Genomic DNA, 142771 nt, shown 5'->3' with positions numbered 1-142771 from the left:
TAATCATTTATTTATTTTATAATTGATGCCCTGCCTGCTTCTGGAAAAAGAATGGAAGTGGCTCGCAATTAGAACGTGTCTACCCAGGGTGGTTCAAATGAAGACAAACACGAGCTCAGAAGGTGTGTGGAGGGAGTGAATTTTTCTTCATCAGCTTTCTGCTGCGCGCTACTATTCCTACCTGCCGTCCTGGGCGGAGCCACAGGAAGTAGCAGATGTCGAGCAGTGGCTGAAGGGGTCCTGGGGACGGGAGGATGGCACGGAGACACGATATGACCTGTATTCTCAGCATCTCAGCACTGGGCCTGCAGCCACATTTACATTGCATTTGTCATCGCTCCAAACAAATCTGTGTGTCTGCAGCAAGGTGGCAGGGAAAATTAATGCCCCGGTGTCAGGCAGAGCTTGTCAGGGTGACAGTACAGAAAGGGGCTAACAAAGGGTGACGTGCGTGCTCCTGTCCACTTAACAACCACTCTCGTGTTCCCCAATAGCCTTCTCCCGGGCTAATGGGGCTTCAGCAGCCAGATTCTCCCTGTGGGCTGAGGGCAGAGAGCCTGTCTGTGCAGCAGCTTGGGCGTGTGACTGGAGTATGCTGTCCCTTCTCCGATTAGGCTGGGTGACCCATTGACTGGTCTTTGCTGAGCCATCCTGGGCTTAGAGAAAGAGAAGGAAGGCAGTCCCCCTAAGGGCTCTCAGCAGACTCGGGCAGAGGTGTTCTAGAGAAGTTCCAGTGTGGGATTACCTGGGGCACAGGTGGGCGAGGGGAGGGGAATGGAGGACAGGAGAGCTCGAGCGTCTGATGCTCCAGAACCTCCCTGAGAGGTAGCGTGGAGGTTTCTTGCAGATTTCGATACTCATTAGACGTTTGCTCAGTCTGAATCTCACATTGTTGTTTCCCTGACCTGTGGTATAGAGGTGGGAACAGCCATCCGCTTCCTGCAGCGCAGGTAGTCATGTATTCTGCAGCCAGACTGCCTGGGGCCAGTCCTAGCAGTACTACTTCCTCGCTTGGCGGCCTTTGTGCCTCGGATTCAGAAAAATGTCTGGTGCTTGGTGGGAACTGGAGTAGCGGTTGGATTTCCCTGGTCTTCACCCAAAGTGAGTGGATGAGGAAGGAAGTTTCATGGAACTAAGTCAGTGACCCGGCCTTGAGCCATGTTGAAAAGGCCGCACAGCTTGAGCTTTGGGGCGGGAGTAGGAGCTGGCAGACTTGCTGAATGGCCTTGGGAAAATTTCCATCCTCTTCTGTCTGGTTGACCAAGGACGAGCCTAAATGTGATTTGGGCTTCACGAGATGGACCACCCCACCCGAGCCAGCACCAAGCAAAGTACTGCCTTATATAAGTGGTATTTCTGAGTGTTGAGGCTTTGGGTCGCGTCCCTCCCCCGGAGAGCTTTTAAAAAATGACTGAAGTCTCGAACGCTCCCCGAGAGAGTCTGATCCGATTGGTCTGGGTGAGGCCTGGAGAACTGCATTTTCCTGGCTCCGACGTGTTCATTCTGGAATATGTCTCCCTGTCAAACAAGGGAGGTGGTGACGAATGAGTCGAGAATCCGCCGATGTGTAGGACAGATCAGGCCAGCACCCAGAGGTGGGGCTGCGATGAGATCTCGCGGGGGACGTGCATGATTGCAGCACAAGTTGTGACGATGGCCCTACACTGACTGGGGTCTGGGAAGATCAGGGATAGATCACTCACTGTGGGTTGGGGCTGGGAGGGCCATCCGTTTCCTGCTCGAGCTATTGTGTTTCCCCGAAAATAAAACCTAACCAGAAAATAAGCCCTAGCATGATTTTTTCAGGATGACATCCCCTGAACACAAGCCCTAATGCGTCTTTTGGAGCAAAAATTAATATAAGACCCGGTCTTGTTTTCGGGGAATCACGGTAGCTCACGACATAGGAACGTCGTGTGTCAACGCTCAGGCAAGTGTTCACAGGTGTTGACACATGAATTAATTTCTCTGGGTTAACGATCGCTTGACCTCTGTAGTGGAAACTGGCAATTGTGCTCCGTTATCCACTCTGTGCCCTGCCGAGGCTGATGGCCTAGCCTCGCTCCAGGCAGGTAAGGTCATATCTGTAAATTCTGGCCACTGTCTTTACTGTAAGAAGTGATATGTGTAACTTCTGGGTCACATCTTCTCAAAGGAAGTAGGCTGCCCTCCACTTCCTGTCTTTGCCCCTTCTTGCTGGCTAGGAAATGGTAACACCTGGACGGGAAGGCACGCGTTGGGGAGGGCGGGGCGATCCAGCAGCTCTGGACTGTGAGGTGACAGAACATACAGTGCTATTATTATACTTTATCACAATCGCACTGTTAGGTCTTGGTTTCAACAGCATGGCCTGTACCCTAACTCACATGTGATTCATTGGCCCCTAATTTCGACACACTCCAGAATTCTGGGAAGAGGAGGGAGAAGACGGGAAGAAGGAGGGAGGAGGAGGCGTTTCCCCTGCCTTTGGCTCCCAGTTGGTCTGTATCTGCTGTGACTCAGTGACCAGGTCCGACCCCCTCCGTTCCTCCCCCCACAATGCCTCCTCCGTTCCACACCCCCTGCTTTACAGCATTTATCACAACTGCTGTTACATTTCACACCCTCCTTTGGGTCCTGTTCTGCCTTTGACTTGCTCAGGTTCTAGGTTTGTTGTCCAAAGCCTGCCAGGTCAGGGGACATTATTTTTTGGCCCTCTTGTCCCACTACCATTAGGAAACAGTGATCTGTGGCCTTAGCCCGTTCCTGGGGTCAAAATGGGGCCCTGCAGGTCCAGCTGAAATCTGCGTTTTCAGTGGAGATTCCACTCGGCTGCCCAGTGGTTTGCTGAAGAGTTGCTCATTTATTGAACAAATATTTATTGCGTGCCTACTGTGTGTCGGCTACCGTGTACTATACACATTGAGCAAAATGGACACGCTCTTTGATTTTATGTAGTTTACAGTGTGGGGGGTAGATATTTGCTGAATAACCTCATGGACCCACGTTATCCCCAGAGACACATTTGCATTTGTCTACTTTGCTCAGTCAGGTCTATCAGAAAAATAAAAGAGCAAGTTTAGCCACCAGTAGCTTTTCTGTTGGAAATAGGGAGGAATTCTAGTGTCATACTGATTCCTGTGACTTAGATTTTCCCTCTGATGAGACAGCGAAGGAATAAATAGGCTGGAGAAAAGGATGTGTACAGACCCGATGACAGTTTAAAGCCGTGTGCCTGCCCCATCCCAATTCCAATATCCCACTGAAATGTCCTCGGTTGAACCAGACGCAGAGCTCTAAGCCACTACTAGGAGTAAAAGCGGGGTCCCTCCATACCTGAAACCTCAGCAGGCATCGGGGGAGAGCTAGTTGTCGGGGGAGGGAGTGGCCCACTGAAACCCCTGGCCTTGAGAAGTTACTGCCAAACCCCGTAGCATCTGTGGAGTCGGTGAGAGGACTGACACGAGGACCAGCGGGTGCAGATCAGAGGGCCGAGTCCCGAGCGTCCAGCGTGGACTCCACCGTGTGGCCTGGCGCCTGCATTCACAGCTGTAGGGGTAGAGAGTGGGGTTCTGCTGCGATCAGTACCTGCGAGGTAGCCAGCTGGAGAGGGGGTATGCATTAAGCGGGGAGGGAAATAACTGCTTAAATGAAGTAGGAGAAGGGTTCCCACAGACGGAGGCGGTGATACGCCGAAAACCGAGCGGTACGTTTACCTTAACTTTCTGCAGCTGAGGCAGTGATATCAACAGCGTTAGCCTTTCCTTCTCCTTTGCTCTCACAATCCATCAACGTGAGCAATTGCTAGTGAAGCTCTCTCTGAGCCACTGGCTTTGGACTCTGTACCTTATGTCTGAGAAAAGTCTCCAGACACGTGAAGAAGCCCATCGGAGTGGAAGGGGGTCTCCACGCTGAGGATTGAGATGACGCGACGCGAAGCCAAATTACTGCAGTGAGATTTAGGAGGAAAAGGCAGTGGCACAAGCAAATTCAGGACACTAGGCAAAGGCATCAGAGAAGCAAAAGAAAGTTTTGGAGATACAAAGCATGACTGAAAAACAATTGGGTCACGTAATCAAATGAGGGAATTAAAAGGCTTTATCAAGAAGCTCCTCTAGAACTTGGTTAAGAAAGACAAAGAAACATCACGTAAGACGAAAGGTATGAAACTGGAACAAAATGCTTCAATATGTATGTGAAAGGAGCTCCAGAAATACATAACGAAGCAGAGGGAGTAGAAGAAATAATCAAAAAGAAGGAAGTTTATTGGACCTGACTACTTAAATCTTTGTGTCAGAAAGACTCAGGATTCATTGATAAAAGATCTGCATTTGGACATATTTTGTAGATTTTTGTAAATTCCAAGTGCAAAAAGAAAATATTGAAATCAGGTAAAACTGTGATCGTTAAAAAGGAAAAAAAAAAAATAGATGCGTTGGACTGCTCCCCGTGCAACACGAAATAGTAGAAGACAAGGGCAAAACGTTTACAGGGGTCTGTGGAAAAATGATTGTGACCCCAGAATTTTAAACCACCCCAAACTACTGTTGTTGCATAAGGATAAACGACAGATAGCTTTAGATGTTCAAGAACTCAGAAAAGATACCATCCACATACAGTTACAAGAAATTTACTTGAAGCACCTCTCCAGCAAAATGAAAAAAATTCACGATAAGAATGGAGCAGGGGAGGTACAACAAGCAACACACACAGGTGAACGAAAGTGAGTGTCACTTACTAAGAGTTCCGGAGAAAAATAAGACAGCTGGACGACAGAGAGTGAGGTCGTTACAGTTTGGAACTGGGTGGTGGGAGCCCCCACGGAGAGGTGATATTTGAGGGAGGGGGGAAACCATGCACATTATCTGGAGAGACATTGCAGGTCGAGGGGCCGGCAAGTGAAAAGCCCTGAAGCGGAAGCACGGGCAGAGTATTCAGAGACGGCAAGGAGGTGAGACAGCCGGAGCCACGTGGGCAGAGGGGAGGGTCCAAGGACACGAGGTCAAAGGGCACAGTACAGGGACAGCCGGCCGCTGTCAGGACCCTGCTTTCTTCTGAGGGAGCTGGGAGCCACTGGAGGGTTGTGAGATGGGGGAGACGTGAAAAGCCTCTGGCCACCATGCCTGGGACGGGCGGTAGTGAGAGGGGACAGACGCCGGAGGCCCGTGGAGGGGCAGCTCTAGTAACCTGGGAGAGAGGTGACGGTGGCTGGGACCTGGAGGATGGATGGCACGCAGGTGATGAGAAATGGCTGGATTCTGATGACCCTGAAGATAGACACCCTGAGGTGGGGTGTGAGAGGGAGAGAGGACTCGGCCATGGCTCCAGCACCAGCTGTTCACGCCCAGGACCCAGGCCTTCTACAGGGAGCCCCACAAGGTAACATGCTCTCTCATAACTCATCTGAGAACCACCCGCTTCCTCCCGGAGGACTCGGCATGAGATCACCTCCGAAAGCTGTTCCCGAGAACTCCGTGATTCTACCTCCAGAGGGCTCTGTCTCCCACCGCCGGGTGAAAACCAGACTGGATGAGAGCTTGAAGGGCACCTGGACTCATCTGAATTCTGCCTCAGTCCCCTGCTCTCTTCAGTGACAGGAAGACAAAAAAAAACCACATCACGGTGCAAGCTGCTCAATGAAAAACAATTATTGAATTAGGGCTGAGAGTTGTACAAGCAAACAATTAAATGTTCTGTTACGATCAGTCTTGAGCTATTTAAGCTTCAGTTCAATAAGGAATCATTACAAAGGTTGAAAAGGAATAAATATAAACAGTGTAGTTTTGTGTTGCATTTCAGCCATTTCCTCAGCCTTGCAGGTCTAACATTGGTTTGACGGTGGTGGCGGCGGCAGGTGACAGCACTCAGCCAGCCGCAGGGGATTTAGCACAGACTAGAGGAGGGTGAGAGGCAGGCAAGTCCACCAGCCGGCTGGCCGGCCGAGCTGGCCTGGACCCTCACGACAGGTCTTTTTCATCTTCTGTTCAATGTCTGAGAAGCAACCTGAGAGTGCTGCGTGGAGGAGAAGCAGTTTAAAAGACACTCTCGGATGTCTTATGAGATGCTGGATTATAGACTAAATATGTCTAATAAAATCCTCAGGTCACTCTGAGGATTTGAAGTTTGGAAAGAACTTCAGGCTGTTTCGGAGAGTTCCTTCACTGTAACGGGGAAAATGCCTGCTCAGGGACCCGTCACAGCAGAAGCCTTGGGGATAAGGACACGTCCATCGCTGAGGTCTCTCTCTGCAGCTCTGAGGTGTGGAGGCACAAACCCAACTCACCTCTTCCTTGTACCCTGTCAGCTCTCCCTCCCTGTCTCCAGGATTCCCTCTCTTGTCTGGAATGCCTGGTAAGCCATGAGGATATGGTCTGGGTTTCGTCCTAGTATAAGTCAGGTCTTTGGGGTTGCAAGTGACAGAAAATCCCACTCAAATTGGTTTAAGTAAAGTGGTTTAACCTATTGGCTCATGGAAAGTCCAGGCCTCAGGTCTGACTGGCCCAGGTGCTGCACTTCTGTCCACAGGAATCTGACCTCTCATCCTTGACTCTGCTTTCCTAGGTGTTGCCATCTCCCTGCGTGGTGGCTGGACGGTCCCTGGGAGCGCCAGCTTTAACCATCAGCCTTCCAGCAATGGTAAGAGAGAGACGGCTTCTCCGACCAGCTCTAGGCAAAGCCCAGCTGGGGTTATGGGCCCGTCCCCAGTCCAGTGAGAATGGGACAGAGGAGTGGGACATTCAGATTGCTCAGAGTGAGGTCACGGGCCCATCCCCGGATCCAGAGGTGGGCTTAGCCCCTGCAGAAGCCGCACAGTTATGGGTGGGGTGGGGTGGGGTTCCCCAAAGGAAAACCAGAGCACATCCATCACTGAGGTCTGGCTCTTTGCTGGGGAACAGTCACAAATTACCCCATAGCCTTACCTCCTGATTTTCACCTTCATGGTCAAAAGCTTGTCAGGCCCTGTCCGCTCAGACACACGCTGGGCAGGATAGGATGAGCAGTGGGAGGAGCCAGGCTGGACACGCTGAGATGACGCCCACCTGCCCTTGACCTTCCAGTACCTGTCAGGCTCTGAGCTCTGGACTTGTGGTTCCCTTATCGACTGCAGGGTGTTGTTCGAGACCAGTTATGAGCCAGAGGGGAACACACATCAAATGAGGCGCAGAGTAGGTGTCTCAGCCTCACAGGTCCAGGCCTTGGGGCGCAACCCTCTTTTTTCATTGCAGTAGTCTTTTGTTGCCATCAGAACTGTAATATCTAGAGCAGAGGTTGGAAACTTTTTCCTGTAAAGGGCCAGATATTACATATTTTAGGCTGTGCAGGTCTCCCTGCCATTGCCGTGCAGAGGCAGCCGTAGAAATAAGAAAACAACAGGGGTGGCTGTGTGCCAATAAAACTTTATTGGCACAAACAGGCTAGGATTGGACCATGGGCCACAAAATGCTGACCACCCCCCCTAGAGGGGGGAGGAGGCAGGATGGGGCCAGGGGAGTCATGAGACCACATTGCAGCCCTTGCAGGGCCCCTGGAAGCCCAGGGGACAGCTGAGGAACGCAGGCTGCCCACAAAGGAAACCTGCATTGATCAGGCCCGCATGCCATCGCCTGGCTCTGTCATTGGCCAGGGGCCAGCCCAGGAGGAGTGGGACCTCGGTGGGAAAGCTGAGGACCCTGAAGGAGCTGCCCGGTGGAGGCTGTGGTTATTCACAGCCTTTGCCGCTGGGCAGTGGGCTTCCCTTGAAGTGGGACTTAAGGACCACGTCCCCGACTCTCCCACAATCCCCGAGAGCAAGCCGGAAACATGGGGGAGGGGGCCAGGGAGGCAGACGCGCGGGGCCTGGAGTAGGACAGAAGGTTTAGATGTGGGACAAGAGGCTTGAGGCACAATGCGTGATTTTGCCTGGAGCGTCCCTTCTCTCGGGAAGCTGGCCTGGCACCCCAAGGCTGCATGGGAAGTCAGAGGCCCTGGTCCCGGCTGAACTCGCCGTGCCCACCACATTCGAGGTTACTCAAGCTCATTCTGTTCCGTTTTGTTTTCACCTGGTAGATTTTTGGCTGTCGTTTGTCTCCCCGTGTGGATTTCTCTGTAGCAAAGAATGTGCTGGCCACCGGGCTTGAGGGGAGACCTGTATTCCTCGTTGTAAATGACTGCTTTGACATGTGGCTACGTCCCAGCCTCAGTTTCAGGTGAGTCCCCGTCAGAGAAATGGGTCCACTGTCAGAGTCTGGACAACATTTCGGCCCAATAAACTGACAACTGGACCTGAGCCCTGAACCTAAACCACAACAAATGCCTTTCGGGGCTCAGAAGGCTGCCTTCCTCGGAGCTCCCCGACCGTGTCAGGCTCTGCTAGGACCTTCTGTGTTATGCATGTTTGAGCTGTTTGGGTGGGTGACAACACCAAGTCCTGTAGGATGTGAAAGGACCCCTCGTTCACCATGTGTGACACCATGAGGGACATGCAGCGGCTAAGAACCAGAAGCAGATTGGAGCCCCCTGCACTGGGTCTGAAAGGCACCTGGCTCCCAGCTGGACTGCCTCCCCTGACCCCCCGCGGGAGCCCAGGTGGACGGGGTCCTTCCCCCCTCAGGGGGAGCTGATCCCTGCTGGCAGCACTGTGACCTGAGCCTGTGGCCACACAAGGCCACCGGGGTGTGGCACCTTCCTGAAGAGTGGAGTGGACACCACCAGTTTGTGGACACACCCCGGGTGGCCGGCTGCTGGTCCCTCTGCAGCTCTGGCCGGGGGATGGGCGGATATATGGAGTGTCTGTGTGTGGTGCCCTTTCCCTGGGTGGTCTCCGGGCGAGTGGTGTGCATGTGACAGGGACGGGCTTTGCATCTGATGGCCTCAGAGGGGTACACGCCCTATGTCTGTAGGAATGAGAGAGGAGGGACCTGAGCCTGGGACGGAGGACGCGGAACGTGTGTGTGTGTGTGGGGGGGGGCATCTGAATGAAAGGGCTTTATTTTTATCACCCCACAGTTCTTTCATCAGCATACTATTTGTTTAGTTGATACCAGCTATCCCTTCAGGACAATTCATTCAGGTTTATCATTGAAAACAGCTGTGGACCACCCATCTGGTTTCACAAGGTGTTTGGGGCTTGTGATTGCCTGGTCCTGGGTTGCTGGTCTGGTTAGGTGGGTAACTAGCCAGTTGAGTGGGTCAGACTCAAAGTTAGCCTCTCTTTTCTGAGCCCCATTTTTGGCTTGTTCTGTGGAGTCATCCAACTCCTGTCCTCTGCGGTTCACGGCTGCCGAGTTGTTTATTTATGTATTTAAGTGAGTTTAAATCATCTCAGAATACATCCGGTTACCCTCTCCCTTGGGTTGGATATTTGCAGGGACGGAAGTACACTGAACGTTTAGCCGTCGTTTTCCTTCTCTGAATTGGTCAGGGTCTGGCTGCTGGGAGGATTGGTATTCAGCCCAAAGCCGGCCCTGCAGGTCCACAGCCGGGCTCCTGTCGGGTCCATAAACACTCTGGGTGAGGGCGGGGCGGAGGTGCTTCCGGCTTCCGCATGGAGAGGAGCGAGGGCCTCGATGGTGCGCCAGGCCCGTTGGAGGCGCCCGTGTGTGAGGCCCAGCTGAATCCAGCATGGCTGAGACCTCCCTTAATTGGCAGCCATCTGCCTCAGACGGTAATTGACGGGGACCTCGTGCCAGCGTTCAGGCAGCTTCCTAATTTGCAAATGATTTGTGATTCATCATGGACAGAAGATTGCTCTTCAGATGACCCGTCCGGATAAGCCTAACTCGGGGCTGGGGGAATAGAGAGCCACCCGTGCTCCCTCTTCTGGGGGTGGGAGACGTGGGGGGCCATGGTGGTGCAAGGTGGTGCAGACCCGGGCTTGCTGCTAATCTGGACAGCACCTGGGTGTGGATTTGCAAAATGTGCCCCCTCTGGGCAGACACAGGCCCACGGCCACACAGTTAGGCAAGGGGAAGTCTCCTTCGAGGAAGAAAACGGGCCTCTTTTTGCCGGCACATCCAGCCCTGTGCCAGGGGGCGTGCCTTGGCAAGGAGTGTGTGGACGGGACGTCAGGTGCCGCCTGACCCCTCGGCCAGGCAGTGTAGTACAGACCCCAGAAGCAGGTGCTGCTCACTGTTCGTGGAAGCCAGGCTAGTCTCTGCGTGCTGGTCCTTCCACCTGGACAGTGTTAATAACAGGCCCAAAATGAAGTCACTTATGCTAAGCCCCTGTCACAAACCGAGACTTCATTACAGTCCCACCTCTCCCAGAAAGGGAATCGTACACCGGCCAATGAGGAATCGCCTGGTCAGTATTAGTGAGTCATCTGCCTGGTTGACCCCTGCCATTCCCTAGAGGAAAGTGACGTTACAATAGCCAACCTGCTTTTCTGCCTCCTGTAACTTCCTTATTTCTGCTCCCCTCTGCCTATGAAATCTCGTCTTCCTAGCTCTTTGGAGCTACTTCCTACCTGCTAGATGGATGCTGCCCGATTCGTGAATTGTTGAACAAACCCACTAAGGTCTTTCACACGTACTCAGTTGAATTTTGTTTGTTAATGAGAGAAAGAATAATCTGCCCTTTCTGCCTTCTCTTCCTTCCTCCTGCTCTCTTCATGTCTTACCCATTCTGCTACGACGTAGGTATTACTGGTCCCATTTTAGAAAAGAGAAAACGGAGGGTGAGAGCAGTTTCCACGACCAGGCAGTTTGGAAGAGGTTGGCCTGCGATGATTAGAATTCAAGTCTGTCCACTCCAAAGCCCGTGCTTTCCCCACTCCGTTTTCGTGTAAAAATCACAGATGGATAGCAGTTTTGTGTGATTAGGGTACTGCAGTGTTCGGTGTGTCCCCGACCTCAGCTCTGTGACAGGCTTCAGTCTAACTCCAGCTATGACTCCTTGCCAGGCTCCTGACAAACGCTTGCTGTTAAGAGATGCCTGAGAGAGAGAGGGAGAGAGAGAGAAGGAGGGAGGGAGAGAAAGAGAGAGAGAGAGAGAGAGAGAGAGAGAGAGAGAGAGAGAGAGAGAGAGAGCGCGAGCGAGAGCCCCAAGTCCCCTGGGTCCACTTGTGCCTGTCCACGAAAGGCACCTGGGGAAGAAGGAGACCTGCGGGTCAGGGGCCTGGGAGCCTCCTCCCCGCCTGGCTGGTGCTGTGCTGTGTTATGCCCAGAGCAACTCGCTCAGCTGGGGGACCAACTCAGTCCCCTGTCCTGGGAAACCCCCACCCCTCCCAGCAAACCACCACAGCCGGTCACCCTGCACTCAACCCTAAACCTTTTACGGTCCATTCCTGAGCTGGCAAAGCCCTCTGCAGAAGACAGGGGGTGGGCGGCATTTTTCTTTCTTTTCTTTTTTCATGATACAACTCCTGCCTGTTGATGGCTGAACACGGAGCGAGCCCCCAAAGTTGCTATGCTAAAATGGCTAATAAACATAAGAAAAGATGCTCGGTTTCACTCTCAAAGAAATGCAAATCTAAACAAGGTACCGTTTCCAGCTCTCCTAGCAGAAAAGAAAATGAAAACATTGAGAACCCTTGGTTGAAGCTGGAAAGGCTGTGGAGGACACGCCCACCCTTTCATTTTCTGTGGTGGAAATGAAATTGGTGCAGCCTTTTATGCAGCCCGCTGGCATAGCTATCCCTGTTTGACTGTCCTGCAAATCCCACAGAAAGCCTTGTGTGGGTCCATGAAGGTGTATATGAAAGCATGTCCAATGCAGACTTTTTGTTGTTCTAAGAAAAAATTGGAGCTAATCCGGGGGTCTACCAGCCGAGGTGAACAACAGAACAATTTCACACACTGGAATTTTAGGCACCCTCTTCCTTTGGGTCCTGCAGACAGGGGTTCTCAAATGGTAGCGTGTTTGAGGCGAGCTCGTTCAGGGCCCTTGGGAGAGCTTGTTCAGAATGCTGGGCCTCATCCCCAGAGCGTTTTGTTTTAGGGGTTTGGGGTGCAGCCGGAGAATTTGCATTTCTAATAAGCTTGGTCGCAGGCCACACTTTGAGAAGCACTGAGGTGGAGAGAAAACCCTCTAAAGGGTGACCTGGTCCAGCTTTGGGAGACAGGGCCAGGTGAAGTGTGGCAGGGCTCCTCGGCAAGCAGCACTGCCAGAGATTGCTGCCAAGTGGACCTCAGGTGTGGGCAGAGGGAGGGAGCAGCTTGTGGGTTGGCCTTGCAGCAAAGGGACAGGGCCGGCAGGAGGAGGGAGGGCCAGCTGGGTGACTTCTGCCAGCTGTTTGTTGGTGTCTGCTCCTCCCTGGGAAACTGGCATTATGGTTTCAAGGACAACACGAGGTGTGCAGGGAATAGAGGAACAGGTGTTCTCGCGAAGCAAACCTGGCAAATGGATTAACAGGTGTCGATGGCTGCAAGGCAGGGATGTGTTCTGTGTGGATATTGTTTTCTGCCTTCCTCTCCCTTCAGTTCCAGGCTGACACCCCCCCACCCCCAGTGTGTTCTGCGCGTCACCGAGAAAGGGCTTGCTGGTGCCCACTCACTACTCATGGTCGTATTCTTGAACCGCTGCGGTCCGTTTATTGCGCCCGTGCTTCATTCTGCACTTGACTCTTCTCACTGTTTGCTGTGCTTTTTCCCATTGTTTCTTTTCCTCGTCCTTCAGATTCATACCAGCTTGGCTCTTCTCAAAAATCCTTTTAGTTTTCCACCCAGGCTTCACGGTCCTAGGTCTTACGTCCCAGGGATTACCGTGGGTGGTACCCCTCCTAGTTCCCCCGCCGTCTCACCCTTCCTGTCCAGGACCACCACGCCTGCAGGAAAAAGGCTGGGGGTTTCTTGTAGAGAAGAGGAGAAATATGAACTTGGAAGCAAAATGTCCCCCACTGATGAAGGCCAGAGCCCTAAGACCCCAGCCTAGCACCGAGTCAGCTGTCCAGGTCACAGGAAGTCTGTGAGCCACGAGCTGACAGGACGAGGGGCCACAGTGCTAGCCCGGGAACAGAACCCAGTGACAACCTGGCAGGCAGCGTCCCTGCTGTCCATGGTGCTGAACCCCCACCAGCCATTTGTCTCTAGAGGAACAGGACCAAGAAATCCACACGAAGAAAATGTAAACTGACTGCCCTGGAACCTCAGGCCCCCGCGGGAAGGTGCATACCCCTAAGTCAGGGTCCAGTCAGAATGTACTTGTTTGAGGTCTTCTGGTGGGGCTTCAGGTGCGCTGAGCAAGGAGGAAGGAAATACCTGGCCAGGCATGGTGCTTCACACCTTGGCTCCGTTATGTAGCTTTACCTTCAGAATAGCCAGTGGACGGTGTTATTCGCTTCATCTGACTAATGAGGAAATGGAGGCCCAGAGGAGTTGCTCATACTTTGGCCGAGTTCATAGAGTTGTTAAGTGGTGGAGCCACAGACGTGCCGTTCCCAAAGCCGGAACTGGTGTCATTAACCGGTGTCATTAGACCCACATGCCCCTAAGGCGAGTGCCGGTGGCTCTTTGTTAGGCAGCCACCCAAGAGCTCCTGGCATTTGGGCAGGTCACCAGATTGCATCTTTTCCCCCTGGGACACATCAGATTTTAAATGTCTCCGAAACCATGTCAAAAGCCTTCATTGTCTTTAAAAAACACCCACCACACCCACACAAATGAACAAGCTTCATTTACTTTCTCATTTATGGGAAAGGGATGTGCATATAAGCAAGACATTCCAATTAAAACAGCCTGTTTTCTTTTGATTGACCTTTGATTCCCAACTCGCTGTCTCCCTCTTGGCCTGCTCTGGCCTCCTTCCCTCCCTTGCTGTGCTCTGTGATTCATCGGGGCCTGAGGCTCAGCAGCTGTAATTGGTTTGTAACTTCCTGGAATGTCAAAGCCAAGATGGAAATTTTACGTGTCACTCCACCAATTCCGTCCTGGCTTTAATAATAGGTTGGCAGAAGAGAAGGCAGATTTACAGCGGGAGAGAAATGTAATCAGATTTGGAGGTGAAATGCAATAAGCACAAATGCTAGTTTTCACTTCGGAGCTTCTTACTAGATAAATGGGATCGCACCCAGCTCCCCAGCCAAGTCTGTTGTTTCCTCTCCCCAATGGAGGGCGCTGGGGTGTAATAACCCTCAAAGGGAGAGTGTGTATCCGGAACTTTCTCCTTCCAGCCCCAGTAGAGAGACCCCGGGGGACGGGGAGACAATGGTGGGAGAGGCCAGACCAGCCAGTTGGGGAGGCAAGGCTTAATCGGGGCCTGTGAGAAACTGAACAATGGAGGCAAAAGCAGAGTTAAGTACTTACGAGGCACTGCAGGAAGTGCCTTGCCTGTCTTACCTGAGTTTCATGGCAGCCGGGAAGGTAAATAATGTACTTCTGCCCACTGTATGGAGGGATAAAACAGGGGGCCGGGAGGGGATCCTCGGCTCTAGTGGGCTGTGGTTCTGTTTGACTCTGAAGCTCAACCTGTTAACCCCCCTCTTACAGGAAGAGTAGCAGCGAACGTTTCTGGGACACCTACGTGCCAGTCAGTCTTCAGGTCTCCACGAGAACTTTCTCAGCATCTGTGTGGGGTAAGTACCGTTGTCGCTCGTATCGGCTTCATTTATCAAGTGAGAAAACCTCGTCAAGACTGGTCTTGTAGGAGTCAGTGAGAGTCACGTGAAAAGATGTTCACGTCTTAGGGAAACGCAAATTAAAACCACGATGAGGTACCACGATACATCTGTTAGGATGGTTACAATTTTTTAAGAACAGTGATAACACCCAACGCTGGTGAGGTTGCGGGGAGCCCGATGGCTCATTCGTTGCTGTAGGTGACGCGATGCAGCCGCCACGCTCAAAAAGAGTGTGGCCGTCCTTACAGGATTAAACCCGTGCTTACCATCCAGCCCAGCCATTGTCCCAAAGACAGGAAAACTTACGTTCACGCAGAAGGCAGTACGCGAATGCTCATCGCAGCTTTTTGCATAATCGCCCATAACTGGAAACAACCTAGGTGTCCTTCACTTACACAAACTGTGGGCCCCCCATCCTGTAGCAAGAAAAGGGAGCAAGCTATTCATACCTGTGACAACTTGGATGGGTCTCAAGGGAATGCGGCTGAATGCGGGGGCGGGGGGAAGCCAATCCCAAATGATTATGGGCTTTGTGATTCCATTTATATGACATTCTTGCCATGACAAAATAATAGAAGTGGAAAACAGATTAGTGGTTGCCATGAATTAGAGAGCTGGCTGTAAGAGGACAGCACAGGGATTTGTGGCGATGAATCTTGGCCGTGGTGCTGGTCACACAACCTGCACATGTGATGGAATTGCATAGAATCACATACACACACACATACACACACACACACACACACACAAAGTGATGTTAAACTGGTGAAATCTGAATGAGCTGGTGGATTGTATCAATGCCAATTTCTTTTTTTTTAAAGATTTTATTGGGGAAGGGGAACAGGACTTTATTGGGGAAGAGTGTGTACTTCCAGGACTTTTTTGTTGTCCTTTCAATCTTAGTTGTGGAGGGCGCAGCTCAGCTCCAGGTCCAGTTGCTGTTGCTAGTTGCAGGGGGCACAGCCCACCATCCCTTGTGGGAGTCGAACCGGCAACCTTGTGGTTGAGAGGATGTGCTCCAACCAACTGAGCCATCCGGGAGGCAGCTCAGCTCAAGGTGCCACATTCAATCTTAGTTGCAGGGGGCGCTGCCCACCATCGAGGAATTGAACCGGCAGCCTTGTGGTTGAGAGCCCACTGGCCCATGTGGGAATCGAACCAGCAGCCTTCAGAGTTAGAAGCATGGAGCTCCAACCACCTGAGCCACCGGGCCGGCCCCCAATTTCTTGGCCGTGATATTGTACGATATTTATGCAAGATGTTACCATGGGGGAACATTGGGAGAAGGATTTATGATCTCTCTCGGTTGTTTCTTAAGACTGCATCTTAATTTTCAATTTCTTAAAATAAGAGTTTTTTTTTTTATAAAAAAATATTAATGTCAATGAGAGAAATGGATTGAGCGGGCACAGGGGGAGAGGCGAGGGCACTGGCCAAGTTCGCTGGGCCATCGGACTCCAGAGCCGCTGGCGTCTTCTGCTCTGTGTCCCCTCCCAGTTGATAGAAAGCTGAACGCCCTTTGCCTCTGGAAACGTCCCCTTCCTCTCTCTTCCTCCAGGGATGCGATGAATAAAGAGGCCCCCGAGCCACAGTGACAAGGCCCTGCTCCTCCCCACACTCAAGGTTGGGCCTGTGAGTCCCCCCACAACACAGGGTGGGGGGCAGCAGAAGCGGGGAGCATGGCGAGTCGAGTCCTTTCAGAGGGACTGCCGTGCCCCTTCTGTGCAGATGCTCCCGTCTGCCCCTGAGCCCCCATCTTGCTCCGTCCAGCTTGTAGACCAAGGCCTCTAGCCTGCTTGCCACCCACATAGCGCTGTTGTCAGGCCCCCATTTCCTCCACAAAGGGAATTGCCAACTGGCGGTCCACAGGCGTGTTTTCTTTGGCTCGGCAAGTTTTGGAATCTGGACTTGCAGATTGTCTTGACAAACCTGGATGGAGGACAGTGTGAGTAGCGGCCACCCCCACCCCCTCTGGTCTCTGGTGTGGCCTGCCCGGTCTCCGAGGGCACTGGTGTGGGGCCCCCGCCCTGGCGCCTGGTCTGCCTCCAGCGGCCAGCCCTCCCCCTTGGAGCTGGGGCTGTCCGGGCAGGCTGCCCAGGCTCCTGTGAGCTGAGCTCACAGGTGCCATGAAGAGCTTCCTCCCTGCGCAGGGTGGGTGACCTTGGGCAAGCCACCAAAGCTTTGGGACGCAGGTGCCCGCAGGGAAGTGGCAGTGAGAGAAGAGATGCGAACGTCTTAGCAGCAAAAGTGCTTAAATGCCTGGCTGGTGACTTGGCTCAGGCCCCCTTGTATGTATCCTGGGCTCGTTTGGATTCTGGGGAAGCCGCAGAGATGTCAGAGACCCGTCTGGCAGTAAATTGAGGGACTTTAGTATTCCCAGGTATCGAGTCACGCGCTCCAAGCTTATCTCTGCGGGGATGATTTTGCCCGAGACGTGTCGGCCATGGGAAACACCTTGTCCCAGGGCAAACAAACCGTCTTTTCCAGCATTGAGCCTCCTCCTGTGCGGCCTGATAACCGGCCACACCGTGTCACTGTCAGCAGGCAGGTTGGGGACACTGTGCTCTCGGGAGACAAGGGACCAAGCCACTTGCTGCTCTGTCTTGGGCAGCTCTCCATCTTCTCCTGAACTCCCATTGCTATAGCATTTGCAGTGTCTACTTAGAATACGTGGAGGAGACGGGCTTTTGTTAACCACTGTGGTGCTTGGGTCCCCTCCTGTGACCGACTGCGTGTCCCGCTGAGCAGTGAGGCGGGCGTTTTTCATCACAGGTCCGCAGGTCCGTGGCGAGGCCTGGCCCCAGACCCCCCCCGCACCCCCCCCACTCTGCCTCACAGTCTACGTTTTACCCAACCCTCCCCTTGCCAGATGAAAGACTGAGAGTGAACTAATGTAAGCTCTAAATTTTATAGAAAAGCTTAAAAAGTTTACAGGCAACGGAAGTTGGGTTTTTCACTAAGTGGCCCTGTTTTATAAATAAGATTTGACAGGACGGAGAGCTGCAGTGTTTCAGGCTGGGTTTAAAGGCGTTAAGCATTGAGAAGATTAGGGGTTCCACAGATCTGTCACTATTAATTCAAGGAAAAACAACACTAAGACATCAAACGTACATGTTGAAACAGGCTCCTTCTAGATGTGCTAATTCGCAGAGGTTGAGTACATTTATTGAAATGGCAGCAGTGTTATTTTGGGGCTGCCACCGCTTAGCCAGTGTCCCACGACTGCCTAGGAGTCACCTGGCTCTGGGAACATTCATTCATTCGCTCAGTCACTCACTTGCTCCGTCACTCGCGAGTACTTATTGAGCTTGGCACAGCCGTGAACATAAAGGCAAACCTGTTTGTCTCCACAGAGCTTACCGTCTAGTGCTGGGAAGACAGGCAAGAAACAAAGCCAATATGTAAACGATACGGCCTGTTGAGAGGAATAAACGCTTCATAAGACAGGCGAGGGGGATAGGAGCTCCATAGGTTGGGGGACACGTGACCGGGGAAGGCTTCTCAGAAGATGAGGTTGAAGAAAAGTCCCGGGCGGCCAGATGACTCAATTGGGTTAGAGCGCGAGCTCTCAACAACGGGGTTCCCGGTTCGATTCCCACATGGGCCAGGGAGCTGCGCCCTCCACAACTAGAATGAAGGACAACTACTCGGAGCTGATGGGCCCTGAAGAAACACACTGTTCTCCAATATTCCCCAATAAAATTTAAAAAAAAAAGCCCTGAAAGAGCTGAGCAAGCCAGGTGTCCCCAGGCAGAGGGGACAGAAATTGGCCTAATCCTGGATCAGCCAAGACTCAGGACCCTGAGCCTCAGGAATAAGCCCAGAATAGCCCCCAGTACAGAGGGAAGCCATGCCAGGCCATTGGTCCCATCTCCCTTGAGCTGTTCCTCGCTGCCAGGTGGCCTGACGGGCTGTCACACAAACCCCGCGTGCTGGAACAACCCACGCCACGTGCCGGCCTTCCTCCTATCTCCACCTCTGCTCCATCCGTGTAGTCCATTCTCAGAGGCTCTCGCTGGCCCTGGGGAACTGTTGTCATCCATCCTGCAAGACTCAGGACTGGAGGTCCAGAAGGGCTTGCTTTGACCTCTGGCACTGCCACTTTCAAACCTCGTTCCCTGAGCAAGTTAGCCTCTCTGAGCCTCAGTTTCCCTACTGAGCAGAAGATGCTTTCAGGAAACGTTCGCTGGTGTTATTCTGCACAAACAGTGGTTACTGGACTCCTCTGTCTGGAAGGGTGGCTTGTACCACCTTCTTTCTGAGGTGAGAGCCCAGGCCTAGGCTGGAGTCCCCTGAAACCCCTGCAGAGAGACCGACCAAACTCAGTGATCGTGCCCTGGGGACCGGGAGCTAATGATCCGGGCACGGATAATGAGCTTCCCTCTCTGCTCTCCCATCGCAGGTGGCATGGCAGCCTTCCAGGCCCAGCGGCTGCTCCCCGCACCTGCCCCGTCCCCCCGCCCCCCACATCCAATTTCTTTGCAGTGTCCTACAAAGCTAACCAAGCTGAAATTGCGTGTATGAGGGAGGCTCTAAAACTCCCGCACAGTTATGCAGTGTTCTCCGGGGCCACGACCTCTTGTCCCCGCCTCTCTGTCCTCTGTGTGTTGGGAGCGGTCGAAAGACTCGCTGATAATAACTGCTGAGAGGGTCTCTGCAGTGTCCTGCTTGGGGCGGGAGGACAGAATGAGGCTGCCCTGTAGGGCTTGCTTTGGCTGTGACTTCCTGCAGTGTCCCTTCTCATCCCTGAGTGTTCTCCCTGGTCGGCTCCTGAGGGAGCCCCATTGTTCCAGGTCACAGTTACACTCTGACATAAGAAATGCCGCCAGTGTTTACCCCTAGAGAGGTGGCAGGCCAGCAATCAGCTTGCCTGGATTGCATCCTGGCTCTGCCATTTAATAACTGTGCCATCTCAGCCCCAAGTCACGTTAGCTTTTATATTGTATACGGCCTGCTTCGTGTGGGCCAGGCACTGTTCATAAATCCTCAGGCTGCTGATAATTGATAATAATGATGGTAATAATGAAAATAATAGAGAGCTAGGCGATGCTTTGATGAATTCACTTAATCTCCAGAGGATGGACATGTTGGTGGATAACTTTTGTGCGTGACCAGGGCTGCATCTCAGCTGAGTCTAGACCCCCAGGCGTCATTTGCATGGGTGGGTTGCACGAAGGAAGGCAAGGGAACTGTGAAGACGACATTTTAAGACTCAGAAAACACAGGACAGCATGTCCCCAGCCCAGCCCGTGCCACATCCCTTGGCCCTTGTCAGATTTCAGCAGCCATGGGGCCGTTCTCATGCCTTCTCTCTGCTCTTCTGCCTCCGGGAGAGCTGGCTCAGCCCTTGGCAGGCAGGGGAGATAAAGACCCTAGGGACAGTCCTCAAGCGATGGGATCTGGGAGGTGGCAGGTAAATGCCCTAGCCTGCTGTCCTGCAGAGGGACAGTTCCTCCGAGTGTCCAGAGTGGGACTGAATCCTAGTTGCCCATCTCAGTAGTCAGGTCACCAGCACACAGTTTACTGGCTTTCCTTCTTTCCCTGATTACTCTCCCTTCTCCTTCACTCTTACTTCTTGGGATCACCTGTCAAATCAACGACTGTAACCCATATCCTTACTTCTGGCTCTGTTTTGAGGGATCCCAAATTAAGACAGTCACACAGTGCTGGGAGCCCAAGGGCACCACCTCCGGGTCAGAGCAGTGTTTGTTTTTACTGATTCCCAGAGAGCTGACAGAGCAGACATGGCTGGTGCCCAGGGGACCATGGTACTCAGGTGGTGTTCCAGCACATCTGAGGCTCCCGGCCAAACTTGGGGTGGTATTGTTGCATGCCTCCATAGTGCTTCCCGGAATACACTCTTCCCTTCTTTTAGTAATAGGACTCCACAGCTACCCAGTGGAGACTACATTTCCCAGCCTCCCTTGCAGCTAGGCGTGGCCACGTTCTTGCTAATAGACTGCGAGAGGCAGTGATGTGTCACTTCCTTTAGAGGAAATTGCTTGGCCCCTACTTCCGTTCTCTCCTCTCTTTGGGGTCTGGAATCCACATTCCAAGTGGTGAGGCACGAGCTCTGACTTGAATGAGAACAGCATCTCAGCAATCAACAAGGTAGAAAGAACCTGGGACCCTGAGTGACACTCTGGAGCAGAGTTCCCTCCCTGCTCAGGACCACCAGCCATCTCGGGGATGTCACATGAGAGAGAAATAAGATAAACTGTTCTGATTCTACTACTGTGTATTTGAGCCTCTCTGTTTCAGCAACTCACTCTGTGCCCTAACTAATAGAGTCAATGGAGGGGGTCTGAGCAAGCAAATTAGGAGTAGAAATGCTGATGTGCCCTCATTTGTGCCCCCAGGCTGGTGAGGCCTGGGGACATTCAGGTTACATAATCCTCCTGTGTGGTGTGCTAAGCGCTACCAGCAGAGCACCTGGGAGTCAGGTGGCACCCAGGCTCCTCTCTGACTTGTCACAGACCTCAGGAGTTCTGTTCTTAGCTCGTGCCCCTTTTCCTGTAATGCTGTCTGCGTCCACGTTCTTTCTCCCAATTCCTGTCCTCCCCGGTTTGGCTGCGCATTGGGGCTTGGGGTGTCTTGTGTGGAGAGGGCTGCGAAGGGTGTTCTCAGTCTGCTTTGGGGAGCAGGCAACGACTCTGGAGCAAACACACCCTGGCCTGTGTCGTCTCATCTCTGCTCTCCGAGTGTGGGCAACAGTTCATCTCTCAGTCATGCTGTATCTCCTTATCCATTAAGCAGAGGCAGGGGGTGATACCCTGTGGTCTTAGTTTTCTATTGCTGTGTAACTGATGACCACAAACTTGGTGGCTTAACACAGCACCTGTTTATTACCTCGCACTTCCGTGGGTAGGGAGTCAGGGCAGGCGCTGCTGGGTTCTCTGTTTCAGGTCTCCCAAGGCTGAAAGCAAAGTGTCAGCTGGGCTGGGCTGTCATGCAGAGGCCCTGGGGAAGAAACTGCTCCCGGGGCCATTCAGCGTTGGCAGAGTCCAGTCTCGGGGGTGGCTGGGCCGAATCCCAGTTCCCTTGCGGGCTGTTGGCCACTCCCTCGTCTTACCCAAAGTCCCCACATAGTCAGAGGCAGCAACGGCACATTGAATCTTCCTCATCCCTGGAATGTCTTTGGTTTACCCTTCTGCTACCAGCTTGGGAAAACTCTCAGCTTTGAAAGGGATCACAGGATTGTATTAGGCTCAACCGATAACCACATTTTGTAAAATTAAGTCAAAGTCAACTTATAAGTAACCTTAATTATCTCTGCGAAATCCCTTTTGCCATGTGAGATCATGTGACCACGGGCATGATTTTGCACCATATTTGCCATCCTGGGGATTAGAGTTGGAAATCGTGGGGGTCCTCTTAGAATCCTGCCTGCTGCATCTACAGCCCCTTGAATCTTACAATGTTTAACTGTCACCTTTCCTCAGGGAAGACGCCCCTGCCCACGATGGCAAGGTGACCTTGGAGGGGGTGGGATTAAGAGCTGGAAGGATGACTAATTTGGGTTGAAGGACTGACGTTCTGTTGGCTCATCCGTCCATAGTTATTGAGAACTTCCAGCACGAGGCTAGATGGGCAGTGAACAGGACAGAGACAGTCTATGCCCCTGTGAGACGAGGGTCGCTGAGGTAGGAGTACAGGGCTCAGCGGGAGGGAAACTGAGGCGAGAATGCCAGCTAGGGGGGAAGAAGGAGGGGATGGACGTGGGGTTGAGGTCACGTTTGACGGCTTCTGTGAGGAATAGGAAGGACACCACCTCGAGGGGAGACGAGAGCTCGAGCACGTGCAGGCTGAGCCCTGTAAGAATCCTCGGTTCTCCTCGAGTCCCGTGGATCACTGGGCACCTCCAGGTCTCAGCTTATTAGCTCCATCTGGGGGCCACTACCTTGCGTGGCAGCGCCTACCGGGGCAGGGACTTCGCATAAATAAAGGAAGCAACCTGAGTGTGAACAAAAGCACGGGGCACGTGTGATGGTGAGTGGCCCGTGGCCCCGGTGTCGGGGTAGCAGGGAGTGGTGGGTCTTCGTGAAATGCATCATGGGCACCTGTCCATAGGAGCTGCCAGTATGTGTTCCAGCTGATCATTGCCAGCAGGGCAAGTCATCAAGCCTTCTGATTCTTAACAAAATTGAAAAGATTTAAAAATTTTAAGCAATTTCCCAAACTGTAAGGACCTTGAGCAAGGTGACACATGAGCAGGGCCAGCCTGCAGGCTTCCGTTTGTGACCGTCCTTGGAGTTACCTTCATGGAGCTGTGCTGGGATCCTCCACCATCAGCTTTAACTGAGAGGAATTCTGAGATGGCAGGTGGCCTCTGGGTCTCAGGGTTCCCGTCTCGAAGTTGTGCTTCAGAAATGCCTTACGCGATGTCCGTGAGGACTCCCTGTGTCTGTCTCCTCCTTGAGGTTTCCCCTGCTTTCTCCTCTTCCACGGTGACCATAGAGCAATCAGGTTGTCCCCTCTGCCATGCGTGTTAGCAGCCCAGTTCAACTAATCGCTGCTCCGCATCCAGCATTTTCTCTTCCTCTTTCCTCTCATGGTCTTATTACCTCAGGCTACTGTACAGGCTGCTGTTGCAATTCCGAGTTCCTCCTGTCTGACTCTAGACATGAGAGGTAAGCATTTCGAAGGCGTTTCTGAGGCAGAACTTCGAGATGGGAACCCTGTGGGGTGTTCAGTTTTGAAACTGGGATTTCCTAAGACACGAGACCCAAAGGGAAACAAGATTCTCTTAAAGCTCAAAAAAATGGAAAAAAGCTGTTTCTCCTGCTAGACAGGGTGTTTCCTTTGGTCTGCGGACGGGAGGTTTGAAAGCTCTCACGTTCCTCTCTTTGCCTTGACCTCGAAGAAGCTCCAAGCTAAGTTCTCTGGATAAAGTCTGTAGCACCTGTCAGTCTGGGTTTCTGAAACAATTTCTTTCTTCCTCTGCCTTGCTTTTGATTGTCCTTTTTTTTCTCTCTAAAGCTTTTAACATATGGTGCAAACTGCACTCAGCAGTACGTTAAATGCTTTCCCCAGCAAACACGAGACGATGCCCCTGTCTGGTCTTCTTGCTTCTCTTCAGTCGGCTACTGTTTCATTCTTTGTGTGTATTATTTCAGGAGCCGGCAAACAATGGCCCGTGTGCCAAATCTGGGGACCGCTGCCTCGTTTTATAAATAAACTTTTGTTGGAACATAGCCATGCTAACTTATGTGTTGTCTGTGGCTGTTTTCATGTTACAAAGGCAGAGTTGTATAGTTGTGACAGAGACTTTGTGACCCACAAAACTCAAAATATTTGCTGTTTGTAAAGACTGCCAATCCTGCCTGATTGCACAAACCTCAAATCCTTTTGTAAGGCTTTATATTACAATATCAAACTTTACATGTATGTGTATGTTTTTCCCCCCAAAATGTATGGTTTCAAAATTCATATATACATATATATTTTTTTCTGTTTGCAAAACTGACATGTGCTCATTATAAAAATGTTAGCATCACAGAAATCTGCAAAGATGATAGTAACCGTCCCAGTTTAACCTCGATTCCTATTGGCGGCCCAACTAACCAGTCAGTGCAGATTTTTCCTGATGTCTCTCGGTGCTTAAACAAATCTACATATATCATTAGACTAATACTAAAAAAGAAATAAATCTCTGTGTGAGCAAATTTTCCTGGGTAAGCATTCTTGAATTTCCCATCAGCGTTTTTCCCCCACGTCTGCACTGACACATGCACAGACATTTTCGCTCATTATTTCCAATATCTTTCCTCATTGATCTAGTTTAATCAAAAGCCCTTCCTAACTCGTCTTCTCAATAGCAATATCGTTGCGAGTTCTAATTATGCCTGGTCCCTCTCATTAGACTAATTATTCTTTTTTTTAATCATTACTGATTACTGTTGCTTTAAAACCTCTCTCAGAACCAACGAGGATGTCAGATGCCTGAAGAATGTGACTTTGCTTCCCAACCGCCACGCTGAGTATTCAGGACGGTGGTGTCAGCTGACCTTCCATTTGCTCCTGGGAGATTATGGTGGATTATGGAGGCCCTGCGCCCTCTGGAATTCCCGCTGTGTAACCAACGGACATTCCTGTATTCTCAGCCTCTTCTTCTCCAAATATCTTCTCTCACTTCTTACCTTCGCTTAAACCCAGGGGTTCCCCCACCTTCCTGGTCGGTCTTCCCATGTGTGGGTTGCTTTTCTCTCGTACCTCATGTCCCTCGGGGCTCCCCTTTGCCACTTCTAAAACACTTTCCCTTTCAGAAAGAAAGCCCCGAATCTTTCCAGTGACGTCCTGAAATTGCAGTGTTAGCTGCTGGCCAGTTACTGTCCTCTGCACCATTAAAGACTCAATGCCTAGCGAGGAGTCGTTGTCTTTATTTCCACTCTAATCTCATCATTCGTGCTTCTTTCAGCATTGACGCAGGTAGCGCCTCCAGCCCACTGCCGTCTTCATTTCTGGGCCGTCCTGTCCCCCTTCCATCCTCACTCTTTCCTGCAGCCTCGCCGTCGATGGTCACTGTAGAGCCTTAAATCTGAATTTAAGGTCCCCTACTCTATGACCAGTATTTCCTCTCCCACTCTCAGCTCCACTGCCAACATTTCCCCAATGCACGGAGACCTTTAGCTCAGCCCCGTCCGACTGAAACATAATGCCAGCCACATATGTCATTGACATTTTTCTGGTAGTCACATTAAGAAATCTAAACAGTTAAAATTAACCTTAATATATTTTTTTAATTTATATTGGGGAACAGTGTGTTTCTCCAGGACCCCTTAGCTCCAAGCCGTTGTCCTTCAATCTAGTTGTGGAGGGCGCAGCTCAGCTCCAAGTCCAGTCGCCGTTTTCAATCTTTAGTTGCAGGGGACGCAGCCCACCACCCCATGTGGGAATCAAACCGGCAACCTTGCTGTTGAGAGCTCGTGCTCTAACCAACTGAGCCATCTGGCCGCCCCCTTAATATTTTTATTTAACCAAAAAGATCCAAAATATTATCATGTTACCCTTGTAACCAATATAAAAATTGTTAATGAGATATTTCACATTTTTTTCACACTGTCTTTGGAATTCACATGTCCTTTACATTTTTACAGTGTGTCTCAATCCCGACCAGTGGCCACCATACCAGCCAGCGCAGCTCTAGTCCACTGAGCTAATCACGTTGCCATCCAGCCCCTTGAATATCCTCCCATTCTGTCTCATTCCACGTAGAGCCCGTTACGGTCATCACCTGTTTCAAATATCCTTCACTCGCCCTCCGTCTCTTCATCTAGAAAAAACCGGTTGTTGGTTGGACCAAACCACCGGTCTGTAGTCAGGCAATTGAATAGTACAGGTGAGAATCCCCCACGTGGGTGGCCTGGCTTCTCCTTAGCTCCGTGACCACCCAGAGGCCTTGCCACGCATCCCTCATTAAATCTGCTTGCTTGCTCTGTGAGACTATTTCAGGTATTTCCGTCTCTCCTCCAACCCCCTCCGTCCCCCGACCTCTCCCTCTCGGCAGCATTATTCACCAGCAGACGTCACCACTGTCATATGCCCAAATGGAAGTCACACTGCCCACCCTGTTCAGTTCAGGGGAGGGTACGATCACCTAACCCCAAACCCAGGAGTTGGCTTTACTTCTCTCCTCACTTCTAATTCGCCGGCACGTCCTACCGTCCACAAGGAATCCAGGATCTTGTCCCTCCTCTTGGTGTCTGTAGCCACCACCTCAGATTGAGCCACCACTGTCTCTTGACCAGACTTCAGTGACAGCTAACTGGTCTTGTTTTCCTTCTGTCACCCTGCAAGCCGTTTTCTACTCAGCAGCCAGAGCCGTCTTTCGAGCACATAATCGGAGCACGTCAGTCCCTTTCTTATAAGCCCTCGTTTCCATGGCTACGCGGGTCCTACACCACGGCCCTTTGCTCACTTCCTCAGTGTCACCTTTCCGTGCCTTTCTCCCCGTGCCCCACACACCACAGTCGCACTGGCTTGCCTTTCATTTCTGGGGCTCACCAAGCTCTTTGTTGTCTTCTTCCTGGAAAGATCTTCCCCCAGTGTTTCTCATCATTGGTTCCTTTCCTCCTTTTGGTTTTCAGAGACGTCTCCCCTGAAAGCCCCATGCAAAGCCCTCCTGTGCCCACCCCCATCAGTTACTCTCTTATCAGGCCTCTCTGTATTTTTACTCATGGCACTTAGTGTCTGAAATTACCTTTGTCATCAGTCTGTCCACTCGAAGTAAGCCCCGCGGTGGTAAGGACTTTTCATCACGTGTTCTCTGAGCCTGGCACGGTACCCAACACGTAAACCAAGGAACATTCGCTGAATTCATGAACGAATGGGCTGAGGAACTAGGCGTTTCAGTATTCAGGGCTCCCTTCGTTACTGGGACATGCACAGGCTTCCCGGAGTGAACTTGGTGCCCTGCAATGCCATCAGCCTCGGATCTGGGTCACTGAGGTGGACACAAGTGTCCCTCTCTCTCACCTCAATAGAGAGCATGTCTGTAAATACTCCTGGGCCTTTAAAGCTCTTTAAATGTGGCCGAGCAGCGAGTCCAGAGACACTGCTTTCCCCACGGGGCTGAGTCACCAGAATATATTATCCCAGAGAGGCAGATGGGGTCCAAGTGTCAGGGCTCCGTCCGTTCTGCAGCCAAAGAATGTCCATCGCACAGGCTCTACACGTAGGCTGTGACCAGGTGGTCATTCTGGAAACCTCGCAGATATTCACCTAAAGAACCAGGCTGACCTCTGCGTGGAGGGTGGATGGGAAGGAGGCAGGAAGGGGGATGGGCATCGTTCGTCATCTGTCATCTGCAGGTGACAGAAATTCGACTCAGACCGGTCCCAGCAATAAAAGAACATATCGACTCATGTAACTGAGAAAACTGGGCTATTTGGCTTCAGGGGCAGGGGGACCAGGGGTTCACAACTACCATTCGCCAGGATGGGGCGCTGAGTTACCTCTTCTCGCTTGAGCATAGACGTAATGACTTGCTTCCAAAGAGCAGAGTATGGAAGGGGTGGGGCGTAAACAAGGTAACTCACCCTGGGGTAAACTGTGCTCTTCCGCGTGGGTGCCTCTGGTGTCACAAAGGCACCACCCTGTGGGTACGATGATGGGGTGACTGCACGTTACTGTGCGCAGGCGGGGGTTTCAGGGAGCTCCATGGACTCGCCACTCCATTTTGCTGTGCACCTAAAGCTGCTCTAAAAAATACCTTTTTTTTTTTTTTTTAATTATTAAAAAAACAAGACTGTCAGCAGGACCCAGTTTCTCTCTTTTTCTGAGTTCGGCTTTCCTTGCTGCCAGCTCTTTTCATGGGTAGAATGACCAATCCCTCTGGTTGGACTGTGACAATCCCAGCGTTGGCCGGTTGGCCGGCATAATTATTAACAGCTTCTCCTTTTACTCTCCAAAGTGTCCGATTGGGGTGATGAAGTATGTGGCCACCCAAGTCTCTGCGTGGTCCTCGGGGCCACCGCTCTGGGCCCACCAGCTTCCCATGTTAAGGCCCGGACATGGGAGGTGCCTGTTCTCAGAAGTTCTGACAAAAGTCCCGGCACTGAGTCTGGCTCTGATCGCCAGGTGACCAGTCGGGGAGCAGTCGTCGCTAGGAGCCTTCGTGCTCTTACTGGCCGAGTCTGGGCCACAGGCCACCGCTGGCACCAGGGCTGCTGGTCTGTGCCCAAACCACATTAGAAGGCGGGAGCTGGAGACGGAATGGGCACCAGGCAGGCAGAGCACAGGTGTCCCCCACACGGGGAGAGATGAGGCTTTCAAATGATTTCCTTGTCATCTCCCCAAATTAGAGTGGGTTTCAGGCCGCGCTCATGACACACTGCCCTCCCCCGTGCGTCGTGGTTAGTGTGTTAAGAATGATATGCGTCGGCCGATGGTCTCGCTGCGGCTGTAATTCACCGTGATTGGCGGTGGCTGTAACGTTGTCTTAACGGTGAGAGTGGGGGAATGACCGGGCCGCTTGTGAGTTGTGAGTTATAGTTGCTTCAAGTTTCTTTTATGTTTTACTCATGCGCATAGTAGGAATTTTGCTACTATGGAAGTAGATTGTGAATTCCACCTGGTACGTGTGTCAGTGCTGGGGAACGGCCAAGACCCGTTACTGCCGTGGACAGATGGCCGTTCGGTCCCATTGGTGCACGCCCACCTTTCTTCTCAATTTATCAGCCCTTAGAGGGCAGGAACTAGGGTTTTCCTGCTTTTGTGTCCCCCTTAATGTGTTCAGTAAATGGTGTTTGAGTTTAACTTAGCAGGAAAAAACTGTAGCTAAGAACTGCCGTATGTTTGGGAAGTTCTCACTGTAGATCCTACAAAAAGGTTAACAGAAACTCTCTTTGGATTGTAGAGGGGAGACCATCGCCGGGTTCTCAGAAATGTAGGCACGGGGACTGAGCAAACAGCCCCACTTAATGAAAAAGTTTCAGACTCAGCCACTGGGCTCCTCCCTCTACTTGGAAAGAACACAGTGGGCACAGAGCCCCACAGATCCTGACCCCTGCCTGGCACATAATACCCTGGAAATGTGTTGGGAAATTCAGTGCACTTTGCCGCCTTTCTTCCAGACACAATACCTGGAATACACAGGCTGAAGGGAGGAACCAGAAGGAAGAGGAATAATTGAGAAAAATAATGGGTTTCAAACTAGAGTCCACCCCTATTTAGTAACAAATGTGATGTCTTTCTAACGGATGAATAATTGAACAGAATAAGACGGGGGCTGCCAAACATAAGGTGGTTGGCAAAAATGATCAATGTAGGATTGAACCATTTCAGATGCGTCCTGGAGCCAGACCCCACCCCGCTGGGATGGCGTCTGTCTCTCTTGCTCCTTGTCCCTTCGACTCGCAGCTGTTGGGGTTTTACCAGCCCTGTCGCAGCTGGATGTGGACAGTGAGCGCGGCCAGGGCAGTGGCAGAAGGGGTCCCATTGATTTAGGAATGGGAGGAGTTGCTAGAATGGAGCAGGACTGTGACAAAATGCCGTGACTGCATCCCCTTTGGACTCCAGGGTTAAACACAGGTCCGCAGCTTTGGTCCCCACCTTGGAGTGTAACGCAGTTTGAGTCTGGGAGGGGTGTCGGGTCCCAGAAACCTTTCTGACTGCAGGGTGGAGACGAGATGCGAACAGGAATATGAGCTCCGAGGTGGAAGTGGGAAGGAGACCAGCGGAATGGTCCCACCCGTGGCCACAGAGGCTCCGAGAGCTTTCTCTAAATTGGGCACTTTAGAAATTGGCCAGTACAGGGTGACGTCCCTGCTGGGACGTGGGCCACATTCCCGGGGCGTACCTGGGTCTGCAGGCCATGCTGGGGTATCTCATTTTGTCGCCACCGTTCCTGTCATATGCCTTTTGGGTGTGTCATCAGCCCCATTCACGCCACACAAGACTGAGGGCTGAGAACGGGGGATGGTTTTATCCAAAGGGGTTGCCAGGAAAGCATGACGGCTCTGTGATAATGTGACAATGTCGCAGTGACACGGATAGGTCTGTACTTGCTGGAGCCAGTCGGGGATGATTCAATGATCTTTGGTAACTTGCATCTAGCACCATAGATTCCTGTCACCCAGTAAAATTCCTCAAGCCCAGTTACTCTTAATTTCCTTTCCCACTCCCAGCTCCAGACAGCCACACATCTACTTCCTGTCTTGAGAGATTTGCCTTTTCTGGGCATTTACCTTTTCAACTAGAGCCTTTGCTTGGAATTTTTGAATTCTGTTTCCTACTTTACAAAGTACCATTTCTTCCTCAAGGACACTTTTTGTTCTGTTAATCACCGATCCAGGTTTGGAGACATATCTTTTCATTTCTGCTCAGAAATTTAAACGATGCATTTTGGGAATTATTATGTCACAGTGATGGTGTGTGACCCCTGCTTTACATGGAGATTAATGATATGCTAATCAGGCAGTAATGATCAAGGCTCAGAGAACTTCCTGCAGGTTAATGAGTGGCTTAGAGAGGAGATGGACAAGTCCACATCTAGAGGTCACGGACCCCGTAAGTAAATTTCTCAATAAATGTCCTCAGGACCACGGCGATTGACAAGGTCTGAGCGCCCTTTGGTATTTCTTGCAGTCCCAGGGCTCAATTTTTTTTATTACTCCTTGACACAGAACTTTAACCCCAGGTCCTAGGGGGACATCCATATAATGATAAGGCGGAGGTTTAGTTCCTATTTTGTGGTGGACCATGGCTTCTCACTTCATTAGGAAATATTTACTGGAGGCTCTTACATCCTCCCAAGATCCAGAAAATTGATGTCAGACCTGATCACCTAGTGACTGACTAGTCTGTATCGATTGAACAACTTCATCTGTAAATCCAGAGCCATGGGGGCCAGTCATGCATTCATTCAATAAACACATGTGAACAAGGGCTTACTATATGTCAGATGCTGTTGGAGTTGGAGATGCAAAGATAAAGGAAAAAACCCGTTCTTTTCCTTAGGAGGTTCACAGTCTAGTGATGGAGAAAGACATGTAAAAATAATGGCAGAAACTGAAATATTATGTGCAAGTTATAGAGGGTGTCAGGAAGCATTTCACAGAACTCGTGCTTGATTTGGGTCCTGAGGGATGAGTAGGAGTTTGCATATGGCAAAAAGGGGCAAGTACATGTTCAGAGTGGAACAGATATAAAGCAGGAGGTGCAAAATGAGGTTTGAGAGCCTAGTTATTTCCTTCCTTTTTTTTCTTTTGAGTATGACTTTTATCTTTTCAAAAATCTAGTATGTAAGGCGTTTTGATTTTGTTTTCCTTTTTAGATACTAGTACGGTTTTAAAGCTATAAATGTACCTTTATATACTACCTGAATACATCCCATACTTTTTACATGAAGTGTCTTCTTGCTGCTTACCAGATCCACATGCTTTGGGTAGAAATCTAGTTATAAGATAATAGTTCCAAATTTCCCAGCAGTCTTTCAGTCTTACAGTGCAGTCTTTCTGAGCTGACACCTGCTATTTCTTCAATTTTACATCCTGATGTTCTCCAACACTCAGACCACAGCATGATTTATAGTTCTTGAACATACTATGTTGTTTCTTGCCCTCATGAATTTGTATACACTGGTAGTTTTGCCTGGACGAGGAAAACCTCAGCCATGCTTTCAAAGGACATTTGATCTTGACCATACAGTCTCCCTCGTCTGTCGACAGCAAAATATACACAGACACCCAGCAATGTTAACTTGGTATTTAATATTGATCAAAGGCATTTGAGGAATGTCTACCAAAGGCAGTAATTTTCAGTTTTACAAGACTGATATCGAGCTCCCTTTTTTATGATTGCAGTTAAGTACCAGAGTTACTTTTCTCATGAGGTCTGTGGAAATAAATCTTGGTTCAGGATAATAAAACCACGTTCTCAGCACATGTGCCTGTGTTCTTCTTCCTGTTTGCTGTGGAAGAATGGCATGGACTCAATTCATGGGGAAGCAATTAGCCCAGTTACCAAGGTCTAAATTAGAGGGCTTGGCTAGAATGGAACCTTGTTTTAAAAAATGGAGATTTCATCTGACCCCAAACTTGTCTGATTTTCTCTTGGTTCTTATAGTGAAATAAAGATACAGAACAGTTAGATACCTAATGCCTGAAGATTTATCCAAAGTTCCCAGATCTTGGGAAAATCCCATCCATGGAATCAAAGACTAATGAGACAAAAATAAAAATAAAATCTTCCAACAGGCTTATTTTTCTCTTGGCAAGGGAAACTTTGTGGTTAACATAAAATAAAATGCCTTGAGTACATTTACTACTTATTATATGAGGGATCAGGCTGATTTTCCAGCATTTCCATCAGTTGAGTAGAAAGCTGGCATTAATGATCAGAAAAGGCTTTTTAAAGTTGTGGTGGCAAAAGATTTTCTGGACCAGCATGTTTCAGAGCGGGAGTTTCTGCACATTTTAGCATCTTCAAAAGAACCACCTGCCATGCTGCTTTAGGACACCATTGAAATGCCTCATGCTGTTATGCTTCTCACCAGATGTACACAGAACCACCGAATCCACAGATCTGATTGTGCGCACACGTCCTTGTGCATTTTAGGCCATTTTCTTTCTTCCTGAAGTGCGTCCTTCACTAATTCCTTAGCAAATACATCATCTTATTTTATTAGTTTTAAATGGCGTTATGTAGTTCTTGTTAGAGAATGATAGTTTAGCTAGGTGTACAGTTCTAAGTTGACAGGTATTTTCTTTCAGCCCATTGAGATCTCATTCTATTGTCTACAGGTTTCCGTTGCCGCTACTGATGAGTCTTCTACTCACATTTGTATTCCTTTGGCTGCTTTTAAGATCTTTCCTCTTGGTGGGGGAGTGGGGAAGAGTAGTTTAAGTTTTCTTCAGTTTCACTGTGATGGATTTTTTAAAAATTTGGACATGTGTGCTTGCTGAGTCTCAGGATTCATTTATTTATCAATTTTAGAAGATTCTCAGTCGTTATTTCTTCAAGGATTTCTTTTCTTCATGCTTTCTATTCCTTTCTTTTGTTGGGGGGAGAGAGAGGGAGAGGAGGAGATGTTAGGATATGTGCCTTCTTTCCATCCTGCAAAGTCCAAGGGTTGCGAGCCTCCATTTATTTTCCCCAGGGCAGTGCCCTGACGCGTTCCAGGTTGTGTGCCTTTTCCCAACCCCCCAGAGTTGAGCCAGCTGTTAATATCCGTGTGCTGTCTGTGGGGGTTTGTGTGGGCTCTCTGGGGAGCCCTCACACAGTCTGTGGAGGCTCACGAGCATGGTCATGGAGTCCTGGGGGCCATATTGGCCAGCTGGTGGGGGTGGCTGCAGGTGAGGAGTTCTGTGGGGTTCTTGGACAGGCCTCTTGGTGGGTCTGAGAGCCAGTTAGCAGGGTCTGTGGCCAGGTTTTGAGATGCGCAGGGTGGTTGCTGTGAGCCCCTGTGCGTTTTCCCTGCTTGAGCTTGCACAGACTGTTCAGTCTTGCTAATTCCCTGAGTGACCTGGGTGGGACCAGGCAGAAGTGGGCCTCTTGGGGAGGAAGAGGCTGAAAAAGCCAGACATTCTCTCCACTGTTACTTCCCCCAGGGGAAAATAGTGGGCTAGGGGGCCTCTCTTGGCACTGCCAAGCTGTGCCACCCTGGGGGAGGGGTGCTGCAGTAAAGTGAAGCTCTTCTTACCCTCTTCAGTGCATCTGTTCTTGATTTTTTTGCTTGAATGGGATGCTGGACTCTCTCCACTGGATTCCCGGGTGCCAGAAGAGGTATTCCCGCGGAGGCTGGGGCTGAGGCTGGGTACCTCTAGAGACATTGGCATTTTCTTCTTCTGGGCTACCAACCCGGCATCACGCTACTAACTTTTCATCTTGGGGTTTTCCAGACCATGTAGGGAATGCAATTTAAGTCCCAGATGCATGTGAGAATAGTTCTGTGGTTATGAATTCTCAGGGAAATGTCATTTCCCTTTCAGATCCCAGACGAAGTCCCGCAGGCTTCCTCAGTCTGATCTCTTCCCAGTGGGTGAATTATTCTCTAGTCAAACTTTTCACCAAGTCCTCTGAGAGGCCTGACCTTATCTTCCCATAGGTTTAGAACTTTGGTTATTTGTCTCCATGCAATTGTGAAAATCTCTAAAACTGGAGAAACCTCTTAGTAACTGAGATTGGCAAATGTCCCCAAGCCTGCTGTAGCTGCGGTGTCAATTTGCCACTTGATTTTTAACCCTCACTTCATATTTTGGCATCTGGGGACTTCTGTTATTTGCATGCTAACTCATCTGTCATTTAAAAAAATTTCTGTATGTTTTGCGTCAGGTTTTTTTCAGGATATCTAATCTATTGGATTATGAGAAATGGGAGTCCTATGTCGTTGTATTCCATTTTTAAGCAATATATAATGAACATATTTGGTGCTGACAAATACTCATTTGACAAATACATAATTTTTATAAATGAAAATATTTACCTATTTGCATATTTCTTTGTACATTTCTGTAAGAGGTTTTTATTTCATTAAAATTTTTCTTTGTGTAGACAAATGTAAACATATGAGTTGGTTTCTGTTTTGAAAGTATGATATATATATATATATATATATATATATATATATATATTTTTTTTTTTTTTTTTGGTATGGCAAACAGGCAATTATATCCTCACTGTTGCTGCATCTTAATGATAACTTCAGATACTCCCTGAAGTTTTGACACAGATGTGTGTCTTTCATTTCTTCCTCGTGCAGACGTTTTTTCCCCCCTTGGCTAACTGTCTCAGACATTCTCATTGTACACACTTGCCAATGCTATTTATAAGGCAAAAAAATTTTTCAGAATGTGTGTGTGTGTGTGTGTGTGTGTGTGTGTGTGTGAGTATGTGTGCGAGAGAGAGGACACTCCTAGACGAGCATTTACCTGCTGTGCAGGTGTCTTTATGAGCGTAGAGGAAACGTGCACTCACCTGGCTGCAGTCCCTCCTAGCGATCTCCTGAAACACCACGGTGGCATCACTGCAGCTGTGGGGGCACTGTTTTTCCAGTTCTTGGGCCAGCGTGGGCTGTTTATTGATTTCAGGGTTGCTAATGACCATGTGGAATAGAAGAAGCGTTTGTGGCCAGACTGACTCCAGACCGGGAATGGCATGACTAACCATTCTCGAGACATCATCTGCTGAGGTAGTCAAAGTGGGTTTCATTTGTGGCTATCGGGGGGCGAGCAGTCTGGACGGGGCGGGGTACCCCTGAGAACAACAGAAAGGTTTCTTCCTGGGGCAGTGTGTGTGTGTGTGTGTGTGTGTGTGTGTGTGTGTGTGTGTGTATGTGTGTGTGTAGGGTCCTTGGATAAGTATTTGGGCACAGTGCCCATATGAGGCAAACCTTCCCTCGGTGTCACCCAGACGATGGTCCCTTCAGGATTACCCCCTTGGGAATATGTACTGTCTCAGGCAGGCCTGGTCTCTAGAGTCCTGTTTGTACAGGGTTATGTGAAAAGTGCTTACGGAAAGAAGCACACATCAAGCCCTCAGTCGCAGATAACCCACACACACTGCAAATTCTCTACGGCATTCAAACCTAGTTTTCAGAACGTTGCTCGTGTGAGTGGGGTGACTACAAAGGAAGGAAGGCTCGGCCCTGGCTTCCCCCAGGCGTCTAAGGAGGAGCCTCAGTCCTCAGGCTTCAGCTGTCTCTGCATCTTTTTTTTTTTTTTTTGATGGGGGCATTTCTGGAATATCCTTAGCTCAATGGTCAGCTCTGAGAATTATTCTAAAATGGACAAATCACAACTCCATAGTTTGGAAAAGGGGAAGTTGGGGAAATGGAATTTTCCACCCCTGCCACCAGCCCACCCACCCATCCATCCACCCATCCATCCATCCATCCATCCATCCATCCATCCATCCATCCATCCATCCATCCATCTGAGGGCCCACTCAGTGTCAGCACTGTGCTAAGTGCTAGGACACAGAATAAAAAATGACAGGCATGGTTCCCCGACAGCAGGGCGCCCACCTTCTGTCAGAGGAGGAGGATAGAACACAACGGTTGTGGGATTAACTGCACCTCTAGTAGGTGCTGCACGTGAGATGTGTTGACTCGCCTGAGACTTGTCACCAGAGTCATTTCCAGATTCCCACCACCTCTAACCTCCATGGCAACCCGCCTGGTCCTTGCAGGGCTTCTCTTAGACCAGCGGTTCTCCCACTTTGGTTAGTTCACGTCACCTGGGAACTTGGGCCCTTTTACCAAGCCCAGGACTCTCCCCCTTCACCAGCCTGGACCGCTGGGTGCCCGGTGAACTCTCCAGACGCTTCTGACCACACCAAAGTTTGGTCTGCGGCTCTTAGCACTGGCCACATGTAAGGATCCCGCCAGGAGCTTTTAAGACCAGTGATGCCCAAGCTCCACCCACGGCCAGTTAAATCGGGTGCTGTGACGGTGTAGGACGGGCTCTAGTATTTTAAACAGCCCCCAGAGGATTGTAATAGGCACCCAGGGCTGGGACCCATTGACCTGGGATCAATGCCTGGTCAGTGCTTTTCACACTTTAATATGCCAGAGGGTCATCTCGGGACCGTGTTAAAAATGCAGGTTCTGAGTCAGTCTGTCTGGGGCGCGGACCGAGATTGTGCATTTCAGCTCCCAGGTGATGCTTCTGCCGCTGCTCTTCTGAGGCCCACTCTGGAGCAGCACGGGTCTGGGCTGGTGTTTGCCAAACTTCCCCAATGATGAGAATCACTTGTTTTTACTAAGTATATAACTATGGAAACCTATGAAGAGCGCCGCAGTGAGAACCAGCAAAGGCTGTTTACTCAGAGCTCGCCCTAGCAAGGGAGGCGGCCATTGTCACTTGTGGTGGAGACTCAGAGGCAGGCAGGAGAGTGGGAAAGCTGACGGCAAGAAAGGGAGGGATTGGGTGTGCCCAGGGGGAAGCTGGACACGGGTCCCCTAGAAACAGGACCCTGTGAGGTTAGGGGATAGTGTCCCCATTTGGCCAAGTGCTTCCTGATGGGCAGGACTGTCTGTTGTCACAGCTGTATCTGTTGCCCAGCACACAGTGGGAACCGAATAAATGTTTATTGAGTGAAGGAGGCCCTGGACTGAGCAACTTACAGTCACCGGGGCCCCGAGAGACGAGGGGACGGCCCCATCGCCCACGGCTGCTGCCACACACCTGGGCTGAAACTCTGGTTCACAGTCCCCTTCCTTTTCCTTCCCTGGGCGCTTAGTCAGATTCTGTCTGCACACTGTGGTGGGGTGCCAGCTGGCTGGGGCACTGGGAGAAGGGGACGCACTGGCTTGGGCTCCCGTGAGGAGAGTCTGGTCCCTTTCGGCCGGCAGATGCCTCCTGGCTGTTCTTGCTCCGGGCTCCATAGAGAGCCAGACATGGGTTAAGACGTTTCGTGAGCGGTGCAGAGCTAAGGCTACTGTGGAGATGGTAAAAATAGCCCTGGATTAGCCCCCTCCTTGGGGAGCCCCCTCCCACTTGACTCTGGGCGGGCTTGTAATTTGCTTTGGCCGATGGGATATTGGTCAATGTGATACAAGCAGACGCTTAAACAGTGGCTCTTTCCCTTCCCTTTCATTCATCTCATTCACCATTTTATTGTTTAGCCCGGGAAATTTCCTTAACTTCCCCGTGCCTCAGTTTCCCCGCCTGTAAAATGAGGATAAAAATAGATCACGTGGTTTAAAATGTTAAAGCATTAAATGAGTTACTGTTTAAAAAAAATTCTCAGAACAGGGCCTGATACATGGTAAGTGCTCCACACAAGCATAGTTAGTAAAAAAGGGCTACAGTTTCCACCACTCATCCCATGTGTAATTAAAACAAAACTGGGGGAAAAAAAATTGATACCTAGACGGAGGCCCACAAAGTGTTTTGGCGCCATCAGCATTCCCCACGCCCTCCGATGCTTTTGCCCTAAGTGTGTCCTCATCTGGGGGAACCCCAGCTGAGAACCCCTGGGTGGAAGGCTTCTCCCTTGTCTCCCAGGAGACATGAAAAGGCTCGAGCTGGCCCCTCCCTGCAGCGGCTGCCACGTTTCAGCCGGCTCATCTGTATTCTAGCCGGGAGCCACAGCACAGAGCAAGAAATTTAAAACCTCATTTGAAACCCCGTGAGGCCTGTGCTCTGGACTGTGATCTGTGGGGAGGGCTCAGTTAATGGGGTGCTTGTGGGGCCGCCAGGACCCCGCACATCCTCTGCCTGCATAGCCTGGTAGGGTCCAGCGGCTTACGGAGACCCAGGCCTTTGCCCACTCTTCCAGCTGCACGAGCTGATGTGCGTCTGTCTCTTTAACAAAGTGCCACCGAATGGTATTAATAGAAAGAGATGGAGCGGACTCCCCACCCTCGTTTTATGTGGTATTGACAGATCATCCCACAGCGGCCTTCCCCCTCCCCGAGCTCGCTGAGAGCAGGCAGTCCTCCCTCCTTGGGGCCTTCGGTTCATGGCCAGCTCATTACTGCTTACCAGGCCCCCAACGTCCCGAAATGCTTAACGAAAGAGATATTAGAGTGTAAGATAAAAAGACGCAGAGCCGCAACAAATGCTATAGGCTGCTCTAGCCTTTCTCAACTCTTTATCTTTGTCTTCCTCCCGGGCACACTGCTGGGGCTTAGATAAGGGGTTCAGACAATGCCTCCGAGGAGAGGCTCCGATGGAAGACGGGTCTGTGTTCGGGTGCCGACCGAAAGCCTTCCGAGCTGCGTGAGCTTGAGCGTGCTGCTTGGTCAGCCGGCCCTCGGCCCTGCCCACTGTGAAGCGAGGACATTCGTTCCTGTTGGATGGAGCTGTTTGAGGATCAAAAGATAAGGCAGTTGCCAAATTTGACGTGTTTCGTGGCTCTTGGATTCTGGAACACCGTCCCCCCACGTGGTGGAATTGTCTCATTCTGTGCAGGTGGAGTCAGGGCGGTCTGAGACGGAAACAGGTTGCTATAGGCATCAGAAATGGGTGACAGAGCCATTCTTGGGGTGCAGGCGCCCCGACCTCCAAGCCCTTGCCTTGTCGCTCTGGCCACCCTCCCGTGAGGTGCTGGCCTTCCACGTATCGATGGGCCCAGGGCGCCCCACCCGGCCTGAGGGGTGGCTGGTCTGTTCTTGCTGCCAGGAATTTGGTCCGGGGTATTCAAGTTCAGCCGCAGGGGTCAGTCTGCATTTCGAGAGGTTATCACGTGGAGTAGGGGCCATGTGAGGGAGGGGTGCGTGTCAAGAGCCACAGGATTTAGAATGTAGAGGAAAGGTAATGTACAGGTAATACGGACAAGGTGGGAAGCAACAAGAGATGCCGCCAACCGGAGTCATCAGACCTCAGACTGCAGCTGAGGGAGCGGGTCCTCAGCAGAATCAGAAGGGGCGAAAAGAAACATTTGGAGCTTCCCGAGGCTCTGCTCACCGCCCCCCCCCCATCCCCACCCCTGACCCCACCCCTGGCCCCCGCCTCCCAGCCTGACCACGCCGGCCTGTTCTTGACTTGCACGCTCAGTGCCACTCGGGTGTTGTGAACACACCGCCTCTGTCTGCCTTTTCCATCGGCAGCTCTGCTGCAACAGGAGATGCACTGCTGCAAAGTCAGGGCCAGGTGCTGGGGGGGAAGGCTGAGAGGAGGGCCTGGCCCCAGGGCGGGTGGGAGGTCACAGGAGTGCCAGCCGCCTCTTTCAGGTTGGACACCGTTCTGGTTATTCATTTCCGCTGTACGGAACCACCCCAAAGCTTAATGGGTTGAAACAACACTTGACTTTTATCTCTCATGGTTCTGTGGGTTGATCGGACTCGCCTGGTGGTTCTGACGTCAGGTGTGGAGTCCAGGAGCGGGGGCGCTTTTTGCTGGACAGCTCATCCTCCTGGGTACTGGAGTCACCCAGCCTGCGGGGGGGGGGGGGGGGTCCAGGAGGTCGTGGGGCCAGCGAGGAGCCTAGAGGGAGAAGAGGTGAAGGGCACGGGCTTCTCTTTTGCTTGAGGTTGGAGGTGTTGGTGGGGACGGAGCTTGGGACCATGTGGGGATGGCAAAGGCCTAGGGCACAGATGACCCAAGCCATTTGCATCTCGTATGGTGGCCAGGAGGGACAGAGTCGTGTGGTGGCGTGTCCGGCCTTCAAGTTCCCGGCTCGGCTAACACGACTGCAGGAGTCCAAGAGGCGTTGGCTGCTTCTGACTTCTCCTCACAGAGTCTGTGAGTCTTGACAGTTTGATTGAGAGGCCAACGAGGAGGGGGTTTGGGAAGCGGCCCCACCTGTTACCTGGATGTCACGGAGTCACACGTGCTCCCACAGCCTCAGGGGAGAGAAATGCATTGCTGCTTTCCCTCTGTGGAACCATTAACCCCTCCCCCCCCCGCCTCCTTTTATGTTTCTATGGACTTTTGGAGTGAAGAACGCCGCTCATGGCCTCTGAATCCACAGGCTCCCTCCCCGGGAATCGCCACTTCTTTGTGGAGCCACGCTATCCCATTCCTTCCAGTTGTGTTTGTGTTACAGCTGCTTCCCAAATGGCAAGGGGCTTCCTCCTGGACCCTTGACCTCCTCTGACCACCCGCCAGCTTTCCCTTGGAAGCACTCGTGGGGGAATCATTATTTCAGGTGTGAACCAAGGATTCTCTGTCCGTCCTTGTCTGTTAGGTCAGTGGCGTTCGCGCCTCCGAGGAGGAATGAGCTGCTGAAAAGCCGGGGAGAGTGTGTGCTCTTCGGGGGGAAGGGTTTGGAAATAGCTGAGTGACTGACCAGTGAGGCTCGGCCGGGGGAATGAGCCGACCTCTGCATGGACCATGGACGGTGGCCAAGACGGGAAAGGAGCAGGGTGGCGTGGAAGATGCCAGCATGGGTGGTGGGCAGTGAGCAAGGACCAGGGGTACCCTCTGGCCCTTGGCCCTTCTGCCCCCAGAATGTAGGTGCCCCACCAGCCAGGGAACAAGTGTGGGTGGGGGCTTTTCTGAATTGCTGAGACTGTTTCCACCACGGGAGACGGGGCTTGAGAGACCAATAAAGATGAGCTGTAGAACCACCAGGAAAGCTCAATGTCTTGCACCCCTAATTTGTGGACTGAAATTCTTACTTCTGGGGGGGCAGCCCGTCAGGAAGTCTAGTCAATCATGTCTTAGATGCAATTGCACGAGTGCCTGTCGTGCTGATGGCAAACGTTAGCGAGAAAGCCGAAGCCGTGGGTGAGCAGAGGTGAGGTGGCGTCAGGAGTCACTGCTGATTTGCAAACCCAGGCTCCCTGCGATGGGAATGAAGGAGGGGGAGGGCCTCTGAGCAGGTGCAGAAGGAAGAGAGCAGAGAGGGGGCTTGCGGCAGGAGATTTCCCGTAAAGGTGGAATTTCTGCGTGAGCCAGACCTTTTCCTGAAAAGGGCAGGGCCAGGCCACCAGGCAGAGATGATTCTGACATCAAACTAGACCTGCTTGCTCTCAGTTCTCCCGAGTGGGCACCGGTGGGTAGTTCAGAACGGAGCAGGTGTCTGGAGGCTCTTCAGGCTTGAGGTTGTCATGGTGGGGGCTGGGGTCAGGCTCCCTGGCCTCATTAGCGGTGTCCGGTGCCCCACGCATGGACTGGAATATCTTAGACAGGAATGCACGTTCCTGATTGACTTGCCTCCACCGACTCCATAGCTATTAGGGGTCTGTTAGTAATTAGCCGGCTCCACTGCAGCCCCTGGGGGCCTGTGTTCCGCAGCAGTAATGAGTCCGAGCAGCCTCTGTGGCATTATAAACAGCACGGGAAGGAACGGGCGCGGGGGCACGGGCTGCCTCTCTCAATGGGCGAACTCGGGCTTCAAGGACGATGGGGAGATGAGATCCCAGACGAGCTTGAATTGCTTTTGTAAAAATGCAGAGGAATAGCAGGCGTGGGGGTGACAGATTTCATTGTTTTGCTCGTTTGGAACGGAGAGGGATTAGCTCTCATTTAGTGAGTATTTATCATGTGCCAGGCCTCATGCTAAGTGCTTTCTATGCATTATTTTATTTTAAACTCACCACTCCCTTAAGAACTAAGGACTGCCCTTGTTCCCATTTTACAGATGGAGAAAGTGGGGCTCCAAAGAAGTGATGTGATTTGCCAGGTTGGTGAAGATGGGTCTGGTTGTCAATTTGGGGAGGAGGCAGGGGTCCTGGGCAGGGGAGCCTGGGGAACCTCCTCATTTCCTTTGTTCTCAAGCTTCATGAGGGGATGGCTATTTAAAGGAGATGGAGGCAGAGCAATATTTTCATATATGGTATCCTTGTCACGGTTCGTCTTTCTGTCATAAGGAAGGAGAGAAGACCCCAATAAAATCTCCTAACATCTGCCTGTCAGTGTCCAGGTTCACATAAATTAGGACCCCAAAAGTTCACAGCTCCCCAAGAGTAGCAAGAGGTCGTAATAACCACATATATAATATCTAGGGGAAAAGTAGCTTTTAAAAAAGATAAAATAGATAATACGATTTTTTAAAAGGAAAGGCAAGAAGCAACCATGTGCACCAATGAGTGGAACGATGTATATAACCATCTGAGTGGTAGGTTTCTGGATGGTTTTTGTTTTATATAATAAACTATTTTTAACTTAAAATAATCTCTGAAACAGTTATTGTTATCTTTTTTTTTTTTTTTAAAGCAGCCATAAAAACTCTCCTAAAAACTCACTGTGGATATAAACCATTTCAAAGAAAGTGGAAATGAAATTGCAACATCTTTGATTTTTATGGGATAAGCTAAAACTGGATTCAGGAAAAATAATTGCCTTAAATGCTCTAGTCATGAAACAAGTAAAAAGTGAAAATAAATAAGCATTGACCTCAAGATTTAGGAAGAGAAGGTCAACAAAATAAACACAGGGAAAGCAGGAGAGAGCACTTAAAAAAAATCATAAACTGAGCTAGAAAATCTATGACCAATAAAAATTGATAGCTACATCCAAGATCTGGTACTTTGAAAAGACCAATGAAATAAACAAACCTCTGCGAAATTTAAGAAAAAGAGCAAAATTTGGAATGGAAAAGGGAACCAGAAGTATGGAATTAGAGGATATTTTTAGAAGAATTATGAAAGGGTATACTATAATACAATACAAATGAATTTGGAAATCTGGATGAAATGGATTCTTTCCAAGGAGAATACAAATGAATAAAATTGACTAAAGCAAGGGGTTGGTATAGATGGACCATTAGCCCTGAAAGAAATTGTAAAAGTCATAAACAAACAAGCAAATAAACAAAAGACTACCTCTTCAAAAGATTCCGTGCTCAGATAATTTTATGCATAAGTTCTTTTAAACAAAAATAAGTCATTTCCAGATTACTTGAATAGGTAGAGCAAATAAAAAGGAGTTCCTCAAATTGTTTTACGATGCTAGCATAATTGATAGCAAAATCTGATAAAAACATCACAAAAAAAGAATATTACCAACCTAACTTTCTTCTGAATACTGATGTAAAAATCCTAAATAACCTCATTCTAATCAAATTGATTCTAACACTATACTAAAAGTACAATAAAGCATGACCCAATCAAGCTGAGTCTTGTCATACAAGGATGGTTTAATATTAGGAGTGTTCTTAACACATCTGATTATATCAATAAGTACAAAAAGGGAAGCCAAATAACCAACTCTGTAGGTTTTATTTTTTAAAAAAGATGACCATTAATATTCATTTTTAACAACTCCAGGTAAAATTAGAATACAGTGTAGTTTCTTAATATGATGAAGAGTTTCTATCTTAAAACAACATCTGCGTTCACTTAAAAGGAAAATACCAGATACAATCCCAGAAGGTCGAGGGCAAAAAAAGATGTGTGTTATGATGCCCGTATCATTCCTATTTAGCGCTGCCAGTTTTTAAGCCAAGATTTTGAAAGATAGCAGGCTGTAGTCCGAGATGGTCTGAGAGGTGGACTCTTCTGGGCATTGCTGCAATTTGGTGCCTCTTCAAATTTAATTTAGAAAATTAAACATTTGAATTATAAAGTTGTATGTGGTTGTTGAAATAATTAAATGATGCAATTCGAGCATCTACATTAATAATCTTTTCTTCTCCTCTACAAAGTGACGTTCTTACCAGGCACTGTTAAAATGTCTGTCATCTTCCGTAGTTTTCTTTGCTTATATAAACATGTGGAAACATATGGGTGTTTGCATAGGTCCTCTTTAATAAGTGGGGAATAGAAAAGATATTGTTCTTCAGCTTGCTTTTATCGGTTACCAGTTGACCCTGGAGATCCTTCCCGTTAATGCAAAATACTCTATGTGATTAAAACTGATGTTCGTTAAACGTTTGTTCCATAGTTCCCAAGCAGAGTGGCTGAATCTTATGTGGGGAAGGGTGGAAGAGGGGCACCGTCTACAGCGGTCTTCGGCCTGTCTGTCTGTGCCCCAGCAATTCAGCTCTGGCCCTGAACCTGCAACGTCCCTGTAGTTATTTGGTCCCAGACAGTAGTTTCATAACCATCTGTTTATTCCTGAGGGGCCTCCCCCTACAAGTGGCTCATTAGCATATTCCTTCCAACTGCATAAGACCCTCTCTGGGGGAGGAATTTTGGTGACGACAGTGGTTAGGAACATTTGAGTCCCCCAGGGATGCTCTCATGGACGCTTCGGAGGAATATTCAGGTGTCTCACTCCATAAGCTAGCTCTGAACCTACTGTGGATGAGGGGGCAGGAAATGAACACTCACACACAGTACATGGAAATTTGGTGCAATATTTATGTAGGGCAACTTGTGCATTAAAATTAGCACATCATTCGACAAGGTAGTTTAACATAAAATAATATGAATATAAATACATTTATAATATAAGTAAAATAACCAGAGCTGTGGGCACACTTTTCTGGACCAGGAGGTTCACCTCCAATGTATTCACAGTATCAAAAACTTGGAAACAGTCTCAATGCTCGTCAACAGGAAATGTAATGAAGGTACATTCATGCAATGGAATTCTATGTGGTTGTTAAAAATAGCATTACAGAAAAACATTTATTATCCCAGGAAATAGTTATGTCTAACTCTATAGTATTATAATATAGGCATGATTTTGAAATATTAAGTATTATATACATGCACACAGATAAAAATACTGAAAGAGTATTTACAGAGTTCCTCACTTTTGTATCTAATGTATTGCTAGAAGTATCTTTGGAAGTCGGCTCTCTGCAAGTAGGCTCACCTTTTACAAAGGATTTCTAATCGTAGAGAGCTGAAAATGAGGAAAATCCTGACTTACAGTTGCTACAAATTTCAAATGGACAGGGGCACCTTCGGAGGTGCTCTGCCCAGGCCACACATTCACCCAGTGGTGTTCACTGAGTACCTGCTATGTGGGCACCAGAGACGCACCAGGCAGTGAAAGTGGACTCATTTCCTGTCCCCATGTAGCTCGTAGTCCTGTGGGAGAGACACATCTTAATGAAATAATCACATGGATGAATGTGCCCTCAAAGAAAAGACACCAACTGTCCCCCTTAGCAGGGACAGTTGGGAAAATGGCTTTGTGCTTCTCCCCTGACTCAGGACCTACTGGCCCTTTCCCCCCTCTCCCTGGGAGCCACGGCTGGTGGTTGGCCAGCCCCCAACCCTATATCGTTCACATAAACACTCGTCTGAGCATTGCTGGGGGACTCAGATGTTACTGAACATTGTATCCAGAATCCCTCTTGAAGAGAGGTTCTTGTGTGGTTGGAAGGAATGTGCTGACGAGCCATTTGTAGGGTGAAACGTCAGCACAGGGGCCGAGGACAGACTCTCTGAATTCTCTTAGCGGCAGGGGATGAGCGGGGCCCTGCTAAGTGCCCCCACCTGCCACTGCCCAAGCGTGGGACAACCAGAGTGAGGTTCCTTGCCCAGGAAGGGAACCTTGCGGCCACTCCATGGAGAGAGCAGGTACGTGGGTGTAGGAGTCGGAAGGGGGAGGAGAAACCCCGCTAGGAGAGGGGAAGGCCCTGGGGTGTCCGGAATCGTTTTCAGTCACCAGACACCCCACAGTCCAGATAAAGCCAGTTTGTTTCGCACAGTGGGATTTTTTCTTTTTAATTGATAGAGCTGCCGGCATTTACAAATTGGGAATCTTATTTAAAAATCCAGGCTTCTAGCCCCTTTTGGAAAATCACAAGATGCTGGCACCACATCCCTACATGTAACAGTTTTCAGGAGCTGCCCTGGCCCTTTCGTTTTTCAACAGCTTGGTTCATGTCACTTTCCTGGGGCCTGTACGTGGCTGCCAAGTACAGCTGCTCAGGTTGTGCACTGCACAACTTCAGAGAGCGTCATTTCCATTGACTAATATGAATGGTGCTCCCTGGACTTGTGCAGTGTGGTGGCCCTGCCCTGTGTTTCCCTGTATTTTGGATCACTGAATTAGGGATTTTTGACATATAATGCACAATTTGCACAAAAGCCGTATTTTCAAAAGTCAAGATTCTCTTGTATCTCCATATATTAGCCCTGCCTTTTACTGACTGGTGGCATTATGGTTGAATTGTATTCTCTTTGTGATTTTTCACAAAGAAAAATATTCCGATTTTTCTGCAATGAACACGTATTCCTTCTTTAATCAGAGAACCGGAGCGGGGGACAATAAATGTTACATTAAGAAAAAAGTAAACGAGGTGTCTTGGGATTCTGGCAGGCAAGGAGAGCAGAGACCGGTGTTCCTTGCAGGAAAGAGACTGGAAATGGGTGATGCGAGGATTTCAAATGAGGCCAGGAATCCAGGAATGTGCCAGAAGGGGGTCGTGGTTACATCTGAATCTAAGAGCCTCCGTTAGAAAACACGAAGCGTGCAGGGGCACGGGACCAGCACAAAAGCAGGGTACACTGCCCCAGAAGTGAGGACTGAGGTTGCTCTCTTTTCTCCCTCTCGTTGGGAGGAAGTGAACGGAGGCTCCGAGCCTGGGAGAGGCTTGATGAATGGCCAAGCTGGGCTCTGAATGTGAGTCCCATTCGAGTTGTACTTGCTACTGAGATCCACGAATGGGAGCAGGCAACCAGCAGACGCCCCCGTTTTCTGAAAGCACAGACCAGACCCAGCGCTGGAAAGGGCGGGGCTGGGGTGCTGAGGAGAGCGGGCGGGGGCTGCCCTGGCCTCGAAGGGCTGTGGGGGCCCGAGTGGTTCTACTGCAGTCTGAGCAGCAACAGAACTTGTGTGCAAAGGCGTAAGCTGGAAGCCCTTTTATACTCACTGTCCTCATCTGTAAAGCGAGGATAATAATGCCATTTTCACGGCGTTGTCGGAGGAACGAAATGGTGTGACTTGTAGGAAGTTAGTTTCCCTTTTCTCAAGCTGCCTGTATGTCAAGCCTGTACTGAGTGCCTGCAGAGGGCAGGCCACTGGGCTCGGCTCTGCAGGAGGAGCAGACAGAGGGATGCCACACAGCACCGTGTTGTCACATCCTCTACCGTGGATGTGACAAGAGGAATATTTTTATAATAACTTTTCACTTTGAAATCACTTCAGACTCCCAAGAAAGTCGCCCATGTGACTAAATTGTGACCGTTGAAAGGTAAAAGGAAGCATGCAGGGTTTCCAGGGGGTCTCCGTGAGAGGTAACAGGCACGTCCTTCCTTCCTCTTTTCCTTCTTCTGGCTGCGTGGAATATGGACACAATGGCTGAGCACAGGCAGCCATCGTGGACCATGAGGTGATGGACTAAGGATACTGAGGCATCAGGATCAAAGGGGCCTGGATCCCTGACAACTGTGGAGTTACCAGAACAGTCCTGGGCTCCCTATCTCAAGGCTTTTTATTACTGCAAGAGAAAAATAAATTCCTGTATTGCTCGTCACTGTTATTTTGAGGGGTTTTGGTTGCCTGCATTCTGAGCAAGGAATTAGGAAAGGCCATTTGGTGTCAGGAGGATCCAGATAGCACGTTCCAGCTGAGATCAAATCAAAATGCTCCTGGTCTCCACGAGACATCAAGGTCACCTGTAGTGACCCTGCAGATCCCACCCCAGACCTCCTAAATCAGCCTCTCTGGAGGTAGATCCCCAAAGCTGCACTGTAACTTGTTCCCCAGTGGTTTCATGCATGTTAAGGTTTGTGAGCTCAAGGAAAAAAGGGAGGTGTAGGGAGGGGAGGAAGGAAGTGGAGTGTTGACCGTTCACCTGAATCTCAGTTGGCCGGAAGGGGTGGGGAGTTACGTGATGCCCTCCCTTGTCGGAGAGTGACATACCCCTGCCCCAGGAGCTCAGGCAACGCAATGAGATTTGCTTCGGTCAATCACGTGTGAGCAGATGTGACACGTGTCACTTCTAAGCAGAATCTCTTAATGCTAGCACGTGGTTTCCCCACGTCTGGGTATGACATGGAGAGAGCCTCACTCAACCTGTGCTGGAAATGTGGAGTGAGCAAGAAATACCATCCGCGTGTCGAGCCACTGAGACGTGAAGGTTGTTACTGCAGCAGAACCTACCCCGTCCTGGCGGATAGCAGCTGACTTATCTAATGCTGACTCACCTGGTTGCCTGTGCACATAAATATAAGACTTGTTTTCTTCAATTTGCCTAAGGGAATTTTTGACTTAATTTCTTTGGAACATTATTTTATTCTTGCGGATGTCTTTTTTTCTCTGCTGTCTGCTGACTAACTGTTCTTTAATGTGTGTGTTTCTCACAGTACATATTTTCAGGCCTGCAGCATTTTGTACATTATTTACCAAAGTTACCCTTTTGATTATTTTTGTGTCCTTGATTTTTGTTTTGTTTTGTACTGTGCATGCCTGAGTGGACTTCATGAGCTCAACCAAATTAATATGTAGCCAGCATTCGCTCCTGTTTAAGAGCCATTGGCATTTTGACAACAAAGATAAAGACACGGGAAAGATGGGGTCAGAACTGCATCGAACTCCTCTCTTTTCTATTTTTCAAGATCCTTAATTCACAAAGGCGTTCTGGGATTACGAGACACAGTGACACATATAACGTTACTACCAAATGTATTTATTACTAAATTACAAAAATTTGCCGAAAAGGTCTCTAGAGAAACTGGCAAAAAGTCATTGAAGTGTTTGAGCATTCATTCATTCAACAAGTATTTGTGGAGTCCCTCAAATCTGCCGGGGGACGGCAGGGGATGACAGGTGGCTGCCCTCGTGGAGGGTCCATTAAGACTAGATGGTGAGAGGCAGGATTTCGGGCCGCTGCTGTGAACCAGCTATTGACTTCATCCTCTCTCCCCAGAGCCTCGGTTTCCCCATCTGTAAAATGCAGGTGGTCATAGTTCACACAGCTGTATGAGAAGTGGATGAGCTCGGATAGATAAAGTGACACAGAGCTGGCAGACAGCAAACGCTTACGGAGTGGTGGCCTTGCCGACTTTAGACAAGTGGTCCCAGAGTGAGGACGCAGGGTTTGTGAACAGAGGTCGCCTTTTTGGAGGACAGTGTAACAGTGGAGAAAGGAACACGGCGGCAGGGCTGCGGGAAAGGGTCGTTTGCCCCACTCAGGGCACGTAAGTGTGCTTCGTGGCAGAGGGAGAGGGGAAAAATATGGACGACTCCAGAGAGCTGGGACAACGGGTGGGAACAAGCCTTGGGAAACCCAGGCTGGTGTGCAGTCTGGGGCAGAGAAGAGAAGTTAGACTCCACCGAGGGAGGCGGGGTGGCTGCCCAGTGAGGGAGCCTGAGGGAGACAGCGGGGCTTCCGGCCCTCGGCTGCAGGGGCCCTTGCTCTCCGTAAGGAGGACGACAGTGGCGTGGCAGCTTCAAGGGGCTGGGAAAGTTGGCAAAGCAAGGCCGGCTCCCGTCCTTCTGGTCCTGCCCCAGGGGGTAAGTGGTGCTGAGAGCCCCATGGGACGACATTGAGCAGAAACATCCCCTCCTTCCTGGGCTTTTAGATATTGCCTCCCCCATCCTTCTAACGTTTTTGTAAAAGGACTCACCAGATTGCTAATCTGAGAAGCATACATTTTTTTGCCCCAGGCTTCCCAGGAACCTGAGAGCATCCAGGCTGTCACTCTGTCCCCAGGGGCGGCGTGGGAAGGAGAACCTGGTCAGGCCCCCATCGCTGAGTCTTCCAGTGGCTTGCCATTTGCCGTCTGCGTGAGACGGGCCAAACGAGTCACCTGGGCTTCCAAGGCCCTTCAGGACCAGCCCCACGTCCCTCGCCCACCACCTCGCCACCCTCCTCTCCTCGGAGGCACCACGGAGTTTCCTGTGTAGAAGGCAGGGCTCTTGTCACGAAGCTCTACAAGCTTTCCTAGCGACATAAAAGCTCTTGACACTTTGTCTACGACGGTGCCAACCTTCAACGTCCATCTCAATGAGTGAAGGTGGTGGGTGGGACGACAGAAAAGACAGAAGCCACTCGTTGTGCCGGTGACGGAGATCCCTGCTGTTCTGTACGTGCCCTGCGCCGTCGTCCACGCCGTTCCCGCTGCCTACCACGCATTCCTTGATCACTTCTACTCATCCTTCAGATCCTGACTTAAATGCCCCTCCTCCGCAGCCCTCCTTCGCTCCCCTCCCTTTTCACTATCCGTCTGTCCTGTTTAAAGGTCTGTGTCCCCTGCTAGACGGCAGGTGCCTAGTGTCCCGAGGCCCCCAGCCCAGTTCCGTGCTCCTGGCACAGACAGAGCAGAATCAATAAATGTCTGTGCAAGGAGGCCCCCAGTGAATGAATAAATGAATGAATTCAGCGGGGCCCAAAAGAAGCAGTGACCAATTCTACCTGCAGGTGGCGGTAGTTGACCAGGCAGACGAGCGAGCGTGGGAAGGGCGTTTAGGAGCCCAGGGCCGTGGGAGAGACGGCGGAAGGTGTGGGCGAGGGCTGTGAATGGTCCCTTACTTAGGGCGGAAGGCCCTTTCACGTTTGTTGTTGGTAAACCGCGTTACAGGGTTGCCGCTGGCTTTTGAGTCTGAAGCGATGGCCTCACCTTTGGCAGAATGTGGGTGCTACAGTTATCCCTTCATTAAGGCTTTGGGGTTGGAGTGTCCGAATTTAAATTCAGGCTTTGCTACTTCCCAGCTGTTGAATTTGAGCAAGTCGCTTAACTTGCCCTGAGCCTCCGGCTTTCCCTCTGAGAAATGGGCGTGATGATGGCCATAGCAGCTGCCCACTCCTAGAGCTGCCAAGAAGGGGAGAGGGGACGGGAGGTGCTCGGGGGTGTTTGGCACAGGCAGGGCACGGGGCGGCTCAGCCACCATCAGATGAGAGTTGGGGGTGGGCTTTGTGATCTGACTTACATGGAATGGGGGCATCTTGATCCCCTGCAAGCTCCTGCAGCTTCTCCCCAAGCCAGGGAAGGAAGCAGAGGTTGGGGCTGGGAAGGAGGCTCCAGGACTCGTGGGCCTGTGGCTCTCCCTGCTTCCCTCCTTGTCTGGTGGAAGCAGGGTTGCAGCTCATGAAACGGCCTCGTAAATGCTTTTCACAGCAGCATAAGAGCGCTGCTGGTGCGGGTGGCCGGCAGCCGGCCCCTCCCGTGACCTGGTGGTAAATTGCAGCTCTTGGCAGAGGTGGCTGCAGAAAGCACCAGGATCAATAGCTGAGCCCTCCCTTTCTGGGCGGGGCAGCTGCAGCCTGATTGCTGGCCCTGCAGGGGGGTGAGGGGGCCCGTGAGTGTGTCAAGGCCAGAGGGCCCTGGGCAGCTGGGCTGGGCAGGCAGGGCCAAGCCAGGCCACCAGGAGGTGCCTGCATCCTAGGAATCCTGCGATCAGCAGACGGGACACTGGATCCAGGGTCTGAAGTGAGGCTGCAGCCCAAGCCAGCAGCAGCCTCCACGGACCCCTTCGTGCCTGGTATCCAATTAGGTAGCTATCATCACAAGGTAGTGACCGTCAGCGAGGACACACCTGGACTCAGCGAGCTCAGGTGTGTGGTTCAAGCTTTGCCTCTTACTGTGACTCTGGGGAAATTACTTGTTTGGGCCCGTCTCCTCATCTGCAAGACGGCATTGTTCAAGTAGCTCTTACAGGCTTGGCACATACGGTTCTGCCCTAGTCTGCTGTGGTCTGATGCTTGTTTACCGTCCCCCCAAATCCACATGTTGACACCTAATGCCCAATAGGATGGTGTTAGGCGGTGGGGCCTTTGGGCCGTGATTCGGTCATGAGGGTGGGGCCCTAAGGAGTGGGATTCGTGCCCCTTAGAAAAGAAAGGGACCCCCGAGAGCCCTCTTGTCTGGTTGCCCTGTGAGGGCACAGCAGTGAGAGAGCTGTCAGTGAACTGGGGGGCGAGCCCTCACTAGACACCTGATCTGCTGGAGGCTGGATCTTGGACTTCCCGGCTCCCAGGACTCTGAGAAATGCATTTCTGTTGTTTATAAGCCACCTGGCTTATGGTGTTTTTGTTACAGCTGCTGAAGGACTAAAACACAGTCTTGCAGCCCTGCAGACATGACTCATCCAAGGCAGCAGTCTTTCCTGCTGAGCCCAGATAGGCTGTACTGTTGCCCCCAGTGCCGGCGAGGCGGTCGGGGCTGGCACTCAGGATGAAATCTATAGGCCACCAATAGCCTTGGGCCTTGCCAGGCCCCGGGCTTCAAGCTACATCCCAGTGGCACATTTTTGCCTCACTTAAGAATGAATAACCTGCAATTATTGTTCGGAAGTACGTTCCAGCTTTCACTGCCCTAGAGAAGTTTGCATCAGCCAATATTTTTACAAATAAATGTGCGTATCTTCCCAGCCATTATTTAGAGGGAGACCGTTCATCTGTAGAATCTAATGAACTAAACACCATTCGATATTTACCTAACACAGATGGAAGCTTGGGCATACCATTTGCCTCTTAGGACCTATTACGACGATATAATAGCTCATCAGGTTTTGACAGTTAGATCGCATGAGGTATGGAGGTCCTTGGCACAGTACCTAGAACACAGCATTGCTCAGCAGAAGTGAGCTGTCGCTACCAGTGAGGTGTCAGCGCCTGCAGCCCACAGGGTTCAAATGTGCTATTGTTTCCTTAGGATTAGGTTTTGCTGCAGAGACCGGAAGTCGTCTGCCTGATTCCACGCCTGTGCTCCACCCCCGCCCCGCCCAGTCCCACCTTCCTGGGAGATCGTCCACTCACTGACTTGCCGGTGAATCCTTGTTGGGAGGCCTGCTTCTGATAGGCCAAGAACTGAGTGACAGGACGTGATTGACGGGTATGACGGCTGGGGGAGGGTCTGTGCTGGGTTTCCAGGGCGTCCTTGAGTCCTACAGAAGCCGCTTGCCTCTCCTGTCTTTACAGTTAAGGAAGTAATCCATGCCTAATGGTGCCCTGAGCAGCCTCACACCTTCCTCTGTAGAAACAGTGTCTGATGAAACAGGTGTGAGCTGGCTGTTGCAAAGAACACTTAGCTGCTAAATGCTTTCCTTTCCCCGCCATCGACTTGCCCTGTTTATAGGTATACCAGGGCAGCATTTCTGTCATATTCGGTTCCTGCCAGCTGCTGGTTTCCTCATCTTAGGTCTGAAGGGAAACCCACCTCCCCCACGGCCCCCCACCCCCCATGGCAGTGGCCTCTGCCTGGGTCAGGAGTCCACGAGAAAATGCTTCTCTCTTCCTCCGTGGACTTGGCCCAGAAGCGTTGCCAAGTGAGACGGTGACAGTTCCTTGACCCGAGTTTACCTGCTGGTGTAGAAACCCGCAGAGCTGAGGGACGTAGCCTGAGAGGAGAGTGTTCCAGAACCTGGGGTTGCCTTGCCAAGAAGAAGGAGGGGAGGGAATAACAACTACTGTCCAGACAGCAGTGACTTCTAAGGAGGGTGGTGGCAGGCTAGTACTGACACTAACAGTAATAATAAGACTGGTTGTGAATCTTTACTGAGTTGTTTGCTGCGTGCGTACCCATTGATCCTCATCCCAACCCCACGAGGTGGGCCTTGAGGGCGTGATACTGATCAGAGGGGTACCCTCTTGGAGAAGGAGGTAAGCTATTGTGGCTGATGAGTAGGAGTAACATGAACCGGGTGGGTCCCTGCGGAAGAAACCGTCGAGGTCAGCTGAGTCTCGGCAGGAGAAGGTTCATATAAGGAACTAAGTCACACAGAGTCGTGGGATGCTTTTGTTCTTCCACCGCAAGGGTGGATTTTAACCAAGGAGAGTTTGGGTATCAGGAGAGACTGAACCGGCTGGCACAGGTACCGCTTCTGGTTGCCCGAGCAGTAGGACCCGTACTTTAGGATAATAACGTTATTCTAGTGATAAAATGCAAACGGAATCGATGATAAGTAGAGAAAGAGCTGTGTGTGGCCCAGCTGGCACCACCTTGGCAGAAGGTGGACAGTAGATGAGGGCTGGAGGGAAACCACTGGTGTCAGGTACAGGAGTTTCCTTGAGAGAAATCCGCATGGCGTGCCCCTTGGGTTTCTCTCACAGACGTCAGGAAAATACGGAATGAATGGGGAATGAATCGTGCAGCTGCTCCTCCACATACTCATGTGGAGTATTCTTTTCTACCATTGGCATAGCTGCCTGGGAAATGGTGACAGACCATTGTTCTGGTGACCTGTGGCTCTGTACTTGGCTTTGGACACTGGGGAGTCCCTGGGATCTGACGTGGAGTCAGCCCTTGCTCGGTAGGGCAGGTAAGCAGGTACAGGGCCCCCAGCAGCGATTTGGACAACCTGCTGCCTAGACTTTTCTTCCTGTCCTTAATACCAGAGGGTTGGGCGTGCGCCAAAGGAGTAGCGGGAACAGACAGAGGTGCCAGGAGCCCTCACTCTTGACATCACTGTGTAGGTGAGGAAACAGGTCTGCAGACGCTGAGTAATACATGTGATAGGCTGGGCTTAGAGCCCCAGCGTCTCTGACTCCAGTTGGTCCAAGCGTGTCATTCCTTCTAACTTTTTGTCCACCATCTCAAAACCAGAGAGCCTGAAGGAGGACAAAGAAGGCATAAGGGGTTGATTACAAAACAAAGGTCACAGTGCTTCCTGTCCATGAGTCCGGTAGACTCCAATAGGCTTCCTTCCTCTCTCAGAACCCTGCCATCGTCATGTGAAGTAGCCCGGGCTGGCCAGCTGGAGGATGGGAGCCCCCACAGGGCAGAGCTGAGGGCCCCAGCTGACGGCAGAGGCTCAAGCTCAGCCAGTGCCGGTCAGATCAGCCAACCCAGGACTCATGAGCAACAACAAATCATAGCCTTGAAGTTTTATTGTCACACAGCCCTATGGCGGCACTCGATAACTAATCCAGAAAGTTCTGGAAAGAGGCACAACAGAATATTGGGCAGTAGGAGGGTGAAGTAGATTCAGCCGGTCACAGGACTCTAGGAATCTGAAACTCTCTGAGGACTCTGCACTCAGAGATGGATAGAAAAAAAAAAAAAGATACTATCTAATACCATCGCCCTTGGCGGAAGAAAAGGGAAACCCACATTCTGTACCAGGTAGTTGAGGTTCACTGTTTCGTTTTTCCCCCACAGTGACCTCCATGGACAACATTTCACAGTCGAGGGAGGGGAAGGGATGTGCCCAAGGTCACACAGCTAAGAAGGGGCAGGTCATCCAGGTCTGATGGACCCCAAAAGCCACCTTCTTCTTAATTGACTCAGTTTTCCATCTGGTCCTGGAACGAGCATTTGTTCTGTGGGGCCTTGTGCTAAGCTTGGAATCCCCTAGTCAAACGGAAGGCAGCCTGTTCGCAGAGAAGAGGAAGTCCGTGGTGTTTCTGGAGGCTATGGGTGAAGTCTGTTCAGAGCGCCTTCCCTCCCAACGGAGAAACCCTGGGTCAGAGTTCTGGATTCAGTAATGAGGAATGGAATCCAGAATTCTGGATTTTCAATATCTAGATTTCAATAACTAGGTGACTTGACTCCCATCTTATTCCTTATTCTGAGGTGGGCTTGGGACTTAGGGCCTGGCTATGGATTTTAGGCCACACTGAATTCAGGGCTCCAATTCCGCTGAGGTCTGGATGTGGCCGTGTTCTAGAATGGGTGATGGAGAGAGCTCTAGGGTTACACTCAGATTTGGCTTTGGCTGGTGTTTGAGTTTCCCGGGAATTGCTGGGTCCTCGCCACGCTAAGTGTTGTGTCCCTTTGGGCTCTGTACTTGGCTTTGGATGCTGGCGTCTTGGCTGAGCTGGGATGTGAGGTGCAGACGGCAGGCTGGCTGAGGAGACCCAGACAGTGGCACCGCCTCCGTGATTGTCCTTTCCTTCTCCCGCTCAGCCAGCCCCTAGCAGCTCGTCTCCTAGGAGGTCCTCTCACCCCCCTTTCCCCAGGAGTGGACACAGAAAAGCCTGCCTCGCATGGGCCGCTTCCTCAAGCCACTGTCCCACTTGCCTGGCACTTGCTACTGGTGAATCCTGTGCTAATCCGTGTCCTAGGATCCGGAACAGGAGAGCTGTAATGGACAGAGTCTGACGGCAGACTCTAACTCCGTCCCTTCCGGAAGCTTGTGCCACTGGGTTGGAAGAGCCATGTCCTCCATGTGGTCACCTCCTGAATGGACTGGGCTGCCAGGCCAGGTGCTGTAGGGTTCAGTGCGTGCAAAGGGAACTGAGCAAATTGGGGAGTTGGGATGCTTTCTTGGCTGGACTTTGTTTGGGGGATTCTCTGTCTGAAAAGTTGGTGGCCACGCTGTTTCCGCAGGGTCCAGGCCAATGGGAAGCTGTGTCCTCACAATCCAAAGCCGTAGGACCAGACACAGGTTTACAGAAGGTAACGCAAGAGCCCGGGCTGCAGGTGACAGTCTTGACAGAGATGTGGCCTCCGCTGGAAGCCACCCTGGGAGAAGGCAGAGGAGCAAGGAGATGGAACACGTAATAATCACATCCAAAAATTAAACACCGGGCCCAGTGGTTGTTGCTTTCCATCCGCTGAGATTCACAGCACTTGACATCCAATTATAATTGTGGATGCCTATCAAACAGCCCATTAACTGCAACTATAAATTATTATTGCTTATGTGTATGGAGTAGGCTGCTGCCTTAGGAGCCGAACCGGAGGGTTACGGGCATTAACGAGTGGCAGTGTCGCTCTCAGTTCTCTTGCTCTGGGAAGATGTACGGACCTTGGAGGAATGAAGACCGCTGCCCATAAATCTGGAACTACATGTCCAGCCATGCGTACAGATGCCCTTGTATTTGATGGAGGGAGGGCAGCTATCACCTGTACTCCCCAAATGTCCATCTGGTCACCTTCCATAGACAGGAGTCTCCATGACTGTGCCATAGGACCTGGAACACACACACACACACACACACACACACACACACACACACACACACACAGTGTAACTCCTGCCAACAGCTCATACCTTCTGATGGCAAAACCAACATACACCATTGGACCCAAGGAAACACTTTAAAAATCCATAAAGAGCTTATTCCGTCCTTATCAACCCGAGTCGTCAGCTTCTTCTCTCCGTTCTCTGGGCCAGCACTGCTTCCGGGGAGGCGAGGGCCAGTCGCCAGTGTCCTTCAGCCCCCACAGCAGCCGTCTGCACCCATTTCACATCTCCCAGGAATTCCCCAGAGCGCCTTGTTTGTCGGTCGTAGCTTTCTCTCTCTTCCAGGGTTACTAAGAGTTTTGCTTTTGATCATTTCAGTAGTATTTGGGACGAGAACAGAGGTAAACATGTAGGCTAAATTCACCCTCTAGAAAACAAGCTGTCCATTGCATTTTAAAATTTGGTAAGTTTTTTTTTTTTTTTTTAACAGTAACCTTAGTTACCCTGACGACTTTGCCAAACATTTGACATACATCATCAGTCATCTTCTCGAGAATTCTGTGATGTGGGGGCTATCGTTACCAGCCCTTTTTACAGATGAAGAAACTAAGGCACAGAGAGGTCAAGTTCTTAATAAATAAAAAAAGAGCCAAGATTTGAACCCGGGTTGTCTAAATCCAAAGCCTGTCCCTTTAACTTTTCCTATAGCCTTCTTTTGGCTACAAACAGAATTTCTTAATTCCTGTCTTTTTATAAAATGTAATGTCTTCTCAAATCTCAAGAAAATATGACTTATTATAAAATGCGTTCTCCCTTTTCTTGGCTGAAGTCTAAGAAGAACGCTCCAGCACAGGCTTTATTTAAACTCCTGAATCTTCCCTCAGTTCCCGCTCCTCCCCTCCATAATTGTTCTCTCCTTGGGCGTCTTTATAGAGGAGATCTCCCATTCCTGGGTTTTACAACACAGGTTCTGTCCTTGTTGGATCTTTGTGTCTCTGACCCAGGGGAGATGGGGCCGCGGGTGTTGTTTCCTTTTGCTGGATCCGGGCTTCGGTTGCCTGTGGTGAGAAGGAGGTGAGTTCCTGGGGGAGTGAGCATTGCAGGAGAGGACTTCCTGCTGGGCAAAGCCGTTTCCTTTCTAAGGTTATTTTGGCTGCAGCAGTTCATTGCTAGTAGTCTCCTCTAAGTGCTCTCATTAGAGGCTCCTGCGGAAATGCCTCCTCGCGGCTTGGCGTGCGGTCCCAGGCCTCCCAGGGCCCTCGTCTCCAGTGCTCTGTCCTGCCCTGGGCCCTGCACGCTGAGCTGGGGGTTCTGGTGGAAACCCAGCAGGAGGCTGCCTGCTTGACAACCTTCCCCGTTCCTCATGCCGATGAAGTTTTCCCCGTCCCCACTTTTTTTTTTTTTTTTTTTGGTGCCGGTTTCAGTTGGGATTTGTGAAGAGAGGGACTGATAGCAGGTGCAAGTTTTAAATTTCCTTTTAAACAAGACAAGAGACTGAAAGGATAAATACCCAGAGGTTTAACGGGGTAGCGGAATTACAGGTAATTTTTATGCTTTCGTAGGCAATTTTTTCTCGTGTCAATTGGGCATCTATTATTTTTACTTAATTGATGTTTTTATCTTCTAATTTCAAAATGTCAACCGGAGGAAGTAATGTGACAGACAGCCACCATAGAAGTTTAACAAATGTTAGGCTTTTTTTTTTTTTTTCCTAGAGCATCTGTTCCTTTTGTAACCCAAGGCTTCCGTCAGTACTCGGGGAGAGTTAACTCAGGGACTCTCTGAAGTCCTTCTGGAAATAACTCATTTCCTGACAGTGGAACAGGAAGGCCTAGCATCTGGCTGTTCAGAGACCCAAATCAGATTTGGGGGCACTGGTGCTAGTGCCCCAGCCCTCGGGAGGGAGGGAAGTTGGGGTGCAAGCCTTGCTTCGATGCTCGGGACCTGTCCCCCAATTCTAGTCTCGTGACAGTCACTCCTTTGCTACTCAAAGTGGGGTCTGCAGAATAGACTCCCCTGGCAGGCTTTTTGGGGGGAGGAGAGGGAAAAATCTTTTTAAAACAGCTTTATTGACATATGCTTGTATATTAAAAACCCTGCACGCACTGATGGGCACAGTTCCATGGGTTTCAGCACAGCCACCTACCAGGGGTGCCATACCACAGTCAAGGGAAGAAACGTACCCATCCCCTCCAGCTTTCTCCGTGTTCTTCTGTGATTTAAAAAAATATTGTGGTAAGGACATGTCACGGGACATCTCGCCGCGTTACCAGTGTTTAGTGTGCAATACCGTCCTGTTAAGTCTGCAAACTGTGTGGACAGCAGAGCTCCAGAACTTTCTCATCCAGCACGACTGGAACTTGACACCCACTGGACAATAATTCCCCGTCTCCTGGCAACTTTTTAGAAATGCAGACCTGCCTGTGATGTATGTACGAATCACCTGGGGTTCTGAGTCAGCACGTCTGGCTGGGGTCTGAGCGGCTGCATTTCTGACAGCTCCCAGGGGATGTCGTGCTGCCCGTCAGGACGGCTGGACAGAGGGGTCCCATAGGCCTTTGTGTGGCCCCAAGCTGAAGTCGGCTACCCCGGCTGCGTATGGCCCGGATCTGTTGTCGTTAGTCAGAGCTGATGTTGTCTTGCGTGTTACATCTTTTGACTGTCACCCTGGTCCCAGAGAGAACTTTGTCTCCTAGAATGCCTTAGATTTCGCTCTCAGCTTTGCCCCAATTATTACAAATTATTATCATTAGCTCTTCGGATACAGTCCATCCGGAGCAACTCAAAACATAATCTAGTATAGTTAGCAAAAAAGAAAAAAAAAAATCAATTTCTACAACTTCCCAAATCATTGTCCACAGTATATTTCGAACTGGGATGACTGTCTCATTGTTGGTATGTGAGAGCATTTTAGGTAGCTCATTGATGATTTTTAAAAGTTTTTAAATATTTGTTGGGATTTGAGGGATCCAATAAAGTGTTCTTTCCCTCTGAACCAACGGAGAAAAAAGACAAAAGCACAAGGCAGATGGGAGATTACAGTGACCTTCTTCTTACAGTAAAGGGAAGGCTGAGAGCTGGTTTTGCTAGTGTCAAGGGGCCCTATTTATGCCCTCCCCACCTCGCCCCCCAGCTGGCACCTTGGGCGGCCCACCTGAGGGCAAGCGTGACTCTGGGGAACAGACACACTTATCCAGATCTCTGACTCCAGTCTGGAGGGAGAGGGAAGGGGAAAGACACAAAACTAGGATTCCTGATAAATTAGCCCCATCCAGTCAGGAAATGTGGGCCAGTGATGGCTTCCACCAGTCCGGTAAATTCTTGCCACCTCCTCAGGAAGGGGTGGGCAAGAATCTAGGAGTGTTTCATGGACACCCCTTCTCTTTGAAACCAGAGACGCCATCATCGCAACAGTTAGGCTTTTGTATTTTAATTAATTACGGTTAGTGACACTGGATTCCCACGTCTGCTAGAAACATAAGGTTTCTTTTTAAAGTAAATGGAAGTAAGAAGGAGATGATTAAAAGGAAAAGCTCACGGTCATGATAGTACAGGTGGGGTGTGTGGATATGGCAAAAATTGTGAAGGTGATGCTCAGATGTTGAAAGCTTGGGAAACACCGACCCAGGCAACATCCCCTGCAATCCCGGCGCCGCAGCTCGTTTTTGCAAACATCAGGGTATGTCGTCCTAATGTTCTCTGGGAGGGCAGGCAGCTTTAGTTCACTTATTTGACCGTTGATCATGGTTTGATTCTGTTTCACTCAATAGAGTGTGGTTAGAACGAATAAACTGAGACCCTTGATGTACTATTGGCTTTGACTTCATATATATAAATAATTTATGGGTCAAGTCATACGATCTAAATTGTATTGATCCAAAGCTTTTAACGCTCTCTTGCTCTCTCCCCCTCCCCCACCCCTTATTTTTCTAAATTCATTGAGAGAACCGGAGTGGGTAAGAGCAAACTCCATTTTCTAAAATGGCATAAAATGAGACTGTCCTTCAACAATTTGATGCAGTTTCTTGGTGAACTAGAAGCAGGTTCCGTCGCCACATCAAACAGGGAGACCAGTATTCTTTTACCCACTGAATGTCAAGCTTATATTCAGAGGTTCCAGGAGACAACATGAAACAGCCGAACCTGTTGGCTAAATGCTGCCAGCTAGGATTAGCCAAATGTGAATTATGCCAAAAAGAAAACCTGCATTTGGAAACAAAACAAAACAAAACAAAACTTGGCTTCCAAATAGGAAACATTAAATTATCCTACTCAAAAGGTTCATTCACTCGGTTACCTGGGGACCGGTTTGCTGCCAAATTTTCCCAAAAGGTTAATCGCTGTGTACTTGTGCTCAGAATTGAAAAGTAGTCTCTAAATATGTATTTATAAGGGGTGATGGCTTTCCCCATGAAAAAGTCCCTCAGAAAAGGTACAGTCATCTTCTATGTGAGTCCTTATAAAGCCTCTTTATTAAAGGACAGTCTCTGAATTACTTTGAACCATGAAGGACTGTTTGTACAACCTGATGTGAGCATACAGTGCTACTTTGGGAGGTTTGTGTAGGTCACTGGGTGGACTTGGTGACAGAGAAGGTGAAGAAATTCCACATGGGCTCAGCCTTTATTCCTTGTGATACAAGTGTCACATGTGGACAAGCCCTTGGAAGGTCATCTTAACAATCGAGATGTTAAGTGACTGTGTTGCTGGAACATGACTCAGCCCCTTCCTGACCATTGACCAGAAAGGTCAGCTGTTAGATGAAGACGCCGGAGAGTAATGAGAGAGTACGTAATCCCATTTCGGGAGATAGGAGAAGGGAAAAAAAGCAGTCTCTTAAATCCCTATGTTTGTCCAGATAATGGGATTTTAAATACATCTGCGTAACTAAAATAAATGAGACAAGTAGATAGCTAACGATTCCATCTAAATTTCTAAAAGTTTATATTAGGTTGAGATTGCCATTTTTACAAGTCAGGACAGCTGAATATTGGCCATTTCTCGTGGTTAACGTCACACACTCAAGTTGGCCAAACACTTCCTTGGGAAATGGTGGCCCGCCCTGGCTATGGCAGGCGTATATGCTTCGAGGTGACAGTGGGACCTTAGAGATTTTTAATGTCAGAATCTGCCAGGCTAGGGTCAGGACAGTAATTTGGAGATTCAATGGGGGCATGGGTTGAATTTTTTAATTAACCGAGGCCCATTTTGGGAGACCAACTCTTGGCTCTAACGGTCCTTACTCCAATCAGTTTCCTCTTTTTATAGTATGCAAGCTTTCAGTTGTTTTCATCAGGAAAAAATATTTTTGGTTCACTATTTGCCCAATTTATTAGAAGGTCTTCTTTCACTTGAAGTCATAGGAAACTTGTCTCTCAGATGCTCACTAGTGACATCCGTGGTGACCCGTTTCCCTACAGCTAACACCAGAATCAGATGGCTCATCGTCTGGGAAGGATAAGGTCATCATTCCCGCCCAGGATTCTCCAGGCTTTATCCCTCTGTGGATTGGGACCAGCCATCATTTGCAATTCTGCTGTGTCATCATGATCCCTATAGAAGCCTCTCCATAGACCCATTGTTCCCTATTCCTCCTATTTCATGTTCATGACTATTTTATGTAAGAAAGACTGGTGAGTGGGCCGCCCCAGGATTTCTGGTAAAAATAATTATCAAGGATCCATCCCATTGACCAGTAGCTCTTGTGCAGAGATCTCCCTTAGGACGCGGGCGCGCGCGCTCGCTCTCGCTCTAGCGCTCGGTCTCTCGCGCTCGTCTCTTCCTCTCGGTCTGTCTCGCTCTGTCTTACTCGCGCTCCGTCTCTTGCTTTGGCTCTCTCATTCTATCTCGCTCTCGCTCTCGCTCACTCGCTCTCAATTCCTCGCTCTCACTCTCACTCCCGCTCTAGGTCTCGCTCACTCTTGCTCTCTTGCTCTCACTCTTTCTTATTCTCCCTCCATCGCTCTTGCTCTCTTGATCTCGCTCCCTCGCTCTCTTACAGAGAGTGAGCAAGAAAGTGAAATGCGAGGGAGCGAGAGCGAGAGAAGTAGACCAAAAGAGTGAGAGAGCGAGGAACCAAGAGCGAGAGCAAGATAGAGCGAGAGAGCGAGAGCGAGAGCTAGAGTGACAGCAAGAGAGCGAGAGAGAGCGAGGGTGAGAAAGAGTGAGCGAAAGAGCGAGAGAGAGCAATAGACCGAGAACGTGAGAAGTGAGAGAGCGGCAGCAAGAAGAATGAAAGTGAAAGAGCGAGAGAGACAGCGAGAGCGAGCTAAAGCTAGAGCGAGAGCGAAAGAGTGAGAGCAAGAGAAAGAGAGCAATAGAGCGAGCGCGCGAGAGACAGCGGAAGAGCGAGAGTGTGAGCAACTGAGACAGCGAACAATTAAGAGTGAGTGAGAAGAGCGAGAGAGTGAGAAACAGTGAGCGAAAACAGCAAGACAGCAAGGGAGCCAGAGCCAGAGAGAGCGAGAGCAATAAGGCCTGAGAGCCAGAGCAAGAGTGAGAACGAGAGCTAGGGACATGCTCCACTGCTCTCTTGGTCTCCACTCTCGCTCTTCTCGCTCCACTCGCTCTATTGCTCTTGCTCTCACTCTCTCGCTCTTCTCGCGCTAGCTCTCCCTCTTCTTGCTCTACTCGCTCTATTGCTCTTTGCACTCTCCCTCGCTCTAATTCTCGCTCTAACTCTCGCTCCACTCGCTCTATTGCTCTTGCTCTCTTGCTCTCCCTCGCTCTAGCTCTCACTCTAGCTCTCTACTCGCTTTCTCGCTCTACTCGCTCTATTGGTTTTGCTCTCGCTCTCCCTCGCTCTAGTTCTCGCCTCTAACTCTAGCTCTAACTCGCTCTAGCTCTCGCTCTACTCGCTTTTTCACACTCTATTGCTTTTGCTCTCTTGGTCTCCCTCGCTTTAATTCTCGTTCTACTCGCTCTATTGCTCTTGCTCTCTTGCTCTCCCTCGCTCTAGTTCTCTCTAGCTCTCTAACTCTCGCTCTAGCTTTCGCTCTACTCGCTTTTTCACGCTCTATTGCTTTTGCTCTCTTGGTCTCCCTCGCTTTAATTCTCGTTCTACTTGCTCTATTGACTTGCTCTCTTGCTCTCTCTAATTCTCGTTCTACTTGCTCTACTGCTCTTGCTCTCTTGCTCTCCCTCACTCTAGCTCTCGCTCTAACCCTCGCTCTAGCTCTCGCTCTTCTCACTCTAGCTCTCTAACCGTTGCTCTAGCTCTCACTCTTCTCGCTCAACTCGCTCTATTGGTCTTGCTCTCGCTCTTCTCGCTGTAACTCTCGCTCTACCTCTCTACTCATTCTTTCTCGCTCTACTCGCTCTATTGCTCTTGCTCTCTTGCTCCCCCTCGCTCTAGTTCTCCCTCTATTCGCTCTTTCTCGCTCTACTCGCTCTATTGGTTTTGCTCTCTCTCTCTCTTGCTCTAGTTCTCGCTCTAACTCTAACTCTCGCTCTACTCGCTCTACTGCTCTTGCTCTCTTGCTCTCCCTCGCTCTAATTCTCGCTCTAACTCTCGCTCTACTTGCTCTATTGCCCTTGCTCTTAATCTCCCTCGCTCTAATTCTTGCTCTAGTTCTCGCTCTAACTCTCACTCTACTCTATTGCTCTTGCTCTCTTCCTCTCCCTAGCTCTAGTTCTCGCTCTAACTCTCGCTCTACTCGCTCTATTACTCTTGCTCTCTTCCTCTCCGTCGCTCTAGTTCTCGCTCTACTCGCTCTATTGCTCTTGCTCTCTTCCTCTCCCTCGCACTAACTCTCGCTCTAACTCGCTCTATTGCTCTTGCTCTCTTCCTTTCCCTCGCTCTAATTCTCGCTCTAATTCTCGCTCTTACTCTTGCTCTACTCGCACTATTGCTCTTGCTCTCTTCCTCTCCCTCGCTTTAACTCGCTCTAACGCTCTACTCGCTCTATTGCGCTTGCTCTACTCCCTCGCTCTAGTTCTAGCTCTACTCGCTCTATTGCTTACTCTTTTCCTCTCTCTCGCTCTAAATCTCACTCTATTCGCTCTGTTGCTCTTGCTCTCTTCCTCTCCCTCGCTCTATTGCTCTTGCTCTCTTGCTCTCCCTCGCTCTAATTCTCGCTCTAACTCTCGCGCTAGTTCTTGCTCTACTCGCTCTACTGCTCTTGCTCTCTTCCTTTCCCTCGCTCTAATTCTCGCTCTTACTCTCGCTCTAGTTCTCGCTCTAACTCGCTCTACTCGCTCTATTGCTCTTGCTCTTCTCCCTCGCTCTAGTTCTCGCTCTAACTCGCTCTAATTCTCGCTCTAACTCGCTCTAACTCGCTCTATTGCTCTTGCTATCGCTATCTCTCTCTAATTCTCGCTCTACTCGCTCTATTGCTCTTGCTCTCTTCCTCTACCTCGCTCTAATTCTCGCTCTCTCGCTTTAACTCGCTCTATTGCTCTTGCTCTCGCTATCTCACTCTAATTCTCGCTCTACTCGCTCTATTTCTCTTGCTCTCCCTCACTCTAATTTTTGCTCTAACTCGCTCTACTTCTCGCTCTCTCGCTGTAACTCGCTCTAACTCGCTCTAGTTCTCGCTCTAACTCGCTCTATTGCTCTTCTCCCTCGCTCTAGTTCTCGCTCTATTGCTCTTGCTCTCTTCCTCCCTCAAATTCTCGCTCTAATTCTCGCTCTACTTCTCGCTCTAACTCGCTCTATTGCTCTTGCTCTCTTCCTCTCGCTCTAATTCTCTAACTCGCTATCGCTCTACTCGCTCCATTGCTCTTTCTCTCTTCCTCTCGCTCTAATTCTCGCTCTAGTTCTCGCTCTACTCGCTCTATTGCTCTTGCTCTCTTCCTCCCTCGCTCTAATTCTCGCTCTAGTTCTCGCTCTAACTCGCTCTATTGCTCTTGCTATCGCTATCTCTCTCTAATTCTCGCTCTACTCGCTCTATTGCTCTTGCTCTCTTCCTCTCCCTCGCTCTAATTCTCGCTCTAATGCTCGCTCTAGTTCTCGCTGAACTCGCTCTATTGCTCTTGCTCTCTTTCTCTCCCTCGCTCTAATTCTCGCTCTACTCGCTCTATTGCTCTTGCTCTCTTCCTCTCCCTCGCTCTAATTCTCGCTCTCTCGCTTTAACTCGCTCTATTGCTCTTGCTCTCGCTATGTCTCGCTCTAATTCTCGCTCTACTCGCTCTATTTCTCTTGCTCTCCCTCACTCTAATTTTTGCTCTAACTCGCTCTACTTCTCGCTCTCTCGCTGTAACTCGCTCTAACTCGCTCTAGTTCTCGCTCTAACTCGCTCTATTGCTCTTCTCCCTCGCTCTAGTTCTCGCTCTATTGCTCTTGCTCTCTTCCTCCCTCAAATTCTCGCTCTAATTCTCGCTCTACTTCTCGCTCTAACTCGCTCTATTGCTCTTGCTCTCTTCCTCTCGCTCTAATTCTCTAACTCGCTATGACTCTACTCGCTCTATTGCTCTTTCTCTCTTCCTCTCGCTCTAATTCTCGCTCTAGTTCTCGCTCTACTCGCTCTATTGCTCTTGCTCTCTTCCTCCCTCGCTCTACTTCTCGCTCTAGTTCTCGCTCTAACTCGCTCTATTGCTCTTGCTCTTTTCCTCTCCCTCTAATTCTCGCTCTAGTTCTCGCTCTAACTCTCGCTCTACTCGCTCTATTGCTCTTGCTCTCTTCCTCTCTAATTCTCGCTCTCATTCTCGCTCTACCTCGCCCTATTTCACTTGCTCTCTTCCTCTCCCTCGCTCTAATTCTCGCTCTCTCGCTCTACTCGCTCTATTGCTCTTGCTCTCTTCCTCTCCCTCGCTCTAATTCTTGCTCTCTCGCTCTAACTCGCTCTATTGCTCTTGCTCTCGCTGTCTCGCTCTAATTCTCGCTCTATTCGCTCTATTGCTCTTGCTCTCTTCCTCTCCCTCGCTCTAATTCTCGCTCTAACTCGCTCTAATTCTCGCTCTACTCGCTCTATTGCTAGTCCTCTCTTCCTCTCCCTCGCTCTAATTCTCGCTCTAATTCTCGCTCTAACTCTCGCTCTGCTCGCTCTATTGCTCTTGATCTCTTCCTCTCCCTCGCTCTAGTTCTCGCTCTAACTTGCTCTATTGCTCTTGCTCTCTTCCCTCAAATTCTCGCTCTAATTCTCGCTCTAACTCTTGCTCTACTCGCTCTATTGCTCTTGCTCTCTTCCTCTCCCTCGCTCTAATTCTCGCTCTAACTCGCTCTAACTCTCCCTCTACTCGCTCTATTACTCTTGCTCTCTTCCTCTCCCTCGCTCTAATTCTCGCTCTACTCGCTCTATTGCTCTTGCTCTCTTCCTCTCCCTCGCTCTAATTCTTGCTCTCTCGCTCTACTCGCTCTATTGCTCTTCCACTTCCTCTCCCTCGCTCTAATTCTCGCTCTAATTCTCGCTCTAATTCTCGCTCTAATTCTCGCTCTAGTTCTCTACTCGCTCTATTGCTCTTGCTCTCTTCCTATCCCTCGCTCTAATTCTCGCTCTAATTCTCGCTCTAGTTCTCTACTCGCTCTATTGCTCTTGCTCTCGCTATCTCGCTCTAATTCTCGCTCTAACGCTCTATTTCTCTTGCTCTCTTCCTCTCCCTCGCTCTAATTCTCGCTCTCTCGCTCTACTCGCTCTATTGCTCTTGCTCTCTTCCTCTCCCTCGCTCTAATTCTTGCTCTCTCGCTCTACTCGCTCTATTGCTCTTCCTCTCTTCCTCTCCCTCGCTCTAATTCTCGCTCTTATTCTCGCTCTAACTCTTGCTCTACTCGCTCTATTGCTCTTTCTCTTCCTCACCCTCGCTCTAATTCTCGCTCTAATTCTCGCTCTAGTTCTCGCTGTAACACGCTCTAACTCGCTCTATTGCTCTTGCTCTCTTCCTCTCGCTCTAATTCTCGCTCTAACTCGCTCTAATTCTCGCTCTACTCGCTCTATGTCTTCCTCTCTTCTCCCTCGCTCTAATTCTCGCTCTAGTTCTCGCTCTAGTTCTCTACTCGTTCTATTGCTCTTGCTCTCTTCCTCCCTCGCTCTAATTCTCGCTCTAACTCGCTCTAACTCTCGCTCTACTCGCTCTATTGCTCTTGCTCTCTTCCTCTCCCTCGCTCTAATTCTCGCTCTACTCGCTCTATTGCTCTTGCTCTCTTCCTCCCTCTCTCTACTTCTCTTTCTAGTTCACGCTCTAACTCGCTCTATTGCTCTTGCTCTCTTCCTCTCCCTCTCTCTAATTCTCGCTCTAACTCGCTCTAATTCTCGCTCTACTCGCTCTAATGCTCTTCCTCTCTTCCTCTCCCTCGCTATAATTCTCGCTCTAATTCTCGCTCTATTCGTTCTATTGCTCTTGCTCTTCCTCTTCCTCGCTCTAATTCTCGCTCTAATTCTCGCTCTAATTCTCGCTCTAGTTCTCTACTCGCTCTATTGCTCTTGCTCTCTTCCTCCCTCGCTCTACTTCTCGCTCTAGTTCTCGCTCTAACTCGCTCTATTGCTCTTGCTCTCTTCCTCTCCCTCTCTCTAATTCTCGCTCTAACTCGCTCTAATTCTCGCTCTACTCGCTCTATTGCTCTTCCTCTCTTCCTCTCCCTCGCTCTAATTCTCGCTCTAATTCTCGCTCTAGTTCTCTACTCGCTCTATTGCTCTTGCTCTCTTCCATTCCCTCGCTCTAATTCTCGCTCTAATTCTCGCTCTAATTCTCGCTCTAGTTCTCTACTCGCTCTATTGCTCTTGCTCTCTTCCTCTCTACTTCTCGCTCTAGTTCACGCTCTAACTCGCTCTATTGCTCTTGCTCTCTTCCTCTCCCTAATTCTCGCTCTAACTCGCTCTAATTCTCGCTCTACTTGCTCTATTGCTCTTCCTCTCTTCCTCTCCCTCGCTCTAAATCTCGCTCTAATTCTCGCTCTAATTCTCGCTCTAGTTCTCTACTCGCTCTATTGCTCTTGCTCTCTTCCTCTCCCTCGCTCTAATTCTTGCTCTCTCGCTCTACTCGCTCTATTGCTCTTCCTCTCTTCCTCTCCCTCGCTCTAATTCTCGCTCTAATTCTCGCTCTAACTCTTGCTCTACTCGCTCTATTGCTCTTTCTCTTCCTCACCCTCGCTCTAATTCTCGCTCTAATTCTCGCTCTAGTTCTCGCTGTAACACGCTCTAACTCGCTCTATTGCTCTTGCTCTCTTCCTCTCGCTATAATTCTCGCTCTAACTCGCTCTAACTCTCGCTCTACTCGCTCTATGTCTTCCTCTCTTCTCCCTCGCTCTAATTCTCGCTCTAGTTCTCGCTCTAGTTCTCTACTCGTTCTATTGCTCTTGCTCTCTTCCCTCGCTCTAATTCTCGCTCTACTTCTCGCTCTAATTCTCGCTCTAACTCTCGCTCTAACTCGCTCTATTGCTCTTACTCTCTTCCTATCCCTCGCTCTAATTTTCGCTCTAACTCGCTCTAACTCTCGCTCTACAAGCTCTATTGCTCTTGCTCTCTTCCTCTCCCTCGCTCTAATTCTCGCTCTACTCGCTCTATTGCTCTTGCTCTCTTCCTCTCCCTCGCTCTAATTCTTGCTCTCTCGCTCTAACTCGCTCTATTACTCTTGCTCTCACTGTCTCCCTCTAATTCTCGCTCTACTCGCTCTATTGCTCTTCCTCTCTTCCTCTCCCTCGCTCTAATTCTCGCTCTAATTCTCGCTCTAATTCTCGCTCTAGTTCTCTACTCGCTCTATTGCTCTTGCTCTCTTCCTCCCTCGCTCTACTTCTCGCTCTAACTCGCTCTATTGCTCTTGCTCTCTTCCTCTCCCTCTCTCTAATTCTCGCTCTAACTCGCTCTAATTCTCGCTCTACTCGCTCTAATGCTCTTCCTCTCTTCCTCTCCCTCGCTCTAATTCTCGCTCTAATTCTCGCTCTAATTCTCGCTCTAGTTCTCTACTCGCTCTATTGCTCTTGCTCTCTTCCTCCCTCGCTCTACTTCTCGCTCTAGTTCTCGCTCTAACTCGCTCTATTGCTCTTGCTCTCCCTCTCCCTCTCTCTAATTCTCGCTCTAACTCGCTCTAATTCTCGCTCTACTCGCTCTAATGCTCTTCCTCTCTTCCTCTCCCTCGCTCTAATTCTCGCTCTAATTCTCGCTCTAGTTCTCTACTCGCTCTATTGCTCTTGCTCTCTTCCTCCCTCTCTCTACTTCTCGCTCTAGTTCACGCTCTAACTCGCTCTATTGCTCTTGCTCTCTTCCTCTCCCTCTCTCTAATTCTCGCTCTAACTCGCTCTAATTCTCGCTCTACTCGCTCTAATGCTCTTCCTCTCTTCCTCTCCCTCGCTAATTCTCGCTCTAATTCTCGCTCTACTCGCTCTAATGCTCTTCCTCTCTTCCTCTCCCTCGCTCTAATTCTCGCTCTAATTCTCGCTCTAGTTCTCTACTCGCTCTATTGCTCTTGCTCTCTTCCTCTCTACTTCTCGCTCTAGTTCACGCTCTAACTCGCTCTATTGCTCTTGCTCTCTTCCTCTCCCTAATTCTCGCTCTAACTCGCTCTAATTCTCGCTCTACTTGCTCTATTGCTCTTCCTCTCTTCCTCTCCCTCGCTCTAATTCTTGCTCTCTCGCTCTACTCGCTCTATTGCTCTTCCTCTCTTCCTCTCCCTCGCTCTAATTCTCGCTCTAATTCTCGCTCTAACTCTTGCTCTACTCGCTCTATTGCTCTTTCTCTTCCTCACCCTCGCTCTAATTCTCGCTCTAATTCTCGCTCTAGTTCTCTACTCGCTCTATTGCTCTTGCTCTCTTCCTCTCCCTCGCTCTAATTCTTGCTCTCTCGCTCTACTCGCTCTATTGCTCTTCCTCTCTTCCTCTCCCTCGCTCTAATTCTCGCTCTAATTCTCGCTCTAACTCTTGCTCTACTCGCTCTATTGCTCTTTCTCTTCCTCACCCTCGCTCTAATTCTCGCTCTAATTCTCGCTCTAGTTCTCGCTGTAACACGCTCTAACTCGCTCTATTGCTCTTGCTCTCTTCCTCTCGCTCTAATTCTCGCTCTAACTCGCTCTAATTCTCGCTCTACTCGCTCTATGTCTTCCTCTCTTCCTCCCTCGCTCTAATTCTCGCTCTAACTCGCTCTAACTCTCGCTCTACTCGCTCTATTGCTCTTGCTCTCTTCCTCTCCCTCGCTCTAATTCTCGCTCTACTCGCTCTATTGCTCTTGCTCTCTTCCTCTCCCTCGCTCTAATTCTTGCTCTCTCGCTCTAACTCGCTCTATTACTCTTGCTCTCACTGTCTCCCTCTAATTCTCGCTCTACTCGCTCTATTGCTCTTCCTCTCTTCCTCTCCCTCGCTCTAATTCTCGCTCTAATTCTCGCTCTAATTCTCGCTCTAGTTCTCTACTCGCTCTATTGCTCTTGCTCTCTTCCTCCCTCGCTCTACTTCTCGCTCTAGTTCTCGCTCTAACTCGCTCTATTGCTCTTGCTCTCTTCCTCTCCCTCTCTCTAATTCTCGCTCTAACTCGCTCTAATTCTCGCTCTACTCGCTCTATTGCTCTTCCTCTCTTCCTCTCCCTCGCTCTAATTCTCGCTCTAATTCTCGCTCTAGTTCTCTACTCGCTCTATTGCTCTTGCTCTCTTCCTCCCTCTCTACTTCTCGCTCTAGTTCACGCTCTAACTCGCTCTATTGCTCTTGCTCTCTTCCTCTCCCTCTAATTCTCGCTCTAACTCGCTCTAATTCTCGCTCTACTCGCTCTAATGCTCTTCCTCTCTTCCTCTCCCTCGCTCTAATTCTCGCTCTAATTCTCGCTCTATTCGCTCTATTGCTCTTGCTCTCTTCCTCTCCCTCTCTCTAATTCTCGCTCTAACTCGCTCTAATTCTCGCTCTACTTGCTCTATTGCTCTTCCTCTCTTCCTCTCCCTCGCTCTAAATCTCGCTCTAATTCTCGCTCTAATTCTCGCTCTAGTTCTCTACTCGCTCTATTGCTCTTGCTCTCTTCCTCTCCCTCGCTCTAATTCTTGCTCTCTCGCTCTACTCGCTCTATTGCTCTTCCTCTCTTCCTCTCCCTCGCTCTAATTCTCGCTCTAATTCTCGCTCTAACTCTTGCTCTACTCGCTCTATTGCTCTTTCTCTTCCTCACCCTCGCTCTAATTCTCGCTCTAATTCTCGCTCTAGTTCTCGCTGTAACACGCTCTAACTCGCTCTATTGCTCTTGCTCTCTTCCTCTCGCTCTAATTCTCGCTCTAACTCGCTCTAACTCTCGCTCTACTCGCTCTGTCTTCCTCTCTTCTCCCTCGCTCTAATTCTCGCTCTAGTTCTCGCTCTAGTTCTCTACTCGTTCTATTGCTCTTGCTCTCTTCCTCCCTCGCTCTAATTCTCGCTCTAACTCGCTCTAACTCTCGCTCTACAAGCTCTATTGCTCTTGCTCTCTTCCTCTCCCTCGCTCTAATTCTCGCTCTACTCGCTCTATTGCTCTTGCTCTCTTCCTCTCCCTCGCTCTAATTCTTGCTCTCTCGCTCTAACTCGCTCTATTGCTCTTGCTCTCGCTGTCTCCCTCTAATTCTCGCTCTACTCGCTCTATTGCTCTTCCTCTCTTCCTCTCCCTCGCTCTAATTCTCGCTCTAATTCTCGCTCTAATTCTCGCTCAAATTCTCGCTCTAGTTCTCGCTCTAACTCGCTCTATTGCTCTTGCTCTCTTCCTCTCGCTCTAATTCTCGCTCTAACTCGCTCTATGTCTTCCTCTCTTCTCCCTCGCTCTAATTCTCGCTCTAATTCTCGCTCTACTCGCTCTATTGCTCTTGCTCTCTTCCTCTCCCTCGCTCTAATTCTCGCTCTCTCGCTCTACTCGCTCTATTGCTCTTGCTCTCGCTATGTCTCGCTCTAATTTTTCCTCTAACTCGCTCTAGTTCTCGCTCTATTGCTCTTCCTCTCTTCCTCTCTCGCTCTAATTCTCGCTCTCATTCTCGCTCTACCTCGCCCTATTTCTCTTGCTCTCTTCCTCTCCCTCGCTCTAATTCTCGCTCTAATTCTCGCTCTAACTCGCTCTAGTTCTCGCTCAGCTCGCTCTATTGCTCTTGATCTCTTCTCTCCCTCGCTCTAGTTCTCGCTCTAGTTCTACTCGCTCTATTGCTCTTGCTCTCTTGCTCTCCCTCGCTCTAATTCTCGCTCTCGCTCTACTCGCTCTATTGCTCTTGCTCTCTTCCTCTCCCTCGCTCTAATTCTCGTGCTAATTCTCGCTCTAACTCTTGCTCTAATTCTCGCTCTACTCGCTCTATTGCTCTTGCTCTCTTCTCCATCGCTCTAACTCTCGCTCTACTCGCTCTATTGCTCTTGCTCTCCCTTGCTCTAGTTCTCGCTCTAGCTCTCGCTCTAACTCGCTCTAGCTCTCGCTCTACTCGCTCTATTGCTCTTGCTCTCCCTCCCTCTAGCTCTCGCTCTTTTCGCTCTTTCTCGCTCCACTTGGTCTATTGCTCTTGCTCTCTCTCGCTCTTCTCGGTCTACCTCTCACTCTCACTCTCGCTCTCTCTCTCACTCTCGCTCTCTTCTCGCCTCTCGCTCTCTCAGTCTCGCTGTCACAGAGAAAAGCGTAGCGGTAGGACAGGAGGGAGCCATATTTATTTCACACGGACAAGCATGGTTCTGTTGCATGCTGAACATGAAAGCTCGTGAGGCAAGGACCCGTAACCGCAGAATATGTGCTTTTGTCCCTCGTGGAGGGCTCTCCAGGTGTTCAGATAGTCGCCGTCAGGCAGAGCAGAGAGCACAGCGCTGAGAGTCCTGGTTTCTTCCCTCCTCAAAGGCCCGGGCTCCCAGGAGTGGCTGGGTGCGTCCCGCTCTGCAGGTGCTGAGGGCAGGACAGCCTCCGGCCCCAGCACCAGGGCTGGCAGCTCAGGGGAGCGAAGCTCAGAGGGGAGGTACGTGCCACTCGGAATTAACTAGCCCGCTTTGGGTTGGGCAGCGACAGGGACAGCTGTGCTCCTAGCACAGCGCCATCACCGTGTGTAACATCCATCATAACGGGAGACCCACTCTCCTGAAAGTGGTTTCCCACGGCCTCCGAGGGCCTGGAGGGAAACCGTTCCGGATTGACCGAACACGCCAGAAGCGGGTGACTTTGCCCAGACAGACTGGGTACAGCCAGTGGCAGGGAGCCCCTGGTCTCTTGGCCATGGCTGGGCTTCCTGGGTCCAGGATGATGGAACCCAAGACAATGAAGGAGGCGGAGCCTGGGCTTGCTGGGGTGTGGTGGGGGTTGGGGGGGTCAGAGGCGCTAAGAAACAGGCTCCCAGGGGAGACCAGCACCTAGGCCACGGCTCACTCCCACCTGAAGTCCTGCCCGACGGTTTCATAAAATTTGATGTTATAAGGTCTGTAAAAGTCCCGGAGCTGGTCTATCACCTCAGGATCGATCTGCACGTGAGTTCTGCCTTTCGATTTGCCCAGGCACCGCGGCAGGAGGCTCGATTCCGTCTTTTTCAAGCAAGGGAAGCCCTTGGTCTTGTTGAAATAGAAGTGCTTGTCCGTGAGGAACCGCCGGACGCCCAGGAAGTCCTGGACCCGCCCCATCTCGCCCGCGGGGTCCACGATGAGGCGCTCGCCGCTGACAAAGTGGATCTGCGCGAGTGGGAAGTAGCGCAACCAGCTCTGCAGGTGCAGCGCGTACAGGCCGATGCGGATGGCGCCCCACGACACGTCCACCAGACCCTGCGTGCGGTTCCGGAAGGACAGCACCTCGAAGGTGGGGATGTCGGGCTTCTTGGACAGCGTCTGCGTGTAGTCGGAGATGGCGCGCGTCACCGGGTCGCGCACCACCACGATCAGCTTGGTGTCCCGCGACATGTTGAAGATCCTGCTAGGGGCCTCCTGCGTGACGAAGTAGCTGGGCGTCTTCTCCAGCGTGATCTGGCTCTCCAGGGTCCGGGGCATCAGGCTCCTGCAGGCGGAAGCAGCATGTCATCAGACCCGGCCCCCAGGGACCTGGACAGGCACTCCCCTGAACCCAGCTGAGTCCCCTCCTCTCCGCTGTGACATCTGAGGCCCTGTGGAGGAACCCACCTTAACTCCCTCCGATTCTGTTTTTCAGTCTTTAACAGGTTTGCTTTAAGACAGGAAGCGACCTCGGTGTCCGTCAGTATGGGTTAAGTAATGACGGAATAGCCGCTGAATAGACTTAGGGAGATCTGTGTGCTCTGACACGGAATGATTTCCAAGACAAAGTGGGGCAGGACCCCGGAAACTAGCAACAGCAGCAGGGAAGGGGCCTTGAGGTGGGAGCAGAGCAGACAGTCAGGGATGAATGAGGTTCTGACTTGTACTCGTATTACCTTTCACGCCGCTTGAACTGTTTACACGTTTAGCACAGTTTCAAAAGACACAAAGGCAGCCACGGAACACCGTCCTGGCCAAAGAAACTTCTCCAAATATATTCAGAGAGTCTTTTAGGGGCAAAGGCGTGTTTTGCAGGAATAGCAAGTGTTTTAGAAATGAGTTCTGTGTCTTTTCCTGCCGAAACACACCTGAAATACGCCCTTGAAATCAGTCTGGAGGAGCGAGCCATGCGGGCTGCTGGGACCTCAGTCAGACGCCGGATTCGGCGACTTCTCGGTCCCCTCCTCTTTAATCTCCTGGCTCCCCTCCAGACCGTCAGGGGTGATGGTGGAAGCTCTGTGGTCTCCTTCCCAAGTGTCTCTTTCAGACCTTGACACTGGGGAACATCCCTACCTCCCAGTCTTACTTTTTTCTGAAGGTTGTGCTTTGCCTTAAACTAGTTTTTCTGAATCCTGGATACACATTAGACCACTCGAGGAATTGGAAAAAAATACAGATTCTGGGCTCCATCCTGGACCAACTGACTAACAACGTTTGTGGGTGGGGGTTCCTGGACTGCAGCCCAACCCTGAGCATACGGGGGAGGGGCGTGGGCCTCTCGTTCTCTAAGGTGCGCCCCAGGTGATAGTCCTGACCAGCTGTGAAGGCTGAGTGGCTAAAGGAACACGGTCTGTACCTGTCCTGCTTGGCGCTGGGGCCACGGGGTCATCGGGGAGCTTTGAAGTTGCAGATGCCCGGCCCCCGCGCCCGCCCCTGAGTTACTGATTTAATGAGTCTGGCGTGGGGCCCGGGCGCAAAGCCCTCCAGTGGTCCCGTGTGCAGCGCGACTTGCCCCCCCCGCCCCCCCCAGCAGAGGCACCAGAGCCCCTCCCTCTCTGACACTAGGGAAGCCTTGGGCGAAGGACCAGGTGCACATGGCAAAGCAGAAATGGCATGAGATGCGGTCCTTTAAGTCTCATTAGACGGTCTTACACTTGGAAGTGTGGGTCGAAGCAGAGCGAGGAGGCCCTCAGTCTGGGGCCTGAGCCCTGGCGGCCGTGATGAAACCCTAAGAGCACGGCGACCCTCTGCCCGGAACTCGGCTGAACCCACCTTTCCTTTGTCCGAGCATGGTTCAGCCACACAGAGATGGGCAGTGGGCTATGTCAGGGGCTGGTGGGGCCTAGGGGTTTGGAATCAAAGAGGACTGACTTTGAGTGCCGTCGCCTGCCAACCATAAGACATGGGCACACAGCTTACTTCCCGGAGATGACGTGCTCCAGGCTCGGCCATGCTGGCTCGAATGGCAGCATTTCCTTCCTTGTTAATGGCTGAGCGAAGTACACTAGACACAGAAGGACAAATGCTATACGATCTCACTTAGCTGTGGAATTCAGCACTAGGGAGTAGAGTGGTGGTTACCGGGGGCTGGAGGAGATGGGAGAGACGGGGGTTCAAAGGGTACAGACCTTCAGTTATACGGCAAAGAAGTTCTGGGGTCCAGTGGACGTATGAGTGACTGTCATTAAGACTACACTGTGCATACCTGAAAGTTGCTAAGAGACGAGGTCTTAAAAAACGGTAACTGTGAGGTGATGTATATATTCCTGAACTTGACTGGTAACCATTTCATAATGTGTAGCATATTAAATCACCACGGTGTATATCTTTTAACAAATGGGCACACAGCCTGTACCGGCCATACAGTCTGCTAATGGACTAAATGCGTTCTCCGTGTGATGGTGTTGGAGGGGGGTACTGTGTCCTCAGGAGTGGGCTCAGCGCCCTGAGAAGAACAGACATGAGAGAGATGGTCTGGGCCCCTCTGCCATGTGAGGACACAGTACGAAGGCAGCAGGAAGAGAGTCTCACCAGGAACCAAAGCAGCTGGCACCTTGACCTAGGACTTCCGGCCTCCAGACTGAGAGAAGCAAGTCTGTCGTTCAAGCCCTCGGTCTGTCACAGCAGCCCCAGCTGACGGTCATTGACGCCGGGACAGAAACAAGCTAGCAGCTAACACTTGTGGCGCGGTGCCCGGGTCAGAGGTGGTCCTCAGCTCTGTGTCTGAGCCACCTCTCCAGCTTCACACTGACTCTAGGACGCCGGCACTCGCACGAGCCCCGTTTGTGGGCTGGGGAAACTGGGACACGCAGAACTAAAGCCAGTCATCAAAGCAACACAGCAAGGCACAAAATCTGGCTTCCAGGGTGCCTCTAACACTAGAAGGAAACGTGAGAATGTAAAATTAATCTTGGCATGAGGACTGCCTTTCTAAGCATGAGACAAACATCACAGAGGAGAAGACTGAAAAGTTAGACTATGTGACAAACGCGAGTCTCTGGGGTGGAAAAATACCATAAATAAAAGGAAAATGACTGGCCGGAAAAATATTTGCAGCATTTGAGATAGAGAAACAAAGGATGATTTCATACATATACATAAATTTTTAAAATATACTTGTTCAAAGTTCTCGCAAATCGATAAGAAAAAGAGAACCAGCTGGTAGAACAGGAGCACAGGTTATAAGGAGAGTTAACAGGAAAAGATCTATGAGTGGAAAATAAACACACGAAAAGATACTCCATCTCTCTTACAATTAAAGAAATACAAATGAAAACCTATGACGAATACTACGCACCTATAAGGCTGGAAAATATATTTTGAAAAATGATAGCAGATATAGCTGGCAAGAGTGTGTAGCCCTGCGTCCTCTCCAGTTTGGACAGCAGCATAAATCAATGCAGTCTTTAGGAGGGCAAATCGATATTATCTACCCAAAGGTAAAATGCACATACGCTTTGACCCACAATTCCACTTCTGGAATTGTATTCGCGCAGGGATTTAACGGCTGTGCACCAGGGTGTCGGTGGCAGCAGCTGTGGCAGAGATGGGCCGACACCCACCAAAGATCCCTGCTCCCCCGTCCCGGGGCAGCTCATCTCCAGGGGGCGGCTGCCCAGCCAGGACTACATTTCCCAGCAGCCCCTGCATCCAGGTGGGGTGGTGCGTAGATAGTATGGAGTCTAGTGACCAGCTGCACAGGTTAAGTCTCTCTGACTTTCAAGACGGCCATCACCCCTCCCTCCACCCTCCTGCTGCAGTCTTATACGTCTCCTGTTCTCCCCAGAGCTCTTGAAATAACGCCCAAAGGCTGCACTTCCTCTCCTCATGCTCATCCTCCACGTGTCCCTTCGCCTCCCACCCCCGCACCCTGTGCAGCAGCTGTCTGCGCACGCCCCGCAACGCCTCCCCTTTCCGTGGCATCTGAGGCGCGAGCCCACGTCCAGTTTGTCTCCTCGCGCCTCAGCGAGTGGCCCGCCCGCCACCAGTTGCCCCAGCAACACCCAGGTCTAGTCTGGATCCACCTCCACACGGCCGCCTCCCACCCGGTCTCATCGGACGCCCGTCTCGGGACCACCACATCCGTCACTCAGGGAGAGATCTGCAGGGAGCAGCTCCGCCTGTTCTCTACTTCCCAGCCTCCATCCTCAGCCGGCTGGCGCTTGTGTGACCTTCCCCAGTGACATCGACACCCAGAAAGCAAGCCGGTGCCTGGGGCGACCACGTGGTACCAAGGTTACCAGTGAAGGTGCCAACTGGTGGCTTAGGGGCCCTTCATGCCCCCTCCAGCCTCCCAAAGTCAACTTAAGTGAAAACAGGGGGAGGGGAGGAGGGCTGCGGGAGAGCCGCTGAAACTGGCAGGGGGGCTCCACTACGGACACCCCACCGCCAACACCAGGGGTCTCAGCCTCGCTGGCGACTCCGCCACGTTCCTCTGGCCAGCTTGCTCTTCCTCTGTGAGCAGCGACGACTGCAGACCTTCCCCGCTCTGCCAACGACCAAAGCCCGCCCTTTCCTGCCACTGGCAGCACAGGCGCTCACATCACCCCGCACAGAGAATCTAGAAACTCTCCACCGAAGCCCCACCCTAAGGACCTGACAGCCCCACCCCCATTCTGAAAGCTTCCCCGGCATCTGCAAACTCCCTAGTGGATGACTGAGCGAGTCAGTGACAAACACTTATTAAGCACCTACTGTTTACCAGCCACGTGCTAGGCACTGAAGTCGTGGCCCTAAAGAGAATAGATGAAGCAGTTGCCTCTTGTCTAGAGGAAGACATAATGGACAAATAAACATGTGATTACAACCGGGGGTGAAGGAAGAGGAAAGCAAGCGTAAGGAGGGAACTGAGTGGTCAGAGAGACCCAAGGAGACATTGGAGCAGCAGGTCAGGAGGTGGGCACAGGCATCATGAGAAGACCACAGGATGCGTGAGGAGACAGCAGGATAGGACAAAACCTGGTATGGATGATGTGAGATGCTACTGCAGAGAACCTAGCAAACTACACGCAGAGCAGTGAACAGTAGAACCAGTGATGTAGAAAATAAAAATCAGAACAAACTTGCCCCGGGGCTTCTCAAGTAAAAGTCTACAAGATTGAACTGACGGGAGAGAAGGGGACACAGGACAGAATGGTCATAAGCAACTGGCAATGTTACTGAAGAAACCCGAAAACAATTGGACAGAGCTATAGGCAAAGATTTAATTAAAGAGACATTTCTAGAGACAAAAGATAGCTATGCGGGCAGATCAAAAGGCCAGCCTAGTCTGAACAAAATAAAACCCACATCCATGAATCCATCCATCCATCCATCCATCCATCCATCCGTCATCTATCTATACGAACATGCATCAGGGCAAACATTTTCAATTATACGTAAAATGCAAAAGTTCTATAAGTATTACAGGTACTACAGTGGAAAAAGCAAAGAAAACAGTTTCTCTACAAATATAAGGCATACAAGGCCTTTCTTTGTAGCATAATTAAATGCCAGAAAAACATAGATTATCCATCGAGTTTTGCAGAAAAAAAGTTTGTGAGTCCCAGTATTTAGTACTGGCCAACTTGCTCGCACGTCCCATTGAAAGCCACATCATGACATTGAATACAGAATCAGAATTCACCACAGAAATGGGTCAAAAGAAAAAATGATCATCTCAACAAATCCCGAAACGGCACTCAGTAAATTCAACATTCATTGCTGATTAAAAAAATAACCTTAAGAGCTAGGTTATCTCATTTAAACCTCATCACAGTAGGTATTTGTACTATTAGTCGCATTATTCATGTAAAGAAATTTGGCAGAGAGACGTGGGCCAAAGACCCGAAGCTCTGATTTGAAGCCAGGATAAAAACCCAAGCGTTTTGACCCCCGTTCTTGTGCTGGCAACCTCAGGCTATGAGTCTCATTAAAGTTTGGCAAGACAAAGATGCCTGCTAACACGATAAATATTTAATATTGTTCTATAATTTATAGACAGTTCAATTAAAACTTTAATAAATGGCAGGATGGAAAGTCACAGTATTAGAAAGACATCTATTCTTCTCAAATTAATCTATAAATCAAATGTAATTCCAATCCAGTCGCAAGGGGATTTAAAGAATTGAATTTGACATTACAGTGATAAAGTTCTTTTGGATGAATAAATTAAGGGTCAGACTGTGTTGGGAAAAAGAATCACGGGAGGAAACTGCGACATCACCCAACATATATTATAAAGCCGTAGTCATTAAAACAGTGTGGTTCTGGCTTAGGAACAGGCGAATCGGTTAATAGAACAGAATACAAAATCAGAAGCAGCACAACTGTCCACAAAACACACGCTCAAGGTAGCGTTTCAAATCAGCTGGGAAACTAGGGATTTTGGGGACGTTACCGGGACAATTAGTGAATCAGCTGGGGAAAAAATGGAGTCAGTTTCCTCATTCACACTCCACTGAAGAAGAAAGAAAGAACTCAATGTTAAGAAGAACATAATGGAGTAAAGGATTAAAATGTGAGTAAATAAGTGTATATTCTTGAGAACTGGGAAGGCTTTGTAACCATGATGCCCACGGCAGGAAGAAAAGGAAAGACCTTACATGCGAAAGACAAATGCAGTCCCAGTAAGACAGCGTTTTGACCTGCCAGAAAGCTGAGTTATCCCGTGTTCTCCACGGCGCGCAGAAGATGCATTCTCGAATATACCATGCTAGGATTGCACATAGTTTACATTTCATGGAAGGCCCTCTAGGATTTGTCGAAGTGTTCAGATATTTGCAGAAAGATGTATATTATAATGCTCACCACAGATTTATTTCCTTAACGTAGTGAAATACTAGAAAACAACCCAAATGCACACAGTACTGTATGGATGCCATGGTGGCTGATGCATGTAGTGAAATGCTAATGCTGTGATAATAAAGAACATTCTAGAAAATGTTGAAGACACGGGGCAAATGCTGGTAGTAAATCGTAGGCAGAAAAATGCTATATGCACATGGTAACTGGTCTCCGTGTGTGCGTGTGTGTGTGCGCACGTACTTGGATATCAAAAGGAAGGACAAGAGTTTCCCCATGACATTCTAATACCTTCTTGCTGTCCTACTATATATAAAAATATATGACCTGCTGTGCTCGCCAACTTTTCCTGAAATGTGTGTAAAACAGCCTGTTCTTTGACAGCCCTACAAAACACTTCCCCACGTTGCTCCCAAAGCACGGGTAAATTCTAAATCTGAAACCTTGGTACACAACCCTGTCCATTTCAGCTAAACCACTGATAAGAGCTGCTTCAAAGGTGGGGATGCATAGATGATACCTAAGAAGGTGGAGGGGGGGTCTGGGGAGGAGAAATGGGATGGGGGTGGGGTCTCAGGGCTGGGGGAACTCGTTTTTCATTACATAGCCTTCTTGTATCCTTGGACTTTTTTTTTGTCAAGCGCATTTTTAAAATTTATTTTGCAAATGAATAGTACAGAAGAGGAAAAAATACAGGCTTTGGAGTCAGGTATGTCTAAGCTGGAATCCATTTTTGTCACTTAGTGTAGCCTTCGGCAAATCACTAAACTCTCTCTGAGCCTCAGTTTCCACATTAAAAGGGATAGAATCATACTTATTCTGCAGGTTGTGGAAAGTATTGGAGACGCCTCATGGGAAAGCCCCAGCTGTCGGCTTGTGCATAGTAGGCGCTTGTGGGCTGCAGTTATGACGGCTGATCTTGTCCCTGCCTGAGACTAGGGAGAACGGATGCAGAATGTAATTATCCATGCTGGAACAAAGCCAGGATACCTGAGTCTTGCAAAACACGCTGCTGAATGTTCAATCAAGATATGTAAGTACACACAGCGGCAGAACACACTCTGCTTTCCTCCAGGGCTCGGGAAGTGAAATGCATTTAGCAGGGCACATCTGCTCGTTTTTTAAAATTCCACAACTAATTAACCAGAATCCTCATCAGCAATCTCCACGTGGATTAGCTAAACGTGTCAGTGAATCCCGGCCCTTTCCTGTAAAACACAGGCGATTTCTTCTACCCACTGGAGCCTCCCGCAAAATGCCAGATGCCTGGGGAGTTGAATAGCCAAGTCTAACTTTTACTTAACCCACTAGAAGGGTTCTCACGCAGCAGGTCAGTCTGATAGCTCTTTAAAATTAGGAAGGCACAATAACTTAGTGATTAAACCCACAGACTCTGAAGTCGGCCTGACATGGCTCCTAATTCTAATTGATCCCTTCTTAACTGAGAAGTCCTGGGGAAGTTATTTAACTTTGGGAAGCCTCAGTTTTCTCATCTTTAAAATGGGAACAATTATGGTACTTACTGCATAGGATTATTGTAATATTAAGGATGAGGATGAGAATTAAATGTACTTTGCACAGTGTCTGGTGCTTGGCAAGGCCTCAAAAAATGTTAGCAAAACAAAGACATATGTGCCTTTTTTATTAGAAGACCCAAAGGGAGGAAAATGTCTCCGCGAAGGCAAAGAGAGGTCGTCTATTGCAGAAATATGTATGTGGCCGAGCCCTGCAACAACCAGAAAAACAAAACAAGAGAGAACATTCACTTCGTCCTCTATGTTAGGCTTGTATCTGCTTATTAAATATCCTCATGCGTGGAAAATGTTTAACAGTACGGTTCCATTAGGGTCAAAACCATTTCAGTGGTTTTCAAAGAATACAGCAACGCTCCTTTAAGAAGCAAATCTGTTTAGAAAACCCCAAGTCTGGTAATTACTGCAGTTCTGTCATGAGATCTCTCTTACATCCACGTTTTTCCAAGGAGTGGGCTGTCATATCACTGTAATTAATTATCATTTAACTCTATGCACTTATTAGAAAAGTCATTTTCTGATTAGCTAGGATGTCAAGGCCTTTCCCCCCCACCCCTCCCTGCCTTTTCTGATTGTGCAAGATTGTAATGGAGGAGACGTGGGTTTTTTCTTATTACATCAAGACTCGTGAAACGCACTGAGGTAGCCGCTGTTTAGCTGCTATTTCTGGAAATCAAACCCAAGCACAGCCTGTGCTCCAAAGGCAGCTCTTTAGACCGTTTTCTTTTTCAAGAAATATTTTTGTCCAAAGTCCTTTTTTTTCCCCTAAGAAAAAAGTTATAGGCAATGCCAGCAATCTCAGGTCTTCTGCACCCTAGTTGTGGTAAACAAAACAAAATAAAGCAAAACAACCCTGCTGCATGGGTAAAGCATAACCCACAGGCAGGTGTTTCAGGGCAGTGGACCCTCAGGGGACGCACTGAGCAAGTCCCTCCAGCTCTCTGACTCCGTTTGCACACGTATTGGGTTGAGACATGTTGCTGCAGTGGATAATGGGATGTGTCGACCTGATGCCCACGGAGCTGGCAAAGCATGAGTTCTGTGCAGGTCGACTTCACAGACTGAGTAAAGCAGACCCCCCAGCACGTGGGCGGCCGTCACCCGATCCGTTAGGGCTGCAGCAGGACAAACGGACAAAGGAAGGGCGAATACCCTCTCCTCTTGAGCTGGGATGTCCATCCTTCGCTGCCACCCGACACCAGGGCTTCTGGAATTTACACTGTCGGTGCCCCTTGTTCTTGGGCCTTATGCCACCAGCTTTTCCTGGGCGTCCAGCGCGTGGACGGCAGACTGGGGGGCTTCTCGGCCTTGTGACGCGTGAGTCCATTCCTACGATAAATCTCTTTGCGTGTCTCTAAGCAGATCCTGTTGGCTGTTTCTCTGAAGAACCCTGACTTGATGCCACTTCTACAGGGCTGTATTAGCGTCACATAAAATGTACAGAAAGTGTGAGCGTAGCGGCCTGCATGCAAGCAGTGGAAGGGTAGGAGCAAGGGCACCGCTGCTGGCTGCTGAGGAGCGGGCAGACTCGGGGTGACGGCAGGTCTGAGATGACCCCTGGGGAATGGCAGAGGGCGGCCACGGGCACGCACGAGGAGGACCGCTCCGAGATGCCAGGCCCTCTGCTCAACGTGTGACTCATAAAATGTGAACTGCCAACCGGAGAAGCCTGGACAAATGTCTCCTGGGGTTCTAGAGTGTGTTTGGGGTTCGTTCGCTGACTTGTTTGTTGTTTGAGTGTGTGGCACAGAGGTCACTTTGTGGGCTGTGTAGAATCACCTGCCTCGGGCCCACTGGTGAAAGGTGTGAGGGTCATTTCCTGCCAGTCGCCGGGTGAACCCCTCTGGTCGTTGGGTGCCAAAGGCTGGAGTCAAGGGAGCGATGGCGTGAGCTGGGGCACCGCCTGGTTTCCCAAGCATTTCCCACGCAGCCGGGGTTACGAGGGGGCGCCTCCGTCTCTTTGCACGAGGCTGGAGCTGGCCCTGGGTCTCGTGCAAGGAATCCCTTCCCTGCGGTTTTCTGGCCAAACGCGGTCTCCAACGGTGGGTCTCCTGGCCCCATGTCCAAGGGGGTGATGCGAACACAGCCCCACCCTCCAGCCACCCCTCCCCAGGTCGTACTTCCCAAGAAAGGTTTTCTGCCTCTTCATAGCAGAGAGAGAAAGGAAAGGCTGGATTTCCGTTTGTTTCGTGTTCTGAAGCATCTGTTCCCGGCTGTGTTTTGCTGGGAGACTTGGCATCTCATTCCTAAATGGGCTGCTGGGGGTTTCATCACGCGGCTGAGCTGAGCTGTAAAGCGGGGTCTGTGGCGGCCTCGGGAGGCTTTTGTGGGAGAAGCAAATGAGCCTCGGGGCTGCTCTGCTTAGAAGATAATCCGCGTGTTAACTGCTCCCACATTTAGCTCTCAGTCTTGAGAAGTGAGGGAGCCTGGGCTGCCATGTGAATCAAGAAAGACTAATTTCTGATGACCTGATCCTCGGAGAAAGCTGGGCTGGGCCAGAGATGGTCCATCGAAATTCTGACTCCAGCCGTTGGTACCCAGCGACCAGAGGGGGTTCACCCGGCGACCGTGGGCCAGACCTTCTGCTGGGCTCTGTGCCCAGGACCTCACTTCTTCCTGACTCGCCAGGTGAGGTGGGTTCCTCGAGGGAAGGGCCACACTTTGGCCCCAGTGGGGGAGCATCTCTGCACTGAGCTGGCAGCTGGGGGTGTCTCCTGAACTGGAGGCATAGGGAACAGGGTGGGGGAGGCTCGCGTCTTCCAAGCTGCCTCTCACGGAACCTTAAGAGGCCAAAACGGGGTTCGGATGGGCGTGGTGTGCCCCATAACAGGGAACAACACAGTGCTTTGGGGCTGAACACGGGTCTGGCAAAAAAGAACGATGGTCAAGGTATATACGTGTCTACGTGGGATCGGACCCCGCCTGACTCTGCACAGGGGAGAAAGCTGACAGTGGATCTTTTGTCCTCCTTTTACACAGATGGAAAAACCGAGATTAGGGAAGTGACCCAAGGCCATCCAGCTCGCAAGTGGCAGAGGTTTGAGCCAGCTCTGACCCACAGCTTGCCCTGGAGGGTGACACCGTGGGACCCGTCCCGCAGGCCGAGGGAGAAGGTACAGGGTGTGCAGCCCCTTCTGATAAGGCGTCCTGTGCCAGGGAGCCACGGGGACTCCTGCCCAAACTGGCATCCTGTTGGAAAGTGCCCGAGTGAAGCTTCTGCTGCCCCTTCTGTCTTGGCAGGAGCTCCAGTTTGGAGTCGGGTAAACCTGGGCGTGCAGCTCGGCTCAGCCTCTTACTCGTGGGTTCGCAGGTAAGTTTCCTAATGTCCATGTTCCTCGGGATTCTCGTCTATAAAGACGGCGTCAATATTAGTAATCGCCGTGGGGTTGTCACAAAGAGTAATAAGTGGGACAACACAGTGAGAAAAATCAGGTCACACAACGCCTTCAGAAAGGTCCCTGACACGTGATAAATACTCTGGGGCAGGTGTCAGAACTGACGTGATGACATTTGGCTCATCTGGCTCGGCTTCCTTCTTGAGCCTGTTTCTCCCTCTTCCTCCATCTCTCTGCCCAGAAATGGAGCCTATGTCCCACCTGGGGCGGGACCCACCTGCTCTGGTTTGGAGAGCCAGGTCTGGAAGCCAGCCCTCTGTCTTTCCTCTGCTGGACCCAGACGAGGCTGAGGCAGGGCCAGGTCCCCTCGCTGCCTGGCTGTGCAGGCACCAAAACGCTCCTGCAGGCTGGCTCCAGAGCCAGGTGGAAGGATGGCAGCCAGCTGCAGAGAGCCTGCCTTGGGTCTGGGGCTCAGGACACGCTTCAGTCTAGCTGGCCCAGGAATACAAGCGGAAATTCTATGTTCATTTCCACCTGCATCTACTCTTTTTAGTTTGGAACCAGGAAGTGATGAGGGCAGTGATCAATTGCTAACTTCCAACCTCAACAGAAAGAAAGTACACAGGTCAACCACCATCTAGTATTTTAGTGTCAAGCCAAAAAACAAAAATAACCTCCTCCCCTCCGGCAAAACCACCAGGTAAGTGGTTCTTCCAGCCACCCTAGCGCTCACTTCGTTTTCTGGTAGTGCTAATTGTGTCGCCTTGAACTTCCCTCAGTCCCCCACAGCATGGACCTTCCATGAACAGGTCTCCGTGGGACAGCTTTTCACATACTACTTCTGTCTTAGAACTCTGTTGTCCTGGAAAAATTGCTCCCATCCCTTCACCTCTGCCCCCTGGACCAGTGTTTGTGTTGGTTGGCTTCCTTTGGCCTCTCCAGCCTCTCTGGCTCACTCTCAGAGGGTGTGACACCCTCGGCGTGGCTGGGCTGGTGCTCTGGGCAGCCTTTGCCAGCCATCAGCTGGCTGGGAAACGTGCCCTGAGCGTCCCTGTCACTTTCCTTCATCCCGTGACCTCTCAGAGAAGGAAGCACAAGTGGGCATGTGTTCAGGAGCTGGCATCTGTGTGCAGTTTCCAATATTCTGCAAGCACCATAAAGTGCCCTGACTTTGCCCCAAACGGAGCACCTGGTTAGCAGGAGTGTTACTCTGTCCGAGCATCTTAACACAGCCAGGCTCGCCTCCCTCACTGCTTCCCACGACGCCCTTTGGAAATCTCACATAGGCGATTCTTTAAAACTGAAGTCAGAAATGAAGATTTTTCATGTGACATTCCTCAACTGTAAAATTTTGGCAGGTATTTTTAAAACAACATCAATAGCTACAAAATAAGGACCAAATCAAATGACGCTATGACCTGTGTGCTCAGGGCACTGACATTCTCTTCTTCCTTTTGCCAGATCAGACGTTGGATAAGGACCAATTACACGCCAAGAACTTGGGAAGATGCTGAGGGAAGAGAAGCGAGCGAAGCGCCCACAGGTCTTCCCTTCCTGGTCTTGCAAACAGTCAAATGAAGCTAAGACGATTTGGCCTGAGTTTCTGGGGTGCTGCGAGGTGTCCTCTCCAGCTCCCAGGGGACTGCAAACCTTTCTGCCCTCATTTGGATGAGAAGGTAGGCTTCTGCCATGGAAGTCGCCTTGTCCTGTGTAAACCACTGTTCCTGTTCCCGTCCGCGTCTCACACACTCTCCTTTCTCTCAACTTGGTTTCCTTCAAAGACCACCTGTGCCCTCCCCTTACTTCTCTGACTTCACCTCCGACCATTGCGCCCGCCCTCACTCTACTGCAGCCTCTCTGGCTGTTCTGCAGTTGGACACACCAGGCACATTTCCACCTCAGGGCCTTTGCACTTGCTGTTCCCCTTCAGTGGAAAGCTCTTCCGTCAGATCTCCACACCTCCCTCCCCTTCTTCAAGTCTGTACGCAAAGGCACCTTCTCAGGGAACACACGACTGACCACCCTCTTTAAAACTGCAACACCCCTGATTCTTTCTTGTTTACTCCTCGTTTGCTCTGTATCACGTACCACCTTCTACTATACCCTGTAATTTACTTATTCCTGTTGTTACGCGCCTGCTTAAGATCCATCAGTGGTTCCCACGGCTCATGGGTCTGCGTGGTCCTCGGGCTCAGCACTAATTAACACTGAACCGCAGACAAGAAGGGTTAACTCCTTTCCAGTCTCTCCTGCTCAGTCCCTCAGGTCTGACTCCTGTGACAAGCCCACCGGGCATGAGTCCTCCTTTCCTGAGTCCGTCTTTCCTAGCGCCCCCTCCAGCCTCACGGCCACCTCATCACCCACCTCTGGCATCAGGTGTGGGCAGTAAGGGCCCTGGAGTGAGTCAGTCAGACAGACAGACAGACAGACAGACTACAGCACGGTCGTCATTCCCCCCACCCCGGCTGAGCCAGCACTGTGCCTGCATCTCCCATGCCTCAGTTTCCCCTTCTTTAGAACAGCAATACCAACAGGACCAACTGCAAGGGCACACGCTCAGCATGTTGCCTGGCACATGGCAAATGACGTCAGTGCTGGCTGCTGTCACGTGGCCCCTGGGGGACATTTCTGCAGCCTCGGCCTCCGAGGCCCTTTCTTGTTCTTGGCATCGAGCCTCACTCTCCAGCGACAGGGGAGAGTCCTGTCCACTGCACCAGCCCATCCTGGGGGGACAGATGGGGTGCAGCCCACATGCTTCCCCACAGGGTTTCTAGAAGGATCAGGCAGGACCCAGGTTGTCCAGCTCCTGGCAACCTTGGTGAGTGACTTCAGAGGACCTTGGGGACTGAGACACTAGTCCCCTTTGGTGCTAGAGGCCTCAGGCTGTAGGATCCAGAGAGCTGAGAAGCAGATCTGTCACTGGCCCAGCTTCCTGTGGACGGAGGTACAGCAGGTCCCAGGACTTGTCCTGACGGTGACAGGTTCCGGCCCCAGCAGCTGCCTCTGTCAGCTCAGCCGTGATGTTCACAGTGAATAATGCCCTTGCCCAGACGGCATATGGCCTTGGCACAGGCTGGCATTCAAGAGGCACAGACTCACAGCCACATGGCCCACTGCCCGAGCCACGGGCCAGGTCAGGCCACGCAGGAAGCACAGGTTGGGGAATGCCGCAAACCAGTCTGAGGGGAGCAGAGTGCGCCCCACTGGAAGGCGGCGTGGTGCGCCCGCCAAGGAACAAATTCCCGGCCAGCCCGAGAACTCAGAGATGGGACGTGGGGGACGGACGCACCTGGATTTTCCGCTCAATCCAGGGTGAGGGAAGCTTTCCAGCTTTGCCTTATGGTCATGGAGGGGTGGATATTTGCAAAAATGGCCACAGTGACTCCCCTTCCTATGAACCCCCTTTCGTAGACCCTCCCACGACACCTCCAAACTTGGCCCATGACTTGCTTTGGCCAACAGGACAGTAGCTAATGTGACACATGCAGACACAAAGCTCTCGTGCATTAAGACTTGGCCTCCTGCTCCCCCTGGAACCCGGTAGCTGCCATTGAACGCGCCCAGGCTAACCTGCTGGGGCTGGGAGACCCCGTGGAGATGGGGGCCCTGTCATCTCAGCCACCAGACACCAGCCAGCCCTGGTCGACCCCACTGGTTGTCCACAGATGCACGAGAGTCCAGCCAAGTTTCGGGGAGCCAGGCCCAGGCCAGAAGAACTGCCCAGGTGAGCTCAGGCGCAACTGCCAACCTGCAGAGTACCTGATTTAATAAATGCTGTTGTTTGAAGCCACGAACTTTTGGAGTGGTTGGTTACACAACGAAAGCAAACTGAAACGCATGGATTTTATATTGTCAGAGACCAGAGCAGACATGGCTTAATCCAGCTAGACTGACTGATATGTCTGTCCAGAACATCACAGAAGGGTTACTTACAAAATCAAAGAACAAATGCAGTGGTTCTGCGTTCAAAAGTACCTGTACCAGGAACAAAAGCCATCTCCCATCTCTCCCTCTCATCCTGTGTAGGCTCTCTGTCACCTAAAAGTTTTAGTCAGAGAGAAGTAGAATTCAAGGGAGAATGTTCCGAGACACTTGCCATGCAAGTGAGGTGAGATTTAAGGCCATGTGCATGTCTACCCTGTGCCAGGCTGTGGTGTTTTCAATGCCGGGTTTCAGTTGTGTCCACCCCCCCATTTGGTCAGCTATGCGGGGAACTCTGCGTCTACGGGGTCCAAAGCCCAGGCTCAGAGGAGTGGTGGTGTTTCCCCGAGAACTGGAGGGGCCAGGGGTTTGCAATCTGCCCTGAACTCAAAGCTCCGGCCTTTTCATGACCACAGGACCCCTGTCCAGCGAGCACCTGTCAACCACGATGAGGTGGCAGGTGAGTGAACACTGTAACCCCCAACTCAAACGCCGTGGGGTAGGAACCATTGTTACCATCACTTCACAGGTGAGGAAACTGAGGCACGGGGAGGTTAAGAGACGTGTGCGCGGTCACGCGTCTGGAGTGGTCGAGCCACGATTCCCTCCTCAAGAGCCCACGTCAGCCAGATTGCCCAGCGGGAGTGGCTGAAAGTCTAAAAATCACCATAGAACTAGCTCCTCGTTTTGTCTCCTATAAACGAACACTAGGGCCATAGGCACAGATGCAGATTTTGGATTCTTTGGGATGAATTTTGGGAGGATCTTCCATTCTGGGGTCCAGAGCTGTCCCACCACCCATGCTGGATGCTGGCCCCGCCGGTGGGGACACTCACACAGGTCAGGCAGGTGACAGCGTGGAATGGGCTGGGGGGGGGGTCGGTGGGAACCCTCGGCCGCACACCTCAGAAATCACTTCTTTCCAGCTGGCTATTGGCAAGCAGGAATATGGGTCCACTGTTGCCCAATTTTTTAAGACAAGCCAGAAATTTAATTTCGTTGGTGTGTTTTTATTTTTAAATTGGCACACAATAAAAAAATGTTTTCCCTTCAAAATACCACATGAACCAAATCAAACTTCATTGGTCCAAATATTGGCCAAGAGCAGCATTTGCTATCTCTGATGCAGGAGCTAAAACTCAGGGCAAATGACAATGAAAATCGGGATGAGTTTATGGGGGAACTTTTCTCCTGGAAAGAAGGTCTGGAATAATCCTCTTTAAGGTCGATATGAGAAGTGACGGGTGGATTATTAAACAGTCTTTCACTTGGCTTTATCTCCAGGGCTGCCACTTGACATCCTAATGCTTGCCTGACAAATCACAAGACTGTCCCACATCTGCGTAGAGAGCAGATTTACAAGCCGAGTCCTAAAAGTTTCATCTGAGTGTCTGCCTTGCTGCCGCCTCTTTGGGCGTCTGCAGTACACAGACCTCGTTTACGTCGACAGTATACAGGCTAGAGCAGCACAGGGCTGTCTGTAATCGCTCCATCGGCACCCCACGGAACGTCTGCACGCCTGGCCAGCTCCCCACGGGGCTAGTCCAGGCCTGCCAGCCCCTCCCAGGGGAGCCACCCTGACCCCAGAAATGAACGCTTCTCCCTGCCGACACCAGAGTGTGAGCCACATGGTTTCCAACCCACGTGGTGCTGCCAATAGTGGCTGCTCCCAAGTGAGAACCTTGCTAGCTCCCTGGGACTCTGCCTCCAAATCCCGGGGCCCTGCGGCTGAACGGGTATTGGTCCAGGTCCATTCATTCATGAAATATTTATTGAGCATCTACTATGGGCCAGGTACTGTCCAGGGGCAGACTGAATAAGAGACAAAAACCCCTGCGTCCATGACATGGTGTTGTTGTGGGGAGATGGGCAGTGACCATCCAGCATGTTAGATGTTTGCATGTGCTAAGGAGAAAAGTAACGCAGGGACGGGGACGATGCAGGCTCAGGGAGGTCACCATTTACAAAGGTGCCCAGGGAAGGAAGGCTTCACCCAGAGGGGGTGTCTGAGCAGAGACAAAGGAAGTGACAGCAGGCACGGCTCTCAGAGGACCAGGTGGTGCAGGCGGGGCAGACATCGCCCCGAGAGGCGAGGGGGTGTCAGGAACGCCGGGCCAGTGTTGCTGGAACAGAATGGGTGAGGGGGACAATAGTGGGAGGCCAGAGAGGGACTTCAGTGCTTCCTCTGAATGAGACGAGAGGCACAGAAGTGACCCAATCTGACTGTGGTTTCGGCAGATCTCAGGGGCTGGGGACAGACGGAAGAGGACAGGCTGTTGGCAAGGCTGTAGGAGCAAGAGTCAGGAGGTTGTCGAGAGTCATCCACGAAAGGGATGATGGGGGCCTGGCCGAGTGGGGAGAAGGGCTCAGGCTGCAGACACGGCCACGTCCCCCCGTCCTCAGTGTCACTGTCACCACAGCGTCCTGGCCACTCCTGGCGGCCTCAGTGATCCATGGATCCCCCAAAATTGGCTGCAAAATGCTGTCTTGGGTGTGGAATGTACCTGCGAGGGTCGGCATAGGGCAGCACCTCCCAGGGGCTGGACACTGCCCGAATTCAGATCCCACACGAGCCACGTCCTGTCTCTAGAACCCCCTGGGCAGGCTTTGCCACCTCTCTAGGCCTCAGCGTCCCCCTCCTCGGGGGGGTCAGAACCTGTACCGACTTTCTACATGTAAGGTGAGAATTTAAGGCTGTGTTTGTAAAACACTTCACAGTAAGTGTTCAATAAACGTTATCCCGTTTTTATCCATTTTCCTCGAGGTACCAGTGACCCAAATGAGGGAGGGGCTCTAAGGCTTTGCTTTCAACCCAAGCTGGACCACGGGTGATGTACAGGGGCTCCTTCTGCTCCCCTGGCCTACGTGAAAAGGAGGTTGGAGATTTGGGGGTTTGGCTCAGACCCACTCTAGAATCTCGAACCAAGAAACCAAGTCTTGGGTGGGCTAAGCAATTTGCAACAAACTTCCCAAGATTACGGAGCTAGAAAGTGGCCGAGCTGGGCTTGAACCCATAGCTGTCTGATGCTAAAGACACATCCTTACACCGTGCTGCCTCCCCAAAGGGATGACTGGTCCGGTGGTGCTGAGGATGGAGGCGGCAGCAGAAGCCAAAGCCTGAGTCAGCCCTGCCTCCTCAGAGGGCTAGTTTTACAGACCAGACCCCCCCCCCCCCACCTCCGGCTTCCCTGGGTTTCCTTCTGCCCTTCCAACAACTTAAGTTCCAGTCTCAGCTGTCGCTGTTTAATACCTGCCAGGAAAATGCTAATTCCATCCTAGGTCCCTGTTATTCAGAGGATCATAAACAGGCCATCAAAATTCTCCCGAGACAGCGTTTACAAGCAGGCCCCCCTGTGGACTCCACCCCCCAGCCCCCCCAGCCTCCTAAAACTGCTGGTTCATGAATGGGCCGTCTTCATACTTGCTAATGTCTAATTACTGACACTAATGGGCCCATGTATTTTAAAAATGAAATCATGGGTTTTATTCAATTAGGAAAAGCACTCGCTAAACTGCTGCATAAATCTGACAAGGGACACAACAAAGAACGTGTTGTTAGACAGGCGTCCCCGCTTGGGGGACCTCAGGATGCCACGGCAGCAAAGCTCACCCCCAAAGAAACAAATCAACGCGGAATCATAGGATGGAGCCCAGTGGTGAGTGAATTCATCTTTAGATTAACAACAGCCCCGGGCAGGACTTAGGCTCAGAAATGGATCTGAAACTCAACTGCTGCTGACTTGAAAGTCCTTCCTGACACTACATTCTCTGCCTGATTTACATGGAAATAACCCATCGGGTAGGAAAAGGGAAAAACCAAGACTGTGTGTAATCCCACCACGCAGAGATAAACGCTATCAACACTGTGGCACCCGCCCTCCCAGACTTTTTCTGAGTCTGTTTGTATGATTTTGCGCACGCATGGTATTTTCAAAAAGCAAACAGAATCCCACACGAAGAACGGGGTGTTCTGTAGCCTTTCAAACGTGTTAATGGACACTCGTCCATGCTAGTAGTTTACACCCATGAACTTCACCTCTTTAAGCAGTTGTGTAGTATTCCACAGCAATCTTCTCTGTTGGATATGTGTTTGCAATTTTAAATATTCCAACAAAACTTATTAAACATCCTGGAGGTGAAAAATGCATCTACTCTTTGTTTCCTTGAAAGTGTTTTCTAAAAGCAAAATTTCTGGGTGTGATCGAGTCCACGAACAGCCAAATTTCCTTCTAGAACAGTTATACCGACTGACATTCACAACGGCACTACAAGAAGATAATTCCCGCATTTCCCCGCTCCACAGGTGAAAAAACGCTACGTTATTTTACTTCCTTTTTTTCAGGACTATTGAGTTGAGCATTTTCTGTCATTTGTAGCTTGTGCATTTGAATTTCCACATTGGCTGTTCCTGCTCATTGCCCAATCTGCTGTTAGGATGTCTGTTGCTTCCTTATTTATATGCAGTAAATCTGTGCAATGGATCCTCTGTAGATAGGAGAGGGACTAGTATATTTTTAACATGTAAACCTGTAACCATGTTGAGACATTTTGATAGGTATGAGGCAAGAATTACTTTCCAAGTGGCTAGCCAGTTGTCCCAACACCACTTGTTGAATGAATCAGTCTTTCCGGCTGATTCAGATGCCACCTTATCATATGTTCAATTCAATTTTTACGGGTCTTTTATATGCTGTTCCACTGATCTTTCGTATAGTAGCACTGCACTTTTAATTATTATATACTTACATTATGTATTAATAAAATGATCTTAGTCTCCATGTTCAAAATTCTTTCCAGTGCTCACTGATCTCCAGGTGAACTTGAAAAGTCAAGGCTTTTCTTTTCCCTGGAGTTTCCATTTAATTGAATGAAAGGAACTGCACATAAGGAGAATGGACACCGAGGCACGTACCACGCCCTCCTCTTATTCAGGGCTTTTGTTTACATCAGCGAGTCAAGCTTTATAGTTTCCTCAGATAGATTTTCCCTGCTCCTTCATTTAAGTATTTAACATTTTTGTTCCCACTGTAAACACGCCTGCTCTCCCAATACACACAAGATTGTCAAACTGGTGTGTGAGTGTATTTTCCCCTCTTCCAAACTCTCTTGTTAGTTCTAATAATAAACCGCCAATGAGTTCTCCTTGGTTTTGGTTTTGTGGGCCAACACCATCATCTGCTAATCATGAGAAAACGGGGAATTCTTTTCAGGATTTGTGTATTTTCTCTTTTTTCTTGTCTTATTGCACTGGCTATACCTTCCAGAACACGACTGCGTAACTGCAGTCGTAGTGTTTTTCTGGGCTTTAAATGCTGCTTAAACATAATGCAGGGTGTTAGATAAATAAAAAAAAGGCAAGAATTAGGGCTATCCTCTCGTCCTCATTTAGCTTGGTTTTCAGAAATGGCCATGGATTTCCATCAGTGCCTAATTTAAAAGCCGTCCAGTTGTCTGTGTATTATTGCTCCTTCTTTGGAGCCACTCGAGTAGTTTAACAAGCCGTTCGTAGCGTTCTTGCAAGAAACGCTCAGAGGCTACAATTCACACCCCTAAAATTCTCTAGCTACGTACGTCTTTTGCTAATTTAGCTGAATACTATTTGCTCCTATATCATTTAGGTTTTCTGCACCTATATTCCAAGTCTGGAATCAGGGCAATCCAGTTCCTTGCTAGTAAAATAAACAGGGAAGTATACTTGTTAGATGGCTGAACACCTTAAATAATCTAGTTCCTTGAATATCTATCTGACTGAACTCACACAGTGACTCTTTTTGGTCTTGCAGCTTTTGTTTGGACATTGTTTTCAAATAGTTACATGGTTATTAGCGTATTTTCAGTTTCTCCACACCTTCTTGAGTCAGTTTTCCCCCTTGAAAACCATCTGCTTAAATCAGGTTTTACCTTTTAATAAATACAATACTGGTATGTATATTTTTTAAATCTGCCGTTTTGTCTCTCTAATATTGTACATTTGAGCTTTTTTTCTTTTTTTCTGATTTACCTATCAAGAGATCTACTTTGCCTTTTTAAAAAAGCAGCACTTGGGTTTATTTATTATTTACCGTGTCTGAAGGGCTATGCTCCCTGAAGAGGTAAACGTGACTGGTATGACCTCAGTCACTAGACTCCATCTCTTCCAGGCCATCTGTCCCGTCTACACCTTCGGCCCTTTCACCCACAGGAACGGCCCCCTGCAGCCACGTTCATACTATTCAGCCTGCCCTCCTGGTCTGAACCCGGTTGCAGACACTTGCTTCACATCACGGCAGTCAAGCCATCTCCCCTGGGAACCTGGAGCCGAGCATCAGAGACGCTGGTTAGTATTTGTCATCTGCTCAAACAGGTAATGACTGCTTTGGTTCCTGGCTATGGTTCTTCATGAGATCCTGCCACATTTCCCATACTGGGTTCCATAAAAATCCCTGTACCCTTATGACGAATCCCCTCTTTCTGCTTTACCTAATTTGAATACGTTGCTGCTATTTGTAACCAGACGATACTGGATTAAGAGGGGTGCCTCCTGCATCCCCATGGGTGTCCCAAATCTTTATTCTTCACTGCACTTTTCTTTCCTCTCCACCATCAACCTTACTCAACTTTTCTGCAAAGATGAAAGCCATCAGCAAGCTACCCCCTGAGCCTGGGACCTGCACAGAGAAGCCTGGTTCTCCCGCCAGATCCTGAGAACACGCAGTGGGAGCCAAGGAAGGGGTCCAAGTGTTCTGAGTCCAAATGACCCAACAGTCCACAGTGGATAAGCCCCAAGGCTGAAAGGACAGACCGTGTAAGATGGGAGGAGCTTACGCTGACTGATGCTAAACGGCTGGGACGGCAAGAAGAACAGGGCCTGGTTCATTGGTTGGCCTTTAAAACGCGGTGGAAGGCCAACCAAACCACTTGAACAAATCCAGTCTACCAGCCACAACCTGCGCCACCGATCTGCCTCATGCGTGAGACACACACCCCCACCAGTTGCCTGTGGACCCTAAAACAGGAACGCCTAATGGGCCTGCGGGTGCAGTCATTCAATTATTCGCTCTACAAATGTTTCTCAGGTACCTCTGACGTGCAGGGAGCTGTGCTGGACCTTAAGGCCCCAGTGGGAAATGGACCCCCACTCTCACCGAGCTCACATTGCCAAGGTGGGGGCCGGGGGAAGACAAGCAGTGAACATTAAAAAAGTAAAGTGAAATATGGAGTCCAGTTTAGACAGGAAAGGTCTCTCCAGGGGGGCATACTGGAGAGGGAGCTATGATTGGGGAGCAGAGCCCTCTAGGATACGTGCAAAGGCCCTGAGGCAGGGAGGCAGCTGGCAGGTTCCAGGAGCACAGAGGGCCCTGTGCCTGGAGTGTGGGGAGACAGGGCCACAGAGGTTGGTAGCGACAAGAGGCTCATTTTCACTATTTTAAGTTCCATTGACCCACGGCTCCTGGAAGGAGGCTCCCTCCCCACCTCTGGATTAAAAATTAATTAGCATTCAGATGATGGTGCAGAAGCCATGGAAGCAGCTCCTCCAGCTCCAACGCCTCGCCTCCCCACGACGTCCCAGGACACAGCCCCACCTCCAGGCCTCTCCGAAACAGGAACCCCCTCCCCAGCAGGCACAGTGCCAGCAGCCTGCTAGGTTCAGATGCAGCCGTGCAGCCACCCCCAGGCCACAAGCAGAGGCAAGGCTTAGCCTGGTGCACACAGCCCAGAGTGATCCGGGGCTCTGGAGACCAGAAGAGCAATTACATGTCCACAGCGTGTGGCGAGACTGTGGCTGCTTCCTCTGCTCCTCCCACAAATTTCCTGGGAACCCACAACGTGTCAGGGGGTGCAGCGGTGAACAGAAAGGATGGGGGGAGTCCCCTCCCTAAGAGTGAGTTCTATACAAGAAAGTGATCATTGCTATGAGGAAAGGAAGCCCAGAAGTAGGATGGGAGTTGCAGTGTGTACTGGAAGAGTCTCGGGCACAGGGATGCAGGCATTTGGGGGAGATGGGGGAACCAGCCAGGGGTCGGTCTGCGGGGAGAAAACCCCAGTGAGAGGAGCAAGGGGCAGAGGCTTTGTGGTGTCTGAGCACGAGCCATGTGGCCGGACGTCAGGGGCAGGTCAGGCAGAGCTGGGGTGCACACCACAACTCTCGTTCTGTTCGACCCCGGCCCACACCCTGCCTCTCTGGGGGGGCTCAGGTCAACCGCCACCTCCCCCAAGAAACCCTCTGGGACCAGACCAGACGCCAGTGGCTCCCGCTCCTCGAACACACGGCTTTGATTCCACCACCTCACTGGCTGCTCAGCTCCTGCCAGAGATGGACGTTCACAGGCTGAGTTCAGCTCTAACTAACCAGAGGCTGCACGTCTGCATCGGGGCCGGCAGCGGGAATTCTGAAGGCGCAGGTGGAGATTTCCTCCAAGACGGGCTCCGAAGCCACCTCTGGCAGGGGAGGCCCAACGAGGGAGACGCCGAGGCAGGAGCGCAGCACGTGGGTTCCTGACGCACAGCCCAGACAGGACAGGACAGGAGGTCTGGCAGCCGTGACACCGAAAATGCCAACGAGTAGTCAATTATTGATTCAACCGCGTTTCCAGCAAATGATCACAGCACATGCACTCAGCTCAGTTGTCCTGCCCTCTGCAAATGTGCGAGCCTCCGCTGTCTGTCCCCAAGTAGCCCCTTCGTGCTAGGAATTATTCGAGGCAGTTTGCATTGTTTGTGCATAACTTGTACTGTGGGTTTAGCAAACTGCGTCACTCTAGTCTGTCCTGGGAAGGCTTGGGTCTTTGCAGAGCACGGGGACATCTGGCCGCGAGGAACGCCACCCACACGACGGATTCGTGCATGTAATCACAAAGAAGCGCGGCGAGGTAGGCGTGTTCCTCCCGTTACAATGCAGAAACCGGCTCAGAGAGGTGAAGGGACCTGTCTCAGGTCACACAGGACCAAAGCAAGGACTCGAATCCAGGCTGTCTGACTGCACGTCCAATGCCCTAGTCTCCTTACTACATTGATTACCTCCCAGAACAGCTCGCCCCCTCTGGAAACAGAAGAAATGAGTTCCAGAGAGGACTTCCTAGAATTCTCTCAGTGATCATACAGCACCTAACTCTCCTGCACTGTATAACTGGAGGACACAGAAAGTCTTGGTTGTCTCAGCAGCTGAATTTTCTGGTTTGAAGACAAGCCCATGCCACACCGCAAACGTAGGTGTTTGTGCCTCTTCCTCGGTAGCCCGTGGTCTGCCCGAGAGTCCAAAGCACGTGCCTTTCCTTTGCCTGCGGTGCCTACTCCTAGCACGACACCCACACGCTGCACACCTCAGGAAAGGTTTGTTGAGTGAATGAACGAACAACAATGGAAAAAGCTGCCCGGCTTGAGACACCCTCCCATGTCTCCTTCATCTCCCTTCCGATGCACTGAGCGGCTTATTAATTATGGATGGAAATGGAAGCTCGAAAACAGAAGCTGATGTGGGTATCATCACACCCTGTGTTTGCATGATCATAAGTAGATTATTAAAAATGGATAAGGCAGCCATAATTGGGCTCCAGCCTACCAGAAATCTTAGAGGAAGCAGATGGAACATTTGGACATTCTCTGTGCTTTAATCTAAACCGGCAGGAAAAAAAATTGATTAGAAGTGTGTCTCCCATTCCATTATCGATGTCCAAGCTATCATTAGCAGATGGACCACTGACGGAGCTTTTCCGAGCGCGGAATCAGAGACAGGGAGCTTTACCCAGAGTTGGACTTGGTTCTCTGTCCGGCCCTTTTCAGAGCTTGGGCATTTGGCCAAAGTTGTAAGTGAATTTTCCCCCCAACACATTTTCCTTTTGACATGGAGCTGCCAAGGAAATGATATTAACGCATTTTCCACGGTGTTGTGCTTTAAAATCATCTCAAATACTCATCGGGGGCTACGTTGGAAATAACAAGGAGGGGCTTTTCTTCAAAGGAAATCAGCCCAAGCTTGAAGAAAGAAAATGGTGGTTGGATAACACACGAGCTGAAAGATACAAGAAGTGCCTTGTGAAACAGAATTCGTCTTTTCTCGTGGAAAAAAAATTGTTAACTGTGGGAACCCCAGGTTAACAAGCAAATAAATGTAAAAGATGGAGAAGGAGGAGCACTGACGGAGGACTCACCCTCTGTCAACAAGCGGTCCTGTTAACTCATTTCACCCTTCTGATCTTCTGAGGCAAGCACGATAACACCCACTTCTACAGAAGATAAAATAAAGGCTCGTGGTCATAAAGGTTTTCAACACCGAGGGCCAACTCTGAATCCAGCTCTGACTGGTCCCTATCACACTACCATCCATGTTTGCTGCACAAACGTGCGTCATTAAAATGAACATTTTTGTCACCATTTTCCGCATCAGGAAGTCTCCCATAAAGTCATGGGTTTGAGACCTAACCGAGTGCATGTTTTTTAAACAAACAGCTGCCATTTAGGCTATTTGAGCCTCACTTTCCTCACTTCTAAAATGGGGGTGACAGGGTGGTTGTGGATTAAGCGGCGTGGGGTGCGGAAAACAGCCAGGGCAGCGCCTCGTATGTTGTATTGTGTATTAGTGTTGAATAAGGGGCCGTCACCGAGATGAGGTGGTATCTGTGGGAGTGTTTTTCGTTCTCTTCCAGGGCCTAATCCACCTTCCCCAGAGTGGACGGCCCACCTCCCTAAACCACCGGAAATGGTCAACACCTAAGAAGTAAGGGACGGCGAAAACCTGCTTTCTTAGGAAAGGTACATGTTTTGGGGCCAGGGGAGAAGAATGATCGTGTGTCAGCAGCGGGATTTCTATTTCTGGGAAGTGGCACAAGATTGAGGATTGACAGACTAAAACATGCAAAAAGAAGCTAAAGACACTGCGTCAGGGCTGGCAGCTCAGGGAAAGGCATTGCAGCTTGCAGAACCATTAGGAACGACAGCTCGAGAGGCTTGCCATTGGATACAGCCTATAAGGCACATATTTATGCAATTAGCAAAAGATGTCACATCTGATACTTCCATCTGTTGGGACGCTGCAAAAGTTATCCAAGTCTGTGGTGTCCGGGGCTCCCTTAGACGTGGCATGGTTGTACAGCACACAACCCGCCCAACGGTACACCGCAGCCCTGCTGGGCCAAGTCACAAGTCAGCACTCTGAGGAAGTAGAGCGGTTTTACAGTGTTACCTGAGAAGGTCTCTACAATGGGCCTCTATTGTTTGTGCCACTACCACCCACTCGTCCTCATGGTGACAGTCCCCCAAGAGTTCTTAGGATCTGTGTGGGCGATTCCAGGTCCTGCCTGAGAAGTGGGCACATGCCCCAGGCCTAAGCCAGGCAGAACATCCCACCTCCACCTCCAGGACGTGATGAGGGGCTGGTTCAAAGATGCGCATACGAACTAATCACAGCCAACAAGTCGAACCTTTTCCTGGGATGTTGGGAGGGAAGGAAACAGCCTTTCTGTTGAACATGGAATTGTGAGGACATGAGGACCGAAGCTGTAGCAAAAAGAGCCCGAGAATGAAGTCGGCACACGGAGTGGAGGAGAAACACACAGACAGACAGACAGACAGACACGTGGCACATTATTTCTGATGCCCTGGAACCCGGCAGACCTGAAGCCAGAATGGTCCACGTGGGGGGAAGTCCTGGAGGAATCCACCGCCCTCTGCTCGGGAGGATATGCCAGGCCTGGACAGACTCGTCAATTAAAAACAACAAAGGGAAAAAATGCGAAGCCTATGAAAACGGTGTCACAAAATGGGCGGAGGACAAACGCGCTTTTGAAAATGGTTTTTCTCCAGGAAATAGAAATAAATCCCAATGGCATTGGCTTTGCACTTTCAATAAAATTAAAGTAAACGCAGACCCCGTAAAACAAAAACATAGATGATGTGAAGGCAAAGATGGAAATGATGATGGTTTAGAGGCAGGAAGAAAGCAAGCCGTTTACAAATGCAGCTCATACAGTAACAGCCAAATGAACGACGCAGAAAAGCAACTCAGAGACGATAAGGACAAGCTTGAGAAGGTTCCCCCCGATTCAGAGGGACAGGCTGCAGGTGACAGTGGGGAGAGATGGCAGGTATTAAAGCCAGGAAATGGAACGTGGCACCTGGAACATTTATGTCTGTGAACGATGCCAAAAGCAGTGTAACAGAAGCAATATGAGAGAGAGAGAGAGAAAGTTTCCTGAATTAAGGAGAAACCAAATCTGCGTTGCAAAAGAGTGCAAATCGTATCACAAAACGAATTTCATAAAAAGACACTAAAACTGAGACGTCTCCTGGCAAAGTTCTAACTTTAAGGAAAAAAACTGTAGAAATATTCTGGGAAACAGCTTACCTATGAAAGGAAAATTTCAGCCTGGCCTCAGACTTCACCTCTGTAGCCTCAAATAGGAGACAATGGCAAGTTTTGAAGGTTCCGGAAGCCGCAACCCCAGGATTCAACATACAGCCAAGCTGCTGTGCTCACGTGCAGCCACAGGAAAATATTCTCACCTATTCAAGGCTCAGAAAGCTCAAGACGCACATTCTACGCTATTGAAATAATACTCTAGCCAACCATCAGCTGATTCAAAACACAACCGTGAAATGGCGTGTGTCTGTGCTGAAAAGCTGGGTGACATGGACGCTTTTCTCGGAAGAGCTATAACCCCCACACTGACTCCAAAGAGAGTCCACCTGCTTAGGCCAATCAGCGCGCCAGGCTTCCTGCCTGACCAGACAACCAGCCCCAGAGGATACCCCAGCTCAGTAAATTTTTATTTGCTTTGGCTGCCAGCGCTGGGGAGGTGCCTGCCCCCCCACCACACACACACGGCAGTCTTCCAGACTTAGAGGCAACCCAACCACCCAGCTGGCGTCTGCTTTAGGGATCTCTGCCTGCCCGGGACCATCTCCCCTGGGGGCGGTAAGAATGCCGTCCATGGCACCTTCCGACCAGCCTCGTGGACGAGTCTAGCAGAAGTTCCTCGAGGTTTCTACCAGACAGGTGACGCTATTCCTAGTATCTCAAACCAATGCAGATTCCCTCCCACCGTGTCAATCACTGTCCTGGGAGTGGGGGCGGGGAGGGGAGGAAGATGGCTGTCTTCTCCAGAAGTCCCTCATTCTCTCTTTCACCCATTCATGGCCCCCTGAGACAGCAGTGGTAGAAATTTTACCAAATCCTTCCTCTTCCACATGGAAGAAGCCAATTAGAATCCTCTAAATGATACAATAGCCAAGATATGGAAGCATATCTTGAATAACAGTTGAATAAAGAAAATGTGGTCCATATATACAGTGCAATATTACCTGGCCATAAACAAGAATGAAATCTTACCACGTGTGACAACAGGGATGGACCTAGAAGATATTGTGCTGAGTGAAATAACTCAGACTGAGAAAGATAAACACCATACGATTTCACTTATATGTGTTAGCTAAAGAACAAAATAAACGAACAAACAAAACAGAAACAGACTCTTAGATACAGAGAACAAACTGAAGGCTGCCAGATGGAAAGGGGTTTGGAGGTTGGGGGAAAAAGGTGAAGGGATTAAGAAGCACAAATTGGCAGTTACAAAATAGTCATGGGGATGTAAAGTACAGTAAGGAGAGTACAGTCAATAATATTGTAACAACTGTGTGGGGTACCAGGCGGGGACCAGACTTATGTCCAGGCTAGATCAGGCGGGGATCACTTCATAAGTTATATAAATGTCTAACCACCATGCTGTACACCTGAGACTAGTATAATATTGAATGTCAACTGTAATTGAAAAATAAAAAAAATTAAGAGAAGAATTCTCTACATGACACACTCAACAATGTACATGAAAACATTGTGTGGATGGAAAGAAGACAGACGAACCAGAGTAAATACCGCATGATACACTGTATCATTCTACCTATGTGAAGTTCGAGAACAGGCAAAATTCACGTCTGGCGACAGAAAACAGAATAAGGATTACCTCCATGGGCGTGGGAATTGCGTGGTAATTGGACAGGGGCACAAGGTAGCTTGCTGAAGTGATGGAATGTTCTAGATCTTGATCTGGGTAATGGTGACACAGGTGTATACAGATGTGAAAGCTGATCAAGCTGTACCCTTCAGACTTGTGCATTTTACCATACGCCAATTATACCTCAAGTTTTCAAAAGTCCTTCAAAGTGAGTGAAAAAGGTTAGCGGGTATAAAATAGGATTGCGTGTTCAGTCGGTGGAAAATGTCCCCATAATTTCTTTTGTGCACACTAGTCAGAACCCATCCTTTTCTCAGTTTGGGAACCAAGACGACGTGAAAAGATCTTCAGGGATTTTATGAAGGACCAAAGGAACACTTTGCCTCTTTTCTTAACGAGTACAGAATGCGTGAGTTTCCTTGGGGACAGGAGTCACCATGGAAGGCAGATCATCGTCAGGGCTGCAGAGGCCGGCCTGGAATGACAAGAGAAAAGGCTGCGCTTTTCTGCAGGAGAAAACAAGCATTTACCAGCAGCCGGAGAAAACCTTCAGACAAATCAAATGAGACAGCGAAGGTAAGGGGCAGGATGGGGAGGGGGGGAGTCACCAGGCCTCCAGGAAACAAGGAAGAAGATGACAGGACGTGTGAAGGAGGCGTCTTCGGTGCCAAAGCTGGCACCCTCCTTCCCCAGGGGGAGCTAAGAACGAGTCCGAATGCCAGCTGACTGGCCGGCCGCCCTCTGCCGGAGAACATGACTGGGGACCAGAGCCAGCAAAGAGACTGTAAGGTGGGACGAGTCACGTGTGCGTTGTTCTGCCACGTGGAAAACCTCCCCCAAGCTCAGAGGTTTCCAGTAACACTCACTTGCCGGTGTTCCCGCGTCCAGTCCAGTCGGCTGGAAGTTTGCTAATCGGGGTTTCTCAACGTCAGCGCTGCCGACACTTGGGACCAGATGATTCTCTGTCCCCTTAGCCGCCCACCAGATGCCCCCGTGGCAGCCTCCTCCTGGCTGTGACATCCAAAAACGTCTCCAGACATTGCCTGGTAGCTGTGTGCTGGCAGGTAACATCGCTTCCAGCGGAGACCCACTGGGGCAGGCTGAGCCTGGCCTGGGCTCCCCTGGGTTGGAGTCGAAGCTTCAGGTTGGGTCCAGGCCTGCCCTGTGAGTCTCCCATCCTTCCTTCCAGAACAAGCTGGCTGCCTGGGCCTCATTCTTACGGTGATTGCGGAAGCACAGGGAGCAAGCCCCACACGGCACATTTCCAACCTTTGATCGCGTCACAGCAGCTAACATCCGTTTGGGCAAAGCATGTCACATGGCCAAGCCCAGCGCTTATGGGGCAAAGAGGTGTATGTGACACTGTGGAGAGGAGAGGGCAGTGAGCATGGATGGAACAATATTACAAACCATCCCAGCCATCAATGCCGTAACTGGAATCCTGCATTTTATTTCACGGGAGCAGCCTGTCCGCATGCCTGGCCCCGGGTGGGGACAGTCGACATACCTCCTACTAAGCTGACAATGCACCATATTGTCCCGCCGCGGTCACCACGTCAGGATGGCTACATTCCTCAATCCAGGGCAGTGAGGGAGGGGCTCCCAGGGCTCCTATGGAAACTATTCGAGGGGACCCTGTCTCTTTTGCTGAACTGGACACAGTGATGGTGTGAGGCTGGAACTGTGGGGACCCGAGGATGGACAAAAACCCAGAGGCAGCAGCTCCGAAAGGTGGAGCGCAATGGCCGTCCGCACCTGATTCAAGCCTTTCCTGAAGCCACGTCCAGGCCGACGTCACGAGCCAGCACACACTACCCACCACATTCCTTTTCCATTTGTGGGGTGACCTTGGAGGCCCATGTTGGATCTGGGTCCCTGTGTGACCACTCCAAGCACAGCCCCCCGGCCGACACTCGACGAGATAAGCCGTTGCTGTGTTACGCCACCGCCGTCAGAGCTGCCTGTCACTGCAGCACCACCTGGCCTGTGAGGTCTGTCTATATCGAGTTAGAATGAGAACAAGGAAATCCAATGGGGCATGCTTCATGTCCCTCTGGGCGTCTAAATATGCCATCACCCCCTTTCCCAAATGAGCAAAACAAGGCGGAGAAGGTAAAAACACCCGCCCGAATCACAGGGAGTCAGGGGCATTGTCCAAAGCTGCTGGATTGAAAACGTGCAAAACGTTTTCAATTCAGAGAAAGCTTTTAAAGACGTCTCAGGTTGAATGCCAGATTTCAGAAAGCAGCTGGATAATTTTACAGCGTGTACAACCCGCTGCTAAGATCAATGGAATCAGTCTGACGGCCTCAGAAAGTCACCACAGCCCACGGGCGAGGGTCAGGCGTGGGGCAGTCATGCAGACCCACAGCGAGTTTCGGCCTCGCTCAGCGGCAGCAGAGAACAGAAGGGAGAGAGGAACCAACGGGAATACACAGAGGACCGCTCCCCGAGCCCAGCAGGGAGGAAGGTGAGTGACAGCCCGAGTCCTCAAGGCGGAACGCAAACAGAGCTGGGAGAGGGGTGCTGGGGGCGGGCGTGAACGTGGAGAACTCCTCTGGAGAGGTGCTCAAAGGAGCCTCGGTCACAACCACAGTCCTGATGCTTAAAAACGGGCTGCGTGGAACGGGCCTAAAGCCACCATGTTCTGGTCCAGTCTATCTATGGTGAACAGCACTTCCTTTCTGTTCTAAAGCTCTTGCTGGAATGTCACGTTGGGGACCAGGAAACCATCAAGGAGAGGATGCTGGGACTTACTATTTCCTCGCTTGTCCTGGCAACACCACCAGGGGTCTTTTCACCCTTGTTGTCCCAATGAAGAAAGCGCGGCTCAGAGAGATGACACGATCGTGCCCCAAGTCACAGAGTCAGTGGAAGACGCTCATCTGACCCCGAAGTCATGCCCTTTCAACTACACCTCGCCACAGCCACGTAACAAATGAGACATGACACCTGCAAAGAGAGAGCTTCTCAGTGGCAAAGGGGGGAAGGGACCATATTAAAATAAGGATCACAGCGTTCTAGAAACACAGGAGGCTGGCCTGATCAGGCAAGAATTCAAGGAGAAAATGAGACTCCCAATGGAACAAGTGCTCCTTTCCGATTAATTTTTAAACGTCACGTGTTGAGAGTTCATGCTCTGTGCTCTGTGGTTTATCGTCACTGTTGGTCTGCGTATGGCCCCTTCCTTCCGTATCTGTTAACAGACTTATTAATTCACGCATTCCCTTTTATCCTCAGTCCCCTCTCCCACAGGCAATCTGTCCTCAGAGATTTAGTGTGTATCTTTTTGCTTGAGTCTGCTCTTGCAAAATGTATGTTGTTTTGCACGTGGGTTTTTAAAAACTGACATAAATGGTATCGTTCTGACGGTCTCATTCCCTTTCTTGCGTGTTCCTCCCGGCGCTGACCTGTTAAGCTCTGTCCGTGTTGCTCTGTGTTCATCTAATGTGCTGGTTCTCAGTGCTGCCCAGGACTCCATGTGGTATGTCCCCACCTTCGCCCACCTTCCCAGGAAGGGACACCGAGGCTGTGCTCAGGTCCCCACCATGCCTGCGCTGCAGACGCTTTCCTAGCACACGGCTTTTTATGCAGCTCTATGATGAAGTCTTTAGGCTCCGTGCCCAGGAGGGCAACTCTGGAGTTTGCTACGTCTAATTGGACAGCGATGGCAGGTTGGGATTCAGAATTATGCCAGTGTTGCCTTGTCATCAGTGGTGCACGAGAGTTCCCGTATCCTCTCGTCCACTTTCCAGCACGTGGCATTGTTTAAAATTTTGCTAGTCTAATAGGTGTAAAATGATATCTCAAATTGTTTTAATTTTAATATATTCAAATGAGTTCATATAGAGCATACAGATTTTTTTAACTGCCTACTACCTGCCTGGCATGGTGGGTGATATGAAACAAGAATGGGACGTGGTCCAGGACCTCACTACGTACTTGAGGGTACAAAGTAAGGCCCAGCGTAAGACCAGGGAGGCATTAAAGGGGAGAGGACAGGAAGGGCTTTCAGTGACATGTACTGAGTACAACACTGTCCAAAGCCAATAGTAATATGTTAGCAAGAGCTGACTGGGCCACTTGGCCCATTGCAGCAACAATCTGAAAAGCCGACTCATGTCTGTCCATCCTGAAGTGACATCAGGCAATAAGCATCTTTTGTTCATGAGAAGAAAATTTGATTTGATAAGACTGCAGCTTTACCCAAAGTTGAATGTGCTTGAACACAAAGCCTTATTTTCAGTATCCTACTGAGTTGTTTATTGTAGCTAAGCAAATGTAGCCATGATTAAAGAGACATCATGAGGCCCCCATAGCAATGCAGCCGGAGCCAACATAACTTTTCCTGTCCACAGAAGTGCTGGGTAAAATATTACAACAAAAACACATAGCTGAGTTTACAAAACAGAAAGGGAAATGCCTGTTCGCCAGAAATGAAGAGAGGATGAGCTAGTGAGAATAATGCCACCGTGGCCCACAGACATAACCGTTCATCTCAAGGCCTTAGTGACGCCCAGAAGGACCCCTGCACAGAGCTGGGCATCTCACAAGGGTTGCCATCTATGAGACGGAAGACTAGAGACACTCTTCCTACTGGCCCAGGAGAACTGGAACTTTGTTATTACTCAGGGCTGTGGGAGGAAAAACTAAGTCTCGAGAAATTTGAAACCCTGAGCTTGTGCCTGTCATGGTGCAGGAATCTCAAAGCAAGGAATTAACACAAACGTTTGTCCCACTGCAGCAGAAGTAAATGCAAAACCACTCACTAGAAACACTTGCCCACCCAGACACGTGGCGCAAAACAGGTGCAAAAACAACCCCATCAGAGACGAGCTCGAAATGTACAAATCACAAAACACACGTCGTAATGTGACCCGTCGTAATGGAGAAGAAGAAGACCTGACAGAAAGGAAATGGGGTCTTCCAAAGACTCTGAGATAATAAAGCAATTTAAAAGGAACTATAAAATAAATACATTTAACATAATTGAAGAGATTAAAAGAAAAAAATAGAAACACTGATGAAAGGATAGCATATTATGGGGAAAAAAACAGGCAAATGCAAGTTTTGGCAAAAGTTCTAGCCTTTCCAAATTGAGCCATTTTCTTATTAACAACATGCTCTCAAACACATAAAAATACAAAGGGAATTTTCTACAGTTCAACACAGAGACATTAAAGGAAGGAAACAGGGAGAAATGGGAGAAATGCATTAGAAGGTGCAACAGGGGGTCCCAGAAGGAGGAAGAAGAGAGAACGGAAAAGAAAATCCTCAAAGAGATGATGGCGGAGATTTTTCCAGAATTGATAAAGGGCATCAACCCTCAGATTTAGGAAGCACAGTGTGTTCTGATCAAAATAAAACAAATCCACATTTTAGACCCATTGCAGTGGAATGACAGAATACCGGAGATACAATGAAAAGCAGCCCCCGATAAAAACACATATTTGCCTGTAAAGGAACAAGAACTAGATTCCGATTTCTCAACAACGAGACAAAAGTTCAGAAGATGCTGGAATTATATTTCCCAGGATCTGAGGGAGAGAAAATGCCAATTGTAACTGTCAACCACCTCAAGCTCTGTAATGAACTAACTAATAATCAAGAGTGAAGGCAAAATAGAGGCATATTCAGAAAAAGAAGATACTCGTAGAATTTACCAGTAGAAAAAAGTACGAAAGGGCAAACTCTCGTCCACAGCGATGGAACTCCAAAGGAGGACGTGGGTAACAACAGAAGGAATGGCAGGCAAAGGACTTAGGAAGCGTCCGGGTAAATCTACGTAGATGTTGACTGTGTTTTTCAAAAGGAAGGAATGGTGATACTCGGGTTTGGGATGGTGACAAGGTGTGGCTGAAATCCTAGATGAAAACACGGCGGACGGGGGATGGTGACAGGGATTACTAGTACGTTGAGGTGCTCGTGTTTTGCGGGCAGAAGGTAAAATATTGATAAATTGGAGGCTGTGAAGTTAAAATTCTAAGGATAACCCCTCAAAGCATGTAAGCAGAGCAGATAACTTCGAGCGTGTGGGAAGGAAAGGGGTCCATGTGGCTTTCGAGCTGGTTTGGGGCCGGGAGCAGAGCGAGGACAGGCAGCAGTGCCGTGTGGGATGTCACCGGGCACAAGGCAGGTGGTGCAGGAAACGATAACCACGGCCAGCCGGCCTCTGCGGCGGGATGAAATTGCCGTCATCCCCAGTGCAGCCAGCAGCTCCTCTCACCTCTTCTGTGCCCCCTGACACCATCAGAGAATTCCTATTTTGTGAGCTCCTTTGGGTAATTGCAAAAGCAGGTGACGCCTCTGAAATAACGTTTCCTTGCCAAGCAAAGCCTGTGGAGAAGGGGCAGGAGGTGACCTCCCTGACACGAGTGCAAAGGAAATGATGTGGCACGAATTCGACTTAAGGAGCCTTGGGGAAGACTCGTGCTCTGTGACACACGGCCACCCTCCCCGGGCTAAGCCACCCACGGAATCTCTGATTGCGCTGCCTTCCACTTCCCTTTGTAAGTCAGATGCCCGTCGCCATCAACCCCAAAAGTCAGCATCGATTTGATGTCAGACATGATGTGTGCACGGCACCACCACTTCAGCTCCTTGTGCAAGCGGGACGCGGGCGGCATCAGCATGGAAACTGCGTCTTTGCGTGTGCACAACTTTGAGGTCAGGAAAATGGCCACGCGCTTTACACTGAAAAGGTAACGTAAAGGTAGGAAGAGGCAGAAAGACAGCTCACAGAAAGACCGCTGTGTGGGCCTGAAGGCAATGCATTTCACAGCGGTAAGAAGACCGCTCTGCGAAATGCTGCATGCACACACTTGTCCACTTGCGGGGGGCGGGAACTCAGCCTGCACACGTTCTCAGAAAAAGTTCATGAGCAAAATGCCGTCGGGAGCACCTAACACCATTAGTTCTAACGAGCAGAAGTGGCAGGTGAGGGGCAAAGCAGCATCTCTGGGTGAAAGGAGGGAAAACTGTGTCATCTTGAAAAAGAAAAAAGCCCAGAACATGCTGCCTTGAGTTGAAGAGAAAGAATGCAGTGGTTTCTTCTGCCTTGGAAAGAAAATGTCAGCTGACTCACAGAGGTTCCCTGTCCTGCAGCTTTTGTGCCAAGAAAAGTACAACGCGGACAAACGCGGCTCTCAGTATAATTGAATGGATCAAACGTGATTGGCAGACCATTCCGAATGGCAACTATTCTAAAGCCACAGGCAGAGAGGAAGAGGGTAACGCCCCTCCCTCGCTGCTTCTACTTCTCAGCCTTTCCTGCGTGTGCAGGTGAGTCCACAGTGCCACATGTTTCCTGTGGGCGCCGGCGAGCTTTGCCGAGTCCCGCCCCATGCATGTCACCCAAACATGCCTTCATCCATTTAACACACAGTCGCCAGGTGTCATTAGGTGCCAGGCACGTTTGTGGGCGCCGAGACGAGTACCAGGGACAGGCGGTGCTTTAGTTCACAGGGATGCTGAAGAAAGCTCAGTGGCGTGAGGGGCGTGTTAAGCCAGGTGCCCAGGGCCATGAGGGATGCACAAGGACTGTCACAGTGGAGTGCAGCTCACGGATGGGGTGACTGTCGGCTGGGGTGCAGTGAAGTGCGGGGCCGGGCGTGTGTGGTCGGGCGGGGCTGGGACGTGTGTGGTGCAGACAGAAGGTCATCGTCACCCAGCCCGAGGCCTTGCGTCACGAGACCCAGGCAGGATCCTGGACTTTCCCAGGCTGCAGGGGACGAGGGCACAGCCCAGCAGACACCTCTCCCACCCGCCCTACAACTGGCACGAGGAACGGCCGACTTTTTGGGGGCTCTTGCCTCCACATGCCACCGTCCTTTAAACAAATGGTCTCCTCTTTCAATCACATTCCTGCCCTTTTCTATGACCCCTGCCCTTTGGTAAATGCAGCTCCGGGAGCTTCCGCTGCTGGGTTGCAGCAGCTGTGGACACCTAATCGATAGCGTTTCCTAATGATTTTCTCCCCGGCAAGGACTCTGGCCCGAACTGTTCAGCCACCGCCCACTGGGCTGAACGAAACGAGGGCGTCAGAGCAGCCCAAGAGGCAACCAGTCGTTCCTGGGCTTTAAGGACTCATTCACGACTGCTGGAGGTGAGAGACGACGCCTCCAACTGTCAGAAAACCAACCCTCTTGGAGCCCAGGCTGCAGACTCTGCGTCAGAAAGGCGGTGCTGGTGGGTCTGCGGGGAACGGATTCCGCAGGAGCCTGGAGTGAGCGGTGGAGATCCCGGGCCCTGGCCCAGTGCCTCCTGGGTCCCCGCGTCCTGATGGATTTCTGCTCAGGGATTCCAGCACTGGACAAAGGACCGCCAAGTCCATGTCCTCCAAACGCGGTCGTTCTCATGCAACCCCCACCGTTCTGGCTGTATGCTTACACTACTACGTTCTATTTTTCTTTAAAATCCACTCACTTTTTTTGCTTACCTCAATTTATTTTTCAATTTTTTTTCCTAGAACATTGTTAGAACCATAAATGGAAAACCAGTATATCTTGCCACTAACAGCAGGTAAGTGTAAACATAAACACAGAGGAGGAAACAGATGAAACTCTAGTTAGGTTGTGTGGCCGTGTTAGAGGTCTCCAGGACCTACGGACGCGAAACGGGGCCCGTCCCTTTCACTCCGTTGGAACGAGGGCACGGAAATTGAAACGAGTGCTACATGTTCACTCCGTGTTTTGATGGGTGTAACATGAGAGCACGACGGCCCAGATTACCTCGAGCGTCACCCCGGGCCACCCGGTTGATGACACATCCTCCGCTCAGGATACACAAATCCAACGTAACTCATTCTACAAATGGAAACACTGAGAGCGCACAAGTCACTCACCCAAGGTCAAAGCCAAGTCCATGGAGTTATCGGAGCGACAACATGGGTATTTTGACGCATGTTTTTTGGACACCACCGTTGGGCTCAGATTCCCTTTCCTCGTGGTGCCGGAACTTGGGGCATCACTTACGTGCCCTTTGGACAACCAGCTGGTGTCATTAGCCTAAGAAGGCTCAGCTGTCACCCACCCTTCTGTGGTCGGTCACCACTGAGTGGACACAGGTGGCAGAGCCCTAGAAATGGCGGGCAGCTCTGGCTCTGAGCCTCCCGGCACCCGTCCTGGAGGAGGAAGCCTGGTCTGATGGGGTCGGCAAACGAAGGCCTGAGGGGCAGCTTTTAGCAGGAGACCAAGACGCGACTGAGCCTGGTCTTCCGACCAGACCAAGCTCAACCTGAAAAGCTGGGGGCGTGTGAAGGTCACGCTGATATCCATACTGACAGCACATTAGGTATCTGTGGTGGGGGGGACGGGGGGTTAGTTCCTGGTCCTTGGGAGTTCTCCACGTCTACTTCCCGAGAAAGCACCTGGGAAGAGAAGCGTGCAGAGCTGGCCTTCTGGAGCTCGTGAGCCAGCGTGCTGCTCCACTACGTCGCAGGTCCACTGCGCCCCATCCACTCTCCTTGGCTCACCCTGGACGTCAACGGCAGCTGCAGGTGGCAATTCCTGTGAACCCTGACGGCCCCCCTTCTTCAGAATCTGTTAGTCCCTTTGATCCTCTGCCCAAGGGCTTTACTCAAAACTGTGGGTGCCCGCTGTCCCCTCACACGGGGCAGGTCAGAAGCACAGGGAGGAAAACGCCCCTCGCCCTCGGAAAAACTCTCCGCCAGCGGGGCGTATGGAGGGACAATTCTGAGGCACTTTCTAGATGATCCCTTAGAACTCCTTAGGTCCCGCAGGAATGGGTCCCAGGCACCACAATGCCAACCAGCGGTCGGAACCCGTCCCTGTATCCCTGTGCCAGTCCATCAGTCCCACCTTCAGGGATCACGTCCTAAATAAACTAACTACCTGCACTCACATTCTTGTCTCCAGCTCTGCTTCCAGGGACATCCAGACTCAGACATGGGTTAAGGTCAAGAGTCCCTCTTCCCACGCCATCCTGACGAGACGCTGGGGAGAGTTAGGTACAGGAAGCTGGCTGGCGATCTATATCAAAAACCTCTATTTTACAAAGTATGCTTATTCTCAAAGCCACAAATTCTTCTGCAAGAGATTTATCCTGGGGTGGGGGAGGGGGGCATACAGCACACTTGCTGCTGTCATTTTTATTTTTAAATAATAAAATGTGGGGACAACCCTGATCTCCATCAATAGGAAATACTGCAAGTTATAAAATGACATGTAAAGCCTACGACGATATATATCTGTATGTCTAACACGGTATATAAAGTACACACATGATTTGTGTGGAGCTGTAACAAGCAAAATTCTAACAGTGGTTACAACCAGAAGTACAATTTGGGGTGACTTTTTAATTCTTTTATAAGTTTTCTAATTTTCCCACAATGTGCAATGTCTATTCGAATGTTTCAAAGAATATACTCACACAGCTCAGAAACATATAAGGTGTGTGGTGAGAAGTCCCCTCCTACACCCAATTTCACCCCCAGGAAACGGCTGCTGTTAGTTTCCTCCGTATCCTTTCAGAATTTATGGATGCATAAATAAGGAAATTTGGATATTTATTATTCCTTCACCCCCATTCTCCACAAAAGATAACAAATGTCCTTCACCTTGCTTTTTTAACCGCCTTTTTTTTTTTTTTAACATGTCTCGAGAAGGCTTCACATCAGTATATCTTTTTCTTTCCCTGTTATTGCCCCAAAGGATGTGTGTCTGTTTGCTTACTTATTTACTTTAAAAAGGTACAAGTCTCTATATGTTGGGAACAACAGGGCCCCTGCCTGATGACAGACGTCATGATACAGAGTACGATCATGTTTGAACCAGGTTACCATGAATAACCAAAGCTGACCAGGAGAATCCCAGTGGACCAGTAACTGGGGACGTGGCCGAGTTAGGAAATGTAAACCGTCTTTCGCTCAGGGGCTGGCGAGAGTAAGCGACGCTGGCAGTGGGGACACCTCAGACGCTCACTGTGGTTACGACAAAGCGCCCCACCTGCCGTCCCCCCGATCACTGCGTCCCCACCATTGTGTTCATCTACTTCCTGGTCACGCCCCACCTCTGACCTCCCCTCCAGCTGTACAGGCTCCTGAGTTATTGCAGCTGCTTCCAGGATTTCAATCATCACCCACAGGCTGGCAACACCCACATTTTTGCCTCCAGCCCAGGTGGCTTCGGCACAACCACTCAAATAGGGCCCTCATCACCTAAGGAGAACAGACCCATTCAAACTAACCCCCATAAAAAACGGGAGCGTGTGAACAGATACAGGGGTGCCTCATGGCTACAAAGTGCAGACACTACAGCCAGGTTTCAACAACTTCTCTGTTGTTTAGGGGTCTCTGTGTCCGATTTCAGGTGCCACAGGCAGAGAGAACATGATTGCTGGTTCTTTACCAAGTCCTGGGAAAACTGTGGGCATCTGCAGGCCGGAGTGGGCGTTCTTCCCCAGCTCCAGCTGGACAGGGTACGTTCGGGAGCTTTTTGTCCCAGCACTTGGCTCCGGGTGGAGGGTGGGGTGAGCAGGGGCCAGCTTCCAGCTCGGTCCTGAGGCTGGTTGCAACCAGACGTGGTCGGGAGGTAGTGAACCGCCCCCTGGATGTCTGTGTGGCCATGTGGGCCCTCTCAGCCCTTGCTTCAGACCCCAGTATCCGTCGGGAGTGTGTGTGTGGGATGGGGAAGGTTTAAAGGCCACCCAGCACCCTTGATTCTAACTCAGAATATGGACGGAAGCTAGGGAGGCGTGTGACCTGCAAAGACGTGGGAGCTGGTAATCGGGAATCACAGCCGAGTGAGGGGTGTGGACTGCCCTTTTCAGTAGCTGAGTTCTGTAATCACGGACTTTTTAAAATTAAGTTTTATAGTTAAAAGTATTTTACAGGGAAGCAGACTTTTTATTGGTGTTCAGCTCTATGACTTTTTAACACACACAGATCCATGGGACATCTCACCACTATCAGGACACAGGATGGTTCCATTGCCCCCCAAAACCCTCTGGGGTGCCTGCCGATAGCCACACCCCCCTGCCCCTGCCCTAAACCCTGGGCCCCACCAACAGCTCTCCATCATTTCAGTGCCGTCTCTTTGAAAGTGTCATATAAATGGAATCACAGTACGTAACCTCTCTTTCACTCAGCACAATGCCTCTGAGATTCACCCAAGTCACGGTTTTTTACAGGAACAATAAAGGTTTTACCGAGGTTATTCGAATTGGAATTGTACAGAAACTTTGGGTTAGCCCTCCAGTGATATAGTAAAGAGCAAATATTGCAACTTATCAAGCCCAGAATCCAGACAAAATTATACAAAACTGAGCCGGGAAAAAGATCTAAAAATACTGCATCGCATGGCTAGGTCTGTTCCTCCAGTTCTTCACGGCTGCGTTCGCTTTTCCCATGATGCCCCACCGATTTGCAATTTAAATTGGAATCAGAGCTTTGTAAATCACCCAGACTTTGTAATGTCAGCCAGTGCCTCCCTGTTGGCGGACCATGACACCCGAGTGTAATAAAATAACAGTGACATCAAAGCAAGAGGCATCTAGGTGGGTAGGTCAACACGTTCAGAAGTGGGGTGTGAACCATGAGTGGTTAAAAAAACCCCATTCAGGTGGTAAGAGGACATGACTTTAAATGCCACCTAACCCCGTCATTAGAAGATAATCCTTTCCTTTTTCATTCTACTCAAATCTTCTGAACACATCGCGAAGGAGAACGTCTTAGGTGCTAAAATGCTGTTCACACCGTTGTAACAGTTTTGGTTCTTTCTCTCTCTAACAGGAAAGAAGAGGCTGCCTCAGGTGGACCGGGCAACAGTATCAAGTGGGAATTTCATGGCGCTGTTTGGTTTTTCCGGCTACTTCCTGTCTTCCCCACCCCAAGTGACGATTCTCCTTTAGGACAGCGATACAAAGTTTCATGTTTAAATAAATAAGTTAACGCAAAAGTTACAGAGTGGGCTTTCATACCATGGAAAGTAAATAAAAGTATCGGCAGATACAGCCAAAACGAAATCGCGAAGTTGGCACCCAAACGACCCAAACGACCGAAGGACGGGGAAGAACGCGTCCGATGACGCCACGACTGGGAGGCTTAGACAGACGGCCCCAGGGACGAGAAGAGCTCACGATGGCCCAGCTCCTCCACCCCGGGCCCTGCGGCCAGCCTCTCAGTCCTGACCACGCACCTGACCAGGGCCTCCCTTCACGGCGAGGCCAGGCTTGGCTTTAAAGGGACTGTGTCACCTCTGACACGCTCCGTTCTGAGGGGTGGCTGCTTCTCGCCCATGGAGAAGCAGTTTGGAGCAGTGATGGCACCACAAACTCCACATCTGCAGGAACTCCTGGGCACGCGCGTGAGTGACAATGAGGGACAGTGGGTGGGGACTGCTGGCTTCCTCCCGGGGGGGGGGCAGTTCTACAACCAAAGGGGGGCCAGTTCTACAACCAAAGGGGGGGCAGTGCTACAACCAAAAGGGCTTCGCCAGCCATGGGTCATCCTCACTCCAGGCTCTTCACCTCCGCGTTGGCCTAACTAACAAAACCCCAGCTTTCCTCACCTCGACAAAGGTCGTCGCACACCCCTTCGTCCCCCAGGCATGCCCACAGCTTAGCGATGGTCACAGCTGCCCCAGGCACCGCCCGGAAGGGGGACCCACAACACTAATAAGGTCTAACACGCTTATGACACTGAATCGCTACAACGACCTGGAGCCTCATGTGCTGCAGGAGAAACACAAGCTCAGGCAGGGGAGGCGGCTCACCCCACAGTTGGCAAGTGCCAGAAGGAGGACCCGAAATGGTGTCGCCTGTGTCTGAGGCCCAGACTCTCTCCGTCGCGAAAGGACAGCTGCCAGGCGCCCTCCCACCCACACGCATGCCCTGTTAGAGCCACAAGTGCTCCAGAAAAGTCGCAAATCAGTAAGACATAACTGACAGCTCACACTTTTGGAAATGCCATCTTTCAAACTTTTTTCTAAAAAAGAAAAACCTAGAAGGCCTGGCGATCAATACAGGGGTGGCAAAAACTCTGTTGGGATTGACTAGTGATTGTCCCCTCTCAACAGGACAAGTCCCCCCTCGACTTCCTGTCCCACAGCCACCGACACTCACTCGTGTGTGTGCCCACAGAGCCCCTGAGGGTGCCGAGTTTGCGATGCCATCACTCTCCAAACTGCTTCTCCGCAGGCGAGCCGCTCCCGGCAGCTGGGGCACTGCCCCCAGCTCACATGCCATGTTCGGGGAAGCTCAGAGCCCTCCAAACTCCTACACTCCGCCCTGGGCGTCAGCTCTGAGGCCCTCGAGCCTCACGCTGTAGAGACGACCTCCCTGGCACAGCTGTCATCTGAATCATGTCCAAATTTGAGTGCCTATAAAAACGGCTTTGACAGAAGTACCTCCCGGCGTCATTTATGCCTATTTCCTCCTCTTCATCCGTGGCAGGAAAGAACAATGGAGTGAAGTCAGGTTCTCTCCCTCCCCGAGAATGACTGACAGGTAGAGATTGGACTCGTTGCTCATGAATGCCTGGTTAATGCAGACGTTTGCACTGGAGAAACTCTGAGGAAGGGGCTGAAAGTAGAAATGTGGTCACCACAGAGCTCTGCAAAGACTTTACTCATTTTTCAGGGAATAAATAATTCAGATCCCACATTGTTTCAGCCCGAAGTCGCCATGAACGGAGATCATGTAACCAAGCCCTTCTGAAAATGGGGAGGGAGCCTGAGAAAGGCGACCGCTTTCAGCCATCTTGCTCGAGCAAAAAACGAAAGCTGCGAGGTGATTTCGCATCTTCACTAAAACCATCAAGGCAGAGACACACTGCAAAGAGGCTGCCAGAGCAGAGAACACTTCCCACAGGCTGGCTGGCGGCTTTGGGGGAACCCGGGAGCGCAGGTCCCGATGACCTTGCAGGAGCCATTATGGTGCCCAATTCCGTTGGAAGGAAACCCCACAAGACGCCCCCTAAATCTAGCAATGCCATGAAAGCAGGCACCGTGGCCATCAGGTTGATGAGGCCGGACAGGAAGGAGAAACCAGGGACCACGCCTTTCCTGGTTTGGAACAAAGCTAATTCAACCTTCGAAGGACCTGCATTTATCAAAGGCCTCAAAGACGCCTAGCAAGAGGGACTGCCATCTGCCATCCATTTGGGGGTGGACCTAAAGCCTTGCATTAACACAGAACGTGATTTCTAACTTTGGTTAGTTCAAGGTCACCTTCAGATAGACGCTTGGCCAGTCACTGTCCTGGGGAGTCTATTAGATTCAGACCCCAGCCTGTCACCTGTCAGGGCCTGAGAGACAGCAAGCCGTGACAGATGTCATTGTCACCACCACCTTTGTCCCCTGCAATCCATCAGCAGTCCTGCAAATGTCCCTTCAGAAGGGACCAGCAACTGCCCACCTCGCACCCCTCCACCACAACCACTGCGAAGCCGCCTGGCCAGTCTCCCCACGTCCACCCCCACCTAGCAGCCCGAGAGCACCTCTGGGTCCTTCCTGAGCTTCGAGCCATCCCCTGCCTCCCACACACTCAAGGAGAAGCCCGACTGCTTGCAGTGGCTGACAGGGCTCTGTGTCACCGGGCCCGGCCACATCTCTGAATTTATTTCCCGTTGCTCCTCTGTGCTCATGCCACGCCAGCCATGTTGGTCCCCAGAGTTTCCTCAATCAGACCAGCTATCCTGCTGTTTTCAGAGCCTCTGCACTTGTTGCTCCCTCTGCCTAGAAGGTTCTTTGCCCAGATCACAGCATGCTTTGCCCCCTCACCTCCTCCACCTTCCCTACCCACCCCACCTAAACCAGCACCCTCCCCACCCACCTCTCCCTGTATTTCCTCCATGGCGCTTGCTTGTTGCCAACTGACATAGATATGATGTCCTTATCCATTTACTGACCACAAAGGAAGCACCGTGGGGCAGGATTTGTGTCTGTTTTCTTCACTGCTCTCTCCCCAGTGCCTGGCACAGAGTAGGTGCTCAATAAATCTCTGTGGGCGTGAGGACTGAGTCACCAGCGTCTGTATCCCGTATTCTCTTACCCCGTCACCCGAGACCCGCATGTGAAAAGCCTGACAAAGGGCTGGTGCCAGTTTGTGGCCTTGGGACAGACTCACCGATTCCTCGTCCTCCCTCAGAACGGTGTATGTGCACTCACTGAGCACCTACTGTGTGCCAGGCACTGTTTGGGCTCTGGGGATCGAGGCATGAACAACACAGACAAGATCCTGGCTCTCAGAGAGTTTTCAGTCTTGTGGGGGAGACAGTCGGTAAAAAGAAAACGGAATGAGATAATTGCAGATTGCAATAAGAGGATGAATTAAATGAAGCAGGATGGAGATGGGGACGGAGATAGTAAGCCAGCACACACAGGTCGCTCAGGAAGGCGTCTCTAGGAGGTGACATCTAAGCTGGAACCTGCATGACGAGAAGCAACCAGTCTAGGGTACAGCAAGTGCAAAACCCTAAAGCTTAGGCACCAGCTCCCCAATGCCTCTCTGACACACCCTGGGTCGGGGCCCCTCCCCCGTAACCCCACAATGCTGGGGGCGTTCTGTCTCTCTGCAAGTCTTGCTATGGGACTTGTCCGCCCCTTCAGCTCATGAGAGGAGAGATCTTCTTTCTCATCTTCATGTTTCCAGGCCTTGGCACAATGCCTGCCACACAGTAGGTCATCAGTAAATGTGTACAGAACTAACGTGACTGGAAACAGCTTTATTTTTGTATGAGTGGAAGCAGAGGTGAAGTCGTGGGATAGGCAGACTGAGAACCAGCCTCCCTATGGGGCAACCCCTTGCATCCATCCCCTGGAGAAGTTTTAGGTGCCCAGTGAAACACAAATAATGTGCCAAATCCTCCAGGAAGCCGTCCCAAATTCCCTCCATCGGATTTCGTCCACTCTTCATGCTACTACAGCTCTGCTTGTAGCTCTATTATGGTCCCTACCACCATCTGACTTCTGTGAAAATTTCCACGAACATCGAACGACCCCGTCAAACAGTGAACAGCCCACAGGCGGGACCTGTGCCCTCGTCGTCTCCAGGTCCTCAGCACTCGGCTCAGTAAAGGCAAGACGAAAGAAGCAAAGACAGGCAACGCTAACTAACACTCACGGGACCCCTTCCACGTGCCAGAAATTTTCTGAGCACTTTCACACGTTATGACTCATTTACTCCTCACAGCAAACCCCCCACCCCCACGGTAGGCAGCTAGGTCCGTCCCAGGGTGCAGCTGGAACTGAGGCGCAGAGAAGCCACTGGTTGGTGGACACATACCTGGCAGGCGGTGAAACTGAGATCCCAACTCGTTCATTCAGATGCGGGAGCCCGAGCTTTTAATTACTGGGCTGGAAATCACCTCCCCTTAGCTCCGTTTAAGCCCGCCCAGGACTCCTGACTCGTGGCTTCTCTCCCGCCCCCACCCCCACAAGTGCTCCCAGGAGACTCTGCCTCAATGCCTGCCAATCTCGCCACCAGCCTCAGGGCAGATCTGGGACTCCCGTACCCAGAGGGAGCACCGAGGCCGGGGGAGTGGGGGGCCTGAGCTAACATGAAACCCTCTCCTCCCCAGTGCTGACGACTATCTGCCCAACCAAAGGCAAGCGTGGGCGACCCCTGTCACGGGCTCCCTCTAAGTTGCCTCTGTTCACAATAAATGGGAAGTCCCAGGGACACCTCCCCCCGCCCCAAGTGGAGTACCTTTCACGCAGCTAGCAAGGTACATACGAAGAAACGACACTGTCTTCCCCTCTTTTTTCAGTGACATTAGACCGTCCGAGAAAGCCGAGTGACGCCCTGTCTCACGCCATGTCGCAGAGTGGGAGAAAAAGGACTTCGCATCTGAGATTTTTAGACACCTTCTGCATGCGCCTGGAAAATGCTACCTTCAGAGAAAGTGAGAGTGACGCCGCCCCTCAGGAGATGCAGGGAGAGGTCCTCGGGCCTCCACCCTGAGCAGACCCCCTAATTTTCTTACTCATGGGAGCTGGTGGCCGCGGGCACGGAGATGGGACCACAGTGAGGGCCTCTGATTCCAAAGCCTGGGGGGAGAGTCCAGACGGGCTCGTGCCCAGGAAATCTATGTAAGGCTCGAGCCCCAGTTAACCCAAGCAGCACCTCCGGCCCCTGCTCCTTGGAAGAACACGCTCAGTAATTGTCCCTATGCCATTACCCTGCGGAGACGGCCTCTGGGAGGACGGCTCTGGACCAACTGCCCAGCTGTGCCGCTCGACAGGCAGCAATTACCTCTGAAATGCTAAGTTATTTCCACTCGCTGTGGCTTTTACCCACCTCGTCAGGCTGCTCACGGACTACAAAGCACATCGGCCCATCAGGGCGGCCCATTAGGAGAACAAAGTGGCAGCAGACCCGGCCTGCAGCTGCCTGGCACTGAGCCTGGCAGTGGTGGGCGTGTGACAAATAATGGCTTAACCCACCCAGGGTGTGCTGTGGAGTGAGTGCCACAGGGTCAGGTGGCTGCCTGACCCACAGCCTGAGTGCGTACCTACCTGCTGCCTGTACCACGGAGTCCCTGCGGCACCGACGGCCTCCCCTCCACGTCCTCCAGGGGACCCATCACCAGGGAGCCGTGTGCTCCGGTCCCCTCCCCACCCACTCTGTCACTCGGCCATCCAGGCCATCCCAGAAAGCTTCTCGGGTCTAACCAAAGGGAAGGAAGTGAGTCTATAGCCCTGCACCCAGGTTCGAGGATGCTCCCCCCACTAGCATTCTGGGGAATAACAGCACCTGTTGGGCACTGACTCCGCCCCCAACATGTGGGCGGTCCCTAAGGAACACCCATCACAGCATCTTGCTATCAGCTGGGGAGGAGGGGGGTGTCGCCTGCACGGTCCCTCATTTCAAGACTGCTGCTTCCCGGGAGACGAAAACTGAAAATGGTCAGAAGAGACCCTGCTGGCTGCAGAGACAAGCAGGGCCCGGGGGCTCCCGCCGCGCAGGCACCAGCCACTGGTACGGTGGGTCCCCAGGGCAGAGGCCACCTCTGGGGGACAGCGCTTCTATCCAACACGGAAACATCACACGTCACTGGAGCTGATACCCCATCCATCCTCAGATATACCCACATCTCAGAGATGCTAGGATACGGGGGAAAATATGCTTCTCAGAACCCATGGTAAGTGATGTTTTCACATTTTAATATACAAAACAGCCTTAACCAACGGCTTTTGGGAAAACTCGTTTTTTGTTTTGTTTTTTAAATTTTCCCTTGCAAGCTCTTCCACTGTCCTTCTACGCTCCGGGGAGCGACGCCAGCTCTGCGAAAACACCTCCTTGAGCCATGGCAGCTCTGCTCACCCGCCCTGAGAGCCCCTCGGTCCTGACAGACGGCACACGGGGCGGGAGGAACTGTTCTATCTGCACAGAGCTGCCGGCAGACAGAGCTACCAGGCGAGTGTGGGATTTATGGACTCCGTGTTTCCCTGAATCAGCATGTGTGACACCTCCTGGCCCGAGGCTGGGAAGCTCCTGATGAGGACGCGTCGGCACAGACACCGTGATTGTGTGCGGGAGTGCACGCGTGCGAGGTGCCATGCACACACATCGGTGCACACGCCACAAGCCTGCGTCCGTGCCGTGTGCTCGTCACTTTGTTACAGATAGTTAAAGCCTTCCGCATTCACTGCGTCCGTCGTCTCGGCTTTTGGTTTTGCTTCTTTCTGAAGTTTCTCCTAGATTGATTCCTTGATTGAAATGAGCTGGATAAGGCGACAGATCTTATTCTGTGTTTTCTCATCCCTTTCTTATTAGACGGTTGCTGCCCCCCCACCCCTGCCCCGGGCAAATCCTGTGTCTCCTTTGTCTTACGCTACCCCCAAGACCACCATCCATGCTGAACAAATAAATAACTAGAGTTGTGAAGTGGAGTCGAAAATTTACAGTGTGGGCTCATCTATCAAAATGCCAACACCGGGGCCGTGTCAACCTACTCTGGCCGGCACTTCTGTGCATTTAGAGAAAATCCACTTTCTGTTCACACTGCTCCCCCCAGCCCACCCCCCTACCCCCGGCCCATTGCTGAAAACTAGCAAAGCGGACAACACACTACACCAAACTCAGCTTCCCCTGAGGCTCTAAAAAGTACCAGACAAGGCCCAGCTTATCCCTCTTCACGGCAGACGAGGACCTGAGAATTCTGCCTCACGCCCAGGGCCGGTGACGGTCAGCACCCTAAGTACCCCCGTGAACGAGGGGAACCATCACATACACGGTCTGCCAGGCTTTTCACAGGACTGGGAAGCAGGTCAGACACCGTCCCCAGGTGAGCAAACTGACAGCCAGAAATGTCTACCTCCCTTGTCTATTGTGACTGTTTATCAATGGGGAGGGAGGGCAAGGAAGGAGGGGTGAGAGAGGGAGGGAAAAGGAGGGAGGAGGGAAAGGGAAGGAGGAGGGAGACAGAAAGAGAGGAGGAAGCAGGGGAGCAGAGAGGAAGGAGGAAGAGGGAGGGAGGGGAAAATAGAATCAAGCTGAAAGGAGAATTCAGGGCCAGGACCCTTCCTTGTCTCTCATGGAACTTTCTTTCCAGCAGCTAACTAGTCGCTCAGCCCCACTGGTGACAACAGCAGGGCCAGGAAGCCGTGGGTTCGGTACCATGCTGCTGGCGCTGGCAGTGGTGCTGGTGGTGAAATGGCAGCAGTAACAGCGGCCGCAGAAGTAACACTGGTGTCTCATCTTGGCCGACCCGAGGACCTCAAGGGCACCCCACGTGCCGTGCTCCGTGTGTCCTCAAACAACCTGCTGAGACGGACTCCAGGGGCCCCCGTGTGCCCAGCAGCCTCAGGGCATGACTCTGCTCCTCCCCACACAGCACCCAGGGGACCATCCGCCTCTGAGCGCAGGCCACCAGGTCACCTGTCCCTGTCCCCATGGTCTCCCCTTGTCTGCCTGGCTGGGCAGCTAGCCGACCCCACCCTCCAGGCCCAGCTGCTGCCATGGGGAGGACACTGGGAGGAGGGGCCAGGTGACATGCACAGGTGAGGGAAGCTTCAGTGTGAGTGTGTGTGTGCGTGTGTGCGTGAGTGTGTGTGCGTGTGAATGTGCATGAGTGTGAGTGTGTGTGTGTGAATGTGCGTGTGTCTGTGAGTGTGAGTGTGTGTGTGCGCAAGTGCGAGTATGTGTGCGCGTGCGCGTCTATCTTTGTGTGAGAGTGTAGGCCAGTGACGACTGGCCCTAAATTTCATCAACTTGCTTTGTGACCCCACTCCAGATGCTCTCTCTTGGGGATTGTAGTTTTCACATCTGTAAAATACTAAGGGCAGCAGGCAGAGAGACGAGTATCATATGACCTGCCATGCAACTCATGGAATTCAGGAATAAAATCAGAATCTGAGTTTCAAAGGGTCCCAGAAATCCCCATCATTTCTGCAATTAATGCCTATTTACTTGAGGGGTAATAAAGGATGAAACACACACAGAGAAATGTTCCAGAAATTATGGCAACAGCCTCCAACTAGGGCAGTAATTCCTTATGCAGAAATGGCAATCCACAACCAGACCTCTGGGTAATTGTTCTTTTAGAAACATAAAGGGGGAAAGGGAAGCTCGGTCAGACCCTGGGAAGTGGGGGAGAGAGAGAGAAAAGTGGAGCTGTCAGTGTGCTTGATGTTAAATAAAACCTACCAGGACTCAGCTGAGAATTTTAGCAGAATCCAAATGTGCTATAAAAAAAAAAAAAAAGAAGGCACGGCTCCCATCTCGAAGGTTCACAGCTAAGCTGGCTTAAAATCACACATGCCAAGATTAAAAATAAAAAGCAGCCATCCCTGAATGACAGGGGCTGAGGGCAGGAAGCCTGAGGGATGGTTTTCGCTGGAGGAGCGGGGAATGCAGCCAGCCATAGGTGTTCAGTGGAGGTCACCACATCTAACAGCCAGACGCTTACAATTGTGCTATTTTGCACTTAAAAGGGACTTCACGTTGGCAAGGGGTTTTCGTATGCTCTCCAGATTCTCCCTTGAGGAACCCCTGCTGTGCTTTAGGGTGTGCCGGCCCCAGGCAGGTCTGCCATGCAGTGTGTTGGCCTCCCCTGCCCTGGGGTCTGGCTCCGACTCTGTCCCTGCACCCCTCCTACACCCAGGCGGGAAGCCTTTGGCCCGCAGCTTGGAAAGCACCAGACCTGCCATTCTGTGCCACCCTCTTCCACGGAGCCAGCATACTGACGCTGGGACTACACTTCCAGGGCTTGTCCCACCTCTGGTCCCCACAACCATGAGCACTGCAGGCCAGGGCTAACTGGCAAAGGTAACAAGTCAGCCTGTGCCCCCCCCCGGAAAATCCAGGGCCCCCGTTATGAGTCCAATGGAGTCCTTCTAACGAAGCCATTCACCCAATATGCTTAGGACTTTCTACTTCCTAAAGGGTGTAATTTTACAAAAATGTTTAAAATTAGCCTCAGCTACTGTATCAGCTGCCATGTTACTCCCCCCCCCGCCCAGTTCCATTATTATGCAGACATTTCCAGAAAGTCTTCAAGGGGTCAGGTGAATGCTGAGAATTCTGTGAGCCATGTGTTAAGCGGAGCCATATATCCCCTCTCCACCCACCCCCACCCAGGATGCCCCAATCAGCCCACACGTGGGCCAGTCCTACCCCTCAGCGCCATACAGGGCTTGGGAGATAAATACATATTGAACAGTGGAGGCTGCACCTTCCAGAAGCTTCAGGCTATACCCAGACACCACCAGCCTGGGGCACTCTCATTCCCAGCAGTGCAGTGGGGGAGTGGACAGTCTCCGTAACACCGGTGGCCCCTATGACCCTGCCAGCTTTCGCCGAGTGCCCACCGGTACTCCACCTTCCACACCCCACTGGCTGGTTTGGAAGCCGCTAGCGGTGCTGCACGGTCAAAGCACTTAGGAAAAGCCCTGGGAGGCGGGCAGCGCCGACACTGTTTCCCTGCCCACCGTGATGGGTGAGAAAACTGCAGATCAAAGAGTTTTAGGATTTGCTCAAGCTAAGTGACAGAGCCAAGGCTCAAACCCAGGCTTCCTCGTCACTCCACTATGACCACTGACTCAGGGTCGGAGGGACGTGGGTCTCCTCCCAGACACAGCAGCAAACCCCGGAAGCTGGGAAGGAGCCTGGAGACAGGGACTTCCTCACTGCCACACCTCGGGGGATGCCCTCTCATCAAGCGCAGAGCCTTGGCGCCTGTCGCAAGGGGGCCCTGTTCCGACTTTCCATCCTTCTCAGGGTCCTTCAGATGCCAGGAAAGACCTGCGGGGGTCGGGGGTAGGGGGTGCTGCCAGCAGGCAGCACGTGCCCTGCCCCTTCCCTGGGCACCTGCCAGGCCTCCCGCTGACCCTCAGGTCGACTTTCCTTCGGGCTACTCCAGTGACAATGGCCCTTTGCAGTTCAAGAAATTGCGTGCTCGGCGACACAATCATGGGAAGTTCTGGGTAAATCCTTCTGCTAGTGTGTCCCCCCAACACACACACGTGTCAGCCTGAACCCACACAACGAGCCGGGTAAAGGGGAAGAGAAACCGCAGGAGACCGCTCTCAGGATGGAGGCGACTGGACACCGCGCGCAGAGTGCTCCCCGCTTACCTGTACCAGTCCAGTCCGCGCCCGTAGTTCCTGTCGAAGAAGTGGGGCTCGGTGCCCAAAGCCCGCACGTCCGGGTGCACGCGGATAAACTCCAGCACGGCCCGCGTGCCCCCCTTCTTCACTCCCACGATGAGGGCCTGGGGCAGCCGCTTGGTCCCCAGCTTCTGCGAGCCCGAGTGGTTGGCAGCCGAGAGGCGGGGGGCGGGCGCGGCGGCGGGGGGCGCGCTGGGTGTCGGCCCCGGGGGATCGCAGGGGCGGGACTTCTGGAGAAGTTTCTGGCCGCCCGCGCCGGGGCCGTGGAGGCAGCGGGGCGCGCTGAGCAGGCGACTCCGGCCGAAGTCGTCGCAGCAGCACAGGAGGCTGTAACACAGGTAAGTGCAGGAGAGCGAGAGCGTGAAGGCAAAGAAGAACCTGCGCGCCCTCCGCGGCTGAGGCGGCCCCGCGCGGCCCAGGACCCTATAGGCCATGGCTCCATGGACCCGCGCCCGGGGGCATGGTTTCCGAGCGGGCGCCGGCGGCCGAGCGGCTCAGGCCCTGCGGCCGCCTAGGGGGCGCGCACGGCTCTGCCCGGGCCACGCAGGTCGGGCGTGAGGGGCCTCGTCTTCTCCAGGCGCTGCCGGCCGGGGCGCGCACCATGCCCGGGGATCCCGGGGGCGGCGGCGGGTCCCTGGGGAGCAGGCGGCGGCGCCTCCAACATCGCCGCGTCCTAGGCCACCGGGCTCTGCGCGGCGGGGCGGCTCCGGGCGCCCCTGGGCTCCTCGGCGTCCAGCGCCCGGAGCCCCATCCCGGGTCCTCGGCGGTGGCGAGGCTGTGCGGGCTGGCGGCGGGCCGGCCGGACGGTGGCGCTGGCGCGGGCCGCGTTCCGGCTCCTAGCGAAATGCCGAGCCGAGAGCGCTGCCGGCTCTATTTAAGGAGTCGCCTGACGTCAGCCGCGCGGGTCCCCCAAGCTCGCGCCCCGCCCGGGGACCTGGCCTGCCCCCCCTTATCCCTCCGAGGACACACACCCCAGGCCCTTCCCACGCAGGCCACGCCCTAGGGAGCCCTGACCAGCTTGGGGCGGGGAGGGGAAGGGAGCGTGTGGAGGCATTCACTCCTTCAGGGCTGGACCCCCCACCACTGGCATCCTGGCACCCAGGGGTGGGAACCCGGTGCAGCCTGCGCCAACATCCAGACTCCAGCCCAATACGTAAACCCCGCAGACACACGCACCCTGCACTGAGACAGTCCCACCGCGCTGACAGCACGCACGCACACACACAGGTACACACGTACCCTAACGAGACACACCCCCACACCCACCTGGGGTGGGGAGGGAGAAATCTCCCAATCCGCGCATAGAAACACCGACAGGGGCTCTCCCCTCGTCCTCTGATCTCAGCAAACACACACAGAGCCTGGAATCGCGCGGGACAGGGACACACGCTCCATACGGGATGGGTAAAGGAGCCGAGCGTGAGTGAGATTCCGGGACTATTGCAGCTCCTTGCCCGCCCCCCCTCTTCCCGCGCTGACTCACTCCCGGGCGCCCGCTCTGTCTCACACCTATGAAGGGTGTACCCCCAACCTACGGTTACTCCTCCTTTCCCTGTACCTGGCGGGAGAGCGAGACCCCAAGAAGCGGACTCCGCGCGGGGCGGGTTCCTCTCTTAGCGGCTGCCCCCTAGCGGCGGACTGCTTCCCGGGGAGCTGTGCAGGGTCCCAGGGTCCCTAAGATCCAGGACGCGGCGGACTTCTTCACACAGTGGCACGAGGAGGAGGAAACAGAGGGCCGGGAGCACTCGTCCGGGAGCAACTCCACTCAAATGATCCCTAAGCGACTACCTACAGGACAGCTGCCAGTGTCCCTGTCCAGAGCTGGCGTGAGTGACCAACCCCAGTACGGGCCTAAGCGACCACCCCAGGGGATCAGAACCGCGCGTCAGAACAGGCCTAAACTACCATGGCCTAGAACACAGCTAAGCTGCTGGCTCCATGACAATGCCCAGTCACTGTGCCCAGGAGCTCACCAAGGGAGTGCCCCTTTAGGATGTCTGAGTGGCCACCATCACCCCCGGCGTCCCCCTCCACACACACACACACACACACAGAACTGACTGTCCATGGCCCTTCTTCAGGGGATAACCTGTCAGGCCCTGTGGACCCTTCGCTTACGTAAACCCGGCACATGCTCAGAAGCCTTAGGCCAATCCCTGTGCTGCCCATACTATTAATAACGACCAAGTCTGTTTCAAGCACTTGGCCTGCGTGGACTCATTTACGATTCACCGCAACCTATGAGATTATTACCGTCAAACCCACAGCACTTGGTTTCCTTAATCCTAACAGTCACTCACATTGATCAGGTGCCGTGGTGTGTGCAGGGATGTGCGAATCACCGGGCCTGGGCACCTCGTCTACCTCCAACGGGAGAGAGGTGCTGTCCTAATTCCTAATTTACAGACAGTGAGGTTAAGGCTTACTGAACACACCCCTGGTCATCGAATCGACAGACCTGGGATCAAAGCCCACGCCGTCTGACTCCAGGACGCAGGCCCTTCATTACAGAGCTTCAGTTCCCTAACTTCCTTCCACCGTCCTTCACGTCCTTCCGTCCTAGAGCTGAACGAACGCATTTGTCTACGTAGCTTCTGAAATGTGACACCTGGGATTGAATGAGGGCTCGCAGGTGGAGACTGAGAAGTGCCCGAGGGCTCAGGCCTCGCTTCTGTAAACCGGGGCTGTGGTGCCACCCACGCCTGCGTTCTCTTTTTCTTGCTGCCCCATCCCACTGCCGGTATCTCAAGCCTGCAGCCAAGTCACAGCTCTAAGTGTTTCTGACAAGGGCCGCTGATTGAGGCGCATCGGCCCCACACTGCGCTTGTACAGAGGGCCCGTTTGGACCGAACACGTAGGTCCTTCTACGTTTGACCTGATTAAATTGTATCTGCTGTCATCAGTGCACTGCTTCGATTTTTTCTGTGAATGTCCGCTTAAATTTAGAACCATGGTACAGCTTTCATGTATTTAAAAAGAAAAAGAAGAAAGTTTGAATCCCAGCAGCTTCCCCCTTGATCCTCAGCATACCTGGGGCAAGTGGGTTGACCTCCTGAGCCTCGGTGTTCTCAGCTGTAAAATGGGGGTTTATGATTAACTTCAAAAACCTCTCGGGGTTCCACTGTGCGATTCCGTCCTTCTATTATTCCAGGCATGAATCGCTCTATTGGCATCATGTCATCTCCATGTTGATTACAATTTAATTCCTCACTCAAGTTGTTAATAAAAATGTCAAAACAAATATGTTGGCAGGAACGCTAATACATACTTTCACATGTGAGCCTGCTATTTCTGCACTTCTCTGTCAGTATCGCACGGTTACATCCCCTCTGACAATGTCAGCACTTTATTCTTAAGGGGGAGAAAAACACGGATATAGTTCTTTCTCATACGTCTGTGCTTGGCTCCAGTTTAAAATTATTTTTATCTTTGAATTCATAAGTTCTGAAATCCCCGGGTATTCAGAGATATCAGAGCCAGGCAGATTTGCCCCTTCAAATTTCCACCCAGCATAATAGCTGTTACTTAGAATTCTTCAGGGAGTGAGACAGGACATGCCTGCTCGTCACCCAGCCAGCCCTTTTTACAGCAAGTAGTACCATGATTCTCCTTTGGGGGGACCAGGGAGGATTCTGTGGGGCCGCTGGTTTATCAAAGACACTCACTAAAACAAGGTATGTTTCTTTTACTGTCACCTGGGAGAAGACGAAGAGCGTTCACCATCCTAGGGACCCAGGCTCCACTATGTCGTCTCCTGCCATCATGTTCACATGCTGGACAAAGGTGAGGAAAGAAACACTAGGGCATGACATGTCCCTTTGATCCCTTTGAGGCCATTTCCTAGAAGTTGCCTGCATTCTTCGTACTCATTACATTCAGTTGGTGACCACATTGTCACATGGCTTTCTAGCTTCAAGAGGTTCTTTGACATGTGGTCTTCACTCTCGGTGGCTGATGTCTGCCTCCTATTTGGGTGTTTTGCAACCCAGAAAAAACTGGAGAAAAGTTATGGAGGGCAACTCGTCATTCCTACCTTCCTTGGAGAAAGGTGTTCCTCCTTCCTTCCCTGTGGGGTCTGAGACGAGTTCAAGGACCAATCCTAATTTCTAGTCACACTTCAATGACAGCAACTCCCATCATTCCATTGAGTATCAACCACAGAACTTTTGTTGAAATTATGGGAAAAGAGAAGCTTTTCCATCCAGGATGATGAGCTCGTGCAAAATAAGCCTGAAGCTCCCCGTGGCCACCTGTGCCGTCAGGAGGGGAAACTTGGCGGATGAAGGAAGCGTAGAGGAAAGCAGGACTGAAAGATGGGGATCTGGATCCTTGAGCCTCTGAATCTAGCCATGCCAGAAACGTGGTCCCTGGACTTTTTTTGTTCCAACTGATTAGTTGTCTTTCCGTTACTTGCAATCAAGAGAATCCTGACAAATACAAGAAGCAGTTGCTACCTTAATTATAAGGAACAGGTCCGTTTTAAGAAGAAATGGCGAAGGTGGGGTGGAGCCTCATTTTTAAGGATATGCACAGACTGGGACCGGAACCCTTCCAAGTCTGAGGCAGTCGTAGGATGCAGAGAGCATGCATTCTCCATCTTCTCTACTGCTCTTTGTACCTCATTTATTTTCTTCTCACTGGTATCTGCCTTTCCTCCCCTCCTTTATTTATGAACCAGTAAAGGTTACCAAGTTGCAAGCAACAGAAACTGACTCGGGCTAATACAAGCAAAAAGAGGAATTCGGAATAGCTCAGACAGAAAAAGAAGTTTGACAGAGCTCACAGAATGCGTAAGAAGCTGGGGGACGGGGCTCATAAACAGAATAGCAACCCCAGGATGCATTTCCTTCTCTCCCCTTCCTTTCTGAGCCTTCTTTTCCCCTTTTGTATCAGCAGTCTCATGACTCTTGCTTCTCACTGCATTTAAGACCTTGAATTTGAAATGATAAAACAAGGACATTTTCTGTCCCTTAAGTCTGGACCCAATCAAGCCTTGTTATTCAGTTTTAGTTCAGGGTAAGATTCAATTTTTTCCCCCCTGAGAGCCAAGTTTTGTGAAACAGGAGAAACTGTTCTGAAGAGGGTGGTCCCCATGAGGCAAAGGACCGTGAAGTGGTCACGTGGTCTGCAGGTTGCGTGAGCCGCAAAGTTCCCATCGGAGCCCAGAGGATGGGAATGAATACTGAACATTTAGGAAAGAGAGTGGGAGTGAGGATGAAAGAAGACTGCACACATGCTGTTCCCTGGGTCAAATCAGGGGGCAAAGCCTCCAGGGACGACACACTACCTATAAAAGGGATCCAAATCGAAAAGTCCAGGGATCATGGATGATTTTAAGGACGGTGTGAGATTCCAAACATGTGTCACCTCCCTGTTGGTTTCCTTCTGCTTTTAGCAATAATCACCATCAGAATCATGAGATAGGCACCGTTTATTGGGCATTTTCTCAGTACCAGGCACTGGGCTAAGTAAGCATTTAGATGCATTACCTAATTTAATCCTCTCAGTAAACCGAGAGAGGGATAATTATGACCTGTATTTTATAAATAAGGAAACAGTCTCGAGTACGTTGAATTTTCCACGTCCTCATTGATGCTGAAGGCTGGAAAAGGAGAATCAGTGCAAAGAAGTATAAATGGGGAGACTGACGACCACCTTTACCCGTCACCTTCCCGTGGGTCCATATTGTGTAGAGCCCCACTCCCACCTGCTTTATGTAACCCACATGATCTTACCCTCACCCTGTCTGACCACCTTGACTTCCCAATGAGAAGGCAGGCTCCTTCGAGGCAGGGAACCCGCTAGTTCCAAATCAGCCTGGTACTTGGCATTTGGGCTGCATATTCACGTTGGGACCCCTTGGGGTTCTGGATGTCCTTTCTCCCTCTTGATGGACCACGAAATACGACCCCATCAGCTCTTCCAAGAAAGAACTGGTATTTCATCACGAAACGGATCCCAAGTGGGTTATTTGTAACGTCGGAAGACTTTCACTTGTGCAACATAGCAGGGCTGACCTGGTGATACTCTCTCTCCTTTTGTCTTTACATGATAGCAGATGAGAATGTCACGACTGCTGTCATCACCCCCAATTTATCAATTTCCTGACCTACAGAGCTTAGTGGTATAGGATGGGATGACTGGAAAAGTAGCGGGGTGTAGAGAACAACAGAGAGAGATTTGTTGGGCTGTACTGAGTTTTCTGTTTACCTTCAACATTTTTATTATACAGGTAATATACCCTTACTATAGAAACAAAAGAAAGTACCGAGAAGCCAAAGAAAAAGTCCCCCAAATCATAACACTCAAAAATAAATATTGTTAGTGTTTTGTTTATGTCCTTTCAATTATAAATGTGTTTGTGTGTTTGTTTATGGGTCATCCCATATCTACTGCTTTGTAAAGTGTGGGTTTTTTTTAAAACAATATTGTGAATCTATTTTATGTCATTCTATACAGACCTATGTAGGTCTAGTACTTTCAGAAAGAGAAAACAACTTTCTACTGGAAATGCTAGATGTAAGGATGGTAATAAGCCTGCAAGTCCAATGACTGGAGAAAACTTACCATATGGGAATTAATGTAACACAGAAGTAAGCAGAGTGAGATGGAAGACCAAGTCCAGGGAATAATGTTTGAATCCTGGATCCAGCTCTGCCTGAAGCTACCCCTTCAAGAGACAGTCAAGTACAGTGGTTGTGAGTACAGTGTCTGGGAGAAGATTGCCTGGGTTCAAATCCTGGCTCTGCTACTAGGACTAAACAAGATAATAAATGTAACGTGCTTAGAACAGAGCCTGGCTAACAATAAACCCTCGATAAACATTAGCCATTATTATGCTGCAAACTTTTCAATCACATCCATCAGTAAATTAGCCTTTGGACATAAGCCATTTTGATTGATACAGATACGTACTTTTCAACTAGATTTGCATTTTTCCAACCTGCTTGAAAATTTCTTTGGCCATAAGATAACATCAATCTCTGTCCTCTGTAATCACCTAAGACCCCTCCTGCTTTGGATCCAACTTATCTCTCTGGTATTTTTAATGTTTCCAGGAAAGTAACCGAATATCCTCTCTGGACATAGTACGTGACAAGTGTCCAATAAGTGGTTATTGGATAAACAGAGAGTAAGACCCTCAAACACTCCTTTGCCTGGAGGACCATTTCAGCCACGAGGACAGGGCACAACTTATCTTCAAGGACTGAATTCTTTGTGTATTGATCACCTCCTCGTGTCCTCGCTTCCCTCTTTATTCAGAATAAATTCCATGGAGAAACATGGGCATCACTTCTTACAGCACCACCTCCCTCGACCCTCTCTCACTGTGCTGTATTTCCTGGTTACAATCAACGTTATGCCCATTCAGCGCCTAATGCCTGCAGCCCACACGGCTGAACACAGCAAATGCACAGACACAATGACTCAAAATCTCACTTAAAATTCATCATTTCTAATGTCAAGTGGACGCCTAACACTTCCCAGGGATCGTACATTTCCTGAACCCCTTCACTCTCCCGTTCTCCTGCGTAACTGTGGAGTCCCTTCTCTCCTATTCTCAAAACCCTGACACCGCCTCCCCTAACCCATCAGCGGAGGACCTTGCTTCCTTCCTAGTTCACTGCTAAATACCGTGTTTCCCCGAAAATAAGACCGAGCCAGACAACCAGCTCTAATGCATCTTTTGGAACAAAAATGAATATAAGATCCGATATTATATTATATTATATTATATTATATTATATTATATTAAAGACCTGGCCTTATATTAAAATAAGACCGGGTCTTATATTCATTTTTGCTCCAAAAGACACATTAGAGCTGATGGTCCGGCTAGGTCTTATTTTCGGGGAAACATGGTAGAAGCAGTCGGGAGAGAACTTTTACCACCTCAACCCCCCTGCCTGTAGCTGTGTCCACATATTTTATTTTTTCTCTCCTGTTAATGTGATGTTAAGGTCTGTGTTTTTAGGTAAGGCCAACCCCTCCACTCGTGTCCTGTATCACTTTGAGCAAACCTTTCCCCTTTGTCCTGCACCCAGCTCTCCCCCTCTCCACTGTGTCCTTCCCATCAGCATACAAACAGATTGATAGTTCTTCCATTTTTAAAAGAAAAGTGAGAAAGAGCCCTGTCTTGACCCCGCCTCTCCTCCAACTATAGCTTCATCCGTACTCCTCTCTTCACAGCTCAACTCTTCGAGAGTGATCTCTACTCACTGACTCCAAATTCCGTCCTCCACTCACCTTGGAGCCCGTTCCAATCAGACTTATGTCCCCACCTCTCCTCTGAACTGTTCTCCTCAAGGTCACCACCGAGGTCCACATGCTAGACTCAGGTCAATTCTAATCCTCATTGAACGTGACCCGTACGTAACATTCGATTCACTTGATAACTCTTTTCTTCTTGCAATGTTTTGTCCACCGGGGTTTCAAGATGCCACATTGTTCCAGCGTTCCTCTCAGCTCTCTGCTTTTCCTTGCAAACCTCCTGCGATGATTTCCTTGGGCTTCCATGACCTCGAACGTGGACTGTCATGGGGATTAGCACTTGGACCTCATCTCTTGTTTCTCTACGCTCACTCCCTTAGTGGCATCGTAAGTCCCACGGCTGTAATATCCCACGTATATACGACTGCATCTCAAGTCTGCAGCTCCTTGCTTCTGAACCAGATGTCTCACAGGCATCTGAAACCGAGCACGTCCTGAACGGACCTCTTACCAGTCCCCTAAGACCTGCTTCATCATAATCATCTAGGTAAACAGGAACTCACATCTTTCACTTGCTCAAGCCAAAAATAATCTGAAGTCAGCCTTGATGCCCCTCTTTCTCTCATACCCCATGTCTGACCTGTGAGCAAAGCCTGTCGATCTCCCCTCAAAACACAGAGTAAACTAGACTGTCTGTCACCGCCTCCGTCACTCTCATCCTAGTCCAAGCCACCACCCTTTCTCACCTGAATTCGGTCTTTTTTCCCCCCTCCCCTTTCTATTCCCACTCTTCCATGCTCTCTGGATTGCAAGATGCTGGGAGCCCGAACACAACATTTCCCAGAATCCCTTGCGAGCTGGTTTGGAATTAGGTTTGCCCAATGGGAGGCCCTGGCAGGGCGCTGGAAAACAGATGGAAGGGCGACACCACGTTCTCCTTTTAGAGGTGGCTTCCGTTGCAGCAGCAGCCCACAGCAGTCTTGGCGAAGTGTGGCTTTCTAACTTCTTGTCCATGTCGCAGGGAGGTTGACGTGGGCTTTCCTAGAGCTGCAGCAGCACAGAAGTCATGGGGGTAACAGATCCTCCACCTCGCAGACAGAGTGGGGGACTGGAGGGTCCAGCCTGTCACCTCCTGGCTTCCTGCGAGGTGGGGGTGGCTGTGGTTTCTAACTCAGCAGTCACACCTATGTGACAGCCATGGTCTCCGCAAACACTATTTTCCCTTTTGCTCCTACGCGTAGGGGTAGTTCCTGCAGCTACTCATTTCTAAGTGACTGTCTCCTTCCCTTTCTGCTCATCACGCCATCCTCCAATAGCTTTTGGATCGCCTGTATTCAATTCTTTCTGCTTGAAACACCTCGGGTGCTTCTGATTTCCTCAGCAGAGACTGACTGACAACCCCCGATAGGTGCTTCCTAAAGCCCTCTCAACAAGAGGGATCCTTCGGGCTCAAGCCTTCTGTGGCTTCTCATCTCACTCAGAAGAGCCACCTCCGGGGCTAAAGACTTGTACCTGGTAAGAATTCTTTTGAGAGAATAAACTCAAAATAAAACTGCCCGGACCACTCCCTTCTCCCCTGCCCCCCTGCCCCCTCCCCACCACACACACTATTCTTAGGCAACCAGCAGACTCCGAGCTGGCCTCATTCAAAAATGACAAATGACCAGAAGAATCTGGCTTGGGACCGTGGATACCACAGAGGAGGGTGCCTTTAGCCAAATTCCCCTTGGTTCATACCAACACTCCTCCGCTCCCACCGCGGTGCCTGGGGTCTCCCTGTCTGGAGCGCCTCGAGTCCATTTTTTTGGAGGATTAGTGCCTGCAGAGTGGGAAGCACAATTTCCTGGTTGTGCTCACAGGAAGGGACACCCAGGGGCCCCGCGCCTCAGCCTTGTACCTCCTTTCCCCAACACCTGATGTCTCTGAGTATTGAGCCCTTTTAAGATTTTCTGGGGCGGTATTTCCTGCTTCCGGCGTTCAGTGCACCTTTCTCAGCACTGCGGTGCCACGCTCTGCTTCCAGTTTTCTACTGTAATCTCTCGGTGGCCGCCGTGACCTCTCACTTTCTTTGTCCTTATAGATTAACGCCATTATTTCATTCCTTTCGACGCTGCAGTATTGTAAGAAACACAATCTGTGTGACGGAGGGGTTCTGAAAGGACCTTGAACTTCTCCAACAAAGAGCACTCAGGTGGTGGCTCTCCAGCTAATCTGTGAGCCAGAGAGATGGCCGCCGCTCCCGCTCTGCGCCTTCAGCTCCGACAGTTCTCAAATGCGGACCCTGCAGGTGCCAAGCAGCTGAAGAAGGTCAGCGGGTAGGTAGCTGGGAAGCCTAATTAATATGTACCATGTAAGTCGTACATGAGTCACTCCTTTTGTGAGAATGTAGCGGAGTGCGGCCAGAGATAAGGGGCCCTTTGAGCAGCCCCCTGCTATTTTTTTTTGTCCTCTCCCCCAAAGTTACTAACATTCTCTCAGTTTAGGTAGTATGCTTTCAGTCTTTCTTCTGTGCTTTCGTGTGCAGAAAAACAGGGACAAGCAGCATACTTTATTGGGGATGTGGGGAGAAGCGTGCGTACATGTATAATTACGATATTCTACAACTTGCTTTTTTCACTCAGCATGTTAATGCCTGTGGATTTAACTCAGGTCTCTGCAAAGTAGTTCACCATCTATTTGACGCCTCGAGTTGTTTCAAATTCATGTATTTTTACATATCATGGTTGAATCAGCCATTTCCCTGTTGTTAAGAGGCGTTTAGCTTTGTATCCATCGTGATTACACTTGTCTGCATATAACGGAGAAACCCAAAGCGACAGCAGTTTGAATCGGGTATCAATTTGTTTGCCTCATTTAAAGGAAGTCCAGAGGGAGGTGGTCTGGGTCTGCATGGCTCCTCTGTGAACTTATCAGGGACCCACGCTTCCAGCTCTTGGGAACCCTGGATGCGTCCCACCTCCTCAGGATTGAAAAGCTTGCTGCACTCTCCACAATCACGTCCCCAATCCAGGAGACTGCTTGGAGAAAGAAGAGAAAGGTGCCCATGCTTCCTCCTACGAAGATTTCCCAGAACTCCCATGCTCATGTCTGCTCACCTTTCACGGGTAAGAATGGACTCACCCACGGCGGCACCTAGCTGCAAGGGAAGCTGGGACACGCACCCTTTGGGCGGACAGTAATGCTAACAGGTTCTCTTGGTGCGAAAGACCAGTGGGCACTTGCGGGCAGTTTGCATAGCCCTCTCTGCCTCAAGTTGTACCCAGCCTGTTGTTCTGACAACACTTTGAGGAATATATTTTAGCACAGGGATCCCCAACCAACTCGAACAGACAATGAGCCCAGGGCTGGAAGAGGGCCCCAGGGCTCCCTCTGTGCCAGTGTTAACTCGTTCACTCTTTAGCTGCTGGATCGTGGGACAGTATGGGGTTGAGGGGAAAAGGTTAAAATGCCCTGAGTAGTTGGGGTCAGGGGTACTTGTAGGACTTGAGGTTGCGGCCATCTACCAGCCAAAGGAAGAGCACCTCGATATTTTTGTGACTGGGACGTCCCTGCTCAGACTGGCCCTTACCATTTACGTGTTCTTAGTGTTTCTTTCAGTGGGTTCACCGGGTCATAGGGGTGGGGTGTTAAATGTTAATAGATACTCTCCAATTTCCCTCCAACATGGCTATGCTCATCCATACTCCCCAGAGGTTGCCACCAGCCTCATCAACTCTACGTATTAAGAAACTGTATTTTAAAAATAATTTTGCCCATCGTATGGCAGAAAAAAAAAAAGGTAAGTAATTTTTTGTTTTTATTTTCATTTCCCTGATTATCACTGACAGTAAGAATATTTTTATGTGTTTCTTGGCCATTTAGGATCCCTTGTCTGTATATTAACTATTCATGGACTTTGTCAATTTTCCTGGAATTTATTTTTTGTATATAATTTGAGGTAGCACTCCGATGTTTTCCAAATGGGTAAGTAATTGTCCAGAATCGATGACTAAATCGTCCTCTCTTTTCTCAGACATAAAATACTCTTTCTCATCTCTGGGCTCTCTCTTTGGCTCCATTGATCTGTTTGTCAGTATTTGCAAACAATATTATCCTAACACTCGTTAACTTTGTAATGATCTTACAAGACTTTTCCAAAATAATATTCAAGTAAGACTCATAAAGAATAGATAAAATACTTTAGAAAATAGAAATTAGAATGATGTACTTTTGTGAGATCTTAAAATACACAATAAAGTTACAGTAAATAAAGCAGTGTGGTATTAGCTCAAGGCAGACAGACAGATTGATCAAAAGGGCAAAAAAGAAAACTCGCAAACAGACCCTCGTGTCCAGTATGTGATGAACCTGGCATATGGCTGATGGAATTGAAGCAATTTGTTTGCCAAAACAAATTTCAGATGAATATAAGCAGTACTATTAGACATTAGGCCATAAAATAATTACCAGGACATGTTGAGATTAAAAACTTTTAAACCTAAAAGCAGTGGGAGATACAATAAGAGATAAGACTAGTCAATTTAGCTACATAAACAGCTTACACCTGTATATCTAAAAAATCTCAGATAAAATGAAAAGCAAAGGACACTAAGAAAAATACTGGCAATGTATATGACACACAATGTTGGATACCTTAATATAGAAAGAATCTCTAAAATCCAGTAAGAAAAAAATGAACACCACACTGGAAAAATGGTCAGAGTACGTGAAGAACCATTTCAGAAAAGAATAAATACAAATGACTAAGATACAACTGGAAAAAGTGTACCTTAAAGAAGTGCAAAATAAAATACTGTTCAACAGAACCTACTGCCAATTGGGTTGGCCAAGACTTTTTAAATGATAAACCCCAGGCCATGAAACAGACAAACAAGGGCGTGCTCATACGTGTCATTTGTGACAGTTCTGGTAGACATCCTGGCAATAGGTACTATGGACTTTAGAAAGCATTCATACCTTTTTACTCAGGGTAGAAACGTACCCTGAGACACGAGATTCTGGATACACACAAAGGTTTGTGCGTAAGGTGGCTGGTTCATTACAGCATTATTTAGGTAACGTCGGAAGCAATCTTAAAACTGCCTCAGTTGGGTTTTGCTGAAATAGATGACAGTCTCGGGCCCTCTTGATGTCATTTCCCCATCTCCACCCGGTTCAGACAGTGGCACGAGGAGATCACAGAGGAGAGAAGGAACAAGACTGCATCCCGCATGTGTGTCTGAACTTGGCTCCTTACTGACGTGCGATTCGCAGCCCTGGCTGTAAATCACCATCACCCGGGGGCGCTTTTGGAAAAAGGTTGACATCTCAGGCCCCACCAATTGGTCCTGGATGAGGTCTAAGGACTGGTATTATTTTTGTAATGCTCCCTAGGTGATGCTGGCGTGCAGCCAGGGTCGGGAACGATTGCTAACCAGCACTCCCTTTAAGCTGATTAATTACACAGACTATTGACCCAAACTGGGACTAACAGCCTCCAGGAGCCCGAGGGAAGCCAAACCATTGCTGGAGCCCGGCTGATCGCAAGTGGGCAGCGGCCAACCTCATACCCCAAGAGACTGGCCCCCATGGCCTACTGCAGCCCCGCCAGCCACGTGTCTGTTAGATTTAATACCAAAGAGGTCACGGGTGACCTTGACAATTGCACTTACCGGTGAGGGATTCTTGACTGTTCTGTGACAAACTGCCACAACAAAGCTACACACCAGCTCATGTTTCCATTTTTAGCCTCTTTATTACCTCCATCTGTTGATGGAGACGTGCGAGCAGACACACAGAGTGTGAGCTGCAGCGTTGCCTGGTATTGTGTAAATAAGGATGGCCAGACTCCCCCCACGTCTCCCACTTGCAGTGGGGGCTAACGCTCCCTAAGTGGGTCCCTCCTTCTGTCCGTGCATTCCCTCTGCTCCCCTCTCCTCCACCTCAATAATATGTTGGCACTTTGCACAAGCAACTTGCTAGCACTCCCTCACTTACACCGTGAAGGCTTGAGGCTTAGCTGCAGACCTTGAAAATACTTCTTCATTTGCACCAGCGACTGCCTCCTCTCTAGTCGCTGCCAGCGTCCTAGACGCTGGGAGCGTCTGCCTCCCACCCACTCCAACCCATCTCACGATACTGTGAGCAGCCAGGACCATATGTCATCTCAGGTCAGTTATTAACATACTAGAGGTGTCGTCGTAACACTAGAATCCCCCCTGCTAAGTATTAGGTCGGTGCAAAGGAAATTGCGGTTTAAAAGGTCAAAAATAATTCCAAACACCGCAATTATTTTGCACCAACCTAATATAAGATGAAAGCATATAAGGGGAAGGGAAAAGATGTGGAAAAGATGGGGTCCTTAATTTTCTGCAGCATCCTACCACGCTCAGATTCCTAAGAGGGGGATATCCCAGGGCAGTGCGCCCCAACGTCCATCCTTTACGTGCACCTGCACGGCATCTGCCCTGCCCAGGTGCCAACAAGACGATTCTTTCTGTACGATTTCTTTTTATCATCTCACCTTCTGTACTTAAACACCTACTTTTAAGGCAATCCTGATCATTACTAAAAGTAAAAAGCCAGCATCCATTCCCCAAATTGAAGGGGACCTTAAAAGCACACACACATAAAGAAGAAAAGGGTGTTTCTACATTCTCTAGTGCTGGTTGCCAGCTAGAGGCTGAGTTTGAGACTTGCCCTGTCTTTGTTCCAAAGGTAAAGAAGGAAGTACAAGGACTTCGCACCTGGCTGAGGCGTCTCCTTCATGAAATCAGAGGGACTTACGATGTTTGTAAAGGACTAGCTCTCTGTGCGTTGATGGCTGTGTGACACCTGAAATTGTCTCTGTGCTGTCACTAATCACACCCCCCCCGTCACATATACACACACACGGGACAAACACTGCTCTAGCCCAGGGCTTACTGTCATTTCAAGTGACAGCCTCTATCTGCCTCCTTTCCAAAAG

General features: G+C 50.6%; 1 protein-coding gene and 1 long non-coding RNA gene across 2 annotated transcripts; one reads left to right on the top strand and one right to left on the bottom strand.

Annotated features, from left to right (window-relative positions):
* Positions 1–73505: 73505 nt before the first annotated feature.
* On the bottom strand, positions 73506–128233 carry HS3ST2 (heparan sulfate-glucosamine 3-sulfotransferase 2). Its single transcript, XM_033102052.1, has 2 exons — positions 127582–128233; positions 73506–74837 (listed from the first exon to the last, which is right to left on the bottom strand). The coding sequence occupies exons 1-2, from the start codon at positions 128046–128048 to the stop codon at positions 74219–74221; spliced, it is 1086 nt and encodes a 361-aa protein (XP_032957943.1). The 5' UTR covers positions 128049–128233; the 3' UTR covers positions 73506–74218.
* On the top strand, positions 122849–123292 carry LOC117019841 (uncharacterized). The gene is made up of 2 exons (XR_004422574.1): positions 122849–123146; positions 123247–123292. It is a non-coding gene; the product is annotated as an uncharacterized LOC117019841 (long non-coding RNA).
* Positions 128234–142771: the final 14538 nt, after the last annotated feature.

This window comes from Rhinolophus ferrumequinum, assembly GCF_004115265.2.
Source record: "Rhinolophus ferrumequinum isolate MPI-CBG mRhiFer1 chromosome 15 unlocalized genomic scaffold, mRhiFer1_v1.p scaffold_54_arrow_ctg1_1, whole genome shotgun sequence".
Classification (NCBI taxonomy): domain Eukaryota; kingdom Metazoa; phylum Chordata; class Mammalia; order Chiroptera; family Rhinolophidae; genus Rhinolophus; species Rhinolophus ferrumequinum.
Note: the sequence above shows the minus strand (reverse complement) of the source record. Positions and strands in the feature narration are given on the sequence as shown.

Bases quoted from the DNA above. Each gene is read 5' to 3' on its own strand.
- HS3ST2 (XM_033102052.1), bottom strand. From the start codon at position 128,048: ATGGCCTATAGGGTCCTGGGCCGCGCGGGGCCGCCTCAGCCGCGGAGG. The intron at 74,838-127,581 runs GTAAGCGGGGAG...TTCCGCCTGCAG, and splicing joins CGCGGACTGGACTGGTACAG to GAGCCTGATGCCCCGGACCC.